The sequence below is a fragment of the Falco peregrinus genome, chromosome W (genome assembly GCF_023634155.1).
Source record: "Falco peregrinus isolate bFalPer1 chromosome W, bFalPer1.pri, whole genome shotgun sequence".
NCBI lineage: Eukaryota > Metazoa > Chordata > Aves > Falconiformes > Falconidae > Falco > Falco peregrinus.
Window position 1 is genome coordinate 11009203 of NC_073743.1, and position 144179 is coordinate 11153381.

At 41.8% G+C, this 144179-nt stretch overlaps 3 protein-coding genes, 1 long non-coding RNA gene and 1 other non-coding gene across 12 annotated transcripts; 2 read left to right on the forward strand and 3 right to left on the reverse strand.

The window, feature by feature from the left end:
* Positions 1-10698: 10698 nt before the first annotated feature.
* LOC129783182 (uncharacterized) lies at positions 10699-22381 on the reverse strand. The gene is made up of 2 exons (XR_008745154.1): positions 20076-22381; positions 10699-16067 (listed from the first exon to the last, which is right to left on the reverse strand). It is a non-coding gene; the product is annotated as an uncharacterized LOC129783182 (long non-coding RNA).
* A 5165-nt stretch (positions 22382-27546) lies between these two features.
* On the forward strand, positions 27547-73928 carry LOC129783090 (zinc finger RNA-binding protein). Of its 8 annotated transcripts, none has more exons than XM_055792765.1 (20): positions 27547-27689; positions 27956-28040; positions 41375-41657; positions 44096-44240; positions 44954-45172; positions 48740-48984; positions 49990-50181; positions 52420-52720; positions 53618-53811; positions 56481-56600; positions 58187-58332; positions 58688-58850; positions 60462-60667; positions 60916-61066; positions 63631-63772; positions 68558-68655; positions 69493-69588; positions 72072-72183; positions 72294-72391; positions 73134-73928. In XM_055792765.1, exons 1-20 carry the CDS (start codon positions 27653-27655, stop codon positions 73311-73313), a joined length of 3213 nt encoding a protein of 1070 aa, XP_055648740.1. In that variant the 5' UTR covers positions 27547-27652; the 3' UTR covers positions 73314-73928. The 8 variants fall into 8 exon arrangements, with proteins under 8 accessions (XP_055648740.1, XP_055648741.1, XP_055648742.1 ...); XM_055792766.1 differs by having other exon boundaries at positions 52420-52708; XM_055792767.1 differs by lacking the exon at positions 49990-50181.
* LOC129783230 (small nucleolar RNA SNORA66) lies at positions 38697-38832 on the forward strand. Its single transcript, XR_008745168.1, has one exon. It is a non-coding gene; the product is annotated as a small nucleolar RNA SNORA66 (small nucleolar RNA).
* A 32510-nt stretch (positions 73929-106438) lies between the features above and the next one.
* LOC129783219 (phorbol-12-myristate-13-acetate-induced protein 1-like) lies at positions 106439-106946 on the reverse strand. Its single transcript, XM_055793098.1, is given in 3 exon segments — positions 106439-106525; positions 106528-106586; positions 106895-106946. Coding segments are annotated over 3 exon segments (198 nt in total).
* Positions 106947-108046: 1100 nt separating this feature from the next.
* On the reverse strand, positions 108047-111074 carry LOC129783019 (syncytin-A-like). Its single transcript, XM_055792644.1, has one exon. The coding sequence runs from the start codon at positions 110900-110902 to the stop codon at positions 109760-109762; it is 1143 nt and encodes a 380-aa protein (XP_055648619.1). The 5' UTR covers positions 110903-111074; the 3' UTR covers positions 108047-109759.
* Positions 111075-144179: the final 33105 nt, after the last annotated feature.

Consider the following 144179-nt stretch of genomic DNA (forward strand, 5'->3'; position numbering starts at 1 on the left):
GAAAGTGAGCTCGGATTTAGAAAAAGGGAATGAGTTGGCAGACAGAGAGGCAAAACAAGTTGCCAAAATAAAGCAAAAATAAAAGGAGCTTTAATCCCTGACAGACAAATTTCCCTAAAAAGCGAACCAGAATATACTAAGGAAGATTGAAAACTTATTACGGATTTAGAAGGCTCATATAACAAAGAAGGGTGGGCCTATACCCCACAGGGAAAATTAATTATTCCCTCTTACTTACTGTGGCCTTTAATATGGGAAGAGCATAGGAAAAGACATTGGGGGAGCTGAGGCTTTATATAAACACCTAATCAGGGAAATTGTGGCCAGAAATGTATATACTACAATAAGACAGGTAACTCAACAATGTGAAATATGCCTCCAGACAAATCCTAAAAATACTCCCAAATTAGAGATGGGGCAAATTGGGAAAAGTAATGGACCTGGACAACAATGGCAAATTGACTTTACTGAACTCCCAAGAAAAGGGGGGTATCATTACTTATTGGTGTTAACAGACACCTTTTCAGGTTGGCCAGAAGCATTTCCAACCAGAACAGCAAAGGCAAGGGAAGTAACTAAAATAATTGTACAGGAAATTATACCATGATTTGGGGTCCCAGCAGTTATTTCATCAGATAGGGGACCACATTTTATTTCCAAAATAGTACAACAAGTTAGCTGTTATTTGGGTATAGACTGGCAACTGCACACTCCATATCACCCACAGTCAAGTGGACAAGTGGAAAAGATGAATTATTTGATTAAACAACAAATTGTGAAGTTAGGGCAAGAGGCAAACTTAGCCTGGCCCCAGTCTCTACCTTTAGCACTTTTACGAATACGGACAAAACCTAGAACTAAGGAGGGAGTGTGTGGATAACTGGCTAGCTGAAAAAGGTCACATAGACATAGTCCAGCTGGCTCAACAGAAATGCACATCGCACTCAGCTTATCTGAAGTAAAGCAAAAAGCAAGGATACACTGTCCTTGGCTGGTTTTGTTACACAATAACAGGAAGATTGCGGTCGGTAAAGAATGTTGCAGGAGGGAACAGATAACTACAGAAGAGAAACTAGGGGCGGGCTTGGTATTTAGGCAACTAACCAATAATGAGCTTAACTTTTGTAATATGTATGAGCTAATTATAACAAGGCATAAAAGATGACTGTAAGACAGAATAAATGGAAGTCTGCTGATCACTCATATTGAGTGACTGTGTCTTCCCTCCGTCGCGACAGGAGTGAGTCCATTTGAAGTTTTATATGGACAACCATATGCGATACAGAGAGGAATATCTATCCAATCAGGAGACGAGGTTATAACCTCTTATATGACCGCACTAGGGAAACAATTAAATAAAATCCGAAAACATGTGATTGGGGCCTGGGGAAGGGGCCTTGATGAACCAGTGCATAATATTAAGCCAGAAGACTATGTATATATAAAGTCTCTTACAGAAAAGACTTTGGAACCACAGTGGGAAGGACTGTTTCAAGTACTTCTGACCTCCTTTACTGCCATCCAGATCAAGGAACAAAACTCTTGGATCCACCACACTCGGGTGAAGAAAGCACCAAGTAAATGGACAAGTGAATCAGATGGAAAATTGAAGATATGAATAAGAAGACAACAATTATGAAAAATATCAGAATAATTGTAGTAAGTATGTGCTTGGTATTGGTGGATGCATGGCTTGAGGTCTGGACCCCTCATAAACAATACAAGGTTGAGGAAGGGCAAGCAGTTGCACTACAATGTGCATTTACAAAACCACAGACCTCAGATTATAATGCTATATTTGTAAGCTGGGATAAAAAAGTAATTAGACGAGAAGGAAAAGATTATTGGGAAAGGGACCAGAATGTTTACTTAATGATAGATGGTAAAGAAAATTGGAGCCAACAGGACCAACAATATAAAGACAGGGTAACAGGAGAAAAAAATTCTTTGCTAGGGGGACTATCTCATATAGTTATAAAGAAGGTTATAATTCAGGATTCAGGAATTTATAGGTGTTTGATACAAGTCAGAGGAAGCGGAATGGATTATAGAATTGTCCATCTTGTTGTCCGAAAAACAAGGAGGATAAGAAGGGAGGCTCAGGGAAACTGGCCTGATCAGTGGAATTGAAATATCCATGTCAACCTAATGGCAAAGATAGCAGTGGCTATAAATTTAAGTGATTGTTGGATATGTCACAAATTTCCAAAACTTAGCGATGAGCGCAATATTACCCTTATAGGGATTCCCATTCCCTTGTTAAATAATGATTCTACATGGCAGGTGCTCTGGACAAAACCCAAAAGGTTTTTGTTCAATTACAGTTCAGGGGACCAAGAATGGCCAGTTAAAGGACAAATAATCATAACGGAGTCGGTCAGATGTTTAAAAAGTCAAGTCGGAAATTACTTGGTTGGAGAATATCCTCAACGTAATAAAAATGTCACCTTAGCAGGATCTTATTTAAGGAGACAATACTCTACCTTTTATTGGCATGCTCCCCAGAAGGGACTCTATTGGCTCTGTAATGACACTGTTGCTAGAAAGGAGTTGCCTCCTTTTTGGAAGGGAGCTTGTACTCTTGGGTCAGTAATGCCAGATGTATGGATAACCAAAGATTTATATGATAAAGATTATGGAAAAACATAATTAAATAATAAAGAGACAAAAGCAAACAAGTAACCCCTTAATTACATGACCTTCTACATTTCATTCTTTTGTTAGATGATTTATTCCGGTTTTAGGAGTAAGCGAATTAGGGAAGGCAATAATAAATATTTCAGGAGCTATGGAAGAATTTGGAAATGCTACTAGTGATGCTATTCAAACCCTACAAGGAGAAATGCGTCAACTTTCTAAAGTAGTATGATATTAGCATCGCATGGAGGAGTCTGCACAATAATTAATTCTAGTTGCTGTACTTACATAAATGAAGATGGGAAAATAGAAAGAGATTTGAGAATAATGAAGATTCAACTTGAAATACTCCACAAGGTCACGACAGATGATACTTCATGGGGTTTTTCTGAGCTATGGAGTAAGGCAACATCATGGATGGAGTCGTTACTTCCATTGGGATGGGTAAAGTGGATCAAGTATCTCCTAAGAGGTATAATCATTTTTGTAATAATCTGTTTAATTTTTTGTATAAGTATGAAATGTTCTCAACTATGCTTAAAGTGAAGAAAAGCCCTTAGAAAAGGGCACAAGAAAAAGAAAAGGGGGGAGTTGAGCCAAGGCACCCTAGCCTGATAAACAAGCACATACTTAATCAAAACTGCACATATAATGCTTCTAAGTTGCTAAGAGTTATATGTCATGATGAGTCCGCATAAAAGTCGCTTGGTGTTACTTAGATATGTTTACTGTTTTAGCATGTTTGCTGATTACTTCTAATCAATGCTTTGCAGTGGAGGTGTGGCCTGGAGATTGAATATAATCAATGTATCCAAAATTACGTGTGTTTTTAGATAAAGAAATGTAACATGTATAAATAGGTCTGAAAATGTTAAAAAGGCGTGCATGATTTTGGTGGGACTACCCCCCGTGCCGCCCAGCGCTGAATAAATATACCTACTTTACAATCTAACCATTGTGAAGTCTGTTTTCTGCATGTCATGATCCCCCGTGCATCCGGTGCCGCCATAAAGAATGCCTGATTCTTAATACTACATTGGTGTTAAGGAGTTTTATTCCCGAATTTCGGTGACTCTTTCTTTTGGTTTATGATGAGATTTATTAACACTAAAATATTATCGTAGTCAATACAACTTCACACAAAACTAATGTAGCCTGTCATTGTTTGCTTATCAATGTGCCAATAGGTCATGTAGTTGTGCTGTAAGCGTGGCAGGATGCAAGTGCTTCACATACCAATTTTAGTTTAGTCCTTTTCTCATTGTTATTACTTCTAGATTCATGCTTTTGCTACCATTGTTGCCTTTAAAATGCAAGTCCGTTCCTGGTGTGCAATAAGCCAGTCTTTCACGCTGAGACAAGATGTTGTTTTATTACAGAGTTGCGCAAGTCTGTATGCTAGCAAACAAAATTAGCATATCACAGTACAAAGTTACAAACGTTATATACAAAATCTTATCGCACTTTCCTTACCCAGAGGGCAGGTCCACATAGATGATTGGCTATATATTTGCATATCCATTACCTAACTTATGTTACTACTATGCATGCTCTCTGAGGAAGGGTCTTCTAGTGGGCCTGGGTCTTTCCCTTAGGGGGTGTGACTTTTAGTATTATAATGAGGATAGTTCACTTCTAGGGCAAGGCTAAAGACCATAAGAGCTGACTAATCAGAGTTTAACAGGACCAAGATAGTCTAAATACACATGGCTTACAGCACAAAGACAGGATGTTCTTTGTTTTGTCTCTCCCAAAGCTGACTCCTTTGATTAGAAGTCCCTTCATTTGTCATTCTTGAAAACTCTAGAGGGTCACCTTGACCTAAACTCTGTGCACATATAGTTAAATACTATATCAGAGTTTAGCACTAAATCAGAGTTCAAGAATTCAGGAGTTTAGACAACAATATGACAATACAAGCTTTTTGTAAAAAGTGTAAAAAAACTATTCAGAAATATGAAGCAGATTCTAGTCCCCATCCTAGCTTCCACATGAAGCTATTATTGGTACAGATGGTAGTGGGGTGGTGGGTGATCAGCTTTTGTAGTTCCAAAACCAAACACCTCAATAAAGTGTTTGAAATCAAGTCTTGGGCTTTCTAAATTCCAAAGATCCCTGTTCATTAACATGGGCCAGGAAGATAAACATCATGTTTGAAATGGGGATAATCTGCAAAAGTCAGCATGAGCGGTTCCAAGTCCTAAGCAGTTTCTGAAAAAGTACTTATGGGAGGTGGGAGAAGAGGTTTTTAGAAGGGATCCGTGAGGTCTGTACAGATCTCACTATGATCTGAGGAAAACTGGTTCTCAGTATGACCCTTTTTCACTTTAGTAGCAGGAAAACAGGAATACCAGAAATTAAAAGTGCACTCTTTTAACTAGTTATTGGAAATTGGCTGTATCATAAAGTTATTAACTTGCAAAACAAAAATAAAAATATAAAAATATATAGTTCTTACTACATACCTAGCCTTTGGAAAATAAAACTATGGTTGTTTACACAGAATCAAAGCACAGTAAATCATATGTGTGTAAATATAGTAATTATCACCACTGTGCAAATATCAAGCTTGTCAAGCCACATAATTGTGGAAGATGAACAGATGATCTTTTCATACTTAATGCTTAACTCCAAAAAAAACCCCCAAAACAAACCAACCTATTCTATACACGATAGTCTCCACATATGGAATATTAATTTGAAAAAAACATGACTATTCTTTTCAAGGCTTTTACTACCTTTTCATATTAGAATAGTAATGGAAGTTCAGGTCTTTGTAATCGCTATCTGGTTTGCTTTCTTATAGGTCAACACCTGGTACACAAAGAATGCCAAGGTTTTAGGAGCATCACATTCAATTCAACAATTCTTTATGCATTTTTAATCAAGTCCTTTAGCTGTGAAATAAATCAAAATGACTAAAAGAAAGAGATATTTCTGTTGGATCTTAATGAGTTACCTTCTCCCACCTGCAGTGTTTCCTCCAAACCAAGCATCAAGGTTATTTTTACATCTGAATTCCCAAATAAAAGGTCAGTGAGGGGAGTGTTTGCTAGGACTGGGGATTTCATTTATGTTTTTCTGTAATTATGGGTTTCTTTTAAGAATTATTCTGCTACTTGAGTTTAGTGGCTGTTTGAGCTTTTTGGTAAATTGCCCTTACTATATTTTCTTCTGTTTAAAAAGAAGAAGATACTAAGAAAAGATACTGGCTTTAGAAAAGTGGGGAAGGAGCCTTGATTTTCCAAGGTAAATTTCTTCTGCTACCTTCTGAGTGAATCATCTATTCACCCAAGGGTTATAGTTCACTTTTTGAGCTATTAAAATAGATTTTTTCATAATGGGTTTGTTCCATTATCAGACTCTTTCCTTCTGTACGTTATCCCATAGGTGGGCTCATTACCCAGCGTACAGTGCCAATTCACACACCAAGTCGAGGTATTTATATTCTTTTATTCTAGTTTGTGCAAAGTAGGGAACTAGGTGGTAACCCACAAATGCCTAGCTCGCCAATTGTCAAAAATTTACACTGTTTATGCAGTTTAGCATACAAAGACATCAGCCTTCATTGGTTACAAGTTACCTAACTCCTTCACTACTTAATACTCAGTTTCCTATTTGTCAAGTAATTCTCTTACTTATCATGTTAATTAGTTCGCATGCTCAGTCTCAACTACTTTTTGGGTCTGGGGGGTTTCCTGAGTCGGTGGTCATGATCTCCCCCTGCCAGAATTACCTTTCCCCCAGTTTTAGCTGAGCTCATTCCTCATGGTGGACTTCCAGTCAGCTTCTCTACCTTGTGGGGGTGCTTCCTTTTGAAGTTGTTCTTTTGAACAAAGGATTTATCTGCACTTAATGAAACACTTAGCAGGCTATACTTATATATTGAATTAACTATTAACAACTAATTTGTTTCAATTGTCCTAAATTCAAATTTCTAACAGTAAATTTGATTTTATCAATCATTCCCTTAATCATATGATGTCATGTAGCTGTCTTAAAAGGACTTAAATGTTCCTAGTTAGAACCCAATTGCCTCCTTTCATATTGCACATGTCTCTGGTTGAGAAGAATATTAAAGTATTACCTTTTTCTTCAAAGAAATACTTTATTATGCAGATTTGAATGGGAATTACGAAAAATACAAGCTCATGTGTGGGAGAGGATGGAAACTGATCATTACTAATGGGAAGTAAGAAAACAGATGGGTCTTATGAAGGAAAGTAAGAAAGAAAAACATGTTTATCTGGCCAAAAGGTGTTTGCATGTTTATAACCATATATAGCTATGTAATTGCATGAACGGCTTCTGCCCTGAGCCTGGTGGAACATACAGCTGGAATTTGTATCCGGGCTCAGAGATATAAATATGAACTTCTCTGCACAATAAAGCATCTCTGGTTGTGCCACAACCTGAGCCCATGCCTTCATATGCCATAAATGGCACCCGAACAGGGGCTTGAGTAGGAGGCTCATGGAGCCCGAACCAGTGGCATAGCCCAACTGAGCCAGGATCCATGGAAACTTTAAATTTGTGCACCCATCACCTACAAAGAAGGTGAGCAGTTGGGAACCATGGAAGGGAAGTTATCCCAAGATCAGCAGCACAGCCTGGATGTATTGCGATGGCTGCTTGCAGCTCAGCAATGAGCTGTGACAGGTCCGCAGCTAGTGACTCTGTTAGAATGGATCCGTGACAAGGTGCCGGACTTTCTGCCTGACGGCACTTTGCAAATTCCTGCCTGTCAAGCGGTCAGCAGATGATTGCATGATGCTGCTGTGGAGGGGGACTCTGCTGTGGGAAAACATTTATCAACTTGGTGGCAGATCCTGACTACTGTTCGCCAAGCGTGGACTAATTCTACTAACAGTGCTAAACCAGGGGAAGCTGTAAATTCCACTGACAGCACGACTCTTTTCAACACACCGTCAATGATGGCAACTCCATCCACACCTCCTCTGCCCCCAAAGCTCCCGTTGCCGGTTGCAGTGACCCTCACAGCACAGGACCAAGTGCGGAAACAGGACAACTTGGACAACGATTCTATTGACACTGAGAACCCTTTTTGATCCAGGTCCTATAGATCCGGAAAAGGAACCAGAGCTTTTTCCTGCCCCCCCGATGTGTTGACTGTGTTTTCGGGGAGGGTGAAAGGGGGTCCAGGGGATCAGTGGCGGGAATGCAAGTGGGAAGCACTTAAGCGAGGGGATTTGGGAGTTGTGATGGCATGTCCAGTATTTTAATGGCCAAATCAGCCTCCAGAGTGGCAGCCTGTGCAATATGAGGCTATTAAAGAGTTAAGAAAAGCAGTGGGGGAAGAGGGGATTTATAGTATGTTCGATATGTCCTTTCTTAAAGCGATGGCAGAGTCTTATACACTTGCACCGCATGATTGGAGGTCATTGCTTCACATGGTACTAACTCCGATGCAATATATGATGTGGTTATCTGATTTTTGTGAGTTATGTGTAGTGACCTCGCTTGAAAACCTTAATCAGGAGATTGCTATTAAGTATGAGCAGCTGGCTGGAGAAAAGAATTATGCCTCTTCCATGATGCAAGCAGGGTATCCCAGGGATGCCTATTTACAAATTAAGGAAATAGCTATTAAAGCAGTCTGGAAATTACCGGAATCTGAGCGTGCCTCTAGTGAGTCGTTCGCCACAGTTTTGCAGGGTCCTAGGAGTCATATACTACCTTTATTGATCGGCTACAAAATATTATGCAACAACATGCTGAGCATGGGGAAGCTCTTGGGTTGGTTTTGAAACAACTAGAGTATGATAATGCCAATGAAGATTGCAAGTGGGCATTGCAGCCTTTTCGCAATCACAACCCTATGCTGTCAGACATGGTAAGAGCATGTCAAAATATAGGAACCACAGTGTCACTGAAATCGGAAATCAAACCTCTTAACACCAATGGAGTATTAAGCAGGCACTCCTTTATTGCAGCGCTGGGTGCTCAGTGGCATCTCCACAAATCAAGCACACCTGTGTAGATTTTACTGTTACTTTTATACACAAAATGAAAAGGTCGTACACTCCCAGTTACAATGATTGGTTAGAAATTTGCATATAATTATAATATATGCTGTGTCACCTTCTTCTGTTACTACGCTTGCGCAGGGGAAGGGTCTTCACCTGGGCAAGGGTCTTCTTGACCTGTGGGAGTGATTTTTAGTATTATAATGAAGGTAGTTCACTTCAGGACACCTTAAAGGTAAGTTTTGTTGCCAAGTTGGATGGCTGGATATCGGCCTTGCCAAGCTGTCCAATAACTCATCCTATACACAATAGAACCTAGGTGCTCTGGTTATGGTCTAAAGACTAAGGAGTAAGGTTATTATGGTCTATAGAATAGGGACTTCAAGTAACGCAGTCTCAGATAAGAAGCAGCATAGTTAACATGGAGGTTAACTCTTTAAAATCAAGATGTTTCTATAGCTGTTACACAAACAAACACAAAATATAGAAAGATTCAGTAAAACTTTAAGACAACTGCAACAACAGGACACCATGTGGCAGCCCTTGCGTCTGCACTGGCTGCTCAAATAAAACCAGGATACAAAGCCAGCAAGGCTGCCTGTTATCATTGCAGGGCTGTTGGTCACTTCAAAAAGGAATATCCCCAGGTGGCCTTCTGAACAACACATTTTTAATCTGTGGGGACAGGGCCTGGATGGGAATTCTGAGCAGGGCGGGGGGGTGGGGGTGGGTGAGTGAGGGGCTTGTACATTTGGTAAGCTTTCTTTCTTTCACCCCAATGGCTCACCCATTAATACATGGAAACTACACCACTCTTGAGAGTGACGCAACACAGACCTCACAACAGACTATAACTCTCAGGTTGAGATCTGGAATGCAGCGCAACGCATTTTTGTTTCTCTAATCTCCTCTGTAGGAATGACACTTGCCCTTAACTCAATAAATTAGGCTGTTGGATTCCTAAAGAAAGCAATGCTACAAGCACTGCTCTTTCTGGCTTATTAACAGATGTTGATTCAGTCCATCATGCATCGCTACAGAACTGAACTGCTATTGATTTTTTTATTGTTAGCAGAGGGACACAGGTGCGAAGACTTTGATGGGATATGTTGCATGAATCTGAGTGACCACTCTGAATCAATTCACAAAAGCATACAAAACTTAAAAGCCTTAAACAAAGATCTGCAGCAGAGCCAAGGGTGGGGTGCCTTTGGTCTTTTCTCATGGCTGGGAAACTTCGGGCTGTGGATCAAAAGTATTGCAGGATTTATTATAATTGCTTTAACCACCCTATTGATGTTTGCCTTATATATCCCATGTCTCTTTTTTTGTATTCAGCGTTTAGTTGACCACAGCATGAATCAGGTCGTGGTTGCGCAGCTGCATGCAGCCTTTGCCTTATCGCAATTAACAAGAAAAAAAGGGGGAGATGTGGGAGAGGAGGACGGAGACTGTCTGATCATTACTAATAGGAAGTAAGAAAACAGATGGGTCTTATGAAGGAAAGTAAGAAAGAAAAACATGTTTATCTGGCCAAAAGGTGTTTGCATGTTTATAACCATATATAGCTATGTAATTGCATGAACGGCTTCTGCCCTGAGCCTGGTGGAACATACAGCTGGAATTTGTATCCAGGCTCAGAGATATAAATATGAACTTCTCTGCACAATAAAGCATCTCTGGTTGTGCCACAACCTGAGCCCATGCCTTCATATGCCACACTCATGCTTCTGATCACATGGTAATTATTAACTGCAGTTGTTGAGTCCTCTTGTTACAAATGGTAGAGCTGGTAGGAAACACATTTTGGGGCAGGCAGAATGAGGGACAGCACTTTAAGATAAAGTTTTAGTATTCAGTGCTTAATATTTTAAAAGGGGGAGGAAGAAAGCGGCTGAGCAAGTGAAGGGTACCCTATAATACAGACACTAATGTTATTAAAGTGTCAGGAAAGAAAGTGTAAGGGAGCGGGGGGTTGACCTTGGCTGGATGCCAGGTGCCCAACAAGTTAAGTTGCTCTATCACTCCCCTCCTCAGCAGAACGACGGTGGAAAAAATAGGATGAAAAAAACCCTTCTGGGTCAAGTTAAAGGCAGTTTAATTAAGCAATAGCAAAAGTCATGCATATGGAAGCAAAGGAAAACAAAAGATGTCTTGGGTGACCCCTTCTTAACAGCTGGCTTCCCTCTCAGTTCACGTACATGGGCTTCCTGCTTAAGGGTGGGTTCACCATCCCACTCCCTCATGTCCTCCCCCTGGTCATGCAGGCAGAACCACAGTGCACCACGTGGCATGCACCTGGGGCTCCCTTTCCCTCTGACTGGAGCAGAAGAGGACTGATTTCTTGGGACGCCCTTGACAGCCAAGGTGCTGGCCCATAGGAATAAGGGAGTACAGAGGTTTTCTTCAAAGTTTTGGAGCCAAGAAGATACTTTCTCCATAGTTGGTGTATCCATATCCAGGAAATACATCGCTGCCAGGCTGATAGAATATGATGCTGGGGTGCTTTGAATCACCTTCCTCCACATGGCCCATGTGCACAGAACATCCTCTGGATCTTTGGAGACCTCACCATTGTCTAGATCATTGTAGATGACTTCCAGTACCACTCAGGTACTGGATGCCTTCATCTGCAGTAGTCCACTTTCCTGGGGAGTTCACAAGATCTTCCTTGAATGGATATCTTGCCCTCACACTTGAGAGGAGCCACCTCCAGAGACTGCAGATTGCTGCCTCTTTTCCAATTCCTCTCTCAATTCCCCAGTTGCTAGCAAGGGATCCCAGCTATTGGGCTTCCTTGCCTTCCAGTTGCTGACTGTCAGCCCTGTTATCCCAGCATCAGAGCAGCCAGGCAGCAATCTGCTCACCTGGCTGGCGGCTGTAATCTTTCTGCATATCTCGAAGTTCTGATGAGGTCAAGGACCGGGTAGTTTCTGGCTCATGTCTAAATTGTCTCACTTCTTCCCCCAATTTCTTTGTCGAAGGACCAGCCTCTTGATCCAAACTTTAGTCTTCTTCCTCCTCCCTTACTAATTGATGATATGGCCCCATTGTTCTTCTTGTCCACCCTTTCTTTTTCACTACTGGGGCAATCACTCTAGTTGTTGGTGTCTGTGTCCCTGTCTCAACCATAGCGTCCTCAGATGCTGTTTGGGTCCTTGCTTCAACCACAGTCCTCTGAAAGTATAGAGTATGGAGACAGTGGGTTGTTTGACATAGATAATATGCAGCTGTGACCTTGCCTTGTCAATGTGCAGCTGTGATCCTGCAGCAAAGAAGTAAGTAACTTTGAGGGCATATGAGAAGAAACCCAGAGGGAACAGAAACAAAGGAGGAATGTGATCTCGCTTCTAGAAGATAAGGAGACAGCGTGAACAGCAGAGCCTATAGTGAACAGCGGCTGGGTGTGTGGACAATAGAGTTTGACCAATAATAAAGCTTTTAGTGGTGCGTGTAGAGTATAAACTTATAAAAGCTGTAACTAACTAACGATAAAGGTCTTTGCTTCAACATCCTTGCAAAGTCTGTGCCTCAATCGCCACATGAAAGTACTGAACTGTGGCTCAATAGGCACAGGTCAGGCCCCAGTACAGTGCTAGAAGCTGTTGGTTTTCATTGGGGTAGGCAATGAGAGGTGATAACCATCATAGAAATCTGCCCAAAGCCTTCCACACACGCAGCCACCCAGGGACGGGCTGCCTCAGGGCACATTTCAGTATTGCCTTACCCAAAAGTTGTTTTCTCCTACATCAGGAGGAGACCAAATTCCACAAAACCTATAATATGCCAACAGTTTAATTAGCAGTATTAAACAGCTCACATAAGGGTGAACAAGGACCTTGGGAGCCTGCATAACAAAACTATGCACATCAGTCCTGGGCAGGGAGAGGGAGATGTATTCCCTCATCTTCTCCACACAATAGCTTCCCCCAGCACAGCAAAGCCATCAATGCCAGGGCAAAGTACATACCCATTATTTCTATTAACATCTTCCCAAGCTTAGCAAAACAGAGATAAGCAGTTCAGCAAACAAACTTTGTGACCCACTGTAAGAGACTGGGTTGGTGAGACCCACCATCACCACAGCAGATGTGTTTTCTCAACATTGCTATGGTAGGAAACTCATGCCATCACCACAGTGAATGATCTATCTATACATTGTTAAGGCAGGAAGATAACACCACTGCCACAGAAGAGATTTAAGGCGGGAAGATAACACCACTGCCACCGCAGAGATTTATCTATACGTTGTTAAAGGAGGAGACCGACGGAGCAATGGGGGAGGCTGATCCTGCAAAACTTAACCAAACCCCTGTGCATGGACCCAGACCTGGGGTCAGGGGGATCAAGGTGCCTGGAGGCCCCTGACAACCATGTTGGGCACGTACACGATTACCGAGTGGAAGGTGTGGTTAAGCAGAACAGCTTGTAACAACTCTATAAAAAAAAAGGAACCAACTAACATCGGATGGAATGTTCCCCCACTGGACTTGGAAATGAATCGGACTGTCGGGACACCACAGCTCCAGGGTGGTAGCTATTGCTGTGAACTCTTTCATTCTTTCCTTCTTTCTTTCCTTCCTTTCTCTCTTTATCTCTCACTCTCTCCCTTTGCATTTGCAGATGTATTGTTGGGTAAATAAAGTTCCTTGGCTCTTGACTCCATTTTGAGTCTTAATTCTGTTCCCAAGAATACAAACAGAACCATGCTCCGGTCTCAGACTGGCATGCGATACCCACACAGGAGCTTGCCACTTAATAACTACTATAGCTATAGCATATTTAATATAAAACTGCTGTTGTCTTGCCCCACATTGGGCGCCAAAAAAGACTGTTGTCAGTTGACCTTGACTGGATGACAGGTGCCTGCCAAGCCACTCTATCACTCCCCTTCTCAGCAGAACAGGCAGGGGAGAAAATAAGATGAAAATAATCCTTGTGGGTCAAGATAAAGGCAGTTGAATTAAACAATAGCAAAAGTCATGTATGCGGAAGCAAAGGAAAACAAAAGATGTCATTCTCTGCTTCCCATCAGCAGGTGATGTTTGGCCACTTCCCAGAAAGCAGGGCTTCAATGTGTGTAGCAGTTGCTCTGGAAGAGAAACATTGTAAATAATGAATGCCCCCACCCTCCTCCTCCTTTCTCTTAGCTTTTGTATCTGAGCAGACATCATATGGTATGCAATATCCCTTTGGTCAAGTTGGGTCAACTGTCCTGGCTATATCACCTCCAAAGATCTTGCCCACCCACAGCATACTGGGAGGGGGGGGGGGGGGATTTTTGAAAGAGAGACGAAGAGGGTCCCCCGTGGAGAGTCAGCCAAGTCACGACAATCACACCGATATGGCTACATGCCGTGCTCACTTTATTAAACAAACAGGTCATATTTATAACTTAAACCGACCGCTCACACAACTTTACACACAGGTGATTAGATAAAAGTCTCTGGGCCACGTGGGGGTCCGTGTCGCTGATCGGTGGGCATGCTGCAGGTGCCTGATCAGAGTGTGCTGATGAGAGTGTGCTGATTTCGCAGTTCCCAGGACTTGCTCTGCACCTGGCTTCTTGTTTGTGCATAGCTTGTTTTCTTTCTCCCACTGCTTGTTCCCAGGACAATTTAAAGCTGCTCTGCAGCTTCAACTAACAGGCCTGGGTTGTCCAACCCGGACAATGGTAACATATGTCCTCGGTCCTTTAAAAATCCCTCTACATATCCACCTTTTTCTTTTTAAACAACCCACGTCTGTTTCACAATAGATGTTAAACCTTTCTTCACACAAGAAAATAAACAGCTAAAAACTAAAAACATTACAACAATGATTATAACAAAGCGTATTCCTTCCATCAATAACGTCCTTAACCAACCTGTTATCCCCAATCCTCTCAACCATTCATCGAAGGGATTATCATCAGCAAGAATATGCTTCATGTTTCCCTGCAGTTATGACAACTTCTTGTGCATCGATATGGAATGATCAGAAAGGTTCACAAAACACATCCCTTCAAAATCCTCACAACCGTGTCCATGTGCTAATAACAAAAAAATCTGTTGCAGCTCTATTTTGTAATGTAGCATGCCTAACACTATCTACATCAAGCAATAACGAACTTAAAATCTGCGATGTAAGATTAAATTATTTCTCTCCCCAACACGCTAACCTTCGCATATTCTTAGCATTTAATGCTGCCATTGCCCCTGGCATAAATATGGAGGCTAGGACATTTACTGTTACAGACTGTAGATTGACTCGGTCATTACATGTTTCATCAAAGGTGCGCAGTGCCCTCCGTGATCTGTGAGATTGTTGAGTCATTTTTAATAAGTCTTTCATATGTGGAGCAAACAAAGTCAAACGCCCTAAATAACATGGTCCACCGACAGGATACAAAGGAATCCCTGGCCACGCTCTGTCCCCACATATCAAAAAGACTCCCGGTGGCAACTGATAACCCCCTCATACAACTATATTGAAACCCCCAGTTTTCAATTCACCCCAAATAGGTGAACCGGTTAGATTTTGAAACCCTGTATAAAACCCCCGTTCACCTTGACATGTTAGCCATAACTGCCACAGGTCACCAAACCAAATTACTCCAGTGCCATTCACGGGCTGAAGTGGTGATGACATGTGGGTACAGTCTGCCATACCAGTTGCAGTTACATTAACATATTCAACAGGTACAACGCTAGCCAATAGGTCTAACTCCTGCAAAGGTAAATGATGTGGCTGATTTAAATTCTCAATAACCGTCTTCTGCCACGCTGCATTACGCATAGAAGGCCAAACATATTGCCCATTTGGACTCATACATGTACCATTCTGATTGGAAGTCAGATCCACTGTTTTAACATTCCAAAAACCATCAACATTTGTTTCATTCTCTTGCAGGGGAATACCAATTAAACAAGTTCTAAAAGGGTTGTCTGCCTGTTGCAGACTTAAACAAAAGTCTGTTACTCCCGTGATATTTGCCCATGTCACCCATATGTTTGTTCTAGGCAAGACGTCAAAAATACTTTGGCCAATGGGTAAAAAATTCATCAAGACCGTAAACCAAGTCCACCACTTAAACATGTTTAGTCCTACAATTTCCACCTTTTTTTTTTTTTTTTTACATTCCACCCCACAAATCTGTGCTCACAGATTCTGATGATGTATACTGTCTCCAATCAGCATGGTATTACACTAGTCGTATGCTTTCTCTTGCTTCATGCCCGGTTACCAATCAAACACATACACTCTTTACTCCATTTACATTTAAGCTTTGGCTTACAGAACCATTTTACCCCACATAGCATACATTGGCACAATACCCACGGGTTACATCCCATACAACATAGACAGTTCATTCTGTCTGCTCGCTCTGAGTCTTCTCTTCCATCTTCTGATCTTGACATACAGGTCGCACAAACTTGCTAGGGACCCATATAGGTCCTTTATCTGTGGAGATACAAAAATAACCTCTACCGATAAATAACACCGGATTAGGTCCTTCCCATACACCTGAAGCCATATTTTTATACAGAACATTCAAACCAGGAACTGTAGTTGTTTGGTTCCCTCGCGCTGTTTGGTGATGTATAACAACAGGTGGTCCCTCTCTATCCTCCATAAGGGAGAGATTAAGGTAAACAACACCTTAGTCAACCGTTTAGTTACATCTATGTCCTGCGATACTTTCTGTCTCTGAAGATAATCCTTCAGGGTACGGTTTGCCCTTTCAACAACTGCTTGCCCCGTTGGGGAGTGAGGAATCCCTTTAACGTGTTTAATTCCCCAAGTTGTCAAAAACCTAGCGACTCGTTGACTACTATAAGCTGGACCATTGTCTGTCTTTATTTCTACAGGTACTCCCATGACAGCAAACCAAGACATTAAGTGTCTCTCCACATGTAATGCCTTTTCACCGGTTTGTGCAGTGGCCCATATAAAATGAGAATAAGTGTCAATTGTGACATGCACATACTTAAGCTTCCCAAAGTCAGGTACATGTGTTACATCCATTTGCCAAACCTGAAGTGCCTTCAGACCTTTTGGGTTAGTGCCCACCCCTAAACCAGGTCCATGATGACTACATTGAGGACAGGAGCGGACAATACCCTTTGCATCTGCTATGGGTATTTGATACTGTTGATGTAAAGACTTTGCATTCTGATGAAACATCTCGTGGCTGTTACGAGCTTCTTCAAAGTTACTTGTTGGAGGAGTTATTGCCGGACAGCTGACTGCTTCATCAGCTCTAGCATTACCTTTGCCCAACCCAGCGGTCCACTGATGACTTCTAATATGCATAATACAAAATTCATGTTTTCTCTGTCGAAGAGTACTACGCAGTCGTATAAACATTTCACCAAGATGTTGGTTCTTTGTCTCTCTCAACAAGGCATCTTCAATACGCTGTACTACACCAACTACATACAACGAGTCTGATACTATGTTTACAGGTGTATTGTTCCAGCTTCCCAATGCCCAAAAAACTGCTTTCAGTTCTGAGGTTTGAAGGTTGTCCCGTGGTTCACCGGTGGTCACGTGTTTCTGCCACTGATTATCGGATTGCCAACCACATGCAGCCTTCTTCATCTTTCGTCCTGCATCTGTAAACACCGTTGGCCCGTCAACTGGTCTTTTTGAGCATAACGGTCTCGCAATCCACTGGTAATGTTCTAACATCTTCCAGAGAGGTCCTTTTGGCCAGTTGTTGTGTAGAAAACACGTATAGCCCATCAAGGCTTCCTGTATGGCTGTTGAATGGATCAGGAGCCATTCATAATCATCACCACGGACTGGAATACTGATACCTGCCGGTTCAGTCCCACCAGTTTCAACAATCCTGTCTCTTCCTTTTCTCAACAAGGCCGCTACTGCTTCAGTGTGGATAACTGGCTAGCTGAAAAGGGTCACATAGACATAGTCCAGCTGGCTGGACAAAAATGCACATCGCTCTCAGCTTATCTGAAGTAAAGCAAAATACACTGTCTTTGGCTGTCCTTGTTACACAATAACAGGAAGATTTTGGTGGGAAAAGAATGTTGCAGGTGGGAACAGAAAACTACAGAAGAGAAACTAGGGGTGGGCTTGGTATTTAGGCAACTAACCAATAATGAGCTTAACTTTTGTAATATGTATGAGCTATTTATAAGAAGGCATAAAAGGTGACTGTAAGAGACAATAAACGAAGTCTGCTGATCACTCATATTGAGTGACTGTGTCTTCCCTCCGTCGCAACACTTCAGGACGACTTAAAATACGATGTCTGGGTTGCAATGGCAAAAACAACCACTCTAAAACGATCGCCGTATTTTCCCCTTTTTCCTTTTGCCATTGCAAAATCAGGGCAAAAGGTGAAGTGGCAACATTACAAACCAAAAAAGATAACGGAAGATTCTCCATTCGGCGGCCACACCAGCCAGTCTGAATCTTGCGGGACACAACTTCTAGGGCAGCCCGCTGTTCTGGTGAACAAGTTCGAGGATGGTTGGCTTCGGTGCCATGCAACCAGGATCGGAACGGTTGCAAATCATCATTAGTGAGTCTCTTTGTGTGTCATCAGGGTGTAAGGGAATCGTAAAAAAGACAGAACAGTCTTTCAAGTCTATCACAACAATTTGCCAAATCTGAGGGATCATCATAAAAGGTGGAAGAGCAGGTTACAACACTCCCATCGCTAAAATCTGATCATTAACCTTCCATAAATCATGTCCCAATTATGTGCATCAAGATTATTAATCAGTACTGGACCAGCTAACGAGCTGGTCACCTGCCAATCACCCTCCAAAGTAGCATCATGAATAACACCAGACCAATGCTGTAGAATTGGATCTTTTCTCGAGTTCAGCATCGGTGGGGCAGTTGGGCTAACTGGAGGAATTAAAGGTATTGAAGTAGTAGGCAGGTTCATTTCAACTCGCTTTTCCACGTTTCTTAATTTATCTATTACCTCCTGTATGGATTTCCCTGTATTGTTATCACAATGTTTCTCCCCGCCTTCCTCCTCAAATTCGTGCGATGATGTTTCAGGAAGAGGAGGATACGACATCGGACGGCGCTTTTGCCCGCCCTGACGAGACCTACGAGCTGTGGGCACCCGCCGTTTCGGCCTTGCTCCACCCACAGCTCCGATTGGTGCAGCAGGACTCGCTGCCCCGCCCTCCTGGGGAGGCTCAGCAGCCTCTTCCGGGTTCGGCTCAGTTACAGCAGACTCCCGAGGAGGAACTTCCGGTTTGTCCGCTGTCTTATCTAAAAGCTCCTGCACTATTGAACACGCAGGGGCGGACATACCCTTCATAGGACGAGTATGCTCAACTCCGAAAAGTGTAGCCAAGAGAGAAGGCTTAGGTGAATCACCCTTCTGCTCCACCGGCTTTTCTACCACATCTCCCCCCAACGCTTCTATGGTTGCCGCCGCTACTTTTTTTTCCGCCTTCATAGTTTCCAGAGTGTTAACTATCGACCGCCACGTAGCTCCTAACGCTTTAGCTTCTTTTCCTTCTTTGCCTCCCTCGATCGTAGTATCCCAGAGGCAATTTCCCACTTCTCTCCATTCCGCTGACGTGCGGAATTAGACTCTATAACTCGAAAGTTATAAAGTAGGTATGTTTATTGCGCGCAGATGCACGGGGGATCGCTCCTCCACAAGCGTGCATACCCGAAGTGACGAACCATCTCACATTTATACAATGAACAAATGAATATTCAATTAACACCTATACATATTCGTTACCTAAACCCCGCTTCGTATGTTAATTAGCTTATCAGTCCGTTTCCTGGAATGTGGTGGTCTTGCAGGTTTGTAGGTGATTCATGTTCTTGTGACCATCCGATCTTCTTCAGGTGATTGTGACCACCCAATCTTTCCAGCAAGGAGACTTAGCACTCCCTCCCTCTAGATAGCATTTGAATGTCTCTCATCTTTTCTTATTCTCTTTTAAATAGCCCCTTTGTTAGAGGAAGAAGGGCAGGCGTCTCCCCTTTGTTAGAGGAAGAGGGGCAGGCGTCTCCCCGTCTCCCCTTTGTTAGAGGAAGAGGGGCAGGCGTCTCCTCAAAACTGTAGTTGTCACCGCACCCATGACTAGTCACCATACCCACATTCCTTAAGCAGACACATACAATCACAATCCATGTCCATTATCCCCATTTCACATTATTTCTCCATATCACCGCAATACTAAACAATAACGCGGGCTCGGGGATCTTATTCTTTTTTCGTGCCCAGCGAACTAAGGTGTCCACTTCTGTCTCTTTAACGCCCTCCCCTCTCCCAAGGAGGATGCCAGTTAACAGCTTAATTGCCGCGTCTAATTCCATTGTGGTCTTCTCAGAGCTCCCCCTCTCACAGAAAGGGTATCAGCGGGGAGCCCCGCCGCACTCGTTGCGGTCTTCCGTAGTGCTTCCCCCCCCGAGAGGAATTTAGCGGAGAGTCCTGCCGCGATTTACTCTACGCGGTTTTACCGCCGGCGGGGGTGCGATCTGCAGCTCTACACCGAACTCTGGACTCCGCTTTTCGCCTTCCAGGTTCCGCCCGCCTCCGACCTCCAGCTCCCTAATCGGACAACGTCCCTTCGGGTCCGATGCACGGAGACTGCCGCATTTAAGCGAATAAATGGGTCCCTGTTGGGGCGCCAGACGAAGAGGGTCCCCCGTGGAGAGTCAGCCAAGTCACGACAATCACACCAATATGGCTACATGCCGTGCTCACTTTATTAAACAAACAGGTCATATTTATAACTTAAACCGGCCGCTCACCCGACTTTGCACACAGGTGATTAGATAAAAGTCTCTGGCCACGTGGGGGTCCGCGTCGCTGATCGGTGAGCATGCTGCAAGTGTCTTATCAGAGTGTGCCGATGAGAGTGTGCTGATTTCGCGGTTCCCAGGACTTGCTCTGCACCTGGCTTCTTGTTTGTGCACAGCTTGTTTTCCTTCTCCCACTGCTTGTTCCCAGGACAATTTAAAGCTGCTCTGCAGCTTCAACTAACAGGCCTGGGTTGTCCAACCCCGAAAATGGTAACATATGTCCTCGGTTTTTTAGAAATCCCTCTACAGAGAGCCTTGATGCTGTGCGAGCACTGTTCAACAGTAGCCAAAACACTGGTGTGTTATTACCACCTTTATAGTTTCCAATAGAAAGCACAGCACTATGAGGGCTGCTATGGGGCTCAGCCAGACCCAATACAAAGGATATTGCTAGGAAGTATTTTTGCTTGTGTACTGCAACTGGTTCATTTACCGTGTGCATATGATGCAAAATTTGAGTTTGCATTAACACTTGTGAGACTTTGTATTAGGATTGAGTGCTGGGACATCGAGTTTTATTGTTTTTCTTTTTTTTTTTCTGTTGAAATGTGGTATTATAAACACTGATAACTTTCATTTATGATTTAATAGATTATTTCATTAATCTTCTGTTGATACCATATCACTGCTCAACGTTTGAATCCTGTTGTTAAAAGATAACACTTTTTTGCTTTAATCACTTAAAACCTTGGTGAAAACATCTGGTCTTTGTTTTCACTGCTTAAAAAAATGTAATTTCCCTTTAAAATAAGGTTGATAAACTGATGTCTCTGTGTAGCTATGTGAAATAATTCCCAGGTGCGAAGATAGCATTGGACTTATAGTGTTTTTTAAAAACTCCTATTTAGGGTTTTTACAAAGAAAGCAGTAGGTATTAAATTACCTTTTCAAGAAATAAGTGCAGCTTTTGTTAAAATGTTCTGTACTTAGTGTAGGAAAGCTTTAATCTTCTGCTGCATCTGTCTGCCCTCTGGTGGTCACACAAAGGCCAGCTGAGAGTGTTTTTTAAACAAACTGGAAGGTTGCCTCTAAGTAATCTTACCTACATCTGCTAAAAAAAAAAAAAAGAGTCTAGGTTTGTTCAGTTTTATTGGTTTACAGAGAAGGTACAAAAGATTTAGAGTTTTCCTCGTGTTTCAACTACAGCCTTGAAGTCCTGTGGTAGCAGCTGAGATGCGCATCTTGGAAATTAAACTAGTAGGATTGATGACACTGCACATTATATGGTGCTTTCTTCTTCTCACCATATTTTGGAGATTTCCTTTCATACAGATGAGATGAAGGTCAAAGATTTGTTTTTCTGAATGATAGTTTGCTGGTTTTGTCTGTGATAATTTTTAGATGCATTGAACTTTGCACAAATAGAGTAGCTGTACTACTTAATCACAAATTAAAGTTTTGCATTCCAGTGTATGTTTTCATTCTGGAAATTATTGGCTATTCTTCTCTAATCTTAATAGGAACAGAGATTAAGAAGGTTTTTTCCTATTTAAAAAAAAATAATCTTTTGAATATTTCACTAAAGCTTTTCTGCCTTTCTCTCTCTCTGCCACATGATTTTTACTTTATCACTCTATTTATTTTCCTTCCAGTTATGGGTACAGAAATGGGTAAAGTTCAAAATGCCCTAAAGGATCTAATCTGAATTTATTATGGTTTCATTTTGAAGCAAATATGTTGCATGTCTTACAGAGATGCAATCTTGTTTTATAACCTGTTGGGGTCTGCAGACAAGTTAGTTGACTTCAAAGACTTAGCCGTGTACCTTTAAGACAGCCACAAATTGTCAGGTATGTAAACAGGATGTGAAGAATCGGAACTTAGAACCGCAGCATACGGGCACCCACAGCAACAGCAAATAGCAAGCAAGAAGAAGGACACAAAAACCTATCAGGGTCTGACACCTGTACTGTCTAAGATATAAAAATAGTTTGTATAAACAATAAAGGCCATTTTGTCCGAACCCAGCCACGCAGGCATAGTGGTTTCTTTTAAGTCCGCCTTGACTTGCGTCACCACAATAACCCACTGAGGTTTTCTAAGTATAGACTATGAATCTGATCCTGCAAGCTAGTAGTAATGTAAATAGATGTTATGTAACAGTTCACAAAGTCACCAGGCAGCATCAGGTTCTTATTAGGAAAATGCTGAGGGAAAGACTTGCATAATACCACTGTTTGGTTTTGGTTTTTTCCCAAGAAAATGGGAAAACTTAGTATTTTTTTGTCATACTTCGTAAGTGTGACTTCTCATAAAGTATGTTGCAATCTTTTTAAAGTGATATATGCACTGAAGATTCAATATGCAAAATTCAACTGGAAAAGTAATCTGAAAGTTCTGTTGAAATTGCAGCCTAATCGGGCTGCCAAACAGGAGCTTATGCACAGACATATGCAGGGCTGAAATCACAAGATATAAAGTGGAGTATTTTAATTAGAATGACTAGAAATTACTTGGATGAAAGAAGGTATGAAAACTAAGACAGAAGTCTGTATTGTGAAAAAGAAAGGTGGGTTTTTTTCTTCAGCTTTTGGAGCCAAAGATTGAAAAGAGTGTAAATATTCCGAATTTACCTCATCAATCCAGAAAGAATAGGCAATTGCAGACCTACCCACTTGTAAAATATAACTTTAGCGGTACAGCATTAAAAGGTATGTTAATGTCCGTGTGTGTATATAGATGCTTATTTTTTTACTGAAGTGTGTATTGAATATATATGTTTATCAGTATATAGGAAGGTTTATAACTGAAAAAACTTGAAAGAATGGAACAAAGAAAACTTCCATTTCCTGTTTGTCCAAGTACTGTGATCCGGTGGTCCAATTGTGAACAATTTTTCATAAAAACAAGGAGAGGGGAGTATAGGTATCTCTCATTTTTGTATCCCAAGTGCACTGAGGTTCTTGTGGCAGAGGTTCTTTCAGTTCTGCTATAGAAGATTTGTGTAGAACCCTTTCCTGAAATACTCTTGTATATAGGTTCAGGATTAGGGCTTTTGTTTTTCTAAGTAATAGCAATTAAATGTCTTCACCCAATAGCTGCTTTCTTCACATAAAAGCACTCTGACTGAAAGTGCACCACAGAAGTTGGAAACTTATTATTTTTCCCATGCAGGATCCTTTTCCTATTGTGCTTGATTAGGATAATATTAAGTTCCTATGCAAAGCTAATAATAATGACCAATAAATTATGTTCAGTGAATTGGCAAGGATGTTTGGCATCTTAAGCTGCTATGCTTCATATGCAGCTGTGTGATGGGTTTGACTTGGGCTGGAAGCTAGGTGCCCACCAAGCTGCTCTATCACTCCCCCTCCTCAACTGGACAGGGGAGAGAAAATATGACAAAAGGCTCATGGGTTGAGATAAGGACAAGGAGTTCACTAAGCATTTACCATTACAGGCAAAACAGACTCAACTTGGGGAAATTAATTGAATTTATTACCAATTAACAACAGACTAGGGCAATGAGAAATAAGAACAAATCTAAAACCACCTTCCCCCTACCCCTCCCTTCTTTCTGGGCTCAACTTCACTCCTGAATTTTCTACCTCCCCCCCCACCAAGCAGCACAGGGGGATGGGGAATGGGGGTTGTGGTCAGTTCATCCCTCATTGTCTCTGCTGCTCCTTCCTCCTCACAGTCTTCCCCTGCTCTAGTGTGGGGTCTCTCCCACAGGAGACAGTTCTCCACAAACTGCTCCAGCATGGGTCCTTCCCACAGGCTGCAGTTCTTCACAAACTGCTCCAATGTGGGACCCCCACAAGGTCACAGGTTCTTCAGGTGCATCTGCCTGCTCTGGCATGGGATCCTCCACAGGCTGCAGGTGGATATCTGCTCCACCATGGACCTCCGTGAGCTGCAGGGGGACAATCTGCCTCACCATGGTCTTCACCATGAGCTGCAGGGGAATCTCTGCTCTGGTGCCTGGAGCACCTCCTCCCCCTCCTTCTTCACTGACCTTGGTGTCTGCAGAGTTGTTTCTCTCACCCAGCTGCTGTTGCACAGCAGTTTTCCTCCCTTCTTAAATATGTTATCACAGAGGCCCTACCACTGTTGCTGATTGGCTTGGCCTTGGCCAGCAGTGGGTCCATCTTGGAGCTGACTGACACTGGCTCTATCGGACATGGGCAAAGCTTCTGGCATCTTCTCATAGAAGCCACCCCTGCAGCCCCACCCCACCGAAACCTTGTCATGTAAACCCAATACAAGCTGCAATAATATAAACTTTAGATGATAAATTACTTTTCTCGTTTGTTTTATGATCAAAAATATTTCTGTTGAAGTTTTACTGCCTAAGATGATTGCTGGTACTGTGGGATAAGGGAAACCTGTGTTTTTGTGAGGACTGTGGGAGATCCCAAGCAGGGATGTTTTGAATAAGTTGGACTTATGGAAAAGAAATACTTCTAAAATGATCACTTTATTCCAGAAGCGAGTGTTTTAGGAGTCTCGATTAGTTTAGATCAGGGGTCCTCAAACTTTTTAAACAGGGGGCTGGCACGCAGATTAAGTGGCAGGAAGTCATCTGTGTCTGCTTGGTTTCCCCCCCCCCCCCCCCCCCCCCCCCAAACCCCGGTGTGTGGGGGGGTCTTTAAATACCGCGGGCCGGATTGAGGACCCTGGGGGGCTGTATCTGGCCTGTGGGCTGTAGTTTGAGGACCCCTGGTTTAGATGATTAGAGAAGTGTATATCATAGTGAGGACAAAGTACACAAATGAGATGCAAGTATTTAAGGATTTAAGTTTTGCTTTGTTCAGAGCTTTGAGAAGCATCTGCTTCTCAGAGGGAAAGTGGAACAGGGTTATGGGGAACAGATACAAAATCAGTCACTTTGAACGGGAGGTTACTGCACTGACTGTAATGTACTGCCCAACAGTTTTTAGGAACAATCTGATGGACTGTTGGTTCCTAGAAACTTCAGATAAATGGGCCCTGTACAGGTGAGTATTTACCTCACATATACAATAAGCACATGGGAACTATTGCACAATTTATTTGTGTATGTGTGTCAGCTGTGGTGCTTTAGGGACAAGTCAGATGATGTGCAGATGGCTGGATGACAGCTATGTTGCTCTTCACGTGTGGGGTTGTGGCGGTGCACCCTGGGGCCCAGGTGAATCTAAAACTTGTTGCAAGGTTAGACAAGTCCTAGGTCTTGCTGTGAACTCTGCATGTGTGCACTAGCTGCAGGTGCTGCCTTCTAGTTCCATGGCTTTGTAAGAGTGCTAACTAGGTACCTGCTGCATATGTCAATCTTCAGCTGACAATGTGCTTGTTTGGGTGTTTTGCTGACTGACTGGATACCAAGCAAAAATGATTTCCAAATCAAATGTAAGAATAAATGCAGTTTATTATGTTATAATACAATAAAGGAAAATAGCATGCAATATGATAAAAGGAAACAGTAATAGTTATTATGCAAAATATGATAGAAGAGCAATAGGAGCAAAGCATCAAATCATTACTGCAAAGCATTACAGAGACTAAGAAAAGGATACATCACCAATTACCACCTTAACATCATCCAGGCCCACACTTTGGCTGGGAAGCCCCGTTGCAGCTGGTGCCAGGAGTCTCTCAGCAACTGGGAAATCCCTATGCAATGTGTCCACCCGTAGGTGAGGCTTCTGGCCCAGTCCCAGGGTTTGCCCACTTTTATACTCAGTGAAAAACAAAAACAGTTTACATACCTAGTGTATGCAAACTTTTAAGTTTAGGCTAAGTGCAGGTGTGCACTGTCTCATGATTCGTAAGGTTCACACATGCCCAGGACATTGGCCAGATGCCCAAGCGTGGTAGAGTTACCGTCATGACACAGCTGCACACAATATTTATTGTCTGGATGTTCCTGCTCATATCTTGCTTGTTCGGGAGGCTCAAGACAAACACCACCTGCTCATTAAAGTTGTCCTTGAGCTCCCTGAGCTCCCTGTCCAAGTTAAGCGATTCCTAATTAAAGACAAAGGCTTTTTCATAAGTAGTAAGCAATTTAATAAATTTCACCACAGCGGGAAAGTGGGTAAATACTGACATGTGCAGTACATGCATAGGGACAAACACCAGTATATGGCAAGGGTGGTGGTGACCCGTTTCTCCTAGATTTCTGTTACTTGAGCTACCTACTTTGGTGTGTTGTGCCTTTGCAGGCAAGAATGAAAATCCGACCCTATCCTTGCAATGAGTTCACAGGTACAGGTGTGATGTGACTGTGTTATCAAATTTTGTAACCAGAACATATAAACTAACTAACAAAAACTATATGGACATATGGTTTTGTTTAACATTTTGCACATATTCTTGAAGAAACAGAATGCACACATTATTTCAACTCAGGGTGTCCCATGCAAAGAACTATCAAGGATGATTAACTCAAGTAATTGCTGCTGAGGACAAGGCGACTTTGAAGAACAATTACATTCTGGAAAGTTGGTAACACAAGTCTCTTGCAATCAAGATATATCTGATACTTGTTGGACAAATAGCCAGATGTGTCTTTAAGCAAACTACCTTCATTATAATACTAAAAATCACTCCCCTTACACCAGGTACCCTGGCCTACAAAGACCCTTCCTCAATGAGCATGCAGTTAGCCAATAAGATTGTGTAACCATTATGTAGATTACCATCCAGTCAGTGTTAGAGGGTTGGAAGTTAAAAAATTAATATTCATGAAATCATGTATAAATCTGTTTGTGGAAACAACCAAGGTGTGCTAGTTCACCTAGCACAACTTTGGGCAACTTTGTATTAAAAGCAATATCTCATGTTTTTATACTTTTTCTTTGACTTAGCACACTGGGTAACGAACTCACTTTTGAAACGCGAACTGTAGATGCAGAACACGGAATAATGGAGGGAGGAAAGGGGCAGGCGAGTGATACCTGCGACAGTCCTCTAAGAGCAGCTCTCGCGCGCGCCTAGGCCTCAGGGAGGGAGAACTACAGGTCCCAAGAGCCTTTGCACAGTCCGCGCATGCGCATATGAGGATTCGCGCCTCAAGCGTGGTGGCAGCTTCCACGGCAGTAAGCGCAGTATTCTACGGATGGGGGAAGGGTATGTAGTTATGGGCCAGACTACAACTCCCAGTAGCCTCTGAAACGTCTTGCGCGTGCGCACGGGTCCAGCCGCAGTCCATCGTAGTCGCCGGTGGGGGGGGAAGGGAGCGAGCGCAGCGGGGAGGAGTGGGAGAGAGTTGAGAGTTCAGCCGCCATTATCACTGTCAGTTTGGACTCATGATTCCTATATGCCCGGTAGTTTCGTTCACTTATGGTAAGTAACGGCGCTCGGTGTTTATGTGTGTTTGTGCGCGTGGGGGGGGGGGGGGGGGGGGCGGCGGTGAGGAGGAGGGGATGCGGCCTGCGCGTGGAGCGGATGAACGGGGGTCCTGAGGCGCCATATCTGACCTGGCGCTCGCGCGCTTTCTGTCTCTTGTCTGTCTGTTGTTGTTTCCACCACCACCACCACCCCCCGTCGGGTCTCCTGTCATGGCCCCGATCACCGCCGCTGCCGCCGCCTCTTGGTTATCGTCGCCACAGTGCCCAGCCGGCTGGGAGAAGATGCCAAAATGGCCACCGGCAACTACTTTGGTTTCACCCATAGTGGGGCTGCTGCCCAGTATAGGTAAACACCGCGACCCCTCCCGCCCCTCCTCTCCCTCTGTCTGGGCCCGGAACCACCCCTCCCCTCTTCGCCTTCGGCCCCGCGTCCCTGACCGGGATCTCCCCGCCCCCTCGGGGTGAATGCTCGGGACTGCTCCCACCCCCCGCCCCGTGTGTGGGGTCTCTCCTGCGCCCCGCTCCTCCGGAGTGGTTGTGTTTGGGACACTTCTGCTGGTCTGCCCTGCCCGCGGGTATGTTTCCTTATCTTCTTGGTAAGGGCCTCCCTGTATCCCTAGTGGTGGGGAGGTGGAGCCGGGCACTACGGAGGAGGAGGAGAATCAGCGGCAGCATCAGGTCCCAAGGCCCTTAAATTAAAATGGCCACTTGCAGTCAACAACACCAGCGAATTACTATCTGCTGCTCCTGGGCCCTTCATCTTCAGCGAAGATGGGGCTTGCTCCCCAAGTCTTTACCCCCCCTGCGTCAGCGTGGGAGAATGGAATTTTTTAACATAGGTTAAAATTACACCAACCCGACCTACGGGAGACTGGATGGATAAGGGAAGAGCTGAAGCACCAGAAAATACAGGCGACTGTCTCATTCCACTGAAGCAATGTTATAAGTAATGTGTCTCAGAAAGTAGAGAAGGCACTTTCAGGGCCACACACCTTTTAAAAAGATTTCCTACTTGGATATCTAAGACCAGGAGCAAGTCTTATAGTGGAGCTCAGGGACTTGTAACTGTACATCTTGTATAGACATACTGCCTTAAACCTTTGTATCTTTGTACTCTTTGTGCATCCAAATTGTGTATCAGTGTGTTTAAAAAGTAATTGTTAGCATCTGTTATCTCACTTTTTCTGAAATCAAATTATTAATTTGGCAAAACCCAGATACAGTCAGGGAACATCTTCACATTTTTGGGTTTTATTGGAGTAGCACCTTGAAGTCCACATTTTAATCTAAATTATTTGTTTCATAAATCTGTAATAAAGACTTTCCTTGACTCCTAAGTCTTGGTTAATGGGAAAAACAGAAGAATAAAGAAAATATCTGAGGGGTTATTAACAAATGAATGCAGATGTGTGCTACTGTTAACTAGCTAATAAAAAAATGCATACCTGACAGTTTCAGGAATATATAGTTTCATGGGGGTCTTGGAATGACTCCCAATCTATTCTTTCTATCTGTTCTTTCCTGGAAATGGACATAAAGTGCATAAATTTTCATTTACTCTAATGTATAACAGTTAAAGGAGAGAATTAAACTTCACCTGTCATCTTGTTCTTTTAAGATTAGGTGCTCACAGTATGTTTATGTTTTACTTGACAGTTATAGTGAAATTTGAAACTGGTTCATCATGGGGTATGAAGGAGTTTCTAAATAGCATAGAGGATTTTTTTTTTTTTTAAGTAAATAAACAGTCTTTAAGTGAAAAATAAACTGAGATCTGTACATCTGCAATTTTGAAGTGGAGACTAATTTTTAAAAATTATTCCTTTTATTGTGGAACTGAGGTGATCTGTAGGCTTAAGAAACTGAACAACTCATTTGAAATTTCCTTTTGAATTGCAATATAAAAACGTATAATTGGAATAAATTTCAAGTTCAAAACTGTTTCAGTAGTTAATCCTAAATGTGTTCTTGAGAAAATGGAAAAACAGATTGAAAGGCACTTTTTTTTCCTTTGCTGTCATAAGCGCAAGATACTATTCTATTTGCGTATCAGTAAAAGACTGCATCCTGTAAATGGTTTGTATATTTGCTGCATCTGAAAGTGAAGAGACAAAGTAATTGGTGTCGAAGCAGTCCTTTCACAAGAATTAATTTAATAAGTTGAGCAGAAAACACAGGAGTCTCTTAAAATGTCTAAAAGGGAGCTTACCTTCATGGAGCAGATTTGGCAGGTCCTTAGTAGCTTGTTTACGGAGTGCTACAAAATGTATATTCCACTCCAGTATATTTGCAAAAGAGATGGTGGTGGCAGGGTATATATAATAAAAGATTTATTATTGCAACAAGTCCTCTAAGATTGTTACCAGTATTCAAAGTAACAGTTCATAGAACAAAAAAAAATCCTATGTCGTTAGAAACTAGGATAATAGAGAATACGAATGGATGTTTATCTGCATAGTTAATATGTGAGTGAGTCTCATAAATCTACAACAACAACAAAAAAATTATGGCCACAGGACTAATCCATGGATTTTAAAAGAGTTACTCAAAATAGCAAGTTGTTTTAGGAGGGCAAATCAGACACTTGAAACTGAAGACCTTAGGTTTTTGATGTATGCCATTTAGAAGTCCTAGTGCTGTAGTTTTTATAGCAAGTAACAGAAACTTTCATAATAAAAAACATTAGTCAAATTTTTTTTGGTTCTCTCTTGACAAAAAGGCTGTTAAAAATTCTGATGCACTGGGAGGACTTTAGGCTCCAACTGTAAAGGAATCTGTCAGTACTCCCTAATGATAACATATAGAATGCTGTCAATTTCAGCACTTCAGCTAAGTGCAAAAAATCTGTGCACTTCTTTTTAGGATATAAGCCTTTCTTGGAATATCTCAAAGTATGAAACTGTTAAATCTTTAGCTGGAGTCATGCAGAAATAAAACCCCAAAACAACTTTGCATCAGAAAGAAGAGAGTCTAGTTTCTGATAGATAATTTCAAAGGAGAAAAATCTGCTATACTAACTAAATATTTGAAAGGTGCTTGTAGTAAAGGTTTCCTGTATTTAAATCTAGACTTGTAGACCAGTATAAACCCTGTTGGAATTCCAGTTTCTCAAAATGACAATATTCTAATTTGCATTAGTAGTAGTGAAGGGACAATGTATTAGAACTATTGGGTTCAAGGAAATAGCTCCTTAAAATCAACAATTGAAAAGATGATGCTATTATTGGCATAGAAATCACTGTGTCTTCCTGTGATTCTAGTTTATGTGTGGCTATGGTGCATAATTTAAATACTCCCTCATCCTTCACATGAAGGATAAATTAAAATTTGTCCAAGTAATATAGTTTTAATACTAAATACTGATATTTGAAGCAGTTAGAAAGGCCAGATTGGTAGCTGCTCAGATGTTAGATCTTGAATTAATAAGTAGTGTGTGCAGGAGTTGATAATGTATTTACTGTTGTAACAGCATAAGCAGTATAGTTCCCTGAATTGACCAGATAAGAAGGGGAATAGATGTCTGTTTTTATTGGTTCATAAATATTAGTTTTCATAAAATACACCTAAAATCTTAACTTGTTTCATATTTAATCAAAGGTAGCAAGAGTTAAGTGCTTTTTAAACCCGTAAATAATGGATTAGAAGCATTCTTGTTCCTTTCAGTGTTGTCACTGCATAAAATTTCCTGCTGCTCCACTCATTCAAAATTCTTTGTGCACTACCTGGTAATAACATCATGACTTAATGAGAGAAGCATTAAATTATGCAAATAACGATACAGGAAATTTCTCTGAATGTTGCAATACTTTTGTACTTTCTGCTAGTGGTGGTATTGGGTCCTAAGGTTATAAACCTGTGTGCAATGCAAACCTCATGTTACTTAGTTAACTGTATTAGTCGATCTATTTAGGAGCCTGAAATAAATGTGGAATTTGGTGTTACTAGTCTTCTAATGTGTGTGTGCGCATGTGCGCTCTGTAGGGCACCTGAACCACTGTGCGTGTATTCAGTTTGAAATGAGCAACTTAATATGTGTAAAAAATATTAGCATTCTTGATTCAGTGCTGGAGAAGAGGCATATAGTTATGCTTTTATTTTAAAGTTGGCTGACTGAAATGTGGGGATGCTGATGGAGAGATGGGGATGTTGAGAAATGTTTGGATGGAGAAGTGTGTGCAAATGTGGTGGTCTTAATTAACTTTGTGTTAAGGTTTTGGTTTCTGTTAAGAAGATAAAGAATCTTTGAGTGTCTGAGTTTCATCTTAGTGATGTTCACATTGTGTCCCTGCTCTAATGAGGTAGGTCACAGACAGGAGATTCTTGGGTAGTTAGGAGTGATTTGTTAACTTTGAATTGCTATCAAATAGCATGAATATTACTGAGGTGAGCCTTCACAGACAAAGGCAATTGTAGTAGTTAGGGTCCAGAGCCAATCACAGTGCCTGTGAGTTCTAGGCAGCCATATGGAAGTGAATTCTTGCAACTATAGCTAGTTAGGCATTCAAGTACAATGCACAATTTTATGGGATATTTGAGACTGGTGCAGAACAGCAAAGGAAGGTGAAGTGCTGTGGATGGATAAGTTGGCTATTGAGAATTGTTTGGGGGTGGAGTGTTTTTTCACATTTGCTAGTACTTGTAATTAACTTCTGTCTTCTGTGTCTGCCCCAGTTACCTCTTCTTCAACTAGATACTGGTTACAAAAGTATTCAGTCTTTCAGAGATGTTAAGGCTATAATCCACACAGGCCTACTAGCCCAAGCTTAAAGTATTACTAAACATAATTTGGACTTGTACTGGTGGACAACAGGAAGATAGGGACAATAATAGTGAGTAGGACTTCAGGCTTATTCTGAACTGAAAATGTGCCACTAGACTTAAACTTAAGAAAAACATTTATTCATCTTACGGTATTGTGTTATATATACCCCATTTTAAAATGCATGGGGAATGAAAGTAATTATGGTTTTATCATAGGATGGATGTACATATATCATAGTATAAAAGTTCCAAATGCTTTATTTCTGTGAATTTTATGAAAATTATGATCTCTTGAGTTGCATCCCATCTTAAAGGATATGCAAAAGGGACTTCACTGAATAGGGTTGAGCTGCATGATGCTGATTCTCCTTTGTTCCAATCTATGTTAAAGTGCCGTCTTAAACATGCTAGTCTAGCTTATTTAATGTATGCAAGAAGCCTCTAGTAAGTTACTGCTGTTGATAAAAAAGATTTTCATAGGCTTATTTTCAAGTCGGTGAGGTCCCGCTCTCAAAGGAGATATGCCAACATTACAAAGGTAACAAGGGGCTCAGGGTTTGTTAACATGGGCTGTATGCCAGTATTGCAGTTGACTAATGGTGGGGAGAAAAAGTACCTCACTGTCATGGTTTAACCCCAGCCAGCAACTAAGGACCACGCAGCTGCTCGCTTGCCCAGGGAACTTTTGGAATCTTCCTCCTTGGAGATAGTCAGAAGCTGTCTGGACATGGTCCTGGGCAACTGGCTCTAGGTGGCCCTGCTTAGGCAGGTGGGTTGGACCAGATGATCTCCAGAGGTCCCTTTCAACCTCAGCCATTATTTGATTCTGTGATTTTGACAGGGAAAATGTTAGTAGTTGGTACTTTTTCCAGCCGATGTAACATCTCGAGCTCAGTTCTTTTTGTCTCGTGTTATCATTGTGAACAAAGCTGTTAACACTGATTTTATTCAAGTCTGGTTTTGGTAATGAAGGAAGTATTATAAGCATTGAGCTGTCCATTGTGTGCAACTGAGTAAAGAGAGGTAGATACAGAGCATATATTGCATCACTGTTACAGGCATTTGCAGTTATGTTGTGATGTACAGTGAGGAAAACATTGCAGAATTTGATTGGATATCAATCAGGTAGTGAGACTAAATGTGAAGGTGAACAAAGCAGTAAGGGTGTATTGAAAACATGAGGATATTTGTCTTTGAGGTGAGTTATTGATAGTATATGGTTTAGCTATCCATTAGAAATCGGTATTTTTTTGGTTTTAATTGAATGATGCAAAGATGTTACTAGAAACAAGGAAGAGGAAGGGAAACTCAAAATTACTAGAGATAAATGTCTTTTTAGGCTGTGTGTAGTTAAACCATAGAATATGTTACCAGGAACTGTTAAAATTTAACAGAATTCAAGAGGACTGCACATGTGCATGCCTTCGGGTTTAGTGAATTGTATTATAAACAATGTTCTGTTCACAGGGTACTAATAATAGGAAACAATAATTTTCATTAAAGTTCTAAAAATATAAATTCAGTCTTCAAAGTTTTATGCCTTTATTGAGTGACAGGCTATAGAAAAACATAAGTCTTCTAAAATGCAACTTACCGTAGTGCGATATTTCATTTAATCATTTTAGGCTGTTTATTGTCAAGTGTGGATTAGGAGAAAAAAGCTCATTTGATTTTTTTTTTTTAATTATTATTTTGTTTTTACTTTGCCCAGGTTCCATTAACACACCTGAAACTTCATCTGACCAGTTACTCAGTAGTGTCTCTTTCTAGGTTAGAAACTGAGGAAGCAGCAGTTTGTAGTGCTTCTTTCAGTTTTTGGAGAGTTAGGTCATACTTGTTTCAGTCTTCATATCCTTGAAAGAAAAACTGCAGAATTGTATGTTTTGCTATTCTGACTAATAGAGTAGTCTATGAAACTTTGAGAAATCTAGCAGTTAGGTCTCAACAAATATAGTTTCCTTAATGCTGAAACGTTCGAATATTCCTAAAAGTTACAATTAGAGAAATAAAACTTTGTTTGTGTGGGGTGTTTGATTGTTGGGTTTTTTTAGTTCAAGATATTTGTATTTTAAAAATTATTTTTAAGAGTAGCTTAAGTGTTATGCTAAGTTAGCCTGAAAATCACTTCTGCATTTGCATGCAAAAAAACCTGCAAGAAATATGTTTTAGAAGTTGTCATTTCTGAGGCAGCTGGTAATTTGGGTAGAGACAAAATTGGTTTTAGTCCTGATTGTAACTCTATATCAAAATAGCACTCTTCAGAAAACTAAAAAAGAAAAATAAATGTCCTTTACCTCTAGGAAGAGAATTTTCAGTGTTCATCACCCTAAACAGAGCTGAAATAGTAGTAGTGTTAATGTGTGTGGTGATTGTTAGTACAGAGATATGCTGGAGATCAGCATTTTTGTATTCCTTTGGCTTATGTGCACATTAATTACAATTAATTTTTGTTTTTAAATTAAATCAGTCAGTGTGATGAAAAGCAAGGCTTATAGGGAATCTTCTGTGTGCTTTCCTCTATATATACCTTTTATGTTCTATATATCTTATATGGAAATAGACTGTGTTTTTCTGAAAGTGTATTCCTCTGACAATAGTTGCTAGATACCTTAAGTTTCTTAATGCATGACTGCACAGATATCCTAATGTGAAAAATAAAATATATTATAATTTTAAGTCACCTGAATTTATTACCTGACAAAATAGATAGCATTATATGAAAGCGTTGCATTTTCTTGATATTGTTAATGTGCAATAAAGAAAGCTTTCTACCGTTTTTTTGGGGTTTTTTTTGTTTACAAAAATACCTCAACACTTTTTTACTAGAAAAGGCCAATAGCTGGAAATGAAAAAGGACAAAAGCAAAGCGTTCTCCAGAAGATAATTTAGTATTTGTTTCTCAAATTCAAATACTCTTAATTCTTTGTCAGTCTTGGGCTGATAAATCCCAGGAAATCCAGACCCTCTATCAGTGTCACTATATTAAAGTAACAAGTAAGGATTCTGCTATTTTAGATCTAATAATAATACAGGTTCTCACCTAAGCTGCTTTTTTTGTGTGTGTGAATGAATGTTGCCCATTTGCAGACCTATATAAAATAGCTAAATTAGGCAAACCTGTATGGTTTTGGAACTGGAGAACAATGTTTTGTGAAGTGGACACCAATACTTCGTTAATTCCTATTGATCGGCACTTTCTGCCTCCTAGCCAGCTTCTGACTTAAAATCATTTTAGGTGTACTGCCATCTTTTTTTCACTCTGGAAGCTCATATTTCTTTTTCTGTATAACAAACACTGCTACAGTTTCCTTGTTGAAGATCTTTGTGCAGTTCAAAAAAGATTTTTTTAATTGCTTCTTGAATATTTGGGGTTTTGAAAAGGGGAACAAAAATTACTAACAGAAATATGAAATAATCTAGTTATTTTAATAACTAATGTGGAGTAGTGATGGCTAACACATTCTTTTTCAGAGCTTGTTCTCAGGGTGTGGACTTTTTGTTGCTGATGCTTTAATACAACTTAACCAAATGTAAGTATTCAGGCTGGACTTTTCCAAGCTAAATATCTACCTAGACTTATACTTTTTAAAAAAGCTATACTATAGTTTAATTAATTTTATAAGCTATACTATAGCTTAATTTGTGGTGTAGAATCGGGCAGGGAGATCTTAATAACTTTGATACCTTAGTATTTTGGAATGGGGACTTAGAATTTGCAAATGGGAAAAAGATTTTTACATGTGTTATTGTTTCAAAATCACAGTTCTGAGTGTACACAGCAATATTAAACATTGATACCATGAAAGTAGCTTCAGTGTTAGTCTTATGTCCAGCTTGTAATGTATCAACACAAAACATGCACCTGTCTTGGGAAAACTTCATTTCACTTGGTGAAAGGAGTTTCTTATACCAGACAGCAATGTGGACAAGGCTAATTTTTGCTGTGGCCTTTGCTCTGGGATGAATTCTGCAAGATTGTGAGCCAGTGTGGCCCTTTGCTCCCCAGAAATTCAGGTTGACATGGAATTGGAGGTTAGAGTGGAGAAAGATACACAGTCACAGCTCACTGCAGTCAGTCTTATCTAGAAGGTTTAATATCATAGTGATATTTCATAATATGTGGTACTTTTTCTGATACTAATGCATCAGAAAGATTAGTGTTTTCCATCATTAATTAATGTCAGTAGAAATTCGTATAGTTGTTATTCAAAGATTTGAGTCAAAGGTGTTTTACAAAAATACTTTTTTTGTGCACTGTAGTACAATAATTGTGTGTAAAGAATTAATTCTCTTGATCTTGAGGTTCCTTAGATAAGATGTGGAAGATAAGAGTAAGCTAGGTATATGCTGGAGTGTAAAACTTCTGAATAGAAGCAAGCTTATTTGGGAGGAGGAAGCAAAAAGCATGGGGAAATAGGGATATGAATGTAGCAGTTGAGGGCAGGTAGGGAGAGACAAAAAAACATTAGGTAAAGTGCTGGAAATGACCTTCTGTAATTGACTGAAACATACATCTACAGAATGTGGAGCAGAACAGTTGAGTGCAACATGTAGACTGTAAACTGGCTGTGGCTGGGATAGTGAAAACACAGTGAAATAGAAATCTGAGCCAGATGATGAGTATTGAAGAATGTGTGGTGTTACTAGAAAATAGAAACTAAAGTGAGCTTGGTGGGGAAGCACTGTTACTATTATGATAAGCTCAAGAAATAGGTGTGGTATGAATAAAATGTATTCTTTTAAAATGAAAATCTCGGGCAGAAGAGTTATTATTAGAGCAATACAGCAGAGTAAGATTTGAAGCTTCCAAGTCCTTTGCCTGTAACTTCTTAAATCAAAGATCGGTGTTTATTTTGATAGTAAGTTAAAACACCGTAAGAATTGTAATATGAAGTTACTTTGAATTGAATGTTCACAAACTGAGTTTGCTTTAAGTAAATGTTTCTCTAGAACTCATTTGCTTTTGAAACTGAATCTTTTCTAAACTAAGGGAAAAAATCTTGAGAGTGCTCAGACACCGGAACAGGTTGTCTAGAGCAGTCTTGCAATCTCCATTCTTGGAAATGGCTAGAACCCGACTGGGCACAAAGCCCTGAGAAACCGAATGTAACTTCAAAATTAGCTGTGCTCTGAGCACAGGGTTTGAACAGATGACCTCCAAATCTTTGTTTCAGCCTAAATTATTCTGTGATTTTTAAGCTCTGCCTAGTCAGTAAAGCTAGTTGGACTGTGTATCTTTTTATCTTTTCATATGAAGAGCGCTAGAATTCCTTGAACTCAAAGATGCTAATAAGGATATTAGAATTTATTTTGGGAAAGAATTAACCTACAAAGAAAACTTGCTAAGTTGCCAGGTCAATCAGCTTCTTTGCTTGTAATTTGGTTCAACTTTTTTCTCACTGCGTTGGGGATTAAGCTAAACTGAATTACTTTCTTTGTTGTGATGAAGAACACGCATGTGGTTTGTTACCATAGCTCAGCTGACATACTGTATTTCATTGTTGCTTTGATAACTTGACCAGATTCCTAAGTCGTTTGGAGTCTTATTTATTGGGACTAAGTTTAAATACTTGATGTGATGCAGTATGGAAAATTATTACTTAAGGTAGAGGTAGTAAAAGGATTGTAGAGAAGGAGCTGATAGGAACAGTTAGTAGAATTAAAGAGTGATTATCAAATAGGAATAATTGCAGTGGAGTACCCTGGGGATTGGTCTTGAGCCTTACTTTAGTATTTATATTAGTATGGTGTATTGTGATATTTGATGCAAGGAAAATATTGTCAATACAAGAAGCTGCTCTGAGGAAGGTAGACTGTTTGGAAAGAAAGCAGTGTGTGTACCACAGCTGAAACGTCATCTGAAATGATGCATACAGTTCTTGCCATCTGTAGTAAGGAAGAATACATAATACTAGGATAGATGCAAAGAACAACTGCAAGAAAGATCAGTGGAATAGGGAGTCTTGCAAAATTAGTCTGGGAGGAGGTAAGTTCATCTCAGCAAATATGATGAGGCACTAATCACCAAACCAGGATTAAAAACTCTTGTAAGTTAAATGAAGTCGTCACAAAAATCTTTTGATATAAATTACTTACATGAAAGTGTCTGGTCATAATGTTAAGAGTTTCTCAGTAAGACCGGGGGAGAAAAAGAAACATCATAAATTGTGTCTGTGAATTTCTGTACCATAACTTTTAAAAAGGAAGGAGGAGTCAATTCTAGAATATTTTTCTTGTAGTCTTGCAAACTTGGTCACTAGCTCTGCATGATGTTGCAGAAGCAAGGGGAACAGATTTGCTAACGTAAACGTGGTCATAGAACTAATTAGCCTTAGAAATCAAATTATTTGGACTGTTAATTTTATACCATGATAAGGAAGTTTGATACAAAAATAGCACAGAAGAAATGAAACTGTAGCAGAATCTTAATAGTCCTGCTCATAATGATCACAATCTCTTCACAATATTAAATACTGAAAACTGTCAGGCAGACTTAATCATATATGTTCTGAGAACAAAAGCATTTTCTTTGATAAACTGACTGATATTATTACCTCATAGTGTGTTGTGAACACTGTATTGTATTTTCTAATAGTAACTTAAGCATGGTTTCATGAAACATGAAGAGCCAAATTAATGCTTCCTGGACAGGTCTCTGTTCTTTCTCTCCCTCCCATTCCCCCCCCCCCTACTTCCATACATATAATTTATGTGGGGTCTGGCACTCAGCAGACTGTTTTACGAGCTCCAATGTTTGTAACGCTTCTACCATGTTAGAAAATGAGCCCAGGAAAAAAAAAATCTCAGTTTTCTGCTAGATTAATGAGTTAAATCAGTGCACTTAATAGCTTGACAAGTAGCAGAACTAGCACTAGGGATTGAATAGGATGGCATAGCCAAGTTTAGTATATGGGAGGTGGGATGTATAAGAGTGGGAATAGGATGGAGCAAGATTTTCCTTGTTGGCAGTATTAGACTGTTGATGTGTTCAAGTGCAGTCAGAGTTAAATAGTCTGCTGTCTGTTTTCTCAATTTAATGTATTTTTAGTAGATGCATACGATAATGTGAATTACCTCAGAACTTTTTAATATTTTACACCTCTGTACTGTTAGATATGTAGATAATGCAGCCTAATTTTATAGATTGTCATTGACTTTTACCATCATAAAATAATCTTCCTGAATTTTCTGGTGGAGTCTAATTTCTCATCTTAAACTGACAAAACAGAGAAACTGCCTATATACATCAAGTAGGAGGAATTGTTTCGAGCAGTGGTGGGAGCTACACCAGAATGGCTCAGGTCTTTTCCTTCCACTGTTATGTTAAGAAGCTGAAAATAAAATGAAACATAATTGTGAGTACAACTCACAGCTTAATTAAGTTTGGATGGAATGCAAGTGGTCTTTTAAGCAATCAGGGGCTTAAGATGGGAAGAAGGTGGAGTCCAGGCATGTAAATCAAATATTTTCTCTGTGTGTTTCTGCTGTAGGAATTTTATTATTTTTTTTAAATATATTAAAGTTAATGGGTTCTGCTGTAATTGACAAAATCAGTTTTTCTTAATAAATAAATAAATAAAAAATTACTAAATACAAGGGAGTTATGGAAAAGTCTTTTGCAAAAATAATAGTATCTATAATTAAAAGGTGCTTTGTTTCTGGTAGTTATGTCAGAGAGAATATTGTAGTCTTTAGGAAAAAAAATACTATAACTTCTTGTTCCTTTTGGTTTTGAGCATAACCATGCTGCAGTTCCACTTTGCCACTGAGTATGTTTGCTTCAAGTGAGATTTAATTTTTCTATTTACTTCTAAAAAATAGGGGATGCTGCCTTCTCTAATAGGCATGGAATTGGTTTTGAATTATATTTTTATAGTGGTATAGACATTCTTAAATATTATTGAAAAGCAGTGCTGGAAGTGTACTAAAAATTTCAGAATAGTCACTCAATCCCCATTTCATATCAATGTTCCAGATAGTGATATTTTGCCAGTTTATTTGTTTAAAAATAAAAATAACTATTGTAGGCTTTTAATCATAATGCACAGTTATAGATCAATATAGGACAATAATATTAGTTTCAGTTCAAATAATTAAGCCTTTGAAGCCATATTTTTTTTATTTCCACTGTTAATATTTACTCATTCTTAGTAAATAGCCACATATTAATGTCCTACCTGCAAATTTAAGAGAGGCAGATTAGTCTCGTCATGTGTCTGGAAGCTTGCCAGAGCTCTGGTAGCAGTCATCTTGCTCGATCTGACTGACTGTTCTTTTGATGCTTTGTGTTGTGAGGCAGTAGAGTTCTGTACGAGTGAGTGGGACCAGCTTTTATAATTCTAAACTTTTGTGGGAAAAGTCCCTTATCAGAGGTGTGTATTTAAAGTGTCTTTGCCTTAAATTTAAGAGTTCTCAGCTAATTTTCATGCAAGTCTTTAAAATCTCATTACTTTAATATGGTTTACTGAAAAACATCATGCAAGTGCAGGTCAGTAATGAGCTCTCACAGAAAAGCAGTATTTTTCTGAATTTGACAGGTATGTCAGTTTTATTGAAGAACTACTAAAACACTTAAAAACTTATTGGTCATGAAAAGTTAATAGTGTAAGGCTTCTGTATTATTTTAAATGAAAGACTTGGGTTCTTTTCAAGCAGTGGAACACACCACCACCCCCTTTGCTAAGAAGAAAGTCACCACCTACATAATATGTCTGCATCCACAGAAACTTCAAAATGATACAGCCTTTTTCATGGGGGTGGAAGAGGGGTAATAAAAGCCATTAAAATGTATGATAGCTGCTCCAGGTCTGTTTGTAGAATAGACAGGTATTAATCAAATCTGTGATTTTGAAATGTTTAGGCATTAGCTAGTATGTTGAATCAATCTAATTATTTACTTACTGTCTTTTTCCAATATAGCCAGCAGCCAGCTTCAGGTGTAGCGTATTCCCATCCAACTACAGTTGCTAGCTACACTGTCCACCAGGCACCAGTTGCTGCACACACTGTTACTGCGGCCTATGCTCCAGCAGCAGCTACAGTTGCAGTAGCCAGGCCTGCTCCAGTAGCTGTTGCGGCCTCTGCAACAGCTGCTGCTTATGGAGGCTATCCTACATCGCACACAGCTACAGATTATGGTTATACACAGAGGCAACAAGAAGCTCCACCACCACCACCACCTGTCACTACGCAGAATTACCAGGTGTGTTAAAATAAGCAATTGCTTGTGTGATTTTTAAATTATATGTTCAAAGGAGGAGGCCTGCTTGGATAAGAGAATGTGATGATATTTATATCTTTTTCTTCCATGAATCAGTTTGATTGCAACTCAAATTACTTAGTAGCTAAAACTGATAGAATGTGAAGTGACTGCAGTCTCATATGCTGTGTATAGAGGATTATCAGCAGTAGTACTGCAGGAGCTAAGATTTAGATGTCCACACAGTAAGCAATGAATTGACATTTATCTCCAAATGATTTTGTGAACCTCTGCTGAAATATTTGTCTCAGCTAGCCTAAATGTTCAAGTGGCATGTGGTAAACTGGGTCATGGAACTGATTTAGATGAAAAAACTGTTCCAATAATTTTTTTCAGTGGGAGATATAGTTCCTTTGTCAGATTTCTGGGTGCCACAGGAGCCCTAGTACCAAATGTAAGAGGATAGAAGATTACCCTAGGAGAGGAACTACCCTTTGAGTAGGTTTTGGGTATCCTTTGTGAGACCACTGCCTAATCTTGTGTGGCTACAAGCTTCTACAAAAGGGAACTGTTGTCTGTTTTCATCTAGCCCTGACCTTTGCTTGACACTTCCTTGCATTGAATCTAGCAGTTGTCAGCATTTGGGTGGGTCAGTTCAGGATAAGGATCCCACAGAAAACTAACCAACCAAAAAAGAAGTAGCATCTTTCCACAGATTTGACAGACTTCTGCAGAATTTCCTTGGTTCTGCACAGTTGTGATGCCAATGCAAGAGATAAAGGTGGGATTGTGTAGGGCTGTGAGGAGAGATGTGATGGTACCTCAGACAACTTCCCATTCTTACGCTGGCTTAAATGTCATATGAAACAACATCCTGTCAGTGACTTGTATTTCTCTTCAGTCCAGGAATAAAGAAACTTAGCAATACAAATCAGAGTGCTGCATCAGTTTTACAGTTGGAAGATTTCAGTCTGTAGTGGTTATCTTGGGACTTATCTAACATAAGTGTTTACTCCTGTTCAGTTTTTAAGAAAGAGTGAGAAATTGCAGTTTTCCCTGTCTGTCCAGATTCACACAGTGCAAGCATATATGTACATCAGTAACCCTAGCCCATTGGTTTCAGACAGCTTAGATGCAGAAAGATGAGGGATTTTACATGGCCAGGTAGTTTCCCATTGGAAATGTGAATTTTATTTGTATTTTTATCAGCTTTTTTTCTACATTAGCATTTGTTAGTCAGTCTTTAGTGGATATTTCTAGGCTGGTGTGTTTATGTGCAAGAGTTACCAAACTCTTATGGCATGGCCCGTAGTTAAAATGTGCATTTACTATGAGAAGACACTGAAATACTATGTCCCTTGTAATAATTCTTTAATTTTTTTAGTCCTAAACTTATCAAGGCATTATCTAGATTCTAATTAGTATTTTTGTTTGTTTAAAAGGACTACTGTTGCTCTATGTTATAAATTCCTTTGTATGGCTTTTGTAATTTGTCATGTATGGTAATGAATCAAAATGTAGGAATCTTTCCAGTAGCACATTTACTCATAAATACAAGGTCATTAAACTAGTCAATTATTAGATGCATTCAGGCAGAAAAGAGTCCCCTAAACTAAAGAAAAATAATTCTACTTTACACAGGCTGGATGGAAAAGAGGTTTATTGTTATATTTCTTTGAAATCAAATGAAATCGTATACGTTAGTACATTTCGGCTAATGTAGTTTGTGCCTTGCTACCCCTCAGTTGATCAACTCTGCACTTTACCATAAATATGGTGAGGATGGGAGAATATATGTACGTGCATATAGTGCCTTCCAAGCCCTCCCTTTCTAAGCTTGCTAACCATCTCCTGAGTTCTGGAGTTTTTGAGTGGGCTACTTACCTTTCCCTTATAAACTAGATATGGTTCCCCAATGGAATAGTTGATACACCAAAAAGTAAAGAAGGCTTTAAAAGTATAACTTTCATACTCTAAAAAATATAACCAAGAAAAGTATTGTTGTTTGTGGGATTTTTAAAGCCAGTAAAGGTTCATGTTTGTAAACTTGTGAATTTATTGTAGTTTGTGGAAATCTGTGGTGTTTTTTTACTTCATGTTTTACAGGAATGTAATCTGATACAGTTGTCATGAAAAACTAGTGAGAATAGTTGCTTTTTGGTAACAAAAATAATTTGGAAGGGAAAGTGACTTAATAGCATGAGGTTAATTCCTATATTAAGTCTGAAAAAGGCCATCAGGGTTGTCTTCAGGCCTGAAGTATCTGTAAACATAAATTTAATTTCTTTAATGCATATATTAGTATATACTGTCTCTAAATATTTTTTAAATATCTAATGTAGTAGAATAGAAGAAAATTCTTTGCTGCTGCTAATGATCTTTATTACTCCAGATATATATTTAAGGAGAAATTTGCTGGGTTTTCTCTTTTGAATTTTTAGGATTCCTATTCTTATGTTCGATCTACCGCCCCAGCTGTCGCTTATGACAGCAAACAATACTATCAACAACCAACAGCAACTGCTGCAGCTGTGGCTGCTGCTGCCCAGCCTCAACCTTCAGTAGCTGAATCATACTACCAGACAGGTGGGTGTCATGATTCAAACTCCTGTCATTATACACAGTCTGCGTACTACCTTAAAAATATATCTTTAAATATTTCACATTATCCAGATTTGGTTTTAGTTTAGTTTTCACATGTAATCCCTGTCAATGTGTAGAAAAATTTGCTGTACCTAGAATTTGAACGTTATTGTGACACTGCCATAAGTAACTATCTTTGAGGTCTGGATTGTTATTAAACACACTCAAAACATACTTCTAGGCAAACTTTTAAAAGTCAGTGGTGGGTTCAGATTACAACTTTTTTTTTTTTATTCTTTAGTTACTTAATGCATGTACTTTAATTATTGGTATCATGAATGCTACAATGTGTAAATCCTATTTACTTTTTGTACTATAAGTAGGGATAATAGGAAAGTTTAAATGTTTCTTAGGCTTAGTGTACACTAGTAAAACCATTGAACAAGAAGGTTGTTTAAAAACATGGCAGCACAGTTAAAAATACATAAATCTGAGGTACTGTAGAAAGAACCAAAAAACCAAAACCAAAAAACCAAACAGAATAAAATAACACCAAACAAAAAGGAAAAAAAACCCCACCCAACCAAACTAAAACAAAACCCACTTGTTATGTGTTTATTCCCCAGCATATCATTAAGTATCACTTAATATGGTTTGCATTTCATTCAACTAAAGCATGTCAGTATTCGTACACTTCTATTTTCTATCCTAATTAGCTCCAAAAGCAGGATATAGCCAAGGGGCAACTCAGTATACCCAAGCCCAGCAAACACGACAAGTGACAGCTATAAAACCTGCAACCCCAAGTCCAGCAACAACTACGTTTTCTATATATCCGGTATCCTCTACTGTGCAGCCAGTAGCAGCTGCAGCTACTGTTGTTCCATCCTATACTCAAAGTGCAACGTACAGTACAACAGCGGTTACTTATTCTGGTAAGAATTTTGTGTATTAAGTTGCTGGGAACTTTGCAGTTGTTACAGGAGAGGATTTAAATGCTCAGAATTTTAGCAGTTTGTGTTCAATTGCATCTTAGTCTACTGAGAAGTATCAACCAGTTAAATCATAATAATGGCAAAATATTTTGATGTATCTTTAAAAGAGGTTTGATGTTTGTACGTGCCTGTTTTGTTACATGTGAGAATCCAAAGTGTTGGCATTATGTGCATGGTGTTTTATGACTTACTGTAAGGTTTGGAGAGAAAAGATGGGGGATAGAAAAAATAACGAAACATCCACACAAATATAACCCAGGGAAACTGGGAGCATGCTGCCATCAAACAGCAGTGACAGAGAGGAGCGCGCCAATATAAATCTTGTAAGTTTGGGTTGTCTTGACCCAAAATGGGAGGAAAATGGGTGCTAAATAAAAAATAACTTTCCTTCAAACATTAGAAATCCAAAAAGTAGTTAAAGATGAAAAGATGTTAACTTTATGGCCAGATAGTAATCAACTGGCATATTATAGCTACCTTGAACTTTCTGTTTTGTTTTCTGTTTAAAAATGGATTTTAAGACTTCCTTGAAACAGAACCTGATCAGAGGATTAAAATGGTTGAACGTGTAGATATAGAAAGTTTATGGGAAAACCGGCTCAAAGGTGCGAAAGCCCAGTTTCCTTGATTTATTCAACTTTGATACTAGAAAACAAGGAGTGTGTAGACAGGGTGTGCTGCGGAGGTTTTAGCAGGCAAGCAGCTTCTTTGTACTAGAACAATTTAAATCAGTGAAATAGAATGTAATAGCAGTAGCAATTCTGTCTTTTATCTTTCTTTTCTACACGACGCCACCCCACCCCACCCCCCGCCCCCCCATCTGTCCTCCTTTTCATTTTGGAACTTGAACAGTAAATCTGATTCTGGAAGACTACTTACTATATGGCCTTTGATAAATCTTTTATTAAAATACTTAGAATGATAGAACTGTAGGTTTGGGTTGGAAGGGACCTTAAAGATCATCTAGTTCCAGCCCCCCTTCCATGGGCAGGGGCACCTTCCACTAGCCCAGGTTGCTCAAAGCCCCATCCAACCTGGCCTTGAACACTTTCAGGGAGGGGGCATCCACAGCTTCTCTGGGCAACCTGTTCCAGTGTCTCACCACCCTCACAGTAACAAATTTCTTCCTTATATCTAATCTAAATCTACCCTCTTTTAGCTTAAAGCCATTCCCTCTTGTCCTGTCGCTACAGGCCCTACTAAAAAGTCTGTCCCCATCTTTCTTGTAGGCTCCCTTTAGGTACTGGAAGGCTCCTATAAGGTCTCCCCAGAGCCTTCTCTTCTCCAGGCTGAAGAACCCCAACTCTCTCAGCCTTTCCTCACAGGAGAGGTACTCCAGCCCTCTGATCATCTTTGTGGCTCTCCTCTGGACTTGCTCCACCAGGTCCATGTCTTCCTTATGTTGGGAGCTCCAGAGCTGAACGCAGTACTCCAGGCGAGGTCTCATGAGAATAGAATAGAAGGGGAGAATCACCTCCCTTGACCTGCTGGTCATGTTTCTTTTGATGCAGCCCAGGATTCAGTTGGCTTTCTGGGCTGCAAGCACACATTGTTGGGCCATGTTGAGCTTCTTGTCCACCAGCACCCCCAAGTCATCCTCCTCAGGGCTGCTCTCAATCCATTCTCCACCCAGCTGTTATTGATACTGGGGTTGCCCTGACCCAGGTACAAGACCTTGCACTTGGCCTTGTTGAACTTCACTAGGTTTGCATGGGCCCACCTCTCAAGCTTGTCAAGGTCCCTCTGCATGGTATCCCTTCCATCCACTTGTCACCAATCTCCACTTGGCTATTGAGCCGTTGACGGCAATTCTTTGAGTGTGACTATCCAGCCAATTCCTTACCCACAGAGTGGTCCACCCATGTCTTTCCGGTTTAGAGACAAGGATGTTGTGCAGGACCATGTCGAAAGCTTTGCACAAGTCCCAGGTAGATGAGGTCAGTTGCTCTTCCCTCATCCGTCAGCACTGTAACCCCGTTGTAGAAGGCCACCAAATTTGTCAGGCATGACTTGCTCTTGGTGAAGCCACGTTGGCTGTCACCAGTCACCTCCTTGTTTTCCATGTGCCTTTGCATAGTTTCCAGGAGGATCTGCTCCATGGTCTTGCTGGGTACTGAGGTGAGACTGACTGTCCTGTAGGTTCCCGGGTCTTCCTTTTTTCCCTTTTTAAAAATGGGGGTTATGTTTACCCTTTTCCAATCCATGGGAACTTCACCGGACTGCCATGACTTCTCAAACATGATGGATAGAAGCTTAGCTTAGTTCCCTTGGCACCTGTGGATGCATCTCATCAGGTGCCCTGGACTTGTGCGCCTTCAGGTTCCTTAGATGGTCTCGAACCTGATCTTTTCCAACAGCGGGCAGTTCTTCATTCTCCCAGTCCCTGCCTTTGCCTTCTGTGACTTGGGCAGTGTGGCTGGAGTACTTCCTGGTGAAGACCGAGGCAAAGAAGTCATTGAGTACCTCAGCTTTCTCCATGTCCTGGGTAATCAGGTCTCCTGTTTCCTTCTGGAGAGGGTCCACATTTTTCCTGGTCATCTTTTTATCACTGATGTACTTATAGAAGCTTTTCTTGTTGTCCTTGACATCCCTGTCCAGATTTAATTCTGTCAGGGCTTTAGCTTTCCTAACCTAATCCCTGGCTGCTCGGGTAGTTTCTCTCTAATCCTCCCAGGCTGCCTATCCTTGCTTCCACCATCTGTATGCTTCCTTTTTGTGTTTGATTTCATCCAGCAGCTCCTTGTTCATCCATGCAGGCCTCCTGGCATTTTTGCCCAACTTTGTCTTTGTTGGGATGCATCGCTCATCGCTTCTAAGCTTGGAGGAAATGATCTTTGAACATTAACCAGCTTTCTTGGGCCCCTCTTCCCTCCAGGGCTTTATCCCATGGTACTCTACCAAGCAGATCCCTGAAGAGGCCAGTCTTCTCTCCTAAAGTCCAGGGTGGTGATCTTGCTGCATGCCCTCCTCGCTACCCTAAGGATCTTGATTTCCATCATTTTGGGGTCACTGCAGCCAAGGCTGCTTTTGAGCTTTGCATTCCCCACCAGCCCCTCCTTGTTGGCGAGAATAAGGTCCAGCATGGCACCTCTCCTTGGAGAAGGAAGTTATCAATGCATTCCAGGAACCTCCTGAATTGCCTGTGCCCTGCTGTTGTCTCTCCAATAGATATCTTGTTACATCATACTCGGTCTTAACAGAAAATTTCACATAATTTCACGTATTCCTTAGGGATGCTTTGATATATGAAACATAACTATGTTTGATTTGTCTAAAAACAAATATATTCCTGATACAAGTGGTACGCTATGTATTTGTGGGCTGTGAAACATCAAGAAAAATTCAGACTGCATCACAAGATCTCAATAAATTGTTTATATCCTGCCCTCCCCCCCCCCCCCCCCCCCAAGTATTCAATATGCTTGGAATTAGTGGATTTTGGGATTTTGGGATTTTGTAATTGATACATGATGTACAGTGATGTAACATTTTATTTTGATCTTTGAGGTACCTCTTATTCTGGCTATGAAGCTGCAGTGTATTCAGCTGCATCATCCTATTACCAGCAGCAGCAGCAACAGAAACAGGCAGTGGCAGCAGCTGCTGCTGCTGCTGCAACAGCCGCTTGGACAGGGACTACCTTTACTAAAAAGGCACCATTCCAAAATAAGCAGCTGAAACCGAAGCAACCTCCCAAACCACCCCAGATCCACTACTGTGATGTTTGTAAGATCAGCTGTGCTGGACCACAGGTATATATATATAAATACAATATTCTGCTACATACTTCAGTCGTAATATTTTCAGCTAAAAAAATGACCCCTTTAAGAATATTTGTTAATTTTTAAAGACTTGATTCTATACTTTTACTAAAGTTTTACAATTAAATGAAAATGTGTGCTATTATAGAAAGAGGTCCTATGAGAAGACAAAAAGATAGATCCCCTTAGCTTGTATAGTGAAGCTTCTTCAGCTGTGCTTTGGACTCCAGAAGTATTCTAAACTTTGAATTTGATTTGCTTTTTTAGCACAGCAAGTTTCTTAGAAAATACTTTTTTCAAAACTTTGTGAATGGTAAGCCTGAAAATTTATTCTTCATTGTATTCCAGCATCTCAGTTTAGTTTCACGGTGGGTACAAGTGCATAAAAAGTAGATATCAATTCATGTAGAGTGCTTGTGTCTGGTGAAACAGTTCTTACTCTTTAGGCAAATTTGTCATTATTTCCTACCCTGTCTGCTCTGTAGTTTGCCACTGTTGGTATAGGAACAAATAGCAACTTCTGCATTTCATTTTCAGCACAGCTTTATTTATGCATTACCTTCTTTTGAATTTATTTTTTTTTATTCTCTGGATACATATAATAACTGTGGTTTTGCAGTTTAAGGAAAATTAAAAATCAAGAACAATTTAATGCAGTTCAGGAAACTGCAACAGAGATGCAGTTTTCTGGTCTTGTTAAGCTTTCAATGGTAATATCTGTTGACCAGTACTTGATTGAGGAAGTGAGAAGGTAGAAGAGAAAAGACCATATTGTATTACCTAAAAGTGGAATCCTGGCGGTGAAGAAAATTCCTTGGTCTTAAAGTGGCCTGCTTATTCCTTAGAGCATGTCATATGGAAGAAATGTTTGATGTAGGAAGTATTTTCTCATACAAAGCATATGTTCTGTGCTATGTTCTATATTACACGTATTCACGAGTGATGAACAAGCAGTACGAAGACAGGTTATTGTGTGTGTATTGTTTATTTAAACAGACTTATAAAGAACACTTAGAAGGCCAGAAACACAAAAAGAAAGAAGCAGCATTAAAAGCTTCCCAGAACACCAATAACAGCAGCACTTCTGTTCGTGGAACTCAGAATCAGTTGCGTTGTGAGCTTTGTGATGTGTCTTGTACAGGGGCAGATGCTTATGCTGCCCATATTCGTGGAGCCAAGCATCAGAAAGTAAGAACTTTCTCTTGTCCTTATTATACAAGTCAGTCGTATATTTCTTCCCATAATTTTTTCTCATCTAAGAGAGGAGAAAATATGCAGAAACAATATAATTTGAATTATTTTGTTTAAAGACATTTAGTTCTGGTTTTGTTTCAAACTTATCTTTAAGCTCACTATTAGAAAGGCCTTGTTGGGAGCAAGGGGGAAAAATATTGCCACTGCATCAATGAGAAGAGGATATATTGGGGAAAGTATGTAAATTGTAGGAAGAAGGTATAGAGTAAGATGGGGAAAGCATCAATGAGGACATCCAGTAGCATGCTTGTGCCCCCTAACTCTTTTCAAGACTTTTCTTGACATTTTTCTTATTTGTCTGGTGCTGAGAAACTCTCAGTGCACTTTGAAACACTGTAAGCTGAGTCAGTGCCAAAGGACAGGACTATTACGCATCACTTTTTGGTATTTCTTGCAAGGAAAACTGTTCCTTGCTCCCATATACCAATGTCCTGTAGTAGACTTTATAATGTCTATGTTTGGAAGAGTTTTGGTAAGCATACTTTCCCTACTGTCTGGGTGCAGTTAGGTAGACATTGTGGAATAAAGACTGCGGACTGTACTGTGAACCCCTGTGGACCAGTGTTTTAAATTTGACCATATAATAGTGAACGGAATGGCTGTGTAGAATGTGTGATTAGATATTACAGATTTTCCTCATAACTCTGGAAAGGTTAATGTCAGTAACAGATACAAGTATTAATATTCAGCTTTTATAGCTCTTTGTATCTCAGAACACTGTACGAAGTGGCATCAATAACATCATTCCTATTAACATAAATATAGCAAATGTAAGACAATTTTCCCAATATTATTTTTTGTTAGTACAAGAACAAAAATTATAATTTAGATAGACTTTCCTAGTGTTCTTTTTTTCATTAATGAAGTTGAGCCATTAAATTTTTGGGTTGTGCCCAGTAACTCCATAGGTATATATTATCTTTATATATTTGGATGTCGCTTTCTCTTCCTTATAGATAGGCACTAACTAATGCTAATTTAGGTTGTCATCAGTGTAAAAATGAAATCTCAAAGGACTCTATTTCTTTGGTATGCTGAAGTATCTTGTGAATTCTACTGGAAAAAAGTAATTCTGAAGAGTTGCTTGAACTTAAATTTATAGTATTATGTGGCATTAATATGTCTGTATTCTGACGGGGAACATGCTTAAAAACTAACAAAACCCTAAGATGTGTGTATACAGTTGTGTTCATATCGTGATTGTGTATATGTGTTTGCATTAAAGGCATGTCTAGCAGATTTGTTTGAGGGTTTTTTTTGGTTTTGGGTGGTTTTTTTTCCAGCTACTTTCAAACTCAATCTTTAGTTTTCATTTTGCATGGTTTTTTCTTACAGACTTACATGCATTTTGCTTTTTCAGGTGATGATCAGCTGTCACCAAAAAGAAGTATTCTGTCTCAAGCATATTGTGAAAAGGCCTCTGCTTATTACTTCTAAGAATAAGCATGTACCTCTTCACTTTCTGTGAAATACTAAAGAGCTCTGAAATATGCCTCTTGCATCCTCCTTAACAGTCTCTGCAGATGTGCTTTAAAAAAACCAACAAACAAACCCCCAAACAAACAAAAAACCCCAAAACCCCCAAAAAACCCCTTTGAGGAATATCTACTGTTTTACGAAGTAACCTAGAAAGTTTATTAATAAAAATACTCTTAAAATGTAATGATCAAAAGAGACAGTGATGTTGAATCTGAATTAAATAACTCTTATTTACAAATATTATTTGGAACCACAATAGTTCAATGTACTACAATTTTTGGGGGTAGAATAAAAAGCAACCAGGCAACAAAACAGTAAGGTTGAAAGTTTGAGCAAAATGTTTCCTTGAGTTTTACTGGCTTGTGAGTTTATTGGCTTTCTGTTCTTGTCTATGCAGCTTTTGGAGTAAATATCTGAATTTCTAATGGAAATAAGCAATCTGAGATAACTATTAAGTATTTCCTTGTTACAGATGACAAGAACTTTTACATGTCAGTCCGTGTGTCGTGTCCATCCACCTGTCCCCCCGATCACTTTTTGTAAAGAAGCAATAACTTTTTAGTTATATTGATTTATATATATATATTTTAGCAATATTGATGCTTCTGTTAAAGCTTCCGTAACCTATAACAAGTTCATTTTTTATAGTTATCCCAGGAAGATCATATTATGAATTTCTCTTTATTCTTACAGGTAGTCAAGTTGCACACAAAGCTTGGCAAACCCATTCCTTCAACTGAACCAAATGTGGTTACCCAAGCTACTTCCTCAACATCCATATCTGCTTCTAAACCAACTGTCTCTGCTTCGAATATATTAACTAGCGGCAGCACTGTGAACTCCTCTGTTGCATCCTCTGCAGTGAAAATTCTTACTCCCACGGCAAATGCACCACTTAATGCAGTGTCCAACAACAAAACATCTTCAACCCCTGCTAATATAGCTGTAAAGAAAATATCTACACCGAAAATAAACTTTGTTGGCAAGTACAGAAGTCAGTCTTTATTTTAAAGCCTAACCTATTCTATATATATTTTTTTAAGATTTTAGTGCAACAAATACAAATGTATTTAGTTAACTTTTATGTGTAACTGTTGTGTTTAAGAGAATTAATGATAGGTGAAAATAAGAATATATATAAAAGTTTGGCTTCACAGTTCATGGTGTTTTCTGCTCTGTTGTCTCCACCTGACCTCTCTTGGAGGCTTCTCCCACCTTTGGTTTCTTATGTAGTAGTTGTTGGAGTATTGCAGTTTATAGTCCAGTCGGTCCTAATTTCAGTTTACAGCCTGGGCTGTTAAGGCAACCTGCAGTAGATTAGCAGTTGATAACTGGGCAACTGAAACACCCTTGTAACGCTAGAAATCTTAACAGTGGAAACATGAAATAAGCATGACAGACAGGTAGAGACAGGAAGCAGTCGTTCAATAAGCTATCCTACTCTTGAAGGAAAGACCTATGCAATTGCAACACTGAGATTATACTACCTTTGTTAGTACAAACATTATAAGGTTTTGAAGTACTTTTTTTTTTGGATCCACTAACAAAAAAATATCTGTCTTCCTCTTTTTTTTTTTTTTTTTTTGTCATCAATTAAAATATATTTGCCGAGTTGTTCCCATTCAGTGCATGAAAATGAATGATAAACTTTTGCTTTATATAGTTGCAATATTGCTTCTTGCTAAAATAAAAAATTAGGTGTTTAAATAACTTTTTGTTAAACTTTTTTAAAAAAAACTTTAATTGTATTTAAAATATGTTAGTTTTAATTAATTTTAAAAGTCTGATAATGCTTTAGCCAGAACATTGCAAATAGTCTTCAGTTTTCACATCATGTGTAATCATATTCTCATTTTATGAAAGTTAATGATTTTACTTTTTTTATTTGTAGGTGGTAATAAGCTTCAGACAACAGGAAGTAAACTGGAAGAAATTAAATCAGCTGAAAGTGTTAAAACAACAACTGCTGCTACAGTACAAACGAACGAAGTAAAATCAGACACAGCAGCTGAACCAGTGACTCCTACAACTCTTGCTGCTTTGCAAAGTGATGTCCAGCCAGTAGGCCATGACTATGTGGAGGAGGTATTGATGTAAAAATGTGGATTACTTTTTAACTACTTTAGTAAAAAATTATTCAACGTGAAACATCACAGAATGGCTGAGGTTGGAAGGGACCTCTGGAGATCATCTGGTCCAACCCACCTGCTCAAGCAGGGCCACCTGGAGCCAGTTGCCCAGGTCCATGTCCAGACAGCTTTTGAATATCTCCAAGGAGGGAGATTCCACAAGTTCCCTGGGCAATCTGTGCCAGTGCTCAGTCACTCTTACAGTAACAAAACAAAACAAGTGTTTCCTGATGTTCAGAGGGAACCTCCTGTGTTTCTGTTTGTGCTTATTGCCTCTGGTTCTGTCACTGGGCACCACTGAAAAGAGCCTGACTCTATCCTCTTTGTACCCTCCCTTCAGGTATTTAAATACGTTAATTAGATCCCCTCCCAAGCCTTCTCCTCTCTAGGCTAAACAATCCCAGCTCTCTCAGCCTTTCCTCATAGGAGAGAGGCTCCAGTCCATCATCTTTGTGGCCTTTCATTGAATGCTCTCTGGTATGTCCATGTCTCTCTTGCACTGGGGAGCCCAGAACTGCATGTGGGATTCCGGGTGTGGCCTCACCAGTTGTTAAAGGGGAAATTCACACAGACGTGGGTACCGCTAGGTTGCTTTAATCACAACTCAGAGTTGGGCCACCACCTCAGTGAGTGGCAGAGAACAAAGGGATGCAGCACAGCTTATATACACTAATCAGATCATTAGTCAGTGTCTGAGGTTTTAGGAGTTTCTTTTGGTCTTATCAGCTCTGGAATCCATCACCTGACCTTGTCCCAGCTGATACATCTATTCTGGTTCCAGTCTCTGCCTCAGTTCTTAGGTCCTGTTTGGATCATGATTTTCTTTCTGCCGGCTTTAACTCACACAATCCTTCAAGCACACTTAGTCTTTGAACAAGCAATTCCTATTCATCTGCATTAAAACAAATAACGATTATTTTTTTCTAAAGCCATCTGTTTTTCAGAAAGCACCTGCGTAAACAAATTGTTCATCTATTTTTTTTTTCTATTTAAACCAGCCTTGGATTAGGGCTATACAAGGGCCAAGGCCTGGTTCTGCCAGTTATCAGCTTTAACACTTTAAATTTCTTTATTCAAACTATGTTTTCTTTAACACCAGTGCTGGGTTAGAGAAGAAGGATCACCTCACTCAACCTGCTAGGTAATACTTTGTCTAATGCAGGCCAGAATGCCATTTGCCACCTTTGCTGCAAGGGCACATTGTTGGCTCAATTTCAACTTCGTGTTCACCAGGCCCCACCCCAGGTTCTTTTCTGCCAAGATGCTTTTCAGCTGGGTGGCTCCCAGCATATATTGGTGCATGGGGTTGTTCCTCCCTAGGTGCAGGACTTCACACTTCTCCCTGTTGAACTTCACAAGGTTCCTGTCAGCCCATTTTCTCCAGCCTATTGAGATCTCTCTCTGGATGGCAGTGCAATCTTCTGGTATATCAGCCACTTGCTCCTAGTTTTGCATCATCAGTAAACTTGCTGAGGATACGCCCTGCCCCATCATCCAGATCATTAATGAAGATGTTAAAACAGGACTGGACCCAGTATTGACTCTTGAGGTAGGCTGCTAGTTACTAGCCTCCAACTAGGTTTTGTTCTACTGATCGACACCCTCTGGGCCTTGTCATTCAACCAGCTTTTTATCCACCTAACTGTATGCTTATCCAGCCCATACATCAACAGCTTGTCTATGAGAATATTATGGTGAGACTGTGTCAAAGGCCTTACTGAAGTGCAGGTAGACCAGGGGTCCTAAAACTACGGTCTGCAGGCCGGATACTGCCCCCCAGGGTCCTCAATCTGGCCCCCGGTATTTACAGAACTCCCCCGCCCCCCCACTCCCCCCCCCCGGGGGTTGGGGGGGGAAACCAAGCAGCCGCAGATGACTGCCTGCCACTTCATCCGCGCGCCGGCCCCCTGTTTAAAAAGTTTGAGGACCCCTGAGGTAGACCATATCGGCTGCTTCATCTACCAGGCCAGTCATGTCATTGCAGAAGTTTGAGTTGATCAAGCACGACTTCCCCTTGGTGAAGCCATGCTGACTATTGATGATGATTTTCTTGTCCTTAATGTGCCTGGAAATGGTTTCCAGGATCAGTTGCTCCATCACCTTCCCAGGGATTGAGGTGAGGCTGACTGGCCTGTAATTCCCTGGGTCCTCTGTGAAGATAAAAGTGATAAGGCATTGAACGTGCAAAGGCTTGTGCATATGTTTACATTTTTGTATTGTGCATGTTTCTTTTGAGCTCAGTGGGTGGCATGAGATGTGTGGATGAAGTCTGATGTAAATTTTTCATCATTTACAGATTTGTAATTATTTGACTCAATATGTTTAGGCTCGAGTTTAAAGCTGTGTACTCTTTAGAATGGAAGAACTTTGTTCTTTGTTCATTACCAAACACAATGTTGTGTCTGTCAGAATTGAAAGTTCTTTTTTCCCTTCTTTCAGTTACTGTGTGAACTTTTTAGCATGTTTTAAGATGGGTAGATATTTTCCCATGTCACTGAATTAGGTTAATTTTTACATCAGCTTTGGTTTTCTTGTTTTGTTTTTTCGGTGGGTTTTTTTTTTTGTTTTTTTTTTTTTTTAAAAAAACACCCTCAGAACCCAGTGTGTTATAACTTCATTTTCCAGGTAAGAAATGATGAAGGAAAGGTGATCCGCTTTCACTGTAAACTTTGTGAGTGCAGTTTTAATGATCCTAATGCCAAGGAGATGCACTTAAAAGGGAGGCGGCACAGACTTCAGTATAAGGTTAGTAGAAATGCTAATGCTTCTATCTAAAAATCTACCAGATGGCAGCTGACTGATTACACAACCTTACGTTTAAAGACTAGTCAAAAGTAGGTACTCTAAGTAAACAGCATATACAAGTCCCCTAGATAAATATATTTCTTGGGGAATATAATTACCAGCTGGGGTTAAACCACAGCAACTAAGTACTGCACAGCTGCTTGCTCACTCCTCCCTCACCCAGAGGGATGGGAAGGAGAATCAGAAAGGAATGTATAACTTGAGGGATGAGATAAGAACTATTTAATAATTAAAAGAAAATAAAAACAACAGTAATAATAACAACAATTATAATGAAAAGGAGGGAGAAAGGGAGGGGAACAAAATCCAAAGGGAAGGGAGGAAAGAAAACGAGTGATGCACAATACAGTTGCTCACCACCTGCTGACATGCCCAGCTAGTGCCTGAGCAATGATTGGCAGGCCCCAGCCAACCCCCCCCAGTTTATATACAGAGCATGACTTTCCATGGTATGGAATATCCCCTTGGCTAGTTCAGGTCAGCTGTCCTGGCTGTGTCCCCTCCCAGTTTCTTGTGGCTCTCCAGCCTTCTTGCTGGTAGGGCCTGAGAAACTGAAAAGTCCTTGACTTAGTATAAACACTGCCTAGCAACAACTAAAAACATCTGTTACCAACCTTGTTGTCACACCAAATCCAAAACACAGCACTGCACCAGCTACTAAGAAGAAAATTAACTCTATCCCAGCTGGAAACAGGACAGTAGTCTTTAAAGTAGTAATGCAAACTCTGAAACTACATTTTGGTTTGGGTTTTTTTTTTAAACATTTTGAGCAATGCTTTCAGGCAACTTTTGCAACATTAAAATATTGTACAACATATGCAAGCAACAGTAGGTGTGTTATGTTGTTTACCATGAATTTCAAATAGCGTAAAATCGTAGTGCTCAATGTTTTTGGCAGGATAAACCACATAAACCCTTTGTGGAGACATTTGAGAAATAAGTTGCAGGCTTTTTAGTCGTGAATGGAGAGAGACCTATACTGACATATGGTTTTCGTTTTGATTATTATAAGATTATATAGGAAGAATCTACTGTGGTTACAGGAGATACAGAGGGCCTGCATAATCATGAAAGGGATGAAAAAAGAGAAAAAATTGCCAGAAGAATGTATTCAGTAACTCATGATTATGCCCCTGTATGAGGGACCCTTCAGGAACAGGGGACTAGGAAGCACACTGTAGTTAAGATGAAATGGGTTTTTCAGGTTATAGAGTAGTCATCCTGTTACAGAATGAACAGCAAATTACTTAGTATTTCATGTAACATTTTAATCTTAAATTGCTTTGTTCTCATATAATTGAAGAGGGAATTCATGCTATTGTAATATGTTGCTTTTTTTTCCCTTTAAGATACTGGTCACATTTTTCTTATTCAACCATTCATTCAGTGCAGTTTTTAAAACTGCATTTTACTCCCCTTGATTTTATTGTAGGCCAGTAGTGTGTGTTAAACATATCAGAAGAACTCCGTAACCTTGAGATGACAAGAGGCAAACCAACATTTCATTCGTTATTTTTCTGAACTAGAAAAAAGTAAACCCAGATTTACAAGTAGAAGTAAAGCCCAGTATTCGAGCAAGAAAAATTCAAGAAGAGAAGATGAGGAAACAGATGCAGAAAGAAGAATACTGGAGAAGGCGAGAAGAGGAAGAACGCTGGAGGATGGAAATGAGGTAATGCATTCTGTTTTGTCAATGAATGAGACAAAGCTGCAGTCAGATTATCTAAAACTAACTGCTTCTGTAGTTACTTAAGCAGTCTGTACTGTCTTATTTTAAGTTGTCACCTCTCTGGATTTCTGTTTGTTTTTGTTAATGTTCAGTTGCTCTGAGGAATGTAGACTTACTAGAATTATTTGCTATAAATTCAGGCCTACTTTCAAAATAACCATTCATTTTAGTTACCCTCTGGAGTTCACTGGTATTTGCTCATGACTTAGAAATGTGTTAGTGAGGACATCTGAGAATTTATTTAGAATGGTTGGAAGTATTAACAGCTATATAAAGAGAGCACTTTGATGCACTTCAGGCGATATGAAGAGGACATGTACTGGAGGAGAATGGAGGAAGAGCAGCATCACTGGGAGGACCGTCGCAGAATACCAGATGGAGGATATCCTCATGGTCCTCCAGGACCTCTAGGCCTGCTGGGAGTTAGACCAGGAATGCCTCCTCAGCCCCAAGGACCAGCTGTGAGTCTCTTAACTTGGGGGGGAATCATACTTACCAGGAGGCACGGTTAAGAACTATAAATTATTCAGTGCTACTTCAGCTGTCTCCAGTGTTTCTTAATAAAGGATTTGAAAAAGTGAAGAAAAAAATATATACCAATGAAACTGTGTAGATGGACCTGTCTTCCAAAATAAATCCACTTATATGACAAAAGGATGCCTTGAAGACAAATATTGTTTCTTCTGAAATACAAGTCATTCTGGGTTTGTGTACTAGTTCTTATTTAATTGCATTATACTTTATTTAGTTAATTGTGGAAAAATGTATGGATAATAAGTGGTTGGATTGTCAGTCCCACAGGGGATAATGGTTAGTGGTGGGTCATACTCTACCTGGAGTTCAGTAACAAGTGCAGTACCACGTGGGTTTATCCTGGGATTTGTCTCATTAGCATCTTATCAATGATCTGAAAGGTGCACACGCATTAGGTTTGCAGCTGACATGAAACTGAATTAGTTCAGGGTGGGACCTAGGCAGACTGGAGGAATGGACCAACAGGAACTTTATAGAATTCTGCAAGGACACATGTCTAATGCTGCACTTGAGAAGGTCTAACCCCTTGCACTGAGGGACTGGGAAGTGACAGGCTGGGTAGCAGCCCAGCCCTGCTGGAAGGGACCTGGGGTTCTTGGTAGACAGCAAGCTGAACGTGAGCCAACTGTGTGCCCTGGCAGCAAGGAAGGCCAACAGCATCCTGGGTGATGTTAACAGGAGCATAATCAGTAGATAAAGGAAGGTGATCAGCTTTCATTAGACCCAAACTGCAATACTGCATTCAATTTTGAGCTTTCCAGTACAAGAAAGGTACTGATAACCCATATAGCAGGTTCATTGTGGAGCCACTGAGATGGTCAGAGGTCTGGAGAGCGTGCCCTGTGAGGAGAGATTTAAGGATCTGAGCTTCTTCAGCCTGGAGAAGAGATGGCTTCAGTGGGACATAATAGCTTTCTAATACCTGTGCATTATAAAGACAATGATGCCAGGCTCTTTATAGTTGTGAGGGGGCAAGATAAAACAACTTTAAGCTGAGACAAAAGAGGTTCAGACTGAATACAGGAATATTATTATTATTTTTTTCCTCACACAGATGTGCAGCTTCCATCTTTGGTGGTTTTCAAGAACCGACTGGATAAACCCCTGAGCAACATGATAAGGTCTTATAGCTGACCATGGTTTGCACAGGAGGTTGGACTAGAGGACCTACCTACCTAGATCCCTTCCTATTTGAATTCTGTGATTCTGTGAAAGCAATCATGGATACTTTATTTTGCAGCAGTATGCAAGTATTTCCCAATTAACGGAAAGAGAGTAGTTATTTAGGTTGGGGAGGTACTTTTGATCCTGGGATTTCATAATTTGTTTATTTTTGATACATTTCATGTTTTTTCAGACATGATTGATTGTGACCAGTGTAAGTTGTTAAGGACACTTCAGTTCATATTTTGTTACATTTCAATGATTTGAGGTTTGAATATTCTGTTGTTTAGCCACATGTTTGGGTTTTGCTCACATACCATCTGTGAACTTGGAAGTATACCCAAATTTCAGAAATGTACTTCTTTGTCTTTTAGCCTCTACGCCGCCCTGACTCCTCTGATGACCGTTATGTGATGACCAAACATGCAGCTATATATCCAACAGAGGAGGAACTTCAAGCAGTCCAAAAAATTGTTTCTATTACTGAGCGTGCTTTGAAACTTGTTTCTGACAATATGACTGACCATGAAAAAAGCAAGAGCAAAGAGGGAGATGACAAAAAAGATGGCAGTAAAGACAGGTATTTTTTTATTATTATTATTTTTTAAGAATTTCATCACTTGTTCCTGAAGTAATTTTATGGTTTTCCTTGCACTGTTATCAGTGCTTCCAGGGATTCTGTTCTCCTTGGGTTTTGATACAGCATAGGTTGCTGTGGCCTCAAGAGTATATGGAATACTCCACTCCTATTTTATTTCACTTTTCTACCTTCAGGATTAGTTTTATGGTTTTTATATTTTAAATGCAGCTTCTAATTATATTTCACAGAGCTTTGAAAGGAGTTTTACGGGTAGGCGTTTTGGCTAAAGGTTTGCTACTCCGTGGAGACCGAAATGTCAATCTTGTTTTGTTATGTGCTGAGAAGCCTTCAAAGATGTTACTCAGTCGTATTGCTGAAAGTCTTCCCAAACAACTTGCAGTAAGTAGTATTTAGATTTTTGGATTTTAATTTTTTTAAAGATACTGTAAAAATCTGTCCTCAAGTCAAATGTCTGCAGGGCTGACTGCTGCATTTCATAGCTCAGGTTCAGTTTCTTTTCATTTTCTGAGTGTTTTTATCTGAATTCAGGGACTATGCTGCATGTTTTGCTTTCTGTATATTGTATCCATGCAAGTGTCTAGGTGTTTGTGGTAGCAGCGTAGTATCGGTCATCATTTAATTGATTTCATTTAACTGGGAAGTAGAAATGAGCAGAAGAAAGACTATTATCCAGTTATCAGCAGTGATAGAGGTAACTTGTGCAGTGTTACAGGAAGCTTGTGCTCTGTATTAGATTTGTGTGGCAAAGTTTGGGGGGGGAGGCGCTACAGAGGTGGCTTCTGTGAGAGTATGCCAGAAGCTTCCCCTGTGCCTGACGGAGCCAATGTCAGCCAGCTCCAAGATGGACCTGCCACTGGCCAAGGCTGAGCCCATCAGTGACGGTGGTAGTACCTCTGTGATAACATATTTAAGATGGAGGAAAAAAAAACCACTTGCACAACAAATTGCAGCCGAAGAGAGGAGTGAGAATATGTGAGAGCCATAACACTGCAGACACCAAGGTCAGTGAAGAAGGAGGGGGAGGAGGTGCTCCAGGTGCTGGAGCAGAGATTCCCCTGCAGCCCATGGAGATCCACAGTGGAGCAGATATCCACTTGCAGCCTGTGAAGGACCCCACGCCAGAGCAGGTGGATGCCCAAAGGAGGCTGTGACCCCATGGGAAGCTGTGCTGGAGCAGGCTCCTGGCAGGACCTATGGAACTGTGGAGGGAGAGGAGCCCATGCTGAAGCAGGTTTGGTGTCATGGCTTGTGACCCTGTGGGGGACCCATGCTGGAGCAGTCTGTTCCTGAAGGACTGTGCCCTGTGGGAAGGACTCGCGTTGGAGAAGTTCATGGAGGACTGACTCCTGTGGGAGAGGGACCTCATGCTGAAGCAGGGGAAGAGTATGAGGAGTACTCCCCCTGAGGAAGAATAAGTGTCCAGAGACAACATGTGATGAACTGACCACAACTCCCATTCACTGTCCCCCTGTGCCACTTGGGGGGAGGAGGTAAAGAAATCAGGAGTGAAGTTGAGCCCAGGCAAAAGGGAGGGGTGGGGGAAGGTGGTTTTAAGTTTTGGTTTTATTTCTCATTATCCTATTCTGTTGGTAAAAAATTCAACTAATTTTCCCAAGTTAAGTCTGTTTTGCCCTTGATGGTAATTTTTGAGTGATCTCCCTGTCTTTATCTTGACCCATGAGCTTTTCATTCTATTTTCTCTCCCCTGTCAAGTTGAAAAGGGGGAGTGATAGAGTGGCTTTAGTGGGCACCTGGCATCCAGCCAAGGTCAAACTGCCACACTCTGCCTGAAGGTCAAAGTTCTCCATTAATGCTATTCTGTACTGATGTCTTGTTTCCAGTTTGTATGTGTCAGTGCTTTGTAGTCCCACAATTAGTTAACTAAGTCTTGTGGGTTTCTGTTTGTATATGTTTAGGGTTTTTTTAACTTGGGCCTTTAAAAAAAAAACAAAAACAACCAACCAACCTCACACCCCTCCCCCCCCCAAAGAAACCCCAAAAGTACATGCAGTCTTAAACCATTCAGCAGAATTCATATAAAGTATTTGCTGTATTTCCACAAGAAACGAAAGTACAGAATAAAGTCTTAAACTCCAGTGTGCTCTACTGAACAAAGCCTGTCTACCATCATTAGAGAATGCTTGTCACAGCATTACTATTTCAGTGTAGTCTGGTAAAATTCTTGGCAGAATCAGTGGCATGGTAGAAGCATTAGCAGGATCAGATTAGTTAAAGATAATCTTGGGTTTGTTCTTGTTTTGAAATATGCACATCTTGGTCTGGCTTTGTGAAGTTACTTGTCCCTCTGGTTTGTGGAAGACAGTGATAGAGGTGCTTACAGCTTCCTTTTGGGGGTATTTAGAGTTACTCAGTCTAGTTGCAAGAAGCAATTCTGAATAACCACCTTGTTACTCTTACTTTTTTTTTTTCTTTCCCTGGTGTTTATCTTACCCTTTGCTTTCATCAGAGGATGTTGTGATAGCCAAGTATGGAATGTGCCTAGCAGTACCCATCCTGTAACTATGAGCTCAAAGAACCACTGCATCTTTGTGCTTTTTAAAGGCTCCTATGTTCCAATGAGAAACATATCCAACTGGCATTTAAAGAAAAGCCTCGGTGCCACTTAATCTCAAACACTGTCAAGATTCTCGTTATGTTATTTACTTAATATATGGATTTTCTTTATGGGTGGTATTTTTCTTTTGCATGCTTGGTGACTGCTGTGTATTTTCATTAATGATTTGGAAACAATATGCAAATCCATATATATATATATATAAAAATTGTGAATACTGTTGTTTCTTTGAATGCAGAGATATCTGCTTCATATAATTATATTGCATTTCTGTTTTTCTATTAAAAAGACTATGTTGAAATCTATTTTCTTCCCCATACTTTTCTTGGCCACATTCTAATAGAAATTTCTGTTTCTCAATATTTAGGTAATAAGTCCTGAGAAATATGATATCAGGTGTGCAGTCCCAGAAGCAGCAATAATTTTAAATTCATGTGTGGAACCCAAAATGCAAGTTACTATCACACTGACATCTCCAGTCATTCGGGAGGAGAACATGAGGGATGGAGGTTGGGAAGTTGTTAAAGATGTTACTTCTTTCTCACCTGTTTTTATATGTTTATATATTCTGCTTAAGATGGCATTATGATCCTAGAAGGCAACATGCTGGCACAACTAATGTATTTGATTGAAACCTTGTTTTTCAACAACCAGTCTCGGTAGAGAACAGTTGGTTAAAATAAATGCTTATATGATGCTTTCATTTTTAAAAACTCTAACTTTATGTCCAACCTCAGCTTTCTGGAAAAGGTACAAACTTGACTCCCCACCCCCACCCCCCATAAAATTATGTGGAAAACTAAGTATTTTATAGCAAGTGTCTGTAAACTGATTTTCTAGAGCGGTCTTGCCCTAAGAGAAAGATTGTATGGTTTTAGAAAAATCAGAGGGGTTTGAGTTTAAACTGAATCAGTATTACCATCACTTACACATTCCAAATAGCAGCACCACTTAAAATGCACTTTTATAGTACTGTTGATGGTAACAGTGCTTCTAACTTTAAAAGATGATGCGATTTTTTTTTCCAGCTCTCTGAGGTTGCTTTTTGATCTGGAGTGCTTTTTGAGTATATTTAGGCTCCTGGTATTACAATCAGTCTTCTATCCAACTGGAAAACCCAGACTAGTACAATAAGAAATGGCTTTGTCATCAAGCTGAAGCAGAAGGTGGAGCTTGTAAATCAAATTGGTTTTGAAGTTCAGTTTCTCTGGTGCCAGCAGTGTTGCTTTAAGGGTCTGTTCTGTAACACTTTCAAAGCTCCAAAAGCTTTTAAGCCAACAAGCATGATTAATGTCTGCAGTACGTTGGTTCTTTTTGTTTACGGGTCAGATAAAATTAACTTTTGTTTCCTTTTAATCCTGTATTTTCATAGTTGAAAGCGATCATGGCTAACAAGGTTCTGGTGTTTGACAGTGAACCTACAGATAGGAAATCTGAGGCTATCTTAACACTTCTCATATGCAGGTTGAAAAAATCGTATGTGTGTATGTATACATGTACTTGTGTATATATGTACTTATATAAGCCACAGAGACCTTTTTTATTTCATCTCATCATTACTTGTCCTCTGAAATACTTGAGGTTTTTTTTTATATTGCATTAATAAATGTTCTGTAGCTAAGACTAGTGCATTGTAAGCAAGCTGTGTTAACAAAGTCATCCTACGTAATCAGAAAGAAAAACTTCAGGATGCATTCTCTAGTTTGGATGACTTCTGAAGAGTCTTTGAGTGCTTTGTACGTGATTTTTAAGCTGTGCATATTATTCCTAGCTATAAAGGCTTTGTACATGTACTATCACACCAAACCAATTTACTTGGTTTTTGACAGTCTAAGTGTAACATGATTCTTGGTTTGTCTGTGCTGAATCAGAATTCACGTATTATTTAAGCTTATAAAGAATAATTTAATTTGAAAGATTTGACTATTAAATTATGTTAACCATTAAATGCAGTTAACCTTAAACACCATGTTTATTTCTTAATGTACTGTGCAAAAGTGCAATATTGATTTCTGCTACAATACTCAATTTCAATTTTCCGGCCTAAAATTCTATGATATAGACTAAAAAGAAAATCAATTTCAAATTACTACAATCAATCCCTTAATTTATGCCACCTAAAGGAAGCAAATCTGTATTTTTGTCTGACCCACATGAGTTAAAATGATCACTGTGAGTTTATTCACTGGTGAATGCAGTACTGCCTCTAAGCAAGCAAAATCAAGTTAGATTTCTCTTCAAGACACTGAGCAGTATAAAATGGATGTGCAGAAAAGTTCACTTCTAAAACTAGAGCAAGTAGAAGACTGAATTGCAAATTATTGCAGCAAAGAAGGCCTTATTATAAAGACTGCTGCTTATTTGCTGCAGAGTAGTAGTATGTGTTTGTGGGTGTTTTTACTGCAGCTTCTCATGCTCTGTGTCTTACAGTGGTTTAAAGTTTGGTTTAGTTTTTGGGGTTTGTTTGGGTTTTTTTAGCTTGCTTGGGGAGCTTGTTCAGGTGATAAGGAAGGCTTTACCAGAAGAACAAGTTTGAGTAAAGATGAGACTGAGACTTGCATGTGGTGTAGAATCTTGTTTGATGTGTAATAATCCCATTACATGATAAAAGGCTAAAAAAATAATAATAAATACAGTGTGAAATAAAATTGTTAACCACATAGCTACTGTTCCTTGCAGTATTGTGCATTTGACAGTTTACCAAATCTATATATTCAAAGTACTCTAACCCCTGCTGTGGAATCTTTCCTTCAGCAAACAAAGTGTACATACTTAAAAACGCATATATGTGTGCGTCTTTTTTTTTCTTAGCTAACAGCCCTGGTCCAAAGCCTTCTAGCAGAGGGACTTGATTCCTGTCAGGGGTTGCTGCCAACACATCGGAAGGATTTTTGACCAAGGTTTTCTAAAGCTCAGTGTCACACCTGCCATGCTTTACAAAGGAGTGGGGTTGGATGCATACTCCTAGCATCTACTGTTACTTTGTGTGGGGTTTTTTTTTCTATTTGTCTTTGTGTCTCTCCTAGAATTAAGGCAGTGTTCACACTAGTCTTGAAATAGTTGACTGGGTAATATGTATTTCTCATAATAAAACTTACCAAAATTGATATACCTGTTAGCTTTTAACAAAGAGGTAGTGTGGACACAGCATGTCTAACTGAAGATTAACCCCTTACGCTAGTAATAAGTTATGTAGGGTAAGAATTCATGCTTGTGTTTTGTAAATTAATTCATATTTTTTGTCTTAGTTTGACAGGGTGGTGTAGGTTAGGCATCTGAATTTAGTTAAATAGTCTTTAAGGGGTTAATCCTGAAATGTGAAACAGATGCAGAAATCCACAGATTAAGTATTACAAGAGTTTCCTTGATACATTTTTTCAGCCGATATATTCTCGGTGCAATAGGTGCCTTGCAACTTCTGACTAGAAGTAATTGAGTTTCAAATTATGTAGTGAATTATTGTGATAAAAGTTTGCACAGTGTTACCTATTTGCATATTAGTTTTAGAAGAATGTAAAATATTGATTAGGCTACTAGACCCAGCAGACCCAGATTTTTATTTTTAACTTTTCAATCTTACTTTGCCTCTCTTTACCTGCTGTGGGTTTTCTCCAAATGTACTCCTTGTCTTTTATATACAAGTTGTACTTGTTTCATCAGTTATCTTACCTGACACCTCTCTTGTATAAGTTTGGTGTTTGTTTTAAATGAAATACCGTTTTAGATGTCTTCATTTGCTCTGTAAATGCCTTGTTAGTGTAGTTTTTCTTCTTTCCAATTTAACATATAGTCCATAAGTTTTAATATCTGTGCGAGAAGATACCCAGGTTCTTCTCAGCTTTGTTCTTATTTTGAAATCCTCTCCCTTTTAGCCCAGTGCAGAGCAATGGAACTGTCCTATAAAAAAAAAATGCCCAAATCTGAATGTAGTACTTCAGATTGAGTTTATTTATTATATTGCAAAGTTGTAGCATGATGTTCATTCATGGCTTTTTAGTTCTCTGTATGGTAAAGTATCCTACTATTTATTTTACATCTGTGTATAAATAGGTGGTTTCAGAGCTGTCTCTCTGCAGCATCCCTAGAACCTTCTCCTTGTTGGCATGTTTTGTGAGACTCAAAATATATACAAATTTTATTCTCAGACTTATCTAAATTTATATATTGCTGGAGTAAACTATATTGTTCCATACAGCCGGCTCCTGTGAAATGAGTGCCATTGAGCAAGGGCTTTTTCTTTCCTCTTCTCTGGTGTATCGCCAGCTATGCTACCAATATACTTTGTCACTAGTCACAATAGCCATTTTCATAATTAGTAAAACAAAGAGCCTTTAAAGTTGATCATTGCATTATATCCCTACAGTTTTTAAGTAACCTGAAGATACCATTTCATATTGTTCAGTGGTTCCAGTTTCATTGATTAAGCCACTTCCAAAAGGGCCTTGTGGTCTTTTCCTTTTGGGAAACAAAGCAATTGGTTTGATAATTTAATTAATCATGAACATTTAAATAAACAAGATCTACTATATTTTCTTTATTTTTCAGACATTCTGCTTTGTGTTTTAAACTATTCCTTGCTTTTTTTTCCCCTGCTGAATCTTAAGTAAAGCAATCGCTTTTCAAATCCTTTGCATCCTGAATGATATTGGAGCATGTATATCATGGGCTGAGGAATGTGAGTAATAGAGAGAGTACTAGAAAGTAATGGAGCTCTTAATACTGAAGAGCATTTCATGTTCCTTTAGTCAGTTTTTTTAAAAGCAAAATAATTTCTATTTTAAGGTATGATAAAAATTTCATTACTAAACGTCTAGTGCTTTTAAGATTTATTTTTTTTATATACTTAGTTTTTCTTTAAAAGAGTAGGTCCCAAATAAAACATGACAAAATTTACAAGAAATTAAGTTTGAATGTTTCTATTTGGTTAAAGTGGATTTTTGTGTTCCTTCTGTCTTGTGTTCTCTGTGCTGGTGCACTGTGTCCAACCATCCTTCCTGCAGTATTTAATTTTAGGGGATATGTGTTTTTCCAGTGTTAGCTTGAATAAAGAATTACTATGCATTGCATAATCTGCAATGCATTCAAAAATAACCTGAGAGCTATGCTCTTGATCTTCATACTGGGTTGATGCCCTAATCCTAATTGAATGGCTTTTATTGAGCATTTACATTTGTTGTTCAAGTGTTTAAACTTTAAATGGCACGTGTGACACTGAATCTACTTTAAGGAAGTGTCTTGCTCACCTGGTCAAACACCCATTCCTCACTGCATTTTGCCAATTCAATCCATTTTAGATGTAACCTCGGGTATGGTGAAAGATCCACCGGACGTCTTGGACAGGCAAAAATGCCTTGACGCTCTGGCTGCTCTACGCCACGCTAAGTGGTTCCAGGTTCGGAACATAATTTTACTTTCTTCTTGTAGCCTTATGAGAGATAAGTTCAGTTGCAATATAAATGTTTAATTGTGTGCAAACACTCAGCATTGTTCATGCTAATAATACATAATATTTTTCTGGTCCCTAAATTTAAATGTAGAAGGTTGAGTATGGAAGAACTGCTTTATGCAGATATTGCTCATTTGAATTTCACATTATTTTTTTTAATTATTTATATTTTTTTTTTTGCCATTGAGAAGTTGATGTTGAAAGCTTGACTCGCTTGGGGTGATCATGTGTCGTATATTTGTTATATATTCCATAAGGCTGCAGAGTAACTGTTTTAAATAATGGATTCTGTGTTTAAAGCTTTGGGTTTAGATTTAAGACTTTTTTTCCTATTTCTTTAAGTGTATTAAGTGTAGAGATTGAAGGGCGAGAAGTAACTGTTTGGTTTAGTGACTTTGCATTCTGGCAAAGGCACGATAAAGAAACCAAACAGATTCCCTTGACCTTTCGGTCTCTATACCCATTTCTTAGACCTTTACTTTATTTCTAATATAGAAACATACTGTATTTATTGTTACAAGTGAACATAGGTCAAAGTGCACAGGGGATCAAGAAATATTATTCTTGTATAGCCTGTGCACTTTGACTTCCACCACCTTAAATTACTAACCCTGTATAAAATACTGCTGTGAATGGCAGCTCATGGAATAAAGTTGTAGAATGATTGATTTGTTTCAATCTTGTATCTGAGCTTCCATTGAACAGTGGTGTTTTAGTCTTTCAACAAGCCCTATTTGCTGTAGGTGCTGGGATTAATTAATATGATTTTGTGTTGCTCACAAGGCTAGAGCTAATGGTCTGCAGTCCTGTGTGGTTATCATACGTATTCTTCGTGACCTCTGTCAACGGGTTCCAACTTGGTCTGATTTTCCAAGCTGGGTGAGTAATGTACTTTTGAATGAGTCTTTCTAAAGTACATGGTACTGCAAGTAAAGCGTAGGAAAGTGTTACTACAGTTTAAAAATGTAGACTTTTTCAAGGAGTAATGTAGGGTTTTGTTTGGTTTGGGGGGGGCTTTTCTCCCCCCAACAAATGATCCAGATTCCCTCTAAAAATTTAATTTTCTGAAGTTTTGTCATTTGCAACTGAAATTGTTTTTTCAAAAGGAATTTTCCTGTTCTTTTGAATTCTTTGTGGGTGGAATTCTTCTTCTAGGCTTTAGCGTTTTTTCCTTTACTCTCTATATAAAAATTTATTTTTTTCTAACCACCTAATCTGAATTGCTTGAACTTTACTGAAACTGATTGAAAGTAATGTCAACTGTGTCCAGATAGCTCTCTGATAACAGAAAGGCTACTTGAAAGAACAAATCACAGTAATTCCTGTGCTCATTAATATATCCTTTCTACAAGATGAAATACCACAGTACTAGTCTGTGGATGTGTCAACATTAGAATTTTAATCAGTGTAACTTAGAAACAGATCTCTAGGTTGTACCCAGTTACCTCTCTCAATTCTTGCAGCCAAGTGTTCTTGGAGCATTCCTTTTACATTGACTACCTTAAATGATGCTCTCCAGAAGTGCAACTTGTGCTCCAAATATTAACAGATGTTCAATCTGTGAACTGGAAAAAGCTAGTCTGAAACAAAATCTCTGAAATGTATATGTGCGGAGGTAAACTCAGCTCTGACTGTTTTGTTTCATAGACCAAATCCTCTTGTACTGCGCTACTTCCTAATGTAGATTTTTCAGTTTTGGCAGGAAGAGCACTAACGTCAAGACAGTTACAGTAGTTTGCATTATTTCAATGAGAAATGTTTTACAACTGTACTAAGCTTGCAGATAATTTTATTAAATTACTTCTGATGATATTTATTGCTTCTGGAAAAAATGTAGAGCAGTTATTTGGTTTTTTAAATATTTAAAGTAAAAAAAAGTAATCCCGTTTCCATGCTATACTTGATGAAAGATACGCTGTGCAAATATAGCTTAAAAGAAGCTAAGAAGTATGTGCCCTCAATATCGCTATGATACTGAGTTGCCAAAGAATAAACCCTGGCATACTTTTAGAAAAGCATCCTTAGAGCTACTGCAACACACAGCAGGCACATAGATGAAGAATAAGTAATGTTGTTTCTTATTTCTCATAATATCTGTTCTTCAGTGTATTGTATGAGGATCCAAAAGAACTAGAGTTGAATAAATGCAATAACATGATCTGCTTTTTTTTCTTTCCTACTGTATTTTGCTTCATACTTGAAAATAACTAAATTACTGTTGCTAAAACTCAAAAGATTGATCCTGAGTGTCACAGTGGGAATATGGAAATACCGTGCTCAAGAATTGAAATCTGTCATTTAAATTGAGCTAAAATAGAAAGGAATGGGCACCCTTAGTGAAGGATTGTAATCAACACTGCCTATAGTTACTTGCATGCATTAGAATAGACGTTTACTCTTGGATAATGAAAATAAAAGGCAACATATGAACAACTGTAAACTCAGGAGAGGAATCAAAAAACACACTCCCAAAAATCCCTACCAAAAAACAAGAGACACATATTGTTTGAAAATGAAACTTGCCAAAGGGGTAGTATTGAAACATCCATTTAATGCTGAGAAAGCTAAGGAAAGCTATTCTTTATTTGTGCAAATTTCTTTTATGGATTTTTCTGGAAAAAATAGTCCAATAAAAGTGAACAATGGACATATTCACAGAAAAAAGGCAATATTTTAAATACAGATAATAATTTAAACCATTTTCACTATTATCAAATAATGTGTGAATTTTAGAAAACCTGTTTATCATCAAGGTTTTGGGTTTTTTACACTCGTTTAACATCTGAGTTAGTGTTAGCCTATATCCAAGAAAAAACTTGCTGTGAACTTCAGTTTTGCTAAACTGAAGAACTAGTAACCGCTTAAACATTAGAAGGTCATGAAATTTTTGATGCTTTAAGTTTCTGTATTCTTGTAGAAAAAAATAATTTCTCTGTAGCATCCTGTTAATTTCATTAGATGAATCAAATTCATCATTTCATACTGTGTGCTGTTTATTCATGTGGCTGATGGATTCCGGTGGCCCACCATGTTTCATGCTCTCAAAAAATGTCTGGACATGTTGTCTACCTGCATGTGTAGGCTACTACTGTATAAATTTCTACAAAACTTTTGGACAACTTGTGATGAGAAGCAGCATATCAGTATCAGGACTCAATGTTAATCTTGTAGCAGCTCTCTTTTTATTCATCATTATAAAATATCTAAAATATTTTTTTTCCATTTTTAACTGAAAGTATTCTGTGATGTGTAATATTCTTCAAAATTCCAGTATCAGAAGTTCTGTATTGAACACCAGTAGTAGCTTTTTTAAATTTTAATCAATCTTCTAAATTGGCTGGATTTTCTTATTGTTGGTCTAGGCTATGGAGTTGCTTGTGGAAAAAGCAATTAGCAGTGCTACTGGACCACAGAGTCCTGGGGATGCACTGAGAAGAGTTTTTGAGTGTATATCTTCAGGAATCATCCTTAAAGGCAAGTTGCATTTGATCAGTGTCTGTATATTTATGCTTAACTAATGTAAAATCTGTAATCTTGGTTGAAATAAGGTAGAGATGTGCTACTAATTAGCCTAACCATTGTAGGTGGTCCTGGCCTTCTGGACCCTTGTGAGAAAGATCCTTTTGATACACTCACTGTAATGACAGACCAGCAACGAGAGGATATTACTTCAAGTGCGCAGGTAAGGAAAAATATGTGTGAAGTAACTAAATTTGATGGCTGGGTTTTTTGCTGGGTTTGTTTTGTTTGGTTTGTTTTTTTAAAAATTGAGCTATACGGTGTACAGGAATTTTCCTTTTTTAGGATATAGTCTTGTTTTTCAGATGATCAGTCTAGGCAATGAAAATGACACAACAGAGGATGTATAATAGTGTTCATTTTTGCACTAAAATTAATGTATTTCCTGAAAAGTTTGAAGCACTCCCATCTATATATATCTCTCTCTCCATAAAAATGCTCACTATACAGCAGTATGTTATTAGATTTAAAATTACATTGGCATTTAATATTTTATAAATAAATCTGTGTATGTTTAATTTTTAATACTGTATCCACTTACAGTATTGACCAATCGCACTTGCATCTTAAGAGGTTACTGCCCCTACCTCTTCATTTGATCCTTTTGCTAAATTTACTAATGTGTAATGGGACATGTGACAAGCCTTGGCTGCTTCAGTGCAAGTCCAGCAACTAAAACACATGTATATTATTTTTAAGCTAAGATGATGTACTTTGTACAGAAGCAGCAAATGTGACATACACATTTTATTGTGTTGACTTTTGTTGGGGGAAGGAAGAGGGGGATAATAAGAGCTAAGGATAATATCATACACTACTACTGTTCTTCATTAATTGTTTGACAAAGTACTTAAAATTGACATTTGTTTCATAACAGAAATATCTTCTTTCTACCCTTTTTCTAGTTTGCACTGAGACTCCTTGCATTTCGTCAAATACACAAAGTTTTAGGAATGGATCCGTTACCACAGATGAATCAACGCTTCAACATCCATAATAATCGTAAAAGGAGAAGGGACAGTGATGGAGTTGATGGATTTGAAGCAGAGGGAAAAAAAGACAAAAAAGATTATGATAACTCTTAAAAACATTTATCATCACTGCTAGGATCGAAGGTGATGAAAAGTCCATTTGTTGCCTTGTTTTTAAATGGACATAATGTCTGTTTAAAACATCCAAAACCAACTCTGTAATTAGATTTGGAAGAGAACAACCTAGCTCTTCTGTGAGATTCTGAATATTTTAATGGATGTACTGTATCAGACAAATTATGGATGGAAAGACTGCAAATGGAAATTCTGTTGTCATTAGAAAAAATAGTTTGAAAATGTTTTCCTCATTGCATTTTCTTTCAATGTGTTGCTAACTTTAGTACCTTTTCTTCTTTTTTGTCTTTTTTATTAACAAGTGCACTGTCATCTTATCTTGACTGTCTTTAATGCAGCATTTGTGCTTCTGTTGATATGTGTATTTTGACTTTTTACTTAGAAGGTTTTTTGTTTGCCTTTGACACTAGTTGTATAAGTTACTTTGTGTTAGATAGTATAAACTGTTCCCCTCCCAGTTAATATTTTACAGAACTTTATTTTGTAAAGTGAGACTGCAGGATTATGGAGATTTTTTTCCTGAATGTGAAGGGGTTACAACACATAATTTTCCTGCCATTTGAGTGCTCAGAATTAAATGTTTTTGCAATCTTGTGGCATTTGTCTCCTTAGTGTGACATAACAGTGTAATTAGGGCAATTTTGTTTTAATCTAATCAAATTTGCTGTTGTGCTTTAGCAGTATAAAAACTAATATATACAGTATGGTCTTACAACAGTTGTTGTAAGATGATGATGGCACCTGCCACAACCCTACAGGACCAAGACAGTACATTTTCAGCCAGTCTAAGCAGGCAGTCAAAGCTAGAATAACAGCATCAATGACAGATGTAGACACCCAAATGCAAGAGGTAATTGGAATACAGGGGTCATGTCCAAAACATCTGCCTTCCCTCACATACCCATCTCCTCAGTACCTTGCAGCTCACTAGGCATTTCTGTTTCTGCACCAAAATGTGGGCAGAACAGCCCATCTAAGCAGCTCAGCACCCAATGACAACCCTAAATCCAGCTAGGACCCAGAAACCCAGTAGGTCAAGGACATTAAAATGCTTCCTAAGAGGCCCACCTGAGGAGCATTCTTTACACACACTGAACAAAGAGGACCTGGAAAGAGCAGAAGCTGATGCTCTTGGTCTCATGGCTAATGGCATTCAGGAGAAAGACTTCATCAGCTAATCAGCCTGAGAGCACTCAAGATCATATTTTTAGGTAGTGTCCCAATCTTTAGGTGAAGTGGTCTCTAGGGTGGGACACTCTTGAGCCTTCCCCTTGCTCACAGCTGACACTGCGAATGTTTGGGCCAGAGACAGGGAACACAACCTTTGTAGCAAGAGAAGTGGAATCTGGTCCCTAGACTGTGACCATGTTCTAACTCAATGACTGCTTAATGTAAAATACATTTACTTATACTGGTCTTGTCTAAGAGCAAAAAACAGAACATCCCTGCAAGGGCTGCTGCAGGCCCCAAAGATTGAGGAAATATATTTCTTCTAATCTCAGCACTTAATGGATCTCTGTTTCAGAGCAGAATTTAAATGCATGTCTTGTGTAAAGGGATTGTCATACAGGACACCGGTTGTCTTGGATATTTCTCGCTGATCTGTTTTTGAACAGTATTTCAGTTGCTTGGTATCACTTTTTACACACCAGCATCACTTAATGGAACACAACATCTTTGGTTCAGAATGCTGTATAAGGCTTTTCTTTTTTAAAATAAAAAAATCAACCCTCTTATACTGATAACCAACAGGTCTTAACACCAAAACAAATTTGTGAAGTGAAATCCAGAATGTTTGCTGAGGTCTGAAACGGTAATTCTCAGGATTTGCAAAAAAAATAATTTAAAACCGCTGCACAGAGTTCATTTTCAAAGGCTGCAAATTAAAACTTCCCCTAAAGGCTGCATGCACTGCAACTGCATGCATAATTTTATTTACATGCATAGAATTTAGATCTAGCCTATCCCATCCAGTAACAGACTTTTAAAGACTGAAAATATAATTGGCATCCATCTCCAATAATAAAAATTACACTTCCCAGGCACCCTTTGATTTCAGTAGCAGATGGTATGCAGTTGCCTCTGAGAGACACTTTTATGACTGTGAATGATTTGCAGTGAGTCTTGATAAATGAGCACTTGATCTAATCACCAGCCTGCTTTAAAGTGAGCATTCCTCCAGCAACACTAAATCCCAGGCCAGCTTCTCCTCCTTTGCACAAGACTACAAAGTATGCATCTTCTTTGGTCTAGCAGAAAAATGGGGGTGGAAGGAGGAGGAAACCGAAACCAAAACCAAAGATCAAGACTAAGTTCCCACAAAAATTACAAATTCCCAGTGCCCTCAGATTATGGCAGGTGAAAAAAAAGCAACTCAAGGAATTAAAACTGAGATGTAAAAGACATTTCTGTTCATGCTACAGATGAGTAGCAGCCATTTAGAACTCAGGCGATAACAGAAATATCTTCAGTCAGTCCAAGGCTAGAAAGCAAAGTCAAAATTAGGCTAGTGGAAGCGTATTAAACCTTGGGCAGCCTAATTTTCACAGGCTGTAATCAACTTTGTGTTGCTGGACATTTTGCAGTCAAAACTGACTAGTTCCCATACACCTTTCTGGACCAAGCACTGTACTTTCCAGGGAACTGCTAACACTTTTTTTATCCCATTTCTCCTTCCTCTTGAAAGGCAGTTACAAAGATGTAATGGAGGGCAGTTATATTAACCTCTTTTCAGTAGTGCTGGACAGTCTTGCAAGGGGCAGTGACTACAAATTGAAGCTTAGGAAGGTTAGACAGGACAGCAGGAAAAACTGTTTCACTTGGGAGATGAAAGTAATGAGCCTGTTAGTAATCCAAACGGGACTAAGCTGTGCTGTTGTGGAAATAGGAGCATCCAGCACAGAAAAGGGACTGGCACAGATCTGCACCAGGGCTGAACTTGGCTCCAGACCAGAATGAAGGTGTAAAGCTGATTTCTTTGAAGTGATGGGCTGCTGCCAAAATACAGAATTTGTCATGAGAGAGTAGTCCTGTCCAGAAAGCTTGGTGCTGTTTTCTGAATGGTTATTAGGACAAACCAGACACAGTTACAGAAACTGCATTTTGCAGTGTAAGGGGGACTATAAGCAAGCATTCGGTAGAGCAAGGGGATAGAAACCATCTGTGGGGCAGAGCATCAGAAGTGAGGAGTAGTAAGCAGGTGTCTCAGCTTTTTCCCAGGATCCCATCCAATATCAGTGATTTCCAGAAAATGCCAATGCTAAAATTAATGGTGCATCATTAGAAACCAACCTCTTAATCTATTTAGCATTAAATAACGTATTTAGTTAACTAAACTCAACATTTTAAATCAGCATTTGCCTTTTAATTTAGTTTCATAAGGCACAGGGAACCACAGACTATTATCGCTGTTTGGTAAAACAACAGTCAAATTCTTGGCCTCTCTGTGTATGTTTTTGTCAAATAGTGGCCCTGGAAGATTTTTTGCATTCAAGGCATTCCTGAAAAACACAGAGCCAATGTCAGAAACTGATGCCACCCTGCTCCACATCACTGATCTATCAGTGCTCAAGGAGAGAAGAGCAGTCAGGGCTGAACATTTTGGGTCACAGTCTTTTGTAGCTGCCAAGACCCTTCTCACCTGTTCTTGTGAGAATAGCTTTATGTTAAGCTAGAAATAATAAAGTCAGTTAAATATCTAGGCTAGCCCCCTTCAAAGTGCAGCAAGGGTAACAGAAACATACTTGTATCTTTGACTGTTGGGTACTAAAGCAAGCCTTTTTGTTTAAGAGGTCAGATTCTTTCTAACCCTTGCTACCACAAAATAATTTTCTTACAACGGGGAAGAAAAAAATAATAAAAAATCAGAGGCTCAGATGTTAGAGGGTTGTGCGAGGACCACGTGTCCTGAGCCAGTCAACAACACAGTCTGAACTCTGGCTTCCCATTGCTGAGGTTGTGCATTTCCTCCCTTCCCAGCTCTCAATGCTGTCCTCAGCTAGCACATGTACTATGGAGCACAGACACCTGGCTATGGATGCTTATTGCTTTACTTGGCCACACAGTGGATGCACAAGGCCTCCAGTGACGACAACTACCTGCTGGGCTTTGAGAAACATCACTACAATAACTGCATATCATGTTTTTGAGGGAGGTTAACACAAATTAAGTCCTTGCAGTGCATAGGCAAGTTATTCTCTCAAAATTTCTAAGGAACTCGCCTAGAAGAAATGAGAAACACAATATGAAAGAGTTCAAATCTTCAGCCTCTCTTCAGCCTGTTAGCTGAAGATCATTGGTCATAGACATTTAAACAGTAAAATGCCTGTATATTTATTTTTTATATTAGTAACACTTATTGAATGCTAGCAGTAATTTCAGCACTGTTCAGAGCAAAAGATGATGACAAATTCTTTCCAGGGAAGCTCTCAGTCTGAATCAGGCAGTCCATCTCATTTTTCAGCAATTGCATAACTATGAAGAACTGTCCTATTGTACATTTAAATTCAGCATTTGACTAGCATAAAAATTTCCAGCCTACATGCCATACTGGGCTTAAATATGGATAAGAGACTATGCAGACAAGGAATGCATTCCAGAAAGCATTGACTTATTTATAAATATTTGGGTTCTCAGACTTTGAAAAGTGACATAAGCAATCTCTCCAAGACCTCACGCAAAATACTTTAAAGAACACGTAATTACTTTTGGCCAAAAGTACAATCCAATACTAATTTTTTCAGAAAATCTACCAAACCCTCTTGGCTCGTGAAGCTCCTGGGACTTACAAGCTTTAGCTATGCTGTCCCTGGAAGGAGGTAAAACTGGGTATTTTGGGGAGGTCCTGTTCCCCCCAGCCTGTTCTACATTTGAAATAGCAACCTTTGTGAATAAGACTCAGAAATGATCTAAATGCGGCTCAGCCAGCAGTTTTGCGGACCAGATGTTAGTTTCCTCTCCAGTGATGGCATTATTTTATCAAATTCTGTTCAAATTTAAAAAGGGTATGGAGGGACATATCCCTAAACCACAAACACTGCAAACAGGGAAGCAATGTTCGGGCAATCATTTCATTTTGGTGGCCTTCTTTAAACACCTAAATAATTAAGCAGGTTATCTTAATGCAATAACCAGTTTCCACAGAAGAAAACAAAAAGGGCACAGGAGTCTTACAAACCCTCTGTGGTGGTTTGACGTTGGCTGAACACCAGATGCCCACCAAAGCTGCTCTATCAGTCCCTTCTTCAACTGGACAGGGGAAAGAAAATATAACAGAAAGCTCATGGGTTTAGATAAGGACAGGGAGATCACTCAACAATTACCATCACAGACAAAACAGACTCATCTTGGGGAAATCGGTTTAATTTATTAGCATTCAAATCAGAGTAGGATAATGAGAAATAAGAACAAATCTAAAACCACCTTCCCCCTACCGCTCCCTTCTTCCTGGGCTCAACTTCACTCCTGAATTTTCTACCTCCTCCTCCTGAGCAGCACAAGGGGATGGGGAATAAGGGTTGTGGTCAGTTCATCACACGTTCTCTCTGCTGCTCCTTCCTCCCCACTCTCTTCCCCTGCTCCAGCATGAGGTCTCCCACAGGAGACAGTCCTCCATGAACTTCTCCAACACGAGTCCTTCCCACAGGAGAACTTCATGAACTGCGCCAGCATGGGTCCCTCCCATGGGGTGCAGTCCTTCAGGAACAGACTGCTCCAGCGTGGATCCCCCACAGGGTCACAAGTTCTGCCAGCATATCTGCTCCAGTGTGGGCTCCTCTCCCTCCACAGTTCCATAGGTCCTGCCAGGAGCCTGCTCCAGCACAGCTTCCCATGGGGTCACAGCCTCCTTTGGGCATCCACCTGCTCTGGCGTGGGGTCCTTCACAGGCTGCAAGTGGATATCTGCTCCACTGTGGATCTCCATGGGCTGCAGCAGGACAGCCTGCCTCACCATGGTCTTCACCATGGGCTGCAGGGGAATCTCTGCTCTGACACTTGGAGCACCTCCTCCCCCTCTTTCTTCGCTGACCTTGGTGTCTGCAGAGTTGTTTCACATATTCACACTCCTCTCTCCTGCTACAATTTGTTGTGCAGATTTTTTCCCCCCTTCTGATATATGTTATCACAGAGTCTTTACCACCATAGATGATTGGCTCAGCCTTGGCCAGTGGCAGGTCCATCTTGGAGCCAGCTTCCATTGAACACAGAGGAAGCTTCTAGCAGCTTCTCACAGAAGCCACCCCTGTAGCTCCCCCCCAAAAAATCTTGCCATGCAAATCCAATACACCTTCCATCAGCTACTTTCTGGAATTGCAAGCCACCAGTTCAGCATTAAACAAGATAAATTCAGTTTCCATGATCTCAGCTTCTAGCAAAAGGCAGGTGCTTCCAGGCACAGAGAGGAGCAGAGCTTCCCCTGCATGGTGGAGAAAGTGGATCTGACCCAGATGGTTGGTGGAAAGTTAAGTTCTGATGTGTAATTATTGGTAAACCCAGGAGTTTCTCAGCTGTAAAAATGACTGAAATAGAGACATGCTTCTCCACTTAAAACAGGTCTGTTTATTGTGCCTCAAAACTGATGAGAGGAAACAACCTTAAGTTGCACCAGGGGAGATTTAGATTGGATATTAGGAAAAATTTCTTCGCTGAAAGGGTTGTCAAGCATTGGAACAGGCTGCCCAGGGAAGTGGTTGAGTCACCATCCCTGGGGATATTTAGAAGACCTGTAGATGGTGGCGTTTAGTGGTGGACTTGGCAGTGTTAGATTAACGGATGGACTTGATGATCTTAAGGGTCTTTTCCAACCTAAATGATTATATGTTTCTATGAGTCTATAATTCTATGAACTTTATGTCATAGTAAGGCTTGCAGTTAGTCTATGAAAATATAGGGGGAAAGACATAAATGGAGAGAAATCCCTGCTGATGAATTCACAGCCATTAGCTTATTTTTTCCCTTGCTGTAAAGATGTAGTAGGATTTCAAAAGGCAGTAAAAAAGTATTGGTTCAGAATAATTATTTTGTTGTTGTGGTTCCCATTTGTAGTGGGTGATCAAAATTAAGGCTGGGACAAAATGGAGTGTCATTATTACAGATGATATAAGGCTGTGTAGAGCCAAATTGTGGCTGTGACTCAACCTGGCGTGACTGTTCACTGTCTGTGTGCGTCTCCATCCAACTTCCAAGATTTTTTTTTATTCAGCCCTTTTAGTCTTATATTTACTGCAACATGTTATGGAGGATACATATGTAATGTGTTCTTTCTCTTGGGCTTTGCTTATGCAAAGTAAATCACTGTCACTACTGCTGCAGTGGAAGCTGTATGGATATGCTCTTTCAGAGTAAGATACCATCCTGGAAAAATTACTCTGCTTTTGAAGTAATTATTTCCAAATAAAATTGGATCAGTGTCCACCTGAGGACCAAGATAACTCTAGGTTATTACTGCAATCATGCTGGTTAAATTTTCCACACAGACAAGGAAATTAACAGGACGATTCATTTTAGTCTCCTCGAGAATGGAAATTATAATAGCACAGCCAGTGGTGGCTTGGCCTTGATCTATTTTATACCAGCTATATACATGGGAGAATGTGTGTCTGTGTAAAGGGCAGACTGTAAAATACTGTAAAAGCAGTATTAAAGATGAAGGGTCCTAGTTTTGTTCCATAAACACAGGAAAACACAAGTCTTGCTAGTGGAGCTCACAATGTGTCTGGAGTCATGCTGCAGTTTTTAAATCACAGACTGAATTTTGGAAGCTGCTGGGGGGAATTCACAATTTAGGTTAATCAACCCCAAATGCTTCACAAATATTGCCCCACTTTTTACTGTTCGTAGTGGAAGCATTACGTACATCCCACCTGGATATGAAGATGATGTGCTTTTTCATTTGCTCTACCTACTGCCAGACAGTCTGTCACCAAGCCACTAAGCTCTACCCGAGCGGCATCAAATCATCTACAGAAAAATTTCAGAATACTGTGAACCCCCACATCTGGGGATTTCAGAGAGAGTCAAGGGCAGGTGATAGCTCAGCAGATCTGTCTGGATCGCTGGATGTTGACCAGTCATCTCCCCAGAGTGCAGCAGCAGATGGACACTGTTAGTGGCACAGGTCAGGGCAGAGAATCCTGCTTGCACTCGGAAAATGTCACAAAATTACAGATTGCTGAAGCTGGCATTGAGATAAAATGTTGTTAGGATGACTAAAATCTGCTGTGTAGCAACTCTGAAAGTACTCCAGGTTTTTGAAAATACAATACTGAAATTTGATCCTGCTGATACAGCCACATGAGGTTATATGATCTAAGCAGTGTTTGAATCCCAAAAGCTGAATCTTACTCCATCGCCTTAACCTGATCTTTCTCCCTGCTTTTTGGTTTCTCCCCTTTTTCTTGGGCTCCAGCTCCTCTTCCAGGTTCCTATGGGGTCCAGATAGCTGTTTTACTTTCAGCATTCTTCCCTTATCTAAAACAAAATAAAATGAGATTTTGGGCATTCTCTGGGAGGTGAAGTGTGGAAAACACTAAGTGATATACTTAATCTCTACCCAGCTGGTGTCCGAGAAAAACACAGAATGCTACTAATCCTACCAACATCTGGCCAGGTTGCAAAATACAAGTATTGTAAATCCTATATATCAGTGTTGAAAGATCCATACTCATGAAACCATGTTTAATTAGGATTTTGATGTTCACATTGCAGAAGACTTGCATAACTTTCAGAAAGAGCAGTAGAAAAATAATATTTCTCAGATGTGTAAGAGGAGAATGTAAAATATTGCTGGCAGCCTCCAAAATTACTGATTCCAGTTGTAGATAAAGTTGACCTTTCCATAGAGATCTGCAGAATTAACCCAACACATATATCACAGTACCTTTTCCACCTTTTGGCCTGATATCAGAAGATATAAGCAACGATTGTTTTACATTACAAAATTGAATGTCAACAGCTGCCTATGAAAGTACTTAGCAAAAGACATTGTTTACGAGTTTTCCATAGTATAACCCTGCCAGAAGCCAAATGCTCTGCAGCAGGAGCACCAAACCTTCAATGCTTTATAAGGTTATCTTACAACTGGTGTAGAAAATGGGGGAAACTCATATGACTGATTTTAGAGAGATTTAAATGTTGTTGTTATGTGGGGGCATAAGAAAGATAAAGCAAAGTCCCTTATCATGCTATTTCTACATTGGTGCAACCCTGAAATGAATTGCTCTGATTTGAATGAGAAGGGATTCAGGCATAATCTGCTCCCTTGTCCTAGCGACAAGCTGCACAAATAGGCTGGACTTGTGGACCTTCAAAAATGAAGATAAAGGATAATAGGAAGTTAGGGGATTTTTTGTGATTCTGACCCATATGCTGCTGCTGCTGAAGTTAATCATCACATTTACATAGCTATCAGCTATTATTTCCTGCCAGAATTGATCACAGGGGACAGCCATGCTCTGAAATAAGGGCTCAGCACTCTAGTCTGCTATCTGAGGTGCATCACTTGTTTCTGCTGTGGAACCTCTGGGGTTTTTTCATGTCCTACTGGGAGATAATCACATTTTTTAACTCAGGGGTCAAAGGGAACAATTCTCAGAGTTTCTTTTGCTTCACTCCATCATCCATCTTGCTGTTGTGAGCCAGCACTGTTTTCAGAGAGCTAGCTGGTAGCATAGAAGAACCATTTGCAAGCACAGCAGATAAACAATGAACAGAGCATTGTTCAAAGACAGGCCCCTAGAATCAGGGTGGAAATATCACAAACAGAGACTGAATCAGTCTGATACTGCACTGCTTTTGGAGGGGCCTTGATCCCCTGTGACCTGGCACTGGCAGAAGCACAGATCAGCATTAGTCACCTGGGATCTTGACTGGTGGCAGAACTTCATACACCCTCAAATCTGGTTTCATTGACATTTCATTGAATTGTGTGCTGGATTAACCCAATCCCTGCAGGGACCACCTAACAGGATCGTACTTTAGCACGAAGACACAGGGGGAAAAGCACAGTGGGACATGGTCCTCCTGAGCGCTGCTTGGTTAACTGCAACGTGGCATGGTGTCAGCATTTGTCATCAGCACTGGTGGAAAACTAGGTGTGCTGCTTGCTGGGAGCTACTTTCCTGCCAGCCCCAGCAGTCCCAGCAGTTATTACTTGCTCTGTGTGCCTGGGATTTCCTCACTGAAACAAGGTCACTGGCAGGAATCACACAACTATGTTTTTCTGCCTCATCCCAGAGTTCAGCAGCATGGAAAAGGGTTGGTGGTTTGTGGTTTTTTTTCATCATGTGATACAGGGCCTGTCTGGCACCACTGAAAAGCTAGAAAAGAGCTCTGTGCTCTTCATGGAGGGTGGTTGAGAGTGCATTCTGTGATACTGTTTTGTTTGCATGGAAGTATTCTACATCCATGGAACAATTCAGCTCAAGTAACAGCATCTTTTGAGTGTTGAAGAGTACTAAGGCACTGCCTGGTACGTCATGCCAAGCCTGTCACTGCAACAAGTGCCTCTAGACAACACTCCACTTGCACAGACACTGCAGTCATGAGCAACCATCTTCAAAGGACTGACAGGCAGAGCATCTGGACCAAATTGTAAAGTGATTACCTGACAGTCTTTAATAAAGACAATACTTTAGAGACACTTTGGCTGATTTGAATACTTTTTTTTAAATTTATTTTATTTTTAGAACAGCAGTACTGGAAATGCACTCCCTGAGCCTTGTACAGGAGCATGAGTCAGAAAAAGACTTTGGCTTGAAAGAAAACAGAGCTGCTGACCATTTCCTTTTGCAGTGCCTAGGAAAAGTGAACCTGAAAAAGCAACCAAACATTTTAAAATGTACTTTCATTTTAATAACCTTAAGTTTATAGTAAAAAGGAGAACTTTTTTAAATTTTAAAAAAAGGATTCTTTTAGCTCTTTTTTTAAAAAAATGGGTAACGTGTCCGAAAATATTAAAAACCTGCAAAGAACGCCTGCTCCTCGAGGGCTGCAGATTTTAAGCAACTCTTCGAGCACCTGGCGACCTCCGCCGCACGCTTACTTCCCCAGGACTCCCTCGGCTCACCGGCAGCACGAGGTGCGATCGGGTGATGTTGGTACTGCCCGGTCGGTCCCTCCGGATCCCGGGGAGGTAGGACAACCCCGGCTGGGCGGGTTTCGCGGCACGGCCCCTCACAGGGCTTCCGCGCCGCCCGCCCCGTCTGGCCGCCCCTCGCGGGATTCCCGCGCCGCCCTCCTCGTTGGGTCGGGCCTGGGGGCAACGCGGCGGTGCGGCAGGTGGCGTGGGAGCGGCGTTGGACCGGGGGCAGCCCGGTCCCGGGGCCGCCGAGCAGGTGTCTGGGCGCCGGGTTTCCCGTCACCGCCGAGGTGAGCGGGGAGCACCACGCGGCGCGGGGCTGCGGGCCAGGAGAGCTGCGGGCATCCGGTGCCTGCCCCACTGGCGGCATCCCTCCCGCAGGGACGGGGCTTGCCGCTGCCGTCCGGGGGCGGTGGGGCTGGGCTTTGCGGCCCTCCTCTCGCTGTCGAGAGTCGCTGTGGGAGCGGGACAAGCACGCAGCGGGCCGGGGGGCCTCCAACCCCCAGCGGTCGGTGAGAGTCATCCCCCCCCGGCCGCCCCCGGCACGGGGGGGCTTCATCCCTCTGTGGTCCGCGAAGTGCAGCCCCCACCCCGGTACCAGCGAGGCTCCATCTCCTGGGGATCGGTGGCAGCCCTCCCCCATTACATTGGAGACTCTACCTCCTGGAGTTGGCAGGGTGCATTCCTCCAGCCTGGTACTGGGGCACTTCATCTTCCCCCCGGAGGTTGGTGGGGTGCAACACCCCCACCCCCCCGGGTGTCAGTGGGTGGCCTCCACCATGAGGGGCAGAGGGGTGCATCCCCCCTGCAGGGGTTCATTGGGATGCGTACTCAATAATCCGGGGGGCTCCATCCCCAGGGTGTTGGTGGGGTGCATCCCTTTGTAGGTCAATGGGGCAGGTGTCAGTAGGGCCCACACCCCCAGGGTCAGGTTTAACCCCAGCCAGTAACTAAGTACCATGCAGCCACTCACACACATACCACACCACACCACCCCACCCCACCCCCCCCCCGAGTGATGGGGAGAAGGATTGGGAAGGAATGAGAATTTCAAGGGTATGGTATGGAGGATGATGGCTAAAATATAAATATGGGGAGGCCTGGCAGATTGACTATATCACACTCCCACAGACCTGCCAAGGCAAGTGCCATGTGCTTACAATGGTGGAAGCAACCACCGGATGGCTGGAAACATATCCTGTGCCCCATGCCACTGCCCGGAACACTCTCCTGGGCCTTGAAAAGCAAGTCTTATGGTGACATGGCACCCCAGAAAGAACTGAATAAGACAAAGGAACTTATTTCCAAAAGAACCTCACAGACACTTGAGCCAAAGAGCATGGAATTGAGTAGGTATATCACATCCCTTAACATGTACCAGCATCTGAGAAAACGGAATTATATAATTGACTGTTAAAGACGACACTGAAAACAATGGGTGGTGGGACTTTCAAACATTGGGATACGCATCTAGCAAAAGCCACCTGGTTAGTCAACACTAAAGGATCTGCCAGCTGAGCTGACCCCGCCCAATCAAAGCTTTTACATACTGTAGAAGGGGATAAAGTTCCTGTACGGCACCTTAAATATATGCTGGGGAAAGTAGTGGATCATTTCTGCCTCAGGCAAAGGTAAACCCATTTGTGGGATTGCTTTTGCTCAAGGACCTGGGTGCACTTGGTGGGTAATGTGGAAGGATGGGGAAGTTCGATGTATGCCTCAAGGGGATTTGATTTTGGGTGAAAATAGGCAATGTATTGATTTGTGTGATGTTAATTGCTATATAACTTTTTATATTGACACTTCTATATGCCCATTAATACACTGGGTGCCTTGTGGCGCCCATCTCTACCACTTTGGATTTGCAGATCTGGGTCTGGCTGAGCCCCATAGCAGCCCTCATAGTGCTGTGCTTTCTATTGGTAGCTAGAAAGGTGGTGATAACAAGCCAGTGTTTTGACTACTGCTGAACAGTGCTCCCACAGCATCAAGGTTGTCTCTCCAACCTTCCCCCCTTCATCACTAGGCTGGGGGTGGGCAAGATCTTGGGAGGGGACATAGCCAGGACAGCTGACCCAACTTGACCAAAGAAATATTCCATACCATATGATGTCTGCTCAGATATAAAAGATAAGAGAAAGGATGAGGGGGGGGGGGGGGGGTATTTGTTATTTACGACGTTTGTCTTCCAGAGCAAATACTATGCATTCTAAAGCCCTGCTTCCTGGGAAGTGGCCAAACATTACCTGCTGACGGGGAGTAGAGAATAGCATCTTTTGTTTTTCTTTGCTTCCGCGCACACAACTTTTGCTACTGCTTCATTAAACTGCCTTTATCTTGACCCACAGGGTTTTTTAAATCTTATTTTCTCCACCGTCGTTCTGCTGAGAAGGGGAGTGATAGAGCAGCTTGGTGGGCACCTGGCATCCAGCCAAGGTCAACCCACCACAAGCTCTGACCTTGACTCCCTTCCAATTGCCACACCAACAAAAAATGACTTTGTTGAAACCAGACCAGTGCAGCTGTGATAGAATCAGAACTGGCTTCAAGATGCAACAGTCCAGCACCTCATACCATCTTTCCTGCCGTGAAAGACTGTTATGACAGATGGAGCCCAACATCATGGACTAAATGAACTCAACAGAGATTTAGAAGGATGGTCCCTAGACTAAGAGAATGATATCTGTGTGTTTATATTAAAAGACAGGAAAGGTGATGATGTATTGGAAAATGTAGCATGACAGAAATGGTAAGGAATAAGGGGTGGATACTGTCCTGGTTTCAGCTGGGATAGAGTTAATTTTCTTCTTAGTAGCTGGTGCAGTGCTGTGTTTTGGATTTGGTGCGAGAATAGTGTGGACAACAGATGATTTTAGTTGTTGCTAGGTAATATTTATACAGTTTATACAGCGAGAAGGCTGGAGGGGCGCAAGAAATTGGGAGGGGATACAGCCATTACAGCTGACCCAAACTAGCCAAAGGGATATTCCATACCATAGAAAGTCATGCTGAGTATATAAACTGGGGGGAGACTGGCCAGGGCTTGCCAATTGCTGCTGGGGGACTGGCTGGGCATCGGTCAGTGGGTGATGAGCAACTGTATTGTGCATCACTTTTTTCCTTTTCTCCCTTCCCTTTGGATTTTATTTCTCTCCCCTTATCCCTCCTTTTTGTTAGAATTGTTGTTGTTGTTGTTGTTATTATTATTGGATTTTTACATTTTATTTTCTTTTAATTATTAAATTGTTCTTATCTCAACCCTTGAGTTTTACATTCCTTCCCAATTCTCCTTCCCAATTCTCCTCCCCATTCCTCTGGGGGTGCGGGGTGTGTGTGTGTGAGCGAGCAGCTATATGGTACTTAGTTACCAGCTGAGGTTAAACCATGACTGTTGGGGTCTGCAGCGGGTCTGCAGACAAGTTAGTTGACTTCAAAGACTTAGCCGTGTACCTTTAAGACAGCCACAAATTGTCAGGTATGTAAACAGGATGTGAAGAATCGTAACTTAGAACCGCAGCATACGGGCACCTACAGCAACAGCAAATAGCAAGCAAGAACACAAAAACCTATCAGGGTCTAACACCTGTACTGTCTAAGATATATAAATATTTTGTATAAACAATAAAGGGGCCATTTTGTCCGAACCCAGCCATGCAGACATAGTGTTTCTTTTCAGTCCGCCTCAACTTGCGTCACCACACATGACAACCAGTGTCTTCTAGAGCTTTATATTTCTGTGGGTCTGACATGCCAGGCCATTGGGTTCACACAGTCCAGTAAACCCAGTTGTCCATCTCCTCCACCTGGCTGGAGGCAGGGCCCCTTTAGTCCTGGTCATAGGATTCTCTACCACGGCAGCAAGCGGTGCAAAGTGACTGTCGTGTGGAGCAGTGACAGTCTTGCCCACTTAAAAATGGATTAGAATTCCTTTTCACAGGATCAAGAGTAAAATCAGACACTCTGTCTGGGAAACTGCCCCCTAGAAATCAGAGCAGCAGCCTTCCTAAAAGAATCCCCATTTGTAACTGTTTTTCCTTGCAATTCACATACCCATGCCTCCAGGGCTGAGGTAGGTTTTCCATCCCACATCCTCATGTCCTCTTCATGGTTCTGCAGGTAAAACCACAGGGTACTACATGATGTGTACCTTCTATATTCTCTCTCTTGAGCAGGAGGATGCTTACTATTAATAGCTGAGATGTGGGTCTGTACAAGTGGGGAATGGGATATATCCTCATCGTGTCATTGAACCAGTTTTTGCACAGCTGAGATGGAGGAAGACATGTTATCTTCATAGTCCTGGAGATGGCAAATCACTTCATCCACTGTTGGTGGTGCGTCATCTTTCCAGCTCATTATTGCCAATGAGTTGGCATATGACAATGGCGCACTCTGTACAGATTTCCACCACATGGGTCAGGTGCATAGGACTTCATCAGGATCTGTGGGTAACTGTGTGTCGTTCAGATCATAATAAATCATCTCTTTCATGGCTAATCCCCTCAGGTCCTGCATACCTCTCGCTATTGCAGTCCACTTGCCTGGGCGACATATAACATCTTCCTTGAAGGGATACCTTTCTTTCTTGCTTCACAGGAGTTGCCTCCAGAGGCTGAGGACTTGTGTCCCTTTTCTAATTGCCTTGTCAGTGCCCACTTCCCTAGAAAGTGATCCCAGCTGCTTGTCTTCCCTACCCTCTAATTCCAATCTATTAGCCCCATTATCCCAGCATTGAAGGAACCAGGTGATAATCTGCTCACTGCAATGACGGGCAAAACCTTTTCGCATATCCCGAAGCTCATAAAGGGATAGGGATCGAGTGGTTACCTCTTGCTCTATCTCTTCTTCCTGTTCCTGTGATTGCCCTGCTTTGTCTTCCTTTACTAAATGAGCTGTTTTCTGTGTCCATTTCTTCTTCTGCATAGGAGGGACTGATACCCACCACAGTCCTTTTTGGTGCCCAATGTAGGGCCATCTGTATATTGTGTGCTATAGCTATAGCAGTTATTAAGTGGCAAGCTCCTGTGCAGGTCACGGAGTTTCTTGGCTGAACTGCTTATCTCTATTTTGCTGAACTTGGGAACATTTTAATAGAAATAATGGCTATGTGTTTTGTCCTGGCATTGATGGCCTTACTGCTCTGGGGAAGCTATTTTGTGGGGAGGATGAAGGAACCTTGGAACATGCTACTACAAACTATGACTATGTGCTTTGCCCTGGCATTGATGGCTTTGCTGTGCTGGGGGAGCTATCGTGTGGAGAAGATGAGGGAATACAACTCCCTCTCCCTGCCCAGGATTGATGTGCATGGTTTTGCTATGCAGGCTCCTGAGGTCTTATGTAAGCTGTTTAATACTACTAATTAATACTATTGGCATATTACAGGTTTTGTGGAATTTGGTTTTGTCCTGGTATAAGAGAAAACAACTTTTGGGTGAGGCAATACAGAAATGTGCCCTGAGGTGACCAGTCCCGGGGTGGCTGTGTGTGTGGAAGAATTTGGGCAGATTTCTATGATGGTTATCACCTCCCATAGCCTACCCCAATGAAAACCAACAGCTTCTAGCATTGTACTGGGGCCTGGCCTGTGCCTATTGAGCCACAGTTCAGCACTCTCAGAGGACTGTGGTTGAGGCAAGGACCCAAACGGCATCTGAGGACGCTATGGTTGAGACAGGGACACAGACACCAACAACTAGAGTGATTGCCCCAGTAGTGAAAAAGAAAGGGTGGACAAGAAGAACAATGGGGCCATATCATCAATTAGTAAGGGAGGAGGAAGAAGACTAAAGTTTGGATCAAGAGGCTGGTCCTTCGACAAAGAAATTGGGGGAAGAAGTGAGACAATTTAGACATGAGCCAGAAACTACCCGGTCCTTGACCTCATCAGAACTTCGAGATATGCAGAAAGATTACAGCCGCCAGCCAGGTGAGCAGATTGCTGCCTGGCTGCTCTGATGCTGGGATAACAGGGCTGACAGTCAGCAACTGGAAGGCAAGGAAGCCCAATAGCTGGGATCCCTTGCTAGCAACTGGGGAATTGAGAGAGGAATTGGAAAAGAGGCAGCAATCTGCAGTCTCTGGAGGTGGCTCCTCTCAAGTGTGAGGGCAAGATATCCATTCAAGGAAGATCTTGTGAACTCCCCAGGAAAGTGGACTACTGCAGATGAAGGCATCCAGTACCTGAGTGGTACTGGAAGTCATCTACAATGATCTAGACAATGGTGAGGTCTCCAAAGATCCAGAGGATGTTCTGTGCACATGGGCCATGTGGAGGAAGGTGATTCAAAGCACCCCAGCATCATATTCTATCAGCCTGGCAGCGATGTATTTCCTGGATATGGATACACCAACTATGGAGAAAGTATCTTCTTGGCTCCAAAACTTTGAAGAAAACCTCTGTACTCCCTTATTCCTATGGGCCAGCACCTTGGCTGTCAAGGGCGTCCCAAGAAATCGGTCCTCTTCTGCTCCAGTCAGAGGGAAAGGGAGCCCCAGGTGCATGCCACGTGGTGCACTGTGGTTCTGCCTGCATGACCAGGGGGAGGACATGAGGGAGTGGGATGGTGAACCCACCCTTAAGCAGGAAGCCCATGTACGTGAACTGAGAGGGAAGCCAGCTGTTAAGAAGGGGTCACCCAAGAAGGCTGTCAGCGTAGTGGCTGTAGAGACACAAGAAGGCAATCAATGCTCTCCCAGACACAGAAGAACTGAAATCTCCTCCCTTGATCCTGGTGAGGGGACTTCTGGTCTGGCACTGCAAGGGTCAGACAGTGAATACTCTGACCAGGAACAGGAATAGAGGCTCCCTGCCTTTGGCCAGGAGGAGGAAAGGGATGACCCAGTATACTGGACTGTGTGGATTCGATAGCCTGGCACATCAGACCCACAGAAGCATAAGGCTTTGGTAGACACTGGTGCACAGTGTACGCTGGTGCCATCAGGGCATAAGGGCACAGAACCAATGTGGATCTCTGGAGTGACCAGGGGATGTCAAGAATTGTCTGTATTGGAGTCTGAGGTGAGCTTAACAGGGGACAAGTGGGAAAAGCACTCCATTGTGACCGGCCCAGAGGCCCCTTGTGTCCTTGGCATAGACTACCTCAGGAGAGGGTATTTCAAAGACCCAAAGGGGTACCGATGGGCTTTTGGTATAGCCACTGTGAATACAGAGAAGATCAAGCAGCTATATATCCTGCCTGGCCTCTCAGAAGATCCCTCCATTGTGGGGCTACTGCAAGTTGAAGAACAGCAGGGGCCAATTGCTACCAGGACGGTGCACCGGCAGCAATATCACACCAACCGAAACTCCCTGGCTCCCAGCCGTGAGCTGATTCATCAACCGCGGAGCCAAGGAGTGATCAGCAAGACTCACTCACCCTTTAATAGTCCCATATGGCCAGCGCAAAAGTCTGACAGAGGGTGGAGGTTAACAGTAAACTATCGTGGCCTGAATGAAGTGACGCCAGCATTGAGTGCTGCTGTACCAGACACGTTAGAGCTCCAATATGAACTGGAGTCGAAGGCAGCCAAGTGGTATGCTACAACTGACATTGCCAACACATTTTTCTCAATGTCTTTGGCAGCAGAGTGCAGGCCACAGTTTAATTTCATGTGTAGGGATGTCCAATACACCTGGAATTGACTGTCCCAGGGGTGGAAGTACAGCCCTACCATTTGTCATGGACTAATCCAAACTGCACTGGAAAAGGGTGATGCCCCTGAACATCTACAATACGTTGATGATATCATCATGTGGGGCAACAAGGCAGAAGTATTTGAGAAAGGAAAAAGAGTAATTCAGATTCTTCAGAAAGCTGGTTTCACCATAAAGAGAAGCAAGGTCAAGGGACCTGCACAGGAGAGTCAGATCTTGGGAATAAAATGGCAGGATGGATGCCGTCATGTGCCTATGGATGTGGTCGACAAGATAGCAACTATGTCTCCAGCAGCTAACAAGAAGGAAACACAAGCTTTCCTAGGCCTTGTGAGGTTCTGGAGAATGCATATTCTGGATTATAGTCAGCTTGTGAGCCCTCTCTATCGAGTAACCTGGAAGAAGAACTATTTTGAGTGGGGCCCTGAGCAACAACGAGCCTTTGAGCACATCAAACAGGAAATAGCTCGTGCGGTAGCCCTTGGGCCTGTCCAGACAGGACCAGCTGTGCAAAATATACTGCTGCAGCTGGGGAGCATGGTCTCACCTGGAGCCTCTGGCAGAAAGCATCAGGAGAATCTCGAGGTCGACCATTAGGGTTTTGGAGCTGGGGGTATCGAGGATCAGAAGCCCACTACACCCCAACTGAAAAAGAGATACTAGCAGCATATGAGGGGGTTCGAGCCACTTCAGAAGTTGTTGGTACAGAAGCACAATTCCTTTTGGCACCGCGATTGCCTGTGCTACACCGGATATTAAAAGGAAACATCCCCTCACACATCATGCAACCAGCACTACATGGAGGAAGTGGGTAGCGTTGATTATGCAATGAGCTTGACTGGGGAAACTCAACCTCCCAGGAATTTTGGAAGAGATCATGGACTGTCCAGAAGGCAGAGATTTTGGAGCATTGCCTGAGGAGGTGGCTCGTGCCCAAGAGGCACTACCATGAGTTATCTGAAGATGAAAGTCATTATGCTTTGTTTACTGATAGATCCTGTTGTGTGGTAGGAAGCCGTCGGAAGTGGAAGGCTGCTGTGTGGAGTCCCACATGACAAATCATTGAGGCCACTGAAGGAGAAGGGGAGTCAAGTCAGTTTGCAGAAGTGAAAGCCATCCAAGTAGCCCTAGAGATTGCTGAATGAGAAAAGCAGCCAGCACTCTATCTCTATACTGACTCCTGGATGGTGGCTAATGTCCTATGGGGGTGGCTACAACAGTGGAAGAAGACCAATCTACAGTGCAGGGGTAAACCCATCTGGGCTGCCGCATTGTGGCAGGACTTCGCTGCCTAGGTAAAAAACATGGCTCTAAAGGTACATCATGCAGATGCTTGTATGCCCAAGGGCCGTGCCACTGAAGAATATTGACAGAATGAACAGGTAGACAAGGCTGCCAAAATTGAAGTAGCTCAGGTGGACCTGGACTGGGAGCGTAAGGGTGAGCTATTTGTAGCTCGATGGGCCCACAAAACATCGGGACATCTAGGGAGAGATGCAACATACAGATGGGCTCATGATCAAGGGGTGGACCTGATCGTGGATGCCGTCACACAAGTCACTCATGAATGTGAAACGTGCCGCAATCAAGCAAGCCACATGAATGAAGTGTCCCTGGAATAGAGGGTGGTGGCTGGGTTTTCAATACGGTAAGGCCTGGCAAATTGACTATATTGGACCATTGCCACAAACATGCCAAGGCAAGCACTATATACTCACCATGGTGGAAGCAACTACTGGGTGGCTAGAAATATACCCAGTAAACCATGCCATTGACCAAAACACCATCATAGGCCTTGAAAGGCAAATTTTGTGGCAACATGGTACCCCAGAAAGAATTGAATCAGACAATGGGACTCATTTCCAAAATAACCTCATAAACTCCTGGGCTAAGAAATATGACACTGAATGGGTGTATCACATCCCCTATCACCCACAAGCCTCTGGAAAGATTAAGAGATATAATGGACCGTTATAGACTATGTTGAGAGTGTTGAGCAATGGGGCATGGAAGCACTGGGATGCAAATTTAGCAGAAGCCACTTGGCTGGTTAACACCAGAGGATCTGCTAACCATCCTGGTCCAGCCCAAACAAAACCTCTGCATACTGTGGGAGGAAATAAGGTCCCTGTAGTGCACATCGGGAAATGGCTGGGGAAGGTGGTGTGGATTGCTCCTCCTGCAGGAAAAGGGAAACCCATTCATGGGATTGTCTTCACTCAAGGACCTGGGTGTACTTGTTGGGTAATGCAGAAGGATGGGGAGACCCGGTGTGTGCCTCAAGGAGATTTAACCTTGGGGGAAAATAATCTGTGACGTGAGTTGTATGTTGTAGGAAGTAATGCAGCGGGAGTGACCTGAACCGACAAAGAACGAGATACACAAGGAACCAGGCGAGTACAACAATGACCCAAACCAAGCCGGTGCTGCTGCCCAACAATCAAACATACTGCTTCTCCTGTCCTGAGTATCCATCTTGACAGATGGGACCCAAGTCATAGCCTCATGTGAACATCTGAAGGAGTAGAGGAAGCTCATGGAATGGAAAAGTAATATTTATCTGTTGAAGGACAAAGGACAGTAGTTAATGAGAATGTATAAATCTGTACATTGGGTATAAAGATGGTTTAGGTATGTAGTTTCAGTTGTAAGTGTTGGTAAGAAGGAATTTCAGTAATGAGAAATTCAATGTAATGGTTAGAAGATATGTACAAAGGGTCAGACAAAACTGTCAGGGACAACCTCCCGTTGAGTCATGAGGTTCAGAAAGGACCCCCTTGGATTCTGAACTCCTTCTGAAAGGGGAGTTTAGGTGCAGCTAGATCCAGACAGTCTCAGACTTGGTCAGTGGTTTATATCTAAAGGCTTATATGTGCGCAATCAATCCTTTATACTACTTAGCTAAGATTTCAAAATATGGCATGCTATTAAATCACTTACCGAGAATCTGTTGCAGCAAGGAATCTCTCAGCCTCAAGGAGTAACCTTGAGAGGCATCCCTACTCAAGGGGAGATCCTGTCGTTCAGCCTACTGCCATGCAGGAGAGCAAAACCGGCTCTGGGCTGCTGTCCACTATTTATAGAGTAAGATAATTGACTTTTATAGTCATATTTGCATACTGACTACAGAAGTCAATTTCCTTCAAACTTGGCTTGAGTTGGACCTTGACCAGCACTGTTAGGTGAATGCATTGTTCAAATTAGCCCTTGGCTATCTGTCTGTTAGGGCTGCTGATATTAGCAGATATCATCAGGCTGCTGATAGACCCCTGATAGAGCCTGTTAGAAGTATAAATTGTTGGACGCCATCCTGTTGACAAGTATGGGTATTTAGACTGTACTATATCACTTAACTGTAATATGACTTCAGAGCACTTAGGGTCTGGTGTGTGTGTGTGTGAAAGAGAAAATCTAAAGGGAAGGGAGAAAAGAAAACAAGTGATGCACAATACAACTGCTCACCACCTGCTGACTCACGTCCAGTCAGCCACCCAGCAACCGCAGGCCCCAGCCAAACCCCCCAGTTTATATACTGAGCATGACATTCCATGGTATGGAATACCTCTTTGGTTAGTACAGGTCAGCTGACCTGGGTGTGTCCCCTCCCAATTTCTGGTGCCCCTCCAGCCCTCTCCTGACAAGGCCTGAGAAACCAAAAAGTCCCTGACCACATTGTTCCCACACCAAATCCAAAACACAGCACTGCACTAGACACCAAGAAAATTAATTCTATCCCAGTCAAAACCAGGACACTAAGTAAAAATGTGTGGCATGGGACTTGCTTATCCAGTAAAGTAATTGCAATTGAGCTATCGTATTTAAGCACATGCCTTGTATTTTGTATTAATAAATCATAAAACTGGTTGGTTGGTGTCGTTTCACCTTAATTCAGCCCATGGGCATCATGAACTTGGTTGTTGGTCCCAAGGGGATGGAGGTTGTCCTAAACGTCTCCTTTTGGGTTGTGACATTAAAAATAGGTGTCACAGACAGGATTCCCTTGCAATACTGAACCAACCAGAAGGTATCAGGGCCCTTAGTGTGGACCCTTCCTTAGGAAGTGACTGACAGGAGAGGGGGCAGAGGATCTTTTTGTAAAGAACCACACTGAGTACATAAACCCACAGTAGGCCAAATACTTCGGAGTACTGCTTTTGAATTGTGTGACAGTTGTTGTTGGGATCGATTTGTGGATCTGACAATGGAGGATAATCCCCTCCTTGAAAAACTGAAGGGCTACAGAGCCCAACCCTCTCCTCCTGGCATGGCTTGGGCCCAAAACAATTGGTATGACTCACAGGCAGTGGCAGATAGGATCACTCTTTTGGCAAAGGAATGAAAACTGTGAGCGGGGAAAGGAAAAGCAACAGTTTATGCCATTTTAAGGGCTGCATTAATTGATGTATGTAGCCCTAAAGCTGCTTTGCCTGCAGGATTTCTGTTTAATTCAGGATCAGTGCTGTGAAATGACTGGGGCGTTGAGTCATTTGTGACCCTGAAACTCAGCTGCTCTGTCAGGACCGGTCTTTGCCTTCAGTCACCTCAGAGGTGGGAGAGTCTTCAGGAGGATGCAGTACTTTGGATTGGAGGACCACAGTGAGGTTGCAGGCCTGTGCTGGGATAAAATAGGTTACCCCTGCATGTTTGCTGAAAACCAGGGAGAAGACATTTGGCAATGCCAATTAAATGGTGAGGGCTTGTTCAGGAATGACCAAAATCTGATTGTAATAGCATGTATAATAGATACATAAAAGGTATCTTAATGTGAAAATTATGTAGCATAATCACAAATTAATCATGAGCCAGCAGTGTGCCCTTGTGGCCAAGAAGGCCAATGGGATCCTGGGGTGCATTAGGAAGAGTGTGGCCAGCAGGTCGAGGAAGGTTATCTTCCCCCTCTACTCTGCTCTGGTGAGGCCACATCTGGAATATTGTGTCCAGTTCTGGGCTCCCCAGGTCAAGAGAGACAGGGAACTACTGGAAAGGGTCCAGCGAAGGGCTACGAAGATGATTAGGGGACTGGAGCACCTCCCTTATGAGGAAAGGCTGAGAGAGCTGGGCCTGTTTAGCCTGGGGAAGAGAAGACTGAGAGGGGATCTTATCAATGTCTACAAATACCTTAAGGGGAAGTGTCAAGAAGATGGTACCAGGCTCCTTTCAGCAGTGCCCAGTGACAGGACAAGGGGCAACGGGCACAAACTGCAACGCAGGAAGTTCCATCTGAATATGAGGAAAAACTTCTTTACTTTGATGGTGACAGAGCGCTGGAACAGGCTGCTCAGAGAAGTTGTGGAGTCTCTTTCTCTGGAGATATTCAACACGTGCCTGGACATGATCCTGTGCAATGTGTTCTAGGGAACTCTGCTTTAGCAAGATCTCCAGAGGTCCCTTCCAACCCTGACCATTCTGTGATTCTGTAGTGAATGCATACCTGTATATGTATAATACATACAAGTGCAGTACCGACTTTTTGCTACTTTAATGTGGTAAATCACAATTGTGTTTTAGGAAATGGCACTTTTTTTCAGTCCACAGTTTAAAATTTTGGAGGTTCCAGCACAGGGAGGCATATGGCTCGCTCACTCCTAAAGCAGTGTGAACTCAAAGGTAAAGTCTTAATTTTGTAAATTAAACTCAGAGGTGTCTTAAAATGATGCAGGGTGAATATTTTAAGACACTTATTTGCAGGTATTGTTCATTGTGAGTAATTTAGAAGCCTTTCATTTTTCAGTAATTGAATACTGTTGGGTATCTTTTTTTACATGCATGTAGGTATGTGTTGGCTGAGTAACATCAAAGAGAGGTGGGGATATTTGTGTGTGATTCAGTAGTGGTATTGTGGCTTAACCCCAGCTGGTAATTAAGTACCATGCAGCCGCTAGCTCACTCCCCCCACCCACCCAGAGGGATTGGGAGGAGAGTTGGAAAGGAATGTAAAACTCGAGGGTTGAGATAAGAACAATTTAATAATTGAAATAGAATGAAAATGAAAGAACAATAATAACAATGATGACAATAACAGTTATAATGAAAAGGGGGAGGAAAAAGAATAACATCCAGAGGAAAAGGAAGAAAGAAACATGTGGTGCACAATGCAACTGCTCACCACCCGCTGACTGATGCCCAGCCAGTCCCCGAGCAATGATCTGCCCACCCCGGACAACCCCCCAGGTTTATATACCAAGCATGATGCCCCATGGTATGGAATACCTCTTTGGCTAGTTCGGGTCAGCTGACCTGGCAGTGTCCCCTCCCAATTCCTTGTGCCCCTCCAGCCTTCTAGCTGGCAAGGCCTGAGAAACTGAAAAGTCCATGACATTATAAACATTACCCAGCAACAACTAAAAACATCAGTGCATTATCAACATTGTTCTCACATCATAGCCAAAACACAACGCTGTACTAGCTCCTAGTAAGATAATTAACTCTATCCCAGCTGAAACCAGGACAAGTGGCTACAATTTAAAAGATAGATTTATTGTTTTAAGTCTGATAGTTACTATGGGTAGAATGATACGCTTCTCTACTAACTTTACAGCAAAAAAAAAAAGTATTTCACCCCGATTGCTTCTGTTCCTGAAAATACTTTTTCTTTTTTTTTTTTTTTTTTTTTTTTTTTTTTTGTGAAGGATCAATAAACATCTTTATTGATGCTACCAGTGTTGATATGATTACACTAGCATTTCCTGACGTCTCTATTGGGGTAACATTCCCCGTAAAAGCCCTAGGATTTATGGAATATGGATCTGCTTTGTTACAAACCAGATGGATAGACTAAACAGATGTAGTAAACCTTTGGTTACACACCTGGCAAAGTAAATGTTCATTTTCTGAGAGTCTGGTTGCACCAAAATGACAGAGGGAGTTGCATTAGTTCATCAGTATTCAGTAGGTTCACAATCATTTTTGGCCTCGCTGTTTGCATATCAGTCCCCATAGTGGTTCTTTGCCATGCCAGAGGGGTTGGTCAAGCTCTAGGAGAGTGGTGACTCTCCAGAGACTCACAGCTGCATCTTGGAAGACCAAAAATTAGGGTAAAATCATGCATTTGATCCACAACTCTTCACCAGGGACCTGAAGGCATGCCAGGTAAGATGAATTTGCTCCTAGATGGAGAAGGTCTGGTGGAGGGCTTTGCTGCTTCCAGGCCCCGGGCAACTCAGGATGTGATACTGTCATTGCATATTCTGCAGCCTTTTGTACCTGGAAGTTCTTTCCAGCTTCTGTGGGGACTGCATCTGTATTAAAACTCTGAGATTAGGCCTAAATTAGGGAGAGAGCAATCAATATCAGGTAATTTTCTTGCTAAAAAAAAAAAAATAATAAATGAGGGCATATAAGTGTTAAGAAACTGTTGAGAGATTCATATTTTCTAATGACCCTCACTTAAAATTAACCCTAGTTAATGTTCTGCAGTGGTTCTTGTCAAAAACTGAAGGAACCATTCCCATCTGGGAATATTGACCTGCTTTGATGTTTAGGGTATATAAATGTATACATGAAAATATTGATGATAAGTAGACTAGATCATGTGAGAAATTGGGATCCTACTCTAGGTAGGTTTTGTGTATTAGGCTGATACGCTTCTTGTATGATATTGTATATATACACTTTTATTTATATAAATAAAACTTCTTTTAATGAAAACTGTTTAAAATTCCTTGTATATTATAAAAACTGAGTGCAATAACATGAAACAGATTGTACATTTTTCAATTTGCTGTCTCTGTTATGTAAATCTATATTGCCATAAACGGTTTTGTTTGGATTTTTTAGTGATTTTGAAAATAAATGGTATCCTTAGTACTCCTATAGGTATTTATTTCTGTTATGCTAAAGTCTGTCTGGTCCACAGTTGGAACTGGCATCACAGGGACAAAGTTGTCCTGGAGAGCACAGTCAAAGATTAAGCATTAACACTGTCCATATGTGCATCTAAGCTAGAAGTAAAATACCGCCCACACTCTAAGAACTGTCATTCAGTGTGAACAGGATTAAAGCTTTTAAGTGTTAGAAGGAGCTGCTTTTGTATCTTGGAAGTTGTGGTAGTTTTTTTCCTGCCCCTTTGCAAGAAAAGTGTGGATGGCAGAGGTGAAATGTAGTTTTCATTAAGAGCAGCAGTCTTGGGAGTGGGTCATCTATAAACCACTCTTGTACCTCCTGTGAGCTCAGAGCTACAGAGCTCAAATCTAAATGGGATAGACATGCCTACCTGGTTATTTACAATCAAGTTTATGATTTATTTCTCATTTTTTATGTCTTTGCCATTCTCCTGTTCCCTGTTAGCATCACTCAACCCAACTTATGTCCATATAAGATCCACATATCTCTGGTGTGGCTGTTTATGGATCTAAAAGGCTCATCTATATGGGAATGTGTCAAAATTGCTACATCCTCACATTTGACTGAAGGCTAATGGTTGCTGTGTGTCCCCACACATGGTGGCGTGAAGGAGAGCCCCCCAGGGGGGAAGTTCCCCATGGCCCTCCCCGGAGGCAGTGGCTGGGCAGGAGTAGGGCTTGTAGTGGATGGGTGCAATGCCTGCACATGCAGGGAAGCAACACTGTGGAGCAGTGTGTGACTGTGATGACAAGGGGAAGCAAAACCTTCCCAGGCCATGGCCCTGAGCTGCACTTTCTGGTGCCCAGGGCCACACAGGCCCAGCGCCAGAACCAGTCATTGCCGCAGGTGGTATGTCTGCCCCACTGCCTCCATGCTGACAGCCCCTCACCCTTGCCTTGCCCTGGGCTGGGACATTCAAAGTTTTAGTCCAGCAGTTCAATGCTTTTTTTTCTTTCCTTCTTCTTCCTTCCTATGCAATATTAGGTGGTATAAGAGCTCTCACAGCACCTCCACCCTGAGCCCAGCACCCCTGTATCAATAGGTACGTGGGAAGCAAGTGATGCTGCATTATCTAGGGCTGATCCCCACTACTTCTGGTAAATGAGGTTGGGTTGTTTCTCCTCATCAAGGAGTACAGCTGAAACCGCATTGTCATCACCAGCCCTTAGCAAAAGGAGTTGTGGCCTGTTTTGGATATTTGCCTTTACAAGGAAAGCCAGTTATGACTTGCTTTTTCCATGTAGTTGTGTTCCTCAAAGCACTTGGCTAAAAGATTTCACAAACTAATGATGATTGCAATAATTTCTAAAGTTTTTTGCTTTAAGAATATAAAATCCCTCTCATTAAATGATCATAAGAAAGAACATTTGATGCAAATAAATATCCTTTCTCAAAACAAGGAGTTGCCCTTCCATCCTGCAGTGTGTAAAGCTATGACTAGAAGGATGTTTTCTGGAAGTCAGGGTATTTTCTGAAGTTAGCCAATACTAAAACCATAATCTTTTTGCCTTTCCATTGATGGTCCCGTATGCACTGGCCTCACCTCGCTGTGCGGCTGAATCAGTCTAATACTGTTGCGCTGAGGAAACAAGTTACCTGAATCTGTAGTTGCTTGGATTTTTCCCTACCTAGCAAAGCCATTTCCTTGATGTGCTGACAATGTCACAGTGGCACTGGGGAAAGTGCAGCCGCTGTTGTGAAAAATTATTTCCCTAATTCTTGATCACAGATAGGAGGGACCTGGATGTGGCCTTGTGCCTTTGTCACATCTCAGTCACATCCCTTTTGGGAGTGTGAAGCAGAAATCTATCCTTAATCACTACCATGCAGCAAGTGGCAAAGGTGGCTGTGATCCTGGCTCAGATCCCAGAGCTGAGGGAAGGAGGTGCAAATATGGTACTTGACCTGGGAAGAGCATGATAACGTAGGCAAAATCCCAAAAGCACAAAAGTCTGGTGACAGGCACCATCCCAGGGCCATCATCTGCTCTGAGGCCCCCCCGGGCGAGCACTGCAGCAGTGTCATGGTGGCAATGCAGGGGTGCCAATGTCCTAACAGCAGCTCCAAGGTATGTCTGCCAGCCTTTACCCAGTGTTGTTGAAGGTAACTGGTTTCTTTTGAGGTTTTCAAGCTAGCCTGTCCCCTTCAGGAAGGTGCCTTGGCCCTTCAAGCAGTGACAGAAGCATGGAGGAATCCAGCCAGGTGGTGCTCCTGCTGTCCTTTCCTGCGGAGGAGGGAATGATGCTAAAGCCCCCGTAATATGAAATGGCTGAAACAGTTTTATTTGAGGTTGCTGTCATTTCATGGGATATCTCCTGTTACTAAAGGAGTTAGTGATGCCTGCCTCTGTGCTTTTGGAGGGCTTGCAGACTGGTGAGATTTGCATTGCAAAGAGCAAGGAGACCATGCATGAGAAGGGATGGCAGCCTTGGTGTGGCCAGTTTCTTATGCCATCCTCCAGACAATATAGCGATGCACTTGAGTCAAGACCCTTGTTTACAGCTGTAACAGCTTTTGGGACTATTGTTCACTGACAGTTCCACCATCAGACAGTGTCCTGGTTTCAGCTGGGATAGAGTTAGTTTTCTTCTTAGTAGTTAGTACAGTGCTGTGTTTTGGCTCTGATGTGAGAACAATGTTGATAGGACACTGATGTTTTTAGTTGTTGCTAGGTAATGTTTATACTAAGTCAAGGACTTTTTGGTTTCTTGGGCCCTGCCAGCAAGAGGGCTGGAGGGACATGGGAAACTGGGAGGGGACACAGCCAGGACAGTTGACACAAACTAGTCGAAGGGATACTCCATACCATATGATGTCATGCTGAGTATATAAACTGGGGGAAGAAGAAGGAAGGTGGGGACATTTGGCATTATGACATTTGTCTTCCTGAGTAACCGTTACAGGTGATGGAGCCCTGCTTTCCTGGGGATGGCCCAACACAACACCTGCCTGCCCATGGGAAGTAGTGAATGAATTCCTTGCTTTGCTTTGCTTGCATGCGCTGCTTTTGCTCTGCTGTTAAATTGTTCTTATCCGAACCCTTGAGTTTTACATTCCTTTCTGATTCTCCTCCCCATCCCTCTGGGTAAGGGGGATGTCAGCAAGTGGCTGCGTGGTGCTTGGTTGCCGACCTGGGTTAAACCATGACAGACAGTCGCCTACTTCATGGTAAACCCTGCCAGACCAAAAGACCATATCCCCAGCCCTTCCTGTCCAGCCTACTTGCACCTCTACGAATGCACGTCATGCCCTTGGACTGTCTCATGTCAATGGGAGAAAAATGAGAAAATTAGTCTCTTCCAGCAGCATATGCTAAAAATAATTAGCAGCATATGAGACATTCTTTTTCAGATGGCTTAAAAAAACATTCCACAGGAGGAGAGGGGAGGAGGAAGATGTTATCTGCTGTCTAGCAATTTGTTTAGGAAATACCGCTTGTGTATCCAGTCTCAGGTGTGAGAGCATGAGCTGTCTGGGGGCACCAGGCTGTTTTTTGCCTGGGTGATCACAGTGCAAATGTGGCCTGGGGCTGCACTTGTTGCTTTGGCAGGTGCCCACAGGCTGTGGTTAATGGAGAGCGCTACAGGGTGGCAACTCCAGCAGGTTGCTTTGGTAGGTAGGTTTGTTTTGTTTTTTTGATATGAGGTGCTTGGGGGTGAGTCAGGCTCCTTCAGACAGGGATGCCATGCCCCAGTGATGAGATGATTTTTTTTCCTTGCCCTTTTGGGAGGGGCAGGTCATAAGCATCACGCTCTGTCAGTCACCTGGCTGGAGAGGGGCCTGCCTCTAGCAGGCAGTGGTTGAGGATGTCTGGATGTTTTCACAAGGCTGATGAGTCTTATGAGTGTAATTTGTTTCCTGGTGGGGCTGTGCAAAACTTCACTGTACAGTGCCTGCAGTAGCACATGGCATCATGCTGATGTGCCTTCTCAGGATTGCTTCACTGATGCTCCCTGAAGTAAAGCTCTTCCAAGTCTCCACTGGTGGCTAACTGGGAAAGAACAGCAATTTGCTTCTCTTTGGGTTTTTTTTAAAATTTATTTATTTATTTATTTTTGGTTTTTAGTTTACTAGTAACCAGAGCCTTTGGCCAGGAAGCTTAGTCCTCCTCACACTGGGAACACATGCCCCAGGCATGGTGCTCCCTGCCCATGAAGCTGGGGAAAAGCAGCATAACAAGTCAGGGGAAAGCCTGCTGATGTGCACAGTGTAGCAGGTGAGGAACTTGGGCTCTCCTCTCCACAGACACGTCTTTGGTTCCCTGTAGAAGAATGGCTGCAGAAGCGTGGCCATAGAATCTCTGAAGATCTGCACAATCCAGGCCTGGTATTAGAATAGGCCTGTAATTAGAATTGTGCTGAAGTTGTTGTGCTGAAGTTAACAAGAAAGTGGCCTTGATCTATTCTTGAATCCTGAGACCAAGTAACTTTGTTGTACTAACAGGCCGTGGCTGTAACAAGCTGCAGCTGTTGGGAAGGCAGGTGCAAGGCCAAGAGAGATAGGGAGCGGTATGGGAATATAGGGAGTAGCAAACCGCAAGGCTGAAACATAGCAACGCAAATAGCTACGTGGATAGAATGCTTATTTTAGTCATGATAATTAGGGGTGTGAGAACTGCGCGTGTTTAGAGACTACTAACCAATTATATTTTTGCTTTGGTAATATGCATGTGTATTGGTTCTATATAAGTAGTGTTAGAAACTAATAAAGTTGAGCAAGACGCATAACTCATATTGAGTAATTTCTTGACTCCGGCGAACCCTTCTCCCAACAGTTCCCAGCTTTAGGGAGAAAGAATAAGCTCTGCACTATCCCTTTGCTATTCCCTTGTGGTAGGCAGTATCATTTACCCCTTTTCCAAAACTCTGGCTTCAAACTTCGGAGAAAGTAAAAATCTGACCTTGGCAAAATGCTGCATTCTTTTCTGCCTGCATCTGAGACAAAAATCTTAACTTGGATTTCTATCCTTCATTTATCACCAGGGACTCTCCATCAAAGCTGCAACACCTCTGGTAGAGGTAATGGTGCCCCTGACACCACCAAACTATTCTGCGGGCAGTAGTTACTAGAAAATATTTAAATAGGTGTGTCTTTCCCATTTGAAGTTCAAAGATATGGTTATGTCTTGTTCCTCTTAAAGGCAGAAGTAAAAGCCTAATATCCCAATGTATAACTACTGGCACTCTGCTATTGCCTTAGTGCATGCCCACTGACTTGGACACATGGAAGAAATTTGTATAATATGATCATGCATTCAGAATCTGCAAAAAAACCCTAAGTTATAGCAATTCATTTTTCTCACTAACATTGTATTTATTATCTCAGCAAGAATTCAAGACATACATAGATGTGGTATACAGCAAAACATCTGGCCTGTATCCGGATTTGGCCTTAAGAAAAACAAACTCGTGTTGACAGTCATATAGCAGATCCTTTAGAGAAGTAACAAAAGGACTCCTAGGGAGGACATCAGCAGGTGCTTGCTCATATACTGGCACTGACTGCTTGGTTCTAGGTCTTTTTCCTGAGCTCGCTGTGAATGCTAGCACTCTTGACAATCCTCAGAGAAACAACAAAATTTCACAAAAAGCAAATATTTTTTGCAGATCTAGACAGAAAAATACTGCACTAGTACTTAACTTGGATATCCCCGTGATAATGCATTTATGGGAATACCTTTTTTTCATAACATGTGTGTTATGTCCTGAAGAATTGGGTGGGCTCTATGAAGCCTGCACCTCATTTCCTATTGAATTTCAAAGCAGCATACATTGAACAGAACCCTTTTATTCAAATACATTTCAGCTACTAATGTGAATACTAATGCTGTATTTTCCTGAGAGTCTGGACAGGCACAATCATTGTTTAGTGTCCTTGATGAAGACTCCAGGACTCCACCAAAACCAGGGCACACAGTGGGAGCCTTTCTGTTGAAGTCGGGGCTGCCTTTGATGAACAGCTTTGCCAAGTTGCATGCAGTGCTAGCCTGGGAGCTGGTGTTTAGCCTAACAGAAACTCTTTGCATCTGTTTTTTAATACCTGAAAAACTGACCTGTGTACATGTCAGCAAAACATGTTATTTTGCAGTACTAAGATGAATAACAACTATTCTTGAAACATGTTCTCGTTGAAAATGTATTAGCTGGCTTAGAGGAGGAGGAAACCATGCATGTGGCTCAAGCCAGTGGCAAAGCTCCCAGTAACACCACTGGGACAGGGTTAAGTCCTCCATGCAGAAAGCAGGCAAAATCAGTGAGCTTCTGCTTAGTGAAATCAGTGTCAACAAGTAACAGCCATACACAGTTGGTTGTGACAGTGACCAGAGCTATGTAACGACAGTTTTGCAAAGGCAGATTCAAAAGAGCTAACTGAAAAAGTCATTATCAATGCAAACAAGAATTCATGACAAGGCAGGAAAAAATGTAATTTGAACAGACCCAAAATTCAGAAGGTGCAACACAAAGAGCTTTCTTCATCTCCCCGCGTCAGTGAAGTCTCTTGTTCCAAATCAACAAAACCAAGGTCTTCCCTATTTTTCAGCACACCGTGTCCGAGGGGAGCTTGTTTCTGGGCAGAATAGCATTCTCAGGAGGTTCAAGATCTTCTGCCGCAGGTCCCACTTGTCTTGTCGCCTATCTTGCGCAGCTGCAGGGCGCACTTTGACATCGCCGCCCACTCTGCATTGCACACGCACGGCCGTCAGCCACCCGCACCGCCATCTGCCCACCCATAATTGATTTAAATTCTAATGAGATCTTGGCAATATTGTAAATAAGGCAGCTTTTTTCTCAGTATTAACACACACACACTACGAGCAGCGGTTGTTCAACCCACCCCTTCCCGCGTTCACACGGGCGGCCCCAGGTGCATCCTGCCACCTGCGGCGCGAAGAGCACTGCCCCTGCTCCGGGTGCTGGAGCTGGCGGGCAGTGGCCCAGGCGGAGAAGCTCCCCACCACCATCCAGCTCCTTTCATCCTCCGGTACCTGCGGGAGTGGCGGGCGGCGCGGCCTTGTGCAGGGTTCTGCTGAGCATCATCGTGGCGGCGGGGCACGGCACGGCTTCAGTGGCTACAAGAGTGTGAGCGGGTGGGGTGGAGCGCGGCGCTAAGAATGGCGGCGCAGCAGGGCTTTCCCCGCGCCGTGACGTGAGTAAACCGCGGGGAATCCTGCCCTCCCACTGAGCGGGCACATGGCAGCATGTGGGAGCGTGCCCTGGTCGGTGCGGGGGTGGGGCGGGCGCAGAGGCCTGGCCTCGGGGACAGCACCTCTGCTGCGGGACAAAAAGGAATGGCGGGATGGGGTGTGCTGGAAGAGAAGGAGATGGAGGGATGGGGTGTGCTTGGGGAAGAGGAGATGAAGATGTGGGATGGGTTTGTGGTGGGCCAGGAGAGGTGGAGGGATGGGGTTTGCATCTTCTGGGTAAGAAGAGGCGGAGGGGCAAGGAGAGATGGGAGGGTGGGCTGTGCTTGTGGTGGTGGTTCAGAAGAGATGGACTGAGTTGTGCTTGTGCTGAGGAAGAGGTGGAGACATGGGGTGTACTTGGACAAGCAGAAGCAAGGGATGGGTTGTGCTTGTGGTGGGCAAGAAGACATGGCTGGGTGGGTCTGCTTCCTCTTAGTCAGGAGATGCCCCTGACACAACACTGTATTATTATTCAAGGTGATGGTGACCTTAGCCTCAAACAAGTCATAGAGAAATAATCTGGTCCACATCATATGCTATTTGTAACTTAGGACCTCAATCCTGCTGCTGGATTCTACCCGTGGCAGCTCAGTGCCCACATGACATGTTGCTGGCTGACACACGTAAGGGTGTGCTTACCTGCAGTTGCTGTAATTTTTGCTGATGCTTTTTACAAGAAACAAGAACTGGAATAATAAAGTCTCCCTCATGACTTTGTGATTGTTGCACAGTGCTGGGAGAGCTGCCAGTCACTCATCCACTTCCTGTCTCGGAAAGATGGTATTTGGTGTGATGGCACACTGGATGGACTTTTGTTTTTAGGGGGTGTCATGGTTTAACCCCAGCTGGCAACAGTACCACACAGCTTCTCACTCATGCCCGCACCCAGCAGGACTGGGAGGAGAATTTGGAAAAAGGTAAAACTCAAGGGTTGAGAGAAGAGCAATTTAATAAGTGAAATAAAATTAAAAAAAATAATAGCAACAAATGTAATGAAGAGAGGGAGAGAGGAATAAAATCTAAAAGAAAAAAAAGCACCCAAGTGACGCACAATACAATTGCTGGCCAATGCCCAACCAGTCTCTGAGCAGCAATCGGCAGGCCCTAGCCAACTCCCTCCAGTTTATATACTCAGCATGACATCCCATGGTATGGAATATCCCTTTGGCTAGTTTGTGTCAGCTGTCCTGGCTGTATCCCCTCCCAAGTTCCTGTGCCCCTCCAGCCCTCTTGCTGGCAGGGCCTAAGAAACTAAAAAGTCCTTGACTTAGTATAAACATCACCCAGCAACAACCAAAATCATCAGTGTGTTATCAACATTATTCTCATACTAAATCCAAAAAACAGCATTGTACCTCCTACTGAAATGAAAATTAACTTTATCCCAGCTGAAACCAGGACAAGGGAAAATGAAAACAGTTTAACATAAAGAGAGCACAGATAGGCCAGACATAACAAAAGTGATTTGTGGCTGAAAGCCAGTACATGCCCACCTATCCCACCAAAACACAGCTTCAAGCAGGAAAAGACACTGCATTATAATACAGACCCACAAGGGGCTGTCCAGAAGCTCCTTTCTGTGGGATCGGAGCCTCTGAAGTCAAGTGTCTAGAAACAATGATGATTTTGAAGTATATTAGAAGAGGAAACTTTTACCAGTTCAGCTCAGAAACCTTTTCTCCTGCATATGTGCTGGAAGCAATGGCACACCTGAAACAGGGCTGGGATTTCTCTCCCTGCATAGGAAACCTCAGCCCCTGGCAGAAGGCAGCGGGCACAGTGGTTCAGTGGGGCTGGCTGTGGGAAAATTACTTTGGAGGGGGGGAATTATAGAAAACTAGGACCTAACAGAAGTATAGTATTATAGAAAGCTTTTTAGGGTAAAATACAGCTATCATCTTCAGGATGGTTGGCATGCACAGAATCTACCATGGCTCCCTAAGCAACACACCCTTCCATCTCAACACATGCTGATAGGAGTAACGGAGGGTGGAGCGTAGTGGAGACACTGCGGCCAGGCTCTGTTGTGCTCCCTGCAGGAAGGGGAACTTGATGGCACCACACAGCTGATAAGCTGCATAGAAGTTGTCACATGAAGAATATATGAGATGTCCACTGCTGAGCCAACCACTGTGGTGAAATGACTTTCCTCAGATAAAATAATTTCATTGTAATACTAGTGCACACCTCCATCCCAAAGTTACCTGCCTCCAAGGTACTACTACAGATCACTGGGCATGTGATGCCAGTCAGTAACAACAATATGTATGACTAGAGTCACCCAAGCTCCACCTAAATGTAAAGAAAATGGACGGGTCCTGTTCTGAGGCAGAAGGCTCAGACACAACCAATGTGATCAAGTTAGTGCCACTTTATTAATAGACTCACACCAATTTATACTCTACAGCTAAAAATACACACACTACGCAGGCTTTGTTATGTAAAAGGTGATAGGTTAAAACTACTCGTTCACACGCTTCCACCTCCCCTATGATTGGTCCCGGTGTGGTGCCCACACGCTGCTCCCCCCTTGTGCGGGCATCCTGTTTTTTCTCATCTTTCTGTCCAACTCTCTTATCTCTCTGTGAATACACAGTTTCTTTGTCTCCCTTGGCCTTGCATATGTCCTACATAACACCTGCAGTTTATTAGAGCTGCGGCCTGTTATTACAACCAAGTTATTCGGTCTGGATTGCTCATAATATGCCCGTTTTCTTCCAGCCACTCCACAAATCCCCCTTTTTGTTTTTGAGCAATCCAGACCCCATTCTCAGACATCCGTTTAATTAACCCATTCATTATGCGTTGCAAACATTGAAACAAACAAGGAAGTAACAATATCAAAATCAAGAACACTATTACCACTACCAATGCTCCTTTAACTACAATCTGCAACCATCCCCTTAGCCCGAGGCTATTGAGCCAGTCAGAAAAAGTATCATGTCCTTCAGTAACATGCTTCATATTCTCGCGCAGTGTTGCTAATTGCTGAGCTATGCTTTTTGAGTGATCAGACAAATTGAAACAACACATCCCTTCAAAATCTTCACAACCATGTCCATGTGCTAACAATAAAAAACCAATGGCAGCTCGATTCTGCAAAGTAGCATGTCTAACACCCTCTACATCAGTAAGTAGCTCACTTATCATTTGTGTAGTCAAATTAAATTGTTTCTGACCCCAACATGCTAATCTACATATATTTTTTGCATTCATGGCTGCCATTCCTCCTGGAAGAAAAATAGATGTGGCTATAGCAGCGGCTACCGATGGCAGCTGTACGTTGTCATTACATGTATCATCAAAAGTTCGAATGGATCTGCACAATCTCCCATGATCCCTACTGACATTTAATAAATCTTTCATGTGAGGAGCAAACAATGTTAGCCGTCCAAGGTAACAAGGCCCACCAACAGGTTGCATGGGAATACTGGGCCATGCTCTATTTCCACAAACCAGAAACACTCCTGGCGGAAGTTTAAAACCCCCTGTGGTGCTTACATGTAACCCTCCTGTTCTCAAGTTACTCCAAAGAGAATGCCCTGTGACATTTAGATAACCTACATACTGGCCCTGTTCCCCTTGCCTTGTAAACCAACTATGCCACGGTTTATCAAACCAGATCACCCCTGTACCATCTACTGGTCGGAGCTGTGATGACATGCTTTTACAACCTGGCATTGAGGTTGCAGTAACATTAACATATTCGACAGGCACAATGCTAGCCAATAAGTCTAACTCCTGTAAAGGTAACTGATGTAATTGATTTAAATTTTCAATGACCGTTTTCTGCCAAGCTGCGCCATGCATAGAGGGCCAAACATATCTGCTGTTCGGGCTTAAACAAGAACCGCTTTCTCTGTTAGCCAGGTTTACGCTCCATGGATTCCAATACCCATCAAAGTCGGTTTCATTCTCCTGCAAAGGAATACCAATCAAACAGGTTCAAAAAGGGTTATCTGCTTGTTGCAAGCTCAGACAAAAATCTGTTACCTCACCCCATGTTACCCAAATATTCGTTCTGGGTAAAATGTCAAAAATCCCCTCACTACCTGGTAGAAAACAAATCAACATAACTATGCTCCACGTTTGAGGTGTCGCCATCATTTTACCTCCCTTTTCCAATTGCTCCAATGCACCTGCAAGCTTCAAGGAATGTTTATTCTAATTCTACAAATCCTGTCAACTATCTTATTATTCTGATTAATACACTGCAAAGCTAAGCGTCTTAAAAGCCTGAAACTAATTTCTACTAAAAATCCTTCACCCAAGGTCCTTAATTAAGCTTAAAACCTCAAGAAAACTACTGTTATTCTCTAAGTATTCGCACTTGTCTTTCCATATTAACAGCAGATTACCAATATGCTAACACACCTACAAAGTCAGACAACCCGCTCGCTTCAGAACAAAACACAACCCGATCATTACGTGAGTGACATTTAAACACACTATCCCAATCACATGCACGTGCGACTCTCCAAGTCTTCTTGTCACACTATGTGCAATGTATTAAAACCCAAGGTCGACAGTTCAGACCACATTCTCTACAAGCTGTGTCATTTTTCTTGATCTGTTCTGAGCTGAGCGTCTGTGTTCACATGGGGTCAAGACCAAGTTCAGTTGATGTTGGTGTCGTTGAAGTGCCTCAGGATGTAAGACTACCGTCGATATTGACCCATGTCCTGTAAAACATAAGAAATTAAACCTGATCCTCTACTTCAACCTGATCCTCTACTTCATTACTCTTAAGATCTCCTTTCCAGGGCCGCACCCAGTGACTTGGAATCCATCTAACACCGGTATCTGTAACAACACAAGCATATCCTCGCCACATCATTTTTAGTTCCACAGGTCCCTTCCATTCTCCTGTAGAGACATCTCGGTATCGAACAAAACCACTATTTCCACACTGGTTTACCCCAGATCTCAAACCCAAACTATGTATTATTACTGGCGGTTCATTTTTATCACCTGTAAACTGTAAATAGTTCAATACATATATCGCTTTTGCAAGACACTCTGCTGGACCCAATACCTCTCCCCCTTTTTGTTTTTGCAAAAGCGCTTTCAGTGTTTGATGCGCTCGTTCCACAGTGGCCTGTCCCGTGGGAGAGTGTGGTATGCCTGTGATATGACGTATACCCCAAAGTTGACAAAAATGAGTAAAGTTCCAAGAAGCGTAGGCCGGGCCATTATCAGTTTTGATTTGTGCAGGCACTCCAAGTGCCATAATGGCATCATGCATATGTTTAATTACATGCCGTGCTGTTTCACCAGCTTGTGCCGTTGCCCAGAGTGCTAGGGAAAAAGTATCAATTGAAACATGCACATATTTAAGCCTGCCAAATTCTGGGATATGAGTTACATCCATCTGCCAAAGTTGTAGGGGTCGAAGTCCCCGAGGGTTCACCCCCAAACCAAGGCCAACTCCTGCCTTCTGACAATCAGGGCAGGACTGTACAATTTCTCTAGCATCAGCCACAGGAATGTGAAATTGCCTGGCCAACACTTTTGCTGACTGGTGAAAAAACTCATGTGATAACCTAGCTTGTTCAAAGGTTTTAACAACAGGACCTGTCTAGGCTGGAGCGACAAGCTGATCAGCCCGAGCATTACCTAATGTGAGACCTCCACATTTCTGATGACTGCGAATATGCACAATAAAATATTCGTCCCAACGCTGGTTCAAAAGTGTTAACAATTGTAACAACAGAGTATACAATACAGGATTTCGCACAGGTTTCACCATACTATGTTCCAAACGCTGTACCGTACCCACAGCATATAATGAGCCTGATACTACATTAACAGGTTCTTGAAAACAGTGCTGAAATGCCCAAATAACAGCTTGGAGTTCTAAAGTCTGTAAAGAGTCTCCAGTCACCCCAGGGAGTAGTTTATGTTCCCAAGTTTCTCCTGCTTTCCAGGTGACTGAAGCTGTCCGAGATTTTCAACCCAGCATCAGTAAAAACAGTTATCCCTTTTACAGGAACCTCTGATCACAAAGGCAAATGTTCAATGCGCTGATGAGATAACAATGGCAAAAGTTTGTCCGAAGGGTAACTGTTAGTGAGAGTTCCCAAAAAATCAGCAGCTGCTATTTGAAATTCTGTTGAAGCAGACAACAGCCAGTCCAAATACAGTTGAGACACAAGTACATATATAACTGTCAGTTCGAGGCCTGAGATATCTACAATTCACTGCCTGCCTTTGATAATAAGCTGTGAAAACAATTCAGGACGTGTAACCACTGTCTTTCTGGGCTGGAAAGGGAGAAAAACCCATTCCAAAATTCGTAAATGCGGTCTCCCTTCTCCCAGCTGGATAATAATCCCTAATGGGTGTTCTCGCTCACCTCCTGAGTTAATTATCATAAAAGAAAGAGCTTGGTTGTCTAGTCGTCTGTGAGCATAAGTTGTCACTATCTTATTAGTGATCACCTGCAACGCCTGTTGCTGATCCTCATTCAATCGACGGCGCTCCTGAGCCTGCGTAGATGCTCCCAGGAGTGGCATCAATGGTTTCAGATCATCGTTCGTAATTCCGCAGTTATTACGAACCCACTGGATATCTCCCATTAATTTTTGCACATCAGACAATGTTTCTATTGCTGTGTTAATTTTCACTTTCTGAGGTCGAATCATTCCATTTGTAAGGATCCAACCCAGGTACAACCACAGCCCTTTCTTTTGAATTTTCTCTGGGGCTATCTTCAACTCCCTTTTTCCAAGACTATGTGTGAGCTGACATAAAATCGTCTCAGAATCCAGCTGTTTTCCTGCAACCAAAATATCATCCATGTAATGATAGATAAGTAAATGAGGACACTGCTTACGAATTGGTTCTAAAGCCCAGGCAACAAACAATTGACACATCGTAGGTGAGTTTTTCATTCCCTGCGGCAACACCACCCGGTGATATCTTTTTGCTGGCTCTGCTTTATTTATCGATGGCACTGTAAAAGCAAACCTTTCAGCGTCCTGTGGATGTAAAGGAATTGTAAAGAAATAGTCTTTCAAATCGATAATCACCAAATCCCAATCCTCTGATAACATAACCGGAGAGGGTAGCACGGGTTGTAAGGCGCCCATATCACACATAACAGCATTGATTGCTCGTAAGTCATGTAACAGACGCCATTTCCCAGACTTCTTTGGGATTGTAAAAACTGGGGTGTTCCATGGACTAGTTGAAGGCACGATGTGTCCAGCATCTAATTGTTCCTGCACCAAATTATTAACAATCTGCAGCCGATCTTACTTTAGCGGCCACTGATCAATCCAAATTGGATCATCAATTTTCCAGCTGATTTTTAGAATCGGCCGCTCAACAGTGGCCGCTCCTAAAAAGGCAAAGTAACGAGCCAGGCTCCCACCTGACTGTGCAGATCTCTTCCAATTAGTGCCACAGGCAGGTGCATTACATAGGGACGTGTAGTTACTACCCTACCATCAGAGAACATAAATGCAATTACATCTCTACTGATAAAGGTAGCTTGAGTCCCACCAACCCTTACAATGCCAGTACCCGCTGGCATTAGAGGCCACTGCCTAGGTCACTTAAAAAAAGGTACGATCGTTACATCAGCTCCAGTATCTATAATCATCTGCAATTTGCACACTTGTCCACTAGGGTGTCTCAGTTCCATTTGTTCCTCCGGTTTTCCCTGACTGATGTCCATGGCTAGCAAAACATCGGGCTGACCGGTGGATCCAAAACCTTCTACACCCCTTTTTTTTTTTTTGTTCCGCGTTAGGCACTTTTGCTTCAAAAGGAATTAATTGAGCAATTTTTGATCCCTCCTTAACAGTTATAGGGGGAGTTAGTGTGTAAACCATTATTTTAATCCGTCCCTCAAAATCAGCATCAATAAGTCCTGGGACTACAAAAATGCCTTTCCTAGATACTGAAGATTAATAAGGCACTTAAACCATGTCCCAAAGGTCCCACAAGATTTGAATCAACCAATTGAACTGTGGTGTCGGTAAGAGTAATAGCTACTGCTGTTGCCAGGTCCACTCCGGCGCTTCTGGAGGTGGTGGCAGAGCAGCGGTCCAAGGACCCTGGACTTGTGTCGTAGCTCAAGGGCGAGACGTGCTCCGCATCTCGTTTCCCTTTTTCCGACAATCACTGGTGTTATGATTATCTTTCCGACACTGCACACACCATTTCTTTTGCTGTAAGCCTGGAACATGACATTGTGATTTAATATGTCCCATCCTGCCACAATTAAAACATCTCCTATCTTGACTCCCGTTATTATTTTTTCCTTGCGCAAGCGGCTTCACTGCAGCTCCTACCGCGGCAGCCATAAAGGCAGCTTTTTCCTGATCAATCATTCTTTCTGCCGCCTCCAACAGCTGGGCAGCTGATGACCCACGCGGCAGGAGGCTTAAAGTTTTCTTAGTTTTCTCATTAGCATTATCATAAGCAAGCATATCAAGAAGCTTTGCTTTCATATCCTCATTCAGATCAGGATTACTCATGAGAGCGGCATGCAGTCTGTCTATAAATTTTGGATAAGATTCTGTAGGTCCCTGTTTTATCCCTGTAAATGCTGGCGCTAATTTGTCATCATGGAGGGCAAAAATCGTTTTCAGAGCTAGTTCCTGCGTTAATTGTAACACCTCGGGTCGGAATCCCACTTGCCACTCAGGGTTAGCAAAGGGGCCGGCGCCTGTTGGCATTTGGGCATTCACTCCAAACAGCGGATCCCCCTGCTGACGAGGCGTGGCCGCGGTAGCATCACAGGCTGCTTGCCATCGTTGAAAAAACTGTATCTGCTGAGAAGCTGTTAACAAAGCTTGTACAACCATACTCACATCATACGGAGTTAATAAATCTGCCGTGAAAATATGCTGAATTATTGAGTTAGTATATGGAGTTTTTAACCCATATTGTGTTACTGCTAATTTCGCTTCTTTAATTACCTTCCAATCTAAGGGTTCCCACTCGTTACCCTGTGGTGTTACTATCACAGGAAATGCCATTGGCCCAAATTGCCCGAATTGCCCCTCTATAATTGCATCCCGAATGACTCCCAGCTATCGACGTGATGGATTACAATTACCCCCCACGCCTCCCATTGGAACTGGCGGTGGTAACGGTCCCGCCGCTAATGTCTCCCCAGAGACGTCCTCCCCCCCTCCACCCTGTAAAAAAGGATTAGTAGAGAAGGGAGATAGTGGCGGTGCTGTAGGAGCTGGCTGCGCCAAAACTTGCACCCACGTCTCAAGTTGCTCCAATTTTTTCATGAGATCTTGCAGCTGCACATTCTCCAAACCACAGCAACGTTCTGCAGATGCCGATCAGGGTGACGGAGGCGTGGACAGAGGCAGAGGTGGATAGAAGCTGTCCTCTGTCGAGATGCTACGTGTGCGTTCTGGGGATTGCTCTATCGAACTTGGATCGGGAGATTCAAGCGGTGGCGGATTCGTTTCCTTTGGCTCTCGGCCCTTTAGCCACACTACTGCTACACGCAACGTATCCCTGTCCCTTCTTTTGGCTTTTGGGAACAAGGATCCCGAGAATGTCATAGCAGTAGCAGAGTCTTTTGCTCTAGCACCTTCAACTTCTGCCGACAGGGCAGCGAAAGCAGATGTGGTAGTTTGTCGTTCTGCTTTCATCTCTTTCAGAGTCTCTAGGATCATTCTCCACACTGTGGAGAGCTTCCCACTGTCTTTAGAGTCTGAACTAATGTCCTCCCACAGTGCCGCGCCAATCTTTTCCCAAGTGTCTAGTTCAAAGGCTGCACTCACTGAGGGGATTAATCCACTCTGCCGAGCCCATGACAGCAACCGCTTCAGGCTTCCCTCATCATAAGATAACCCTCTCTTAGAGAGGATATGTTGGAGGAGCTTCACCACTGCTGCTTCCTCTTTGCTCAGCGTGGACCCCATCTCCTCCCCAACCGCTCACCTGATCAGGGCGAGATTCCAACGGTTGCGCGCGCGCGTCTTCCCAGGCACTGGGGCAGTGCCTGCTACGGCCGGCTTCTTCCACCCCCTCTGACCCGCCTCTTCGCTCTTGGAAGCATGGACAAGAGGGTCCCTGTTCGGGTGCCACTTGTTGACGCAGAAGGCTTGGACACAACTTATACGACCAATGTGATCAAGTTAGTGCCACTTTATTAATAGACTCACACCAATTTATACTCTACAGCTAAAAATACACACACTACGCATGCTTTGTTATGTAAAAGGTGATAGGTTAAAACTACTCGTTCACATGCTTCCACTTCCCCTATGATTGGTCCCGGTGTGGTGCCCACACGCTGCTCCCCCCTTGTGCGGGCATCCTGTTTTTTCTCATCTTTCTGTCCAACTCTCTTATCTCTCTGTGAATACACAGTTTCTTTGTCTCCCTTGGCCTTGCATATGTCCTTCATAACACCTGCAGCTTGTTAGAGCTGCGGCCTGTTATTACAACCAAGTTATTCGGTCTGGATTGCTCATAATATGCCCGTTTTCTTCCAGCCACTCCACAGTCCTGGACTGAAATAAGTCCAAAAGGGGAGGGGATTGCTGTCTAAATTCTCGAATTACCACACTCCGATTTAGTGTTAAACACATCTGTGCACAAAGTTAGGTCAAGCTGACCCACTCTCTATGAATGAAGGGACTTCTAATCAAGGGAGTCAGTCTTGGGAAGGATGAGTGACAAAGAACAGATGGTGAAAAGAATACCGTTATCTAAGAAAGGAGCATTCAAGCGAGGAAGTTCTGGTTGCAGGAAAAGACAAGCTGATAAGATCTTACAACCCCCATACATCAACAGAAAATTAGTCAAAAGTAGGACAAAGGTAATTGTGGTAGTGGGAGATCGCGACCTCCAACTCAAATAGCCCCCTTGAAAGAGGGCAAACCCCCACTTGGAGAGCATGCGTAGTTAATGAAAAACTTCAGTAGTGCTATCTGAGGATGCGTGCTCATTTACACTAGAAGCAAGAAACTTGTAACCTATCCTGTGTATGATGAATGAATATGCAATGTACTATGAAGTATAAAAAGTGGACAGATGAGGGGAGAAGTTAGGGGAGACTCCACTGTAACTTCTGGGATCTATCAACAGGCTGAACCTGTCTTCTCTCCCATAGGGATGCCTACTGGGTAAGAACTTTATTCTATGACTAACTCATGCTTGCTGTTATTAAGTGTATTGTTTTAAGCTTATTTTTGCAGTCAGTGTATTATCACTGGCAATCTTTGAACCTTACTCTGTCACAAACTTGTATTTTGTATAATAAAAATCTTCAGCTGAAGTTCGTTGTGTAATAAGGCTCTGGAGATTTGAGTAGTTGTGATAAGGGATTTGACTCAGTGATGCTGTCAGTGGGGGTCCCTGAATAGGTTGGTTGAATCACCCTCCGATACAGTGGGCTGTCAAAACACAGGTAGCAGACAGGCTGGTTGGACACAAGGACACAAGTCTTTCTTGGGAAACTGACAGGTTGATCAAATATAAAGGGTTTGAGGAAAACCCCCTTCTTAACATGACAGTGGCATGTGGGAGAGGCAGCAGTTCTGGTTTGTGGATAGAGTGTTTCTCAGAGTGAGTTGTCCAAATGAAGATTATGGCTGGATGAGGTTTTTGCACGGCCATTCCCAAGATGGTGGCTGGGCTGCAGCAGGCGCTGGCTCTGGTGGTGTCCTGCAGTGTGCTCTGCTGGGCTGTGACCTGGCATCTGGTGTCAGTGAATTTTAAGTTGGCCACAGAAGAGTTTTTTGAGAAGGTATTGCCTTCATCCCTCATCCTTTGGTATAACCCTATATGGCATATAGGCTTATTTGCTTGATTTGATGTGTTCAGGGTTGGTTTTCAGTGTGAATACCCTTGTTTGTAACCCAGCCCCGTTCAGGGAGAGCTGCCCTTTGACTGTATCATTCCTGTTACATTAAGAAACTTTCTTAAAAATAAGTCATTTGGGTTTTAGATGGCAAAAAGGCAGGTAAACAGCTCAGAAGCATGTCAGACTGCATGATGTTGTGTCCCTCACGGTAGAGATGTTGTGGTCTGAAGCACGTGATTCTCAGGGCTGTATCTCATGGCCATAACACAGGCTGAGAAAAGCCTGACGGCTGCTCTGTAAATTATGGCAGCTCCTCCAGGAAACCGGCACAGGAGGCTGAGGTGCTTACAAAGACCTCCGTGTGCTACCAGTGCTCTCAATGCTCAGCAGTCCCAAATGCAGGGAAAGTGCTTATGAACTCAGGCTGCAGGAAAGAGAGATACACCAGTCCCTTATACTGCTGGGCACACACATGTTAGGTTGTGCATCTATTTTGCTCATTTAGGCAGAGCCAGGGATGACCTAGGGCTTGTTCTTTGTGAATTCGGAGACAGATCTAATACTTGGGCAAATTATTTAAACAATCGTTCCTCCAGTGAGGCCAAAACCAAATAAAACTCAATCTTGTCCTGCTTAGCAATATTTCCTCATCCAAAAGGGGGATGATCTTTAAAGGCAATTTCTCCATATATCTCTGTGGCAACACCAAGAGATGGCTACTTCTTTTGGGCCTATGTGGGTGAGGAGATGCTTTCCCTGCCAGGGCAGCTGGGCACAAACCAGTGGGCTAGTAGAATCGCAGGCATTCATTTATTTCAGAATAGTGGTAGGGTAATAAGAACAGTGGGGGACTTTACAAAATGGGATAATAGACCCGCCTGTGAACTGGAGTATCTGAAGTGCTCATCTCTGGCTGAGTGCCACCTCATTGCTGCAGTCAGAGCTGTGTATGTGAGTGCAGTGGTGTAAGGAAGGAAGCCTCACTGTTTAGAGAAGAGCTGACTTGCATTAGCTCCAGATCTGGCCCACCTCCCTGTAGGGAGAGGTCAACCTGATTGTGCCTTACTGATGTGTGACAAATCACAGTCCATTATGGCAGGAGCAGCACACGTCAGGGCTGCTGTCAATTATAGGATTGCACAACAGAGGCAGAGCAAAAAGAAGTCCATTGTAGTTTCAAGACACCAGTGAGCTCTGACATTTTTTTGTTTCAATTCCCTTAAATAAAGCAGTGTAGCTGTGGGAAGCACAGACGTCTGGGAAGCTGCTCTACCAGAACAGCCACAAAAGCTGATTCTTGCTGTGGCTCCACTGAGTGGGACCACAGGTCATCAGGTGGGCACAGCTGTGGTGGGGGAGCAGAGAGCAGCAGCACAAGGAGCACAAGCCTCTCAGAGCACTCTTCCAGTTTATTTCTGTTTAACATAACTTAAAGTTAGCACAATTACATAGCTTAGAAGAGAGAATCATCTTGAGATAACATGCTCAGAGCTTTGCCGGTGTCTGGGTGATGCGGTCTAACCAGGAACATGTTATTGAAAGCCAACATGTGACTGACTCAGTATAAATAATACCAGTGGGCAGACTTGCTGAAAGGAAATCAAATGTTGCAGAAATTAAATCAAGAGTAGGAGAGAAAGGAAACTATCTGGTTTTTCTCTGATTTCAGTTATTTGTGCTGAATCGGCTTCAAGCTGTTTCTGCACGTCCCTATAAGATCTTAAATAAATCTCTGGTACTTCTTCGTTATTGAAGTTCTTCTGATCTTCCAAAGGCTGTCTGGTGTTGGCAGCTTTTGTGTTAACTGAGAAGCTGTTTGTTTCTCTCTCCCCCTTTTCCCATTTCTGCAGACCGCAGAGTTGGTGGTTCCTGTTGATCTTCACAGGTCCAACCACAGGTGCAGGAAACTCAGCTCTATTGTAAAGAGTACAAACCAAAGGGCATTTTGGGAAAGCTCGGCAGGGTGCGGCTGCACCAAGCATGGGTGATGATCACTGTGTGCTGGCCTCAGTTGACTTTTTTTTTTTTTCCATTTCCTAAATCACTCTAACTCTCGTTTGCTCTTCTTTGGTACCTTTACTCCAGGGATCTCTCTCATTGTTACAAGTAAAGCTTCATAAATCCTCAAGCCTTAAGCATTAATCTCAACTTCACTTTTCAAGGAAACAGATTTGTTCTGTGTTAGTGATTTTCTGGTGGCAACTGCAGCAAAGCTTCGGCCTCCAGCAGCTGCTGCTACACTGTTGACACTTCCACTATGGTGAAAGAAGAGGTGAATGCAGATTTAAATAAAGTGAAATACTCCAGCTAATTTGACTTTCAGTTGTTGGTGTGATCCAGCACCAGACAGGAAAAGAAACTAAGGAGAACTGCCTGCCCACTGCTCAAATGTAACCCCCACTTGCACAGGTCTTATCTTCTATTTAAATATTACCTAATGGCCCTACCACTAATTCTTAGATTCTTCCTCCTATGTTGCTCTCTCTTGCCTGCTTCCCTTGAAAGCTTAAACATATAATTTTCTTAGCAAAAGGTGAACTGCATGGCTTGTTCATATATCACAGTACTCTGTCACTGGTAGAGGCGATGAACACCCATCTTTTTCCTCTACAAGCACTTGTGTGCCAAGCAGGCTGCACTAATTATTTGTAAAATGCTTCTGAAAGATGACTTGTGTGTGTCTTATCTGGTGCCCATCAAAGACAGGGTGGGCAAAGCAGTTTTCCTACTGACAGCAGTAGCATTTGGTTGAGGATGAGGTTGGATACCAGAGCTCCTCCTTGATATAACTGGAGTGTAAGAGAGTTTATATTGACTGCATGCTCTTTAGTCAAGGAGTAACTGCAAAAGGACTCAGTTGATTGAATTTTCCTGGTATTAGGTTGTTATACAGTCAATTCTAAATTAGCTGGGGCAGATTATCTGGTGAGCTGAATTTTCTGTGAAAGCAAAAAGCAAAGATGCTGCAGGTGGCGCCTTGTAAGGCCATTCCTGATTCAGCTCATTGGTAGTCATTGAAAAGCTTTCTAAAGAGCTAAAAAGAATTTAAGAGATGGCAAAATTCATTAGGTAGTTTGTTAAGTGGATTTTAGCACTTGTGAAAATGACAATATCCTTATAAAGGCCAGTCTTTGAACTGCTATCCAGAAGAAGTAGGTATTAGTAAATATCGGCATTGATCACTGTTTATCAGGCTGGTGGAGTATTTGCTGAAGAACTCTCCTCCGTGTGTGTAGGTGTCTTTGCAAACACCAAGAATACAGCTGCGCCATCACTGCTGTTTTTTTGCAGAAGTCCTTCCTTGGATGTTGACTATGGTTATTTTCTGTCTTGCTATCTTTGTTGAGAATTTAAATTCCATTTCTGGAATTCATCATTGTTTGCTGGTCTGCCAGATCTTTTTCAGGGTCTGGCTGCCTCCTATTTCCCCCATTCCCTATGCGTCATCTGCACTTTGTCATAATTTTTGTATATAGTCAATATAGCAGATGTGGGATTGAAAAAAAAATGGGAAATCCCATGTGGGAGACACTTGGTACTTTCCTGGCATGCCTTGCAGCTGAGCCAGCAATCTGGTAATCCATGCAGGGCTCATTATCAGTCACTTGCTGTGAATCACAAGTCTAACAGGGGAATTAGGGAATCCAAAGGAGCTTTGCTAGACACCAGCATGGTGACCTGGGACTCCTGGTCTGGCCCTGAGCTGTCCCTCAGTGCTGCAGTGTTTCCCCTGTACTTTCACAATGCTCTTCAGTTGGAACAGGAGCTATTTTGCATGGTTAGAAGATTTTCAGGCTATTCTGAACAATATTTACTCTGTGCTGGGATTTGGAAGTACCTTGTTTGAATAATCTCCAGTTGGATAAAGAAGCACTTAGTGCCCCTAAATCCTACAAAGCAGATTTAAAAGGGAAAATATTTTAATTGGGGAATTTAGGGCGAAAGGCAAACTGAATTAATAACAGAAAGCAGGGACTGAACTAAAGTAGAATGTAGTATCTTTTGTGAAACCTCCTTTGCAAATTTTATGGCTTAACTTTTATTCACTGTAAAGATTAGAACTCTACATTGGGAAAAGGCAGATGGTATGTTCAACATTTAATAAAGTATAGGATCTCCTCTACATTTTGAATTGTCAGTGATTTGTATGAATAAGAGATTAGGTGTGTTTGGTTGGGGATTTTGGGGCCATGTCTTTGCTATAACAAGGAAATATTGAGAATATGATTTGGGTTTAATTTCAAAATGTCTGTTTAGGAAAAAAGACACAAATGTATGAGACTATATTGTGGGTAGATCATCACAGCCCAGACCTCAGGAGCTAGCAGGAGTATGGGAGCAGGCTGTGCCCCTACCCCACACATGTACAAACACTGCCAAGATATACCCATTTTGGGGTGTTCTGATGAGTACTGGCAGTCTCCAGCCACCAGAGCATCACTGGGAGAGGCTGGACCATTTCCATTTCAGGCCTGCATGCTGCATCATGGCAGTGTGAAACATGCCCTACCTCTCCATATTAATGGTACCTACACAGGTTGTGCTGGTTGAGAAGTGGGGCAGACTGAAATCATGTCTTGGTGAAAGCTGGCAGAGTGGCCACAGACTGTGAAGGCAGAGGGACCACTTGGCTCATCACTAGATTGACAACAGAGTTGGTATGAGAGGACTGACAGCATCCCATGTTCTGAGGTAGTTTCTCTTTAAAGCTTTGCCTCTGATTGCTCTGAAACGAGTCCATTCCTTTTCAATTTTATTTTTCATACATATAAACATATACAGAGGGAGGAGAGTGTGACTTTTGCTGCTTGTTCTAAATGGGAGAGAAAACCAAAAGCCTCCCTGGAGATGGAAAGTCCCCCACAGCTGCTCAGCAGATTTGCTGCAGGAGCTTTAGGCATGAAAGGCTGCAAGAAGAAATGCATTGGTGGCAATGACTTTGCATGGAAATGGAAGGAGGCTTGTCCCTTCCTGCCAAAAAGTGCTCTCTTTGGGGCTCTCAGTGCTTTCTCTATAGGTGTGAGCAGTTCGTAAAGAGGAGGACATGCTGGAAGTGGTGGGACAGGGTGTTCGGGCATGAGTGCTGTCCTCCTTGAGCATCCATCTGTTACCATGCTGACCTAAGGACTGAATCCATCCACTGTCTCCTTGACTTCAGGGAAGCCCTGTGATGGAGAGCAGTTCCATGTGTCACCACCAACCTGCAGTCCGTAATCCTCCCATTGCTAAATTAACACCACCTTGAAGATCCTGCTTTATTTCCAGGTGGCATCAGGGAAAGCAAAACTAGCACAGAGCAGGATGTGTTTGATGACCACACTGGCTCTAAACATGGAGACAAGTTTATCCCATGCATCCACAGCCATGTGCTGAGTCCCTCCTCTCAGTATGCACACATTTGGTTGCGGGCATGCCACTGAAGGGTGTTGGTTACTGGTGGGAGAGGGAAAGCTGCTAGGGTGACCTTTGGTATTAAGAGTGCAAATAAGCCAGAAATAAGAAGTCTTCCTTTGAGGGTTAGGACACCGTGCTCTTCCTCACCAGAGATAGCCCTGCAGATGCACTGGCTGACTCCAAGGGGTATAAAGGAAAAGTAAATAGAGGAAACGGGAAAAAAGGGTTTTGCACTTGACAACAACAAAGTATTTTTGCACTTTATGACCTGTTTCTATTCTCTGGGGCCTCCGTGCTTTGGGAAGGTCCCGGTGTTAGCTGCTCCCTGCCCCTACCCTGGGTCTGGGTGCTGTGTGCATGCCCTGTGCCCCTTTGCAGGGCTGTCATGATTGACTCCAACAACTCCACATGTGTAGGAGGGGAGCAGAGGAGTGCGGATGCAGTGAGAGGAAGTGGAGGGGGAAGTCATAGTGAGGAAGTACGTGGACTGTGTCCCACAGGCATGTAGGACTTGACTTTGCATGGCAGCATCTTGGGCTGCATCATGCTTTGGGGTCATGATGCCATCCTTCCTCATTATCTCATCATCCCACAGCAAGCAATGGGGTCCTGTTGGGGGGGGGGGGGAGCACATGGACTGCAAATCTGCAAGGGGCTCAATCTACAAAGACACAAGAAATCAGGGTTTTGGGGGGTTTGGTGGTGGGCTTTTTTCATTACTGTTTTCAACGCAAGGCAATTTAAACATCAGGTGGTGGCAGGAGCCTGGCAGGGGATGGCTGGGCACGACCAAGCTATGTCTAGTATTATGGCAAAGCATGGTGGCAAGCAGGGAGAGTGAGGGTAGTGCAGTGCCAAAAAGGTGAGGAAGGACCTCCAAAAGGGCTGGGGAAAGGTCAAGTGATAGAGAACCCCTCCCTGTTGTAGCACAAACAAACTAATAGGTTGCAACAAGGCTTTTTCCCATCAGTCTCATTCTACTATCCAGGCTATTCCTCCTTCCTCTATCTAACCCCCTCTCCCACCATCCTCAGTGCTATTTAACTACTTAGCAGGAATGAGCTACAGCTGCACATCATCCAGGTCAATCAACCTATGCCTTTGAGGCAAGGCCACAGCTGCATATTATCAGTGCTAATCAACCCACCGCCTTCATTCTTCTACACCTCCCCAGACAGGCACCAGTCTCTTCCTACTGTCCTGCAGCCCTGGGGGAGACTGGGGATGGCTGCACTCACTGTTTTGCAACCTGAGATCAACAGGACCCTGATGAATTAGTTAAGAACCAGGGTTGCTGTTAAGGCGTTATGAGTACTTTCCCTGTCTGGACCTTGGTACTACTAGCAGAGGTGTCTGAGGGAGATGCTCTGAAGATGCCATCTGAGTGCTTAGAGGAGCCAGCAGGGTGCCCTTAGCACTGATGGGATGTTCCACGCCAGGATGGCTGTAGGGTTCTACTTAGCATGGCAGGGAAGGAAGCTATCAGTCCCCTTTGTGGGGCACCTGAAGCAGGCTGCCCCATGAGGCCCTATCCACCCCTGCAAGGACTCCTTGGGGGCTGCTGGTCTGCACCCTACTGGTGAGGTTCACTTCCTGCTAGTAGGAGGGTGTCTGTCTTTCTGTTTCCCCTGCCCCAGGCATCCCCAATGACCCTGTGGTTGCTGGGGTGTCCCTGGTGACCGTGTGGGATGTGACCCATTTAGGGTGTGACCATGGTGACTTCCATGGCATGTGAGTCTCTCAGGTGACCATGGTGACCCCATGGAATATGACCCACCAGGGTGACCTTGGTGATCCTATGGGAAGTGACCCCCCTGGGTTGTCCCTGGTGGCTATGAGTGCTGGGACATCGCTGGCCTGGGAAGGGGCAAGCAGCATGGGGCTGCAAGGGAAGCAGCCCCAGGCCTTTCTTTGCCAGCCTCTTCTGGAGTTACTCAGTTTCTCTGGAGACTTGGTGTTGCCACCACCACCTCCTCCTCATCACTGGTGATGAAGGTCCCACTTCCCATCACTCAGGCTGGGGAGTCATTCATGGGCACAAACTGTGTGACCAGTCTATCTTCCTGCATGTGCAGAGAGGCAGATGTTGGCTTCAGGGCTGTCAGTGCAGTCATTGCACCCTTGAGCTTCAGGTTCCCACCTTCAAAGTGATATCATCTTGTTCGATCAAGGATGCCTGATATTGAATCAATCTGTTTGGGGACAACCAGTGATGGCCCTTCTGCTCCAATACTGCCAAAACAGCATGAGGCACAAAACCATCAACTGTCCCAAAGTCAGTTTTTGAGCTTCTGTAATTAAGAAGACCGTTGCTGCCACTGCTCTGAGGCATGCTGGCCATCCCTTGCTCACTTCATCTAATTGCTTAGCGAAGTATGCCACCAGCCTTTTCCAGTCTCCAAGGGTTTGAGTTAGAACTCTGAAGGCCACATGTTGTTTTTCATATACGTATAAAGTGAATGGCTTACTCAAGTCTGGCAATCCCAGGGCCCTCATAAGTTCCAATTTTATAGTGTCAAAGCTTTTACAACATTCAAGAATTTCTTCAGGCCCTTTGATAGCAGCATATAACGGTTTAGCAATTAGACTGAAATTTGGTATCCACAGGCGACACAACCCGGCCATTCCTAAAAATCCTCTTAATTCTTTCTTTGATTTTGGAGGGGCTATGCGGCATATCGCCTCTTTTTATATTGCTCCCAATCTTCTCCCGCCCTGCAAAATCTCAAAACCCAGATATTCTATGGGAAGCTGAGCAATTTGTGTGTTTTTTTCTGTGATACTTGGTACCCAGCAAGTCCCAAGAAATTCAGTAAGCTAATGGTGGCTGCCTGACATTCCTGTTGCCTCATGGCTCCCAGTAGAATATCGTCTACATATTGAAGCAAGGTAATCAAAGAATCTTACCTTGCCAATCTTCCGATTCTTTGGCCAATACATTACCAAACAGAGTAGGGCTATTCTTGAATCCCCAGGGTAACACAGTTCAGCAGAGTTGAACTTTTTGTCCTGTCGTTGGGTTTTCCCATTCAAATGCAAAAAGCTTTTGACTCTCCTCCTCCAGGGGTACGCAAAAGAAGGCATCTTTCAAATCCAATACTGTAAAATCAACATTGTTATTAGGTAAAGATGATAACAAGGCATAAAGGGTTTGGAACCACAGGCTGTACGTTGACTGTGATTCGATTATTTTCCATCAAATCTTTCACCAATTGGTATTCTTGAGTCCAGGGTTTCTTAACTGGCAAGATCAGGGTATTATATTCAGATTGTCACTCCTTCAATAGTCCATATTGAATAAAACCATTTATTAGTGGTTCTAAACCCAAATGAGCTTCTAACTTAATAGGATATTGCTTTTTTCTTCCTGGTTGGGCTCTGGCTTTTAATTCAGCCTTTACTGGTACTGCATTCTTTGCTCTTCCAGGTCTGTTGGTTGCCCATACGGTGGGTATTACAGCATCCAAGATTTCCTCCGGGGTATTTGCATCTCTCCGTTGTTTCTCCGTCAATAAACAGATTTGAGCCTTCCAAGCTGTTTCCTTTGGCAGGTGTAGCTGTATTGTCTTATCAGAGAAAGCTATCTGTGCTCTTAATTTACACAACAGATCTCGCCCTAAGAGGGGTAAGGGACATACTGGCATATAGAGGAATTAATGAGCTACAGTTTTACTTCCAATTTTGCATTCCATCGCTTTTAAAAATGGTTTCAAAGCTTGCTTTCCCGTGACCCCACAATCGGCATATAGCTATTACTTAAAAGACCTTTACAACTAGTTATAACGGAATATGTCTTTCCTGTATCCTCCAGGAAATCAATAGTTTCGTTCCCCAGCTGAACTGGAACCAGGGGATCCTCTGGGGAAATTTTAATATTGTCCCCTGGTCCCCTTCAATCTAAACCTATTTCTGCCATAAGTCCTACAGCTCCTTCTGATCCCCTGTTCTGTCCACTCATAAGCAGTGGGCATTCTCTCTTCCAATGTCCTTCTTTTCTGCAATAAGCACATTGGTCGTTTTAGAGGGGCAATTCACGTCCTCGTCCCCGACTTTGTCCTCTCAATCCTCCTCATCTTCGGGCACTTACTCCTTCTCCCCATCCTTGGCCATTAGCATTAGCTAGAGCAGCTGTTAATTTAGCTTGATTCTTTTTATCCCTTCTATTTTGTCCGTTATTATACACCTTATAGGCAATAGACATCAGTTGTGAAATCACCATCCCGTCTGCCCCTTCTACTTTTTGAAGTTTCTTTCTTATATCTGGTGCAGACTGTCCAACGAAGAGCATATTAAATAGCATTACATTTCCCTCACTTTCAGGGTCCAAATCTGTCCACTTATGAACCGTTTCACACAGTCTCTCACAAAAGGCTGAGGGAGATTCCTTTTCTCCTTGTTTCACCTCATACAATTTGGCAAGATTCTTAGGTTTCTCTACTCCATTCTGAATCCCATATAAAATCAACCTTTGATACATTTTCAACTGATCTAATCCTCTGATTCTATTTGGGTCCCACTTCGGATCCTCCTTGGGGAGAAATTAATCAGGATTTGGAGTTCCCGTGACTTTTAAGTCCAAACCCTCAATTTTTCTAATTACTCCTTCTTGGGCCTTTTCCAACACTGCCTTCCTTTCCTCATATGTAAAAAAATATTCCAACAAAGCTTGAATGTTTCCCCAATTAGGATTGTGTTTTAATATCACTGTTTTAACCATGCTATACATTCTATCAGGGTTGCTACGGTATGATCCAATCTCTCGCTTCCAATTTAATAAGTCTGAGGTAGTGAATGGAACATGTACATACACTACCTCCCCTTCAGGCCCCACTGATTCTCTCAAAGGGGCCTGTAATATCGGGGGTGGGGGGGTGGGGGGGTGTGTTTCCTCTAGTTCTACTTGAAATTGGACTAGTATCGGAAACAACTTTTTCATTAAATTAACTTTCTAACCTTCCTTGTTTTCCTAGTCGGGGGAGGGTACCAACATATGGACGTCTTCTTCAGCTTCTCTGTCCCACTCACCGTCACATTTAGCACCACAAGACTTAGACTTTCCATTCTTTTTCTCGGTTTCTTTAGACAATGAAAATATTCCATTCTGATGTTTTGAATCTATTAAGTTGCATTTTCTCCTACAAACCCAATCATCTCTTAAAGCAAAGAACAAATCAACATAAGGAATTTCATCCTACTTCTCCTGTCTTCTACAAAATAACATCAAGTGTAGTATAGTATTATATTTCAAAGATCCATTTTCAGGCCATTTTCCCCATCATCTAAATCATATTGTGGCCACCATTTATTATAGTATCGCTTCAGTTTATCCTTTGTCATAGGGTCCTCTCCAAACTTATTCCAATTCTTTAGGATGCATCTGAGGGGAGAGCAAAGGGTAATTTCTACAGAAGCAGAGGAACCCATTTTGGTATCCAAAAGAATTTACCCAATGTTTCATACACTATAATTACAAATGCATACACCTCAAACCCAAGTTTTCACACACATATCCAAAAAAAGCAAGTGTGAAAATGTGTACGCAATACCAAAACCCAAGACACGTGTCACTAAAGCGTAGAAACAGCTCCTGCTGCATATCGTCTTGATGTTTCTTATGCAGGGCCCAAACCCAAAATCCTGCTGCTTCTTTTTCAGTTCTCAATCACCCCGCTTTCACCCAAGAAATACCTTTAAAAAGTGTTGCACCATTAAGTCGCTGGTCGTCCTGGCTCTGGGGCTGGTTGTACGAAGTACGAGGCCCCGATCAAAAGGTCCGTGCGCACTGGAAATTGTCCGGCCGAGCCCCTTTGCCTGGAGTGGTCAGTCAATCCGGGCAAGGCACTACGGCTGTCCCACCAGAGTCACCAGAAACTGTTGTCTCACAAATGGAGTTTGTTACCCAGTGCGCACTGCCAATTCACATACCGAGTCCAGGTATTTGTTTATTGTAGGTCTGCTCAGAGGTGGGTGCTAGGTGGTAAATCAACAAAGCTAGCACCCCTCTTAACACAGTAAAACGCTTTATATGTGGCGTATGAAGGCACGGACCCCAAGTCAGTGAAGAAGTGAGATCGTTTATTGCATACATAAGTGCTGGTTATATACAATCGCTTATCTACCCAAGTTCTGCCCTGGAATGTGCCTACGTGCGGCAGAGCACCTGGGAATTTGTCTACGTGTAGCAAAGCAGTTGCTCATTGCGAGCTGTTCACATGCTTGCGGTTTCACTGCCAAATTTGGCCGCTTATCTGTACACTAACAGCTCTGCCAATTCAGCCTTGTTTCTCTACAAGGTCAACTTATTTTAGTCCCTTACATTTATACACTTTGAACAATTGTTTACAATTGCGTTAAGTTACACTTACTTTATCATTGGTTCTTACAAGTCTTTTCTCCATTTAAAGGTACAGCATTCTTTTTATTTCACAGGGCATGTTCTGTGGGGAGGGGGCTTTGTTAGTAGGGGGCTCTCTTTGCTCGAGGGTGGATCTTTTAGTATGCTAATTCAGATAGTTCACACATAGTTCTCATTAACCATTTGTTTCTCCTTGGGTTTATCTTGTTATGTCCCAGCTTGACATATTTATGGCATCTATCCCTTCTCCCAAGGCCATGTTCCACCAACTGTCTGTAACATCCTGTTTCTCAAACTCTCTCCTGTTGCTCACTATAGATATTCACATCTTTTTTCTAAATTTCAAGTGAAATAACAGACGGGCCTACTATTAATCATGTATGTACGAGCCAGTTGACTACGCCCAGGAGAGGCCACATCAAGCAGAAGTCACCACATATTTAGCAGTGGTGGCCTCTGGGTCTCCAGACCAGGAGTTCAAAGACTCACAAATTTCAGTGTTTGTGCCATAAATCTGGCAGTGATGGTGTCAAGTCTAAAAACCCAGAAGGCTCAGATCAGGGAAGCCCACAGAACTTTGGATGCATAAAATAATGTGAATTTCAGGTTTGGCTCAGGACTGAATCTCAATGAAAACTATCTTTTTGTGTTATCTCAGCAATTGCCAAAAAGCAGAAAATTATGGCACCTGCAAAACCAAGTAAAATACCTCGTTAAGCTTTTAAAACCTTAGTCAAAAATTTCTTGGCACCATACGTGGGAAAACAGAGTCATGAGGACAGTCAGTCAATGACCCATTGGACCTGCAGTACTGGGAAACCTCAAAGGTATGGAAGAGACTCTCCAGTATCCCTGTTTATTAATTTATCTCCCAAAAGACAAAAGCATGCGCAATAAGCAATGCATTGAATCTAGTATTGGCAACTCTGATAATCATTCTATCTATCCATGGTATTTTTTGCTTTTATTTGTTTCCCTGTCCCCAGCTTTCCCTTCTTTAACTTTCTTTTTTATTGTGAAGCTTCTGGATTTGGAAGAACTGTTTGTCTCTCTCTTCCTTCTGAATGATGTCCTGCGAACCAGCCACATCCTTAAATTAAATAGAAAACCTAGATTTTAAGCAGACTTGGTGAAAAGTAACCATACTATTTTTCCTTAAAATTTTATTTTTTTTTAAATAGTCTATTTATCCTAGGTTGTAAAATATTTGAGATGAGGGTTATTGGTTCATGATACCGAATTGACATTATTATTAACTTTATTAATGTGTGGTCAAATTACACTATTAATTTACATAGATAAATTATAATAGAATGATTGGAAATGTGAGGTATACATGTAATTGGGGCAATCACCAAAATAAACTTGATACTTATGAGAAGTTAAAGGAAGATCACATTCTTTCACACATATATAGGCAAAGTGACCTGTAAGCTGAAGACCCTGGTCACAAACTCCCTTCTAACACTGAAGCAACAGTATTAGTTCTCTTTCATTAGTATATTTGGGGGATTCATTGGCCAGGACTAGAGAAAGATTGCTATTTATTTCTCTATACACAAACAGGAGTTTGCTGCTGAAGTCTGATGCAGAATAGAGCTTTTTGGAGGAAGCATTCAAGGCAGCCTGCTGCTGAAGCAGAGCTGTGTGCTCTACCATGAATAGAGAGATTTTCTCTTGCTTGTTCTCTTAATATCTAAGGTCATTCCATCTGGATGCATATGGTTGCTCTTCCATCCCCTCCAATAATCAGTATATGGCTACACCCAGTGGCAAATGCAATGGAGGGAAATTCTCAGTGTGAGTCTAGGATTATTTGGCAAGAAAGTTATTGGAGTGGAGGATCAAAGTCATTGTGTTCTCTGGGATAGTGGGATCAGTATGTTTTCCTGTGGTTATAAAGTATTTAATCCCATGCTCTGAGCATGAAGGAGAATCAGCATAGCACATTAAGCATTGCCAGGCAGAGTTAGCTCAGGCACTTGCCTGTAATGGTGGCTATGGAACACCTTAGAAAGAGAATGCTCGGACTATTGAAAACAGTATAGGCAATGAAGTAAGCTTTCCTTTCTTTTATTCCAACAATTTCTGGCAATCTAGAAGAATAAAGACTCCCTGATTCAGAAGATACATTTGAGGGCTGCATATTAAATACAATTAATTATATTTAATCCTACAAGAATAAGTTTTCTTCTGAAGCCATTTACAGGTTTGACTTGGACACTATTCTTTGGCAGTGTGGCTAAATTCTGGACGGGAGTTACCGACCTACAGGTTGGTTATCATAGCTCTAAATCATTATCTTATCATTTTTCTGCTAGCTCTGCCAATCTAACTCATTCTTTATTTGGATGATTTGCAAGACACATTGTTGCAGATTATTTTAAGATTTTACTGAATCTTTCTATATGTTGTGTTTATGTAACAGTCAGTTATAAGAGCATTTTGATTTTAAGGAGTGTTGCGACGGTGGGAAGACACAGTCACTCAATATGAGTGATCAGCAGACTTCGTTTATTGTCTCTTATAGTCACCTTTTATGCCTTCTTATAAATAGCTCATACATATTACAAAAGTTAAGCTCATTATTGGTTAGTTGCCTAAATACCAAGCCCGCCCCTTGTTTCTCTTCTGTAGTTATCTGTTCCCACCTGCAACATTCTTTTCCCACCGAAATCTTCCTGTTATTGTGTAACAAGGACAGCCAAAGACAGTGTATTTTGCTTTACTTCAGATAAGCTGAGAGCGATGTGCATTTTTGTCCAGCCAGCTGGACTATGTCTATGAGACCTTTTTCAGCTAGCCAGTTATCCACAATTCCCCCGTTTTTATTTTGGGCGACATAGGCCTGGTTGACCATTTTCAATAACAGCGTTTTAACACAGGAAAATACACAGCCAACTTATAAAATCTCAGTTCAGAAGTATAATTCCAGAAATACTTGAAAAATAAAGTTAGCTTGAAGCTTTAATATAGATGCTCTTTCTGTTCCAGTGATAAACAAAGTTTAAAAAATTCAAAGGTAATTTTAAAGTTCTGAACCTGGACTAATGCAAGCTCAAAACCCAAAAAGAAACCAAACTGATGTTTGACTAGGAATATTTGCAAATATTTTAGTGGAAAATCCCTGACCATTAACAATTTTCTGTCCAAATAACAACTGCCTTTATGCAACCAACCAGTCCATACATTTCTGAAGAATACCTCATTGATATCAAAGAATTAACAAAGGGGAAAAATTAGTTCTAAGCTATATACATTCATAAGGGGATTTTTCAATAGTTACATACAGATTTACACACTAAGCCATAATGGCTTGTAGGTGATACACACAAGAAGAGTACGTTGCTTATCTGTCTGAATGTCTATCCTAAATTTGAAACTGTGCCACAAGCCAAGCCTACATGGGTGCTGTATGTTATGCACGTTCCTTAACAAACAGAAGTATAATAGACAAATTCCCAAGATCTAGTCCCCAACCTAATTATATTATTTTGTAGCCAATTAAGGAAAATAACACAAATGTGCATATCTACATGTGCACACACCTTTTAGTTCAGAACCAATCTGTGATAAAAGGCCTTAGCCTTATGGCATCATCGAATCTTAACGAGTACAGTAATTAAAAATGCAGTCTTACTGTAAGTGCGATTTATGCTGACATTCCCTCAAATGCTACACGTGAGTATTTCTCACTCAACTGTCTCAAGTTAAAATAGTAGTATTTGTTAATATGTGTTAAAAAATCATTAATTCTCTACAATAGCAGTTGACTTTCATAACACTATGTAAGCAAAAGAGGCCTAAGATGGGTTTTCTGAATACTAACAATTTATTTTAGACTGTCTAAACTCAGGTCTTGAAAGATTTCACTCTGCCAGACGTAGAAACACTGTTGCACTCCAGTTGTGATATCCCTTTTCCCAAGTTGTCACATGCACATCTCGCTCAAGCAACATTATTGTTAAAGTTTCTCTCTGCTACGTAAAAGCATATTGCACTTGTAGATATAAAAGACAGCACCCTTACTTAGATTATTACCTTATTACCTCATAACTCTTAGTATACCTTGTATCTCTGATTTCATCACTTCAAAAATTCACCAGAAGCAGATAAAACCACAGCATCAGACTAAACTACACCTTAACTGCTGATTCAAATAAAGGCATTCTCTTCAGATATGCCTAATGCTTACAAGTAATTTTGGCTGGTTTTGATCAAAAAACTATTATTACAATAATGATCAAAAATAATAATCCCGTTTGCAAAATGCCTTTAAGCCAGCCTCCTAGTCCCAACCAATTTCCACATTCAGAATACAGCATAAATACAGAATACAGCATAAATTATCTCCATCAAGGCAAAAAGGCTTCTCGTTAAACACAGAGATGTTTGCTAGTTCAAGGCAGAAACCCATTTCTTGTAGGGGACATCTGAAGCACTTTTTTTGGTGGGTTTGTAATCAAGTCCGTTTTTTTCCTTGAGAAGCTTAAGCTGTTCCTCTTGTTTCAGGAGTGTTTCCAACTCTGATTTGTCGACTAGGTCCGTATTTCCCAAACATATCATACATTTCCTCCGCTGTGATTTTATACGGCAGGTTCCGAATATAAAGGGTCCGACTGACCTCTGGGGGCAGCCGGATGTCAGCTCGCTTGGCCGCTTGCATCGCCATGGCGCCGATCGGAGGGGGGGGGGGATGGTGCCGCCTTGGAGAGAAACCGCGGCCAGGAAGGGGCCTGCCGGGCCGCGCGCCGCCGCTCGCCGTTGCCGCGGGGGTCACGGACGCTATCCCATACGCTAATAACCCGAGGAATTCCTTTTTACAATCTATGTCCTGAACGCTCAGCTTTTCTAAAAAGCATATGAGCGAATCGTACGTCGCTTGTCCCTCCATACCTTCGTCAGCGCTGTTGCAGCCTTTGCGAGACTTCGGCGACGCGTGGCCGGCGGGACCCTCTGTAGGTGCTCCCGGGCGCGGGGACTGTGCCCTTCCGCCTCCTGCGCTGCTTTCAGCACCGGTACCCGAATCTCCGCCGAACCGTGGCTCGCAGGTTCAGCCCTCTCTAGGGTCCCTGTTCGGGCGCCATTTGTCGCGATGGAGGGAAGACACAGTCACTCAATATGAGTGATCAGCAGACTTCGTTTATTGTCTCTTACAGTCACCTTTTATGCCTTGTTATAATTAGCTCATACATATTACAAAAGTTAAGCTCATTATTGGTTAGTTGCCTAAATACCAAGCCCGCCCCTTGTTTCTCTTCTGTAGTTATCTGTTCCCACCTGCAACATTCTTTTCCCACCGAAATCTTCCTGTTATTGTGTAACAAGGACAGCCAAAGACAGTGTATTTTGCTTTACTTCAGATAAGCTGAGAGCGATGTGCATTTTTGTCCAGCCAGCTGGACTATGTCTATGTGACCTTTTTCAGCTAGCCAGTTATCCACAAAGGAGTTAATCTCCATGATAGAATTATGTTAGCACTTATCAACCAATGACATATGAATTGTTGTGCTGCTTGTTATCCGAGACTGTTACTTGACGTCCCTATGCTATAGACCATAATAACCTCAGTCCTTATTCTCTAGACCATAACCAGAGCACCTAGGTTCTATTGTGTATAGGATGAGTTATTGGACAGCTTGGTAAGGCCGATATCCAGCCTTCCAACTTGGCAACAAAACTTACCTTTAAGGTGTCCTGAAGTGAACTACCTTCATTATAATACTAAAAATCACACCCACAGGTCAAGAAGACCCTTGCCCAGGTGAAGACCCTTCCCCTGCGCAAGCCTAGTAACAGAGAAGGATGACACAGCAACTATTACAATAATATGCAAATTTATAACCAATCATTGTAACTGGGAGTGTACGACCTTGTAATTTTGTGTATAAATTTAACGGTAAATACTACACAGGTGTGCTTGATTTGTGGAGATGCCACCGAGCACTCAGCGTTGCAATAAAGGAGTGCCTGCTTCTTAATGCTACATTGGTGTTAAGAGGTTTGATTCCCGATTTTCAGTGACAGTTTTGGCGACCCAGATGGGACCTTGCGTGTGAGACTGGAGGGGATCAAGTGCTGATTGAGCTCCAGCCGGCACCGAGGATTTCTCGGGGAGAACCATTGCCCTCAACCCATAAAGCTCCTCGCAACGTTCCCTGGAACAAGGTAAGGCACTTCCTTAAAAAAAATATTGTTTAGTTGTATAGCCATGCAGGGTTGGGGCTCAAAGGTACCCGATTTGGTTGGTCTGCTTAGCATAAGCAAAAGCTGTTGTCGGATCAGACATTTGTTTTGTCTGCTCGTAAGTCATAAGCGAAAGCTATTGCTGGGTTGGACATTTTGTTTGGTTGTGTGCACATTTGGTTGTACAATATATATGAATATATATTGATATTTTTGTCTGCCTTATTGTTAGGTTAGACATTTTTTTGGTTGTAATATGCGCATATATTGATTTTAAAGTTTACATCTAAGTTATAAGTGGGTAACTGCTGAAACTTGGAAAATTTGAATGTTATCTGTTCTGTTGAGTGTGTGAGTGGGTGATTAAGAAGTGCACGAAGTGAGTGTGGAGTCCCAATCCACTGTCCCAACATCCCACGAGGGGCTTGATTGGAGAAGGACGAAGTGTTTGATTTGGTCGTTATATAAAGTAATAACTAAAAGAAAAAAAAATAAGAAAAAAAATTGGTAACATGGCAACAAGACTTATGAAATTATTTAAGAGTAAATGTGTAGGGAATTTAACATTGGATGAAAAGATACCAAAAACCTCACCGTTAGGATGTTTGTTAACACATTGAGGTAAATTACATGAAGATTTACGAAAACGTCAAATGATAGAATATTGTAATAATTGGTGGCCATAGTATGTTTTAGAAGATCAGGAAAAGTGTCCAACGAATGGAACACTAAGTTATAATACTATATTGCAATTGATGCTGTTTTGCAGGAGAGAGGGGAAATGGAATGAGGTACCATATGTGGATTTGTTCTTTTATCTGAGGCAACAAACGGATTGGCAAAAGGAATGTATATTGATCAGTTGGGATGATCTAATAATGACATTAACCTCAGAGAGCAGTAAAAGTAAAAGTTGTTGTTCTGCTTGTGACATTGGCAAGAGATGTATTAGATGTACAGTACCGAGGGAGGATGAAATGGAATTGGAACTTGAAGTAGCCCTCCCAGGGAGAAATCGGGAAGAACCAGAATTAAAGATAGCTGAACCAGATAGTAGTGGTTGAAGGGAAAGAGAGGCAGAAGATTCATCAAAGTCAGGACCTTCGGGAATTTATTCACAAGGATCTTGAAGAACTAGACAATAATCCAAATTAATAGCTCCTTTAAGACAGGGAATAAGGCAGCAGGGGCCAGTGCATGTGAAAATGCCATTTTCTGTTACGGATTTGATGGCATGGAAACAAGCTGCATGAACGTATAGGGAGGACCCAGAAAGGGTAGGAAGGGTTGTAGAAACAATTATTAAGACATAGGATCCTGATTGGAATGACATACAAGTTATATTAGATAATTTATTAGACAGTACAGAAAAACAGATGGTGCTAAAAACTGAAAGGGCACAGACAGAATCTGCACATACCAACGATTTACTTACTGGAACACTGGAACAGAATTTTCCCACAGGAGACCCTCAATGGGATCGGAATATGCCAGAGAGCCATAGGAGGTTAAGTCAGTACCAAAAGTGGGTGCTGTATGGGGTGAAGCATGCAATACCAAGAGCTTTAAATTGGTCTAAATTATATGTGGTAAAACAAGACAAAAATGAATCACCCTCAGTGTTTTTAGAGAAACTGAAAGAATCAGCCAGAAAGTTTACTGATTTGAAATTAGAGTCAGAAGCAGAACAACAATTGGCTTTAATATTTATGGGGCAATCAGCACCAGATATAAAGAGAAAACTTAAAAAAACTAGAGGGAGAGGATTCAAGGAATTTAAATAAGGTGCTTGAAACAGCATGGAAGGTTTACAATAACCGGGAAAAGGAGGAAGACCAGAGAAGGGAAAAGAAAGAAAAGATTAAAGAAAGCCAACTGATAGCTGCCTTACTGGGGAATGTAACGAGAGGAAGAGGAAGAGCTAGAGGACGAGGGGATTTCAGGAATTTTGAAAACAGAGAATTTAATACCTTTGGAATTAATCAGTGTGCATATTGTAAGGAGGAGGGACATTGGAAAAAGAACTGCCCAAAATTACAACTGAAGATACACTAAGAAGAAGCAGTAAGAATGATGACTTTAGATGAATGAAGAGGACCGGAGGGCAGCCCAGCTGAACTTCTGGTTACAATTAAGCTGGGAGATGAAGGAGTTAAATTTCTGGTTGATACTGGAGCAACGTATTCTGTCTTAAAAGTTTTTAAAGGGAAACTGGGAAATAAAACTGCAAAAATAATTGGAGCAACAGGGAAAGAGGAAAACAGGCCATTCCTACAGCCCTTGGATTTAAAATTTGGAAATAAAATAATTACACATTAATTTTTATGCATACCAGATTGACCGATACCTTTTGTAAAAGAAGAGACTCGAACTCTTATGGGTTACTCTAGGTTTGCATGTTTTAATCGGTCCAGCAGCGTTGGGTCACCTCCGCAGAGTGACAAGCTTACAAGATTTTCAGTCACGTATTTATAGTATCTACCTAAACATTACATAATCTCTTGATTCCACAATAAATCTTCTATCAGTTCCTATCCTGACAGTCGGCTTCACAAGTTGTTCTGTATCTTGATCACTTTGCTGTTTTGCTGCTTCTTTCAAGGATGATTGCTTCAGATTCCATACGTCCCAGTTCTGAGTAATCACAATAGACAATCTCCATCGTTTCAGCCTTCTAAAGGTCAGGGTCTCCAGTTCTAAAAAGCTCCTTTGAACTGTCAGGCATAATCTTATTAATATTAAACTTTTATTGTCTAGCATCTATCAGCTGACTGCGCTTGCAGTCCTGGTTTGGGCTATACAGGGGACAAAGCTGAGGTGTACAGCCTACAGTAGCACTGATCTGGCATTTTCCTCCAACACCTTTGTTAGGGCAGGATTTACTATCTAAGTTAAACGCACAGATAGTTTTTGAGGAAGGAGAAGTTTTCTTAAAAATCCCAGAATCAAAAACAGGAGAAATACTGATGATAGAAGAGAAGATGAAGGAAACGCAGATACCGCAAGAAGTAGATGAGGCTGTCATACCAATAGTCTGGAACACAGACATACCTGGTAAGTCTAAGGCAGCACAGCCTGTAACAATAGAATTAAAGGAACAGGCAAACCCGATAAGAATTAAACAATACCCAATTAAGCTAGAAGTGAGGCAAGGAATTAAGAAGTTAATTGATAAGTTTCTAAAATATAGGATTCTTGAGGAATGTGAATCAGAATATAATACTCCAATCTTGCCAGTAAAGAATCCTTCAGGTGAATACAGACTAGTTCAGGATTTAAGAGCTATAAACCAATTGGTTAAAGATATACATCCTGTTGTTGCAAACCCATATACACTCTTAACTGCATTAAGAGAAAATTATCGGTGGTTTACAGTGCTTGATTTAAAGATGCTTTCTTTTGCATACCCTTGGAGAAGGAAAGTCGAAAACTGTTTGCTTTCGAATGGGAGAATCCACAGACAGGATGGAAGATGCAACTGACATGGACAAGGTTACCCCAAGGATTCAAAAACAGTCCGACAATCTTTGGTAGTTAGCAAAGGAACTTGAACAGTGAAAACAAAATGATTCAGAACTGAAGCCTGGACATTTACTTCTACAATATGTGGATGACATCCTGATTGCTAAAAAACAAGATCCACTTGTGTGAAGGTAACAATAGACCTTTTAAATTTTCTCGGACTAAGTGGATATAAAGTATCTAGAGATAAGGCTCAGATAGCGAGCCAAACTGTAATATACTTGGGCTTTGAGATTTCTAAAGGGACAACGACGATTGGGAAAAGACTGAAAGGAGGCAATATATGGTATCCCTGAACCTAAAAATGTACATGAATTGAGAGCTTTTCTAGGAATGGCGGGGTGGTGTCAACTTTGGATAATGAATTCTGGTTTGTTAGCAAAGCCATTATATGAAGCCCAAAAGATTGTACCGTTTATGTGGGGCCCAGAACAACAAAGGGCCTTTTGGGAATTTAAACAGGCTTTGATGACAGCACCAGCATTAGGACTGCTGGACCTAACCAAAGACTTTCAGTTGTTTGTTCATGAAAGACAACATCTTGCACTTGGGGTGCTAACCCAGAAGATGGGAAGTTGGAAAAGACCAGTTGGGTATTTTTCCAAACAGCTGGACGTTGTAAGTAAAGGGTGGTCTACTTGCCTTCGAGCGGTTGCTGCTACAGTAATGTTGATACAAGAAGCTCGAAAATTAACCCTGGGAAGGATGATAACAGTATATGTACCACATATGGTAATCACCGTTTTAGAACAAAAGGTGGGTCACTGGCTGTCCCCTAGCAGAATGATGAAATATCAAGTAGTCCTGACAGAACAGGATGATGCGATTCTGAAAACAACTAACCTGACCAATCCTGCAGTCTTTTTGAGTTTTGTACAGGAAGAAGAACAACTAGAACACGACTGTCTAGCGACCATTGAACATGTGTACTCCAGTCAAGAGGACCTAAAGGATACACCATTGGAGGCTCCTGACTGGGAGCTGTACACAGATGGCAGCAGCTTTGTGGAGAATGGAATTCGATACACAGGATATGCGGTGACAACAGAAAACTCTGTCATATAAGCAAATTCTTTACCTTGCACAACTTCAGCTCAAAAGGCAGAATTGATGGCCTTGAGAAGGGCACTAGAACTGAGCAAAGAAAAGAAAGTAAATATTTGGACTGATTCAATATATGCCTTCGCTGTAGTACATGTCCATGGAATTCTGTGGAAAGAAAGAGGATTACTATCTTCCCAGGGAACAAGTATTAAATATAAAGAAGAAATTCTGAAATTAATACAAGCAGTTCAGAAGCCAACTAATGTGGTGCTCATGCACTGTAAAGCACATCAGACAGGAAATACAAAAGAAATATTGGGAAACAAACTAGCAGATAGAGTAGCTAAAAGGGTAGCAAAGAAAGGTGCCTTTCAAATGGCATTAATTCCTACTAAAACTATTACTCTACCCAGAGAAAAAACTAAGTATTCAGAGGAAGATGAAAAATTAGGAAAATTACTAAATGCAAAAAAGAATTTAACAGGATGGCTGGTGACAACAGGGCAAATAGTGATCCCACTACTTTTAATGAGAGAAATTATACAGACAAAACATAGGGAATGTCATTGGGGAGCGGAAACATTAATCACCTTCCTGAAAAGGCAAATTGTATCAGTAAAGATGCTAGAAATGGCAAAGAAAACAATTGCAAGATGTGAAATCTGTTTAAAAAATAATCCATTATAGAAGAAAAAAGCACAGATGGGAACAATGAGATCAGGAATAGAACCAGGGGATTATTGGCAAATAGATTTTTAAGAATTACCCAGGCAAAATGGGTATCAATACATTCTGGTAGGGGTTGATACTTTTTCAGGAGGGCCAGAACCCTTTCCCTGTTGGACCAATCAAGCAAAAGAAGTTATTAAATGGTTGTTACAAGAAATCATTCCAAGATTCGGAGTACCTATTGGGATTTCCTCAGACAGAGGTCCACATTTTATTGCAGTAGTACAGAATATTAGTAAGGTGTTGGGAATTACTTGGGATTTACATACACCTTGGAGGCTGCAATCTAGTGGGAAAGTAGAAAGAATGAATCAAACATTGAAGAGGCAAATTAGTAAAATATGTCAAGAAACTGTAGAGAGCTTTATAGCAGGTGCTGGAGGCCACGATGCCTGTGAAGGACTTTGAAGGCTAAAAGAAGAAAGAAAGTAAGATAAGGTTGGCTGAACGCCCAGAAGACAAATGGGATATGAAGCAAGGCTGGAGCGGATGTGCAATGTCACGTCGGCAGCTGGCTGAGAACATGAAACTCACAGAGATAAGAAAGAAGAGAGAAAAAAAATGCAACAAGTTCAGTGTGTTTGTAACTTAGTAATTAACCAATTACATGTAGCTAAGAAGCGCATGAACAGTATTGATTAACCAATGATATTTTTGTATGTTGCACATGATCCAAACACGAGGATATATAAGCGTGGGTTTTGGACTAATAAAGGGTCTTCTGGTCAAATTCAGGAGTCCGTGCCTCAATCTCCTCAAATGGTGACCCCTACAGAGGAGTTCTGAAGCCTTGGAAGAATAAGGACAGAACCAGTTGATAAAAACAGCAGCTTGTGGAAGAGGGCTGTGTTCTGGAGGAAATGTCTTGGCTGAACAATCGTCTTGCCGGCTGGACCAGGTGGGCAACCTAAACCCCAGGGATAACACCTGTACGCATCGAGACAGGTGAGCAGCCAAGAAACTTTAGAGATTTAAAATATTTGAAGAAATTTTAAAACGCTTTAGAAACCTGTACTCAGTGAGACAGGCGAGCAGCCAAGAAGCTTTAGAAACCTGTGCTCATTGAGGCAGGCGAGCAGTCAAGGCGCTTTAGAAACCTGTGCTCATTGAGACAGGCAAGCAGCCAAGAAGCTTTAGAAACCTGTATGCATTGAGACAGGTGAGCAGCCAAGAAGCTTTAGAAACCTGTATGCATTGAGACAGGTGAGCAGCCAAGAAGCTTTAGAGACTTTGATAATTTTTAGAAATTTTAAGAAACTTTAGAAACTTTAGAAAATGGGATCCCATATGTCTGCAGAGGAAAAAAGTATATTAAGGATGTTTCAGCATATTTTGCACAAAAGAGAAGTTGTATTTGAAAAAAGTAATTTGAGACTGTTGCTAGCCTGGTTAAAGAGCCAAGGCACCCCAGCTACCTCGACGCAAATATTTGATGTTAAAATGTGGGAGTCAGCAGGAGAGCAAATTTGGGAAAAGGCATCTCAAGGAGATTTAACTGCTACCCAAGTTATGACTACTTGGAGATTAGTGCTCGAGACTTTGAAAGAGATGCGTGCAGAAAAACAGCTTGGAGACTGAGAAAGGGCAGGAAGCCAGTGTAACAACAAAACAAGATGTTGCTCAGCAGATGGAGCCGAATGAGAGCGAGGCTGAAACTGAGCATATTTCTGATGAACTAGAAGAAGCAGAGTCGGAGGACTCAGATGAGGATGGACAAGATGAAAATCTGTTAAATTTAAGATTGGAGGATTTGCAGTTAAAAAAGGAACAGTCAAAAGTAAGGAAGAAGCGAGTGGTGTGGCAGAGTGCTAACAAAGAAAGCAGTAGCGATGATGAAAATTATATCAGGAGACGAATTAAAGAAGAGTGGAGGAGAGTGCACTTGGAAAGTATGAAAGAGGGAGCGCACACGTTTCCCGTGATATTACAAGATAGACACCCAGGTCAATATCAGTCATTTCACTGGGAAATGATTAAGGAACTACGGAAAACTGTAATGCCAAATGGACTATATGCTCCTTTATCACAAACTTTATTAGAGAATGTGATGATGGGTCCGCAGCTAGTGA

What these genes read in the sequence shown, in the direction of transcription:
- LOC129783090 (XM_055792765.1), top strand. Translation starts at nt 27,653, where the DNA reads ATGATTCCTATATGCCCGGTAGTTTCGTTCACTTATG. An exon ending in GGTAGTTTCGTTCACTTATG is followed by an intron (nt 27,690 to 27,955) that starts GTAAGTAACGGC and finishes TCGTCGCCACAG; the next exon opens with TGCCCAGCCGGCTGGGAGAA. An exon ending in TGAATCATACTACCAGACAG is followed by an intron (nt 44,241 to 44,953) that starts GTGGGTGTCATG and finishes TATCCTAATTAG; the next exon opens with CTCCAAAAGCAGGATATAGC.
- LOC129783019 (XM_055792644.1), bottom strand. Translation starts at nt 110,902, where the DNA reads ATGCATGGCGCAGCTTGGCAGAAAACGGTCATTGAAAATTTAAATCAA.